Source organism: Cyrtonyx montezumae, unplaced genomic scaffold, assembly GCF_038088225.1.
Source record: "Cyrtonyx montezumae isolate F1298 unplaced genomic scaffold, pur_monq_1.0 scaffold_10, whole genome shotgun sequence".
In the NCBI taxonomy this organism is placed as follows: domain Eukaryota; kingdom Metazoa; phylum Chordata; class Aves; order Galliformes; family Odontophoridae; genus Cyrtonyx; species Cyrtonyx montezumae.
This window is the reverse complement of record NW_027071826.1, coordinates 36,535,605-36,679,129: the sequence shown is the minus strand read 5'-3', so window position 1 is coordinate 36,679,129 and position 143,525 is coordinate 36,535,605. Positions and strand designations below refer to the sequence as shown.

The window sequence follows — 143,525 nt, the reverse complement described above, 5'->3', positions numbered from 1 at the left end:
CCAAGTGTGCAATTTAATCCCAAATTGTTTGTTACGTTCAAGATGCCTGTTTCCATACCGGGTGGGATCCCACCAATCCTGACATAATTTAATTTCATTCTCAGCCGAGCTTTCACTGGTTTTTTTTGTTTGTTTGTTTTGTTTTTTGTTTGTTTTTTTAACTATTTTTCCTAACAACTGGTGCAAGATAGGTGAGGTAGCACTGGAGGAATGGGGTACATGCCCAGTCCCACAGCCTAACCTCTTGCAAAGTTCTATTGATTCCTCTCCTACCAAAATAACATTGTAATTCTGTAAATACAGATACGTATATATGGGCCCGATTCTACTGCAGCTTACATAGATTTTTATAATGGTTATAATACAAATGTTGTCATTTCTGAGATAGTAGCTCTGGTTCAGTATCCATTTTGGCTGCATTACTGCCTTGGGAGATGTGCTATTTGCCCAGAAAGAAGCCTGCAGGCAGTAGGTCTGGAGAATGGCATTCTTTTAAATAGTTTCTCAGCTCTCCAGCTAACCATGTGCTGACTGAGATCAAATAAATAAACTGGTGGGGTCATGGCTGCTGTTCCACATATTCAGAAGAAAGAGGCAAATTTAGCAGTCATCTGACTGGAGGAACAAGCCCGGCTCCTACTGCACTGCCCAGTCTACATGCTGCCAAGCAAGTTTACCTGTCATGCTTAGGTGTCCCTGGGATGCAAATTGTCCACTCATTCAATCCAAATCTCACCAGTTTGACTACAGAGATGCTGGAGGCTACATCAAAAACATTTCAGTACTTGTGGTAAGCAATACCCACTTTTATCCATGAGGAGTGCTTACATTTTGCTGAAAAATGGTCATTACTTGATGAAAACCAGACACCAGTACTTAGGAAGAGGCAGTGCTGAGCATGTTCTCAGCATTCCCTGGCTTCTGCCTTCTCTCCCAGAGGTCTTCCGTGTGTGAGATCTGTTCCAGCACATAACTTCATTCTCCTAGGCCCCCAAGCTATGCACTAGTTTCCCATGCAGTGCTCAGGTTCCACATGCGTTCCTTCTCATGTCAATAGGGAAAGACGCCAAGTACTTGGGAAATTGCGACCCAAACCACAGTTGCACGTATGAAGTCTCCTTTTGGCCTTACTAGATAGTGTTTTGACTCTATCCAGTCCTTGCACGTGACCTAAAGATAATAATGATATTTAGTGGGAAAAGCATAAATACTGTGTCAATTTGATGGTCCTAGCTTATCCTGCACGCTCAACTAGAGCTGTTTATCCCTCTGTCACCTAGCATTCTCATAAGCCTGCCTCACCCACCTGTTCCTAACAATACTAGTGACTGGGATCTTTAGAGAACGCATTCAGTTGTCATAACTAACCAAGTATCAGGAATTGCTGATGAAGTTCACAATGCTGCTAAAACAGGTGTTATCCAAATATACTAAATCCAGCCAATTTTCAGCTAAATAAGACAAAAGAAAGGCAAGAGGAAAACAGAGGCAAACTGACTTGCACAAAGTTGTTCACATCCGGGGCAGAAACAGGATCCAGGGATTTAAAATTGTTCAATTGTTTGCTAGACAACAGCTTCTGTAAATATGTTATGGCTGTTTTCCATGTGCGTGAATTGCTAGTCTGTGCCATAGAATGTCTTTTGAATTAATGTAATCCTTTGTTATCCATTCCTCAAAGTTACCCTGATCTTCCTAAAAGCTATTAAACTTCAGGTTGCGTAACTCACCTCATAGAAACATGGGAACTGTGTAAATAAATCTTAATCCCTGCTCTTACAGTCAACCAGTTGTTGACTGTAGCCCAGGTTGTATGCATACCAAGCTTTATCTCTGAACCTTTCTGTTTGCTTTCCTAGACTCCTGAGTTAGGACTCCGGGCTGTAAATACCATACTATCTGTTGGTCTCAGGAGATGCTGAATCTGAAAATGTGTGGAGTTTCTGGCATTTTGTAGGCCTAGTCTTGTTCCATTACCTGCAGAAGAGTGACTCATCTTGCTGGTCCTGCTGCCATGTTTTTCTTCCCAACAATATTTGAAGTCAGAATTTTCCTGAAGAAAAGACAGAAATGCCCCTGACACCCAGTGATTAATCCTAGGATGTTTTGCTGAGGTGTCCCCCTCCAGAGAACTTTTTATTTCCTCTGAAAAAAAAAAAACAAAACCCACCCCAGATATAGCAGTAAACTCACTTTGCATTCAGTCTCTGGATTAGATGCTATGAAACTCTGAGGGAGGTGAGCAGGAGTGCCAGTGACATATATTCCGAGTCCAAGCTTCAGATTCTGCAGGACTAAGGGGTGGGCTTTGGAAGACATAGATCAAGAACATGCACCATAGCCTTAAGGTGCAGGAGAAGAAAAGCAAACAGGAGCCCAGGCCAGCCTTCAAATGCTGAGTGGGGCTTTCAGGAGAAAAAGAGAGGATGAAGTGATTGGATTGTTTGAACAGCTGCAATGAATCAGCAGCTCCCTTTCCCTGCCTTCCCTTTGCTGCACAGAGGCTTTCTCCACGCCAAATAAAACAGAGTAATCCCAAAAAGCACAGCTATATCATACTGTAGGACAGAATCATCCCACAAGCTAGAGAGAAAGGAATGATGCAAAGTTGATGGGTTTTCTCTATAGGAATTCTCTATAGGATTTCTCTATAGGAACTGCAAAGAAGACTTTTCCCAGTAGCAGAGGAGAAAAGGGGGAAAACAAAAAAGGGAAATACAGGAAAGAAAAGGGCTAAACTTAGCTTTGCTGTAAGAAAAGCCAACTGACCTAGTCACAGTGGCAGTTCATTTTAGTTACAGCAGGATGAAATGTGCTACTGCTGCCATCTGTAACTTGTAGTTCCTTGTTAGCTGGCTGGCTCAGCATAGGCTAAGCAGCGGCTGCCAGCATCTGTGGACACAGCAGGTCCTGAGGCAACAGGGAGAGATCTCTGGAGCTCTACAGCTCTGGAGCCAAATTCAGGGCACAGCTGAGAAGTTCAGAAGCTTTTAAGCATCACACAGACTAAAAAGGGAGCCTGGGGCCTGGCATCCTGTATGAATTAAAGCAGTGCTTTGAGGAGAGTTCCAAATAAGAGGATCAACAGGAAATCAGAACAAAAGACAGGTGAGTGAACACTGCTAGTACTTAATTTACAGCAGTGGAAAAACTCAGTGTATAGCCCCATGACATCTTTTCTTCCCCTGCCTACAGTTCCTAGCTGCTCAGTTCAGGTTTTGGCCTGTCTGCTGCATGATCCTTTAGGCCAGTGCCCACTTAAGGATAGTTATTGCGGGTAGTGCAGTCAGACTCTTTGTAATTGCTCAGCTGATGGTGTAATGGTCTCTCAGAGGATTCAGCCCAACAACGGTAATGATACAGCTGGCCTGTCTTGCCTGATGGGATCATTTCCACTTTATTATAACTGTGATTTTCAGCTCAATAATTCCAGAGTATTTTTAGACCCTTTGAGATGAAAAATGTGCTGAATTTGCTATGTTGCTTCTCTTTTTATTTATTTATTTATTGGGTTTTTTTCTTTTTTTCTTTTTTTTTTCTTATTCCCTCATAACTGGTAACCAGGAGAAAAAGAAATTTCCCAGCTGAGCCAGGCAGGGATCCCCCTTAAGGATTAAGGGGGGGATTAAGATCTCCCTTAAGGACAGGATTCTTACTGTCCTATTTCCAGAAGAGAAGGAGCTCTCAGCAAGCTGCTGTAAGAGGCCAGTATGATTCTGGGGGTGAACTTAGAGCTCAGTCATAGCATAAAGCAAAGAGGAATTTCAGCTGAGACCATCTTCCACTCTGTCACTTACAGAAAAAATCTCTCACAGAGAGTCAAGGGGTAAGCCCTAATTGTTCATTTAAAACTAGAAGAGAAAAATCCCTGGCCAGAAAACTGTAGGAAATAATGTAGTCTTAATTATCACCAGGAACAACCACATTTTTCAGCTTCCAGTTGCTAGAATCACCTTGATAGTCCTTCCCTTTCTGCAGGCCCTTTGTAAAGAAAGGAGCAAATCACTGCCCCTTGGCAGCTCCCAGAAGACACCTCCTCCTTATTCTGGCACGTGGTAGCATGACAGCTCTACTGTGTTTCTTTTCCAACACTTTGACATGGGATAAAGCCCATGCCCTACTACATCTAGGGAAGAGGAATCTAGCTGAGAAAGCTGCTCTACCCCTCCTTTGTCATGTGTAGTCAGTAAGGGATGCCCTGTCAATTGCCATCTCTATGTATGTCTGCTTTATGCTCTGGTATTAAAGCCCAGGGCCTCAGGCATCTATTGGATTTTGTTTAAATGCCTTATTGGATTTTATGAACCTCATATACTCTAGACAGACCATAAGAGAAATATCCTGGTGATATCCACAATAACCAATTAAAATCCCAGCCATGTTTTAACTCCTTTTTCAATGAGCTATGGAGAAACAACTCATTTCTCTATAGGGTGAACAGAGATCTCATTAACTACATTTAATTGAGAGTGGCAGCTACTGGATTTTATACATTAGGGAGCACTTCTGTAGACATCACATCTTTCAAATGCATACACTGAAAAATTATAATGAATCCCATGATCAATACAGAATCATCTTTCTTGTTTCCAGCATTGCTTCACTTCCAAGGTTACTTCAATTGATGGACTTCAGTTAATAAAATTCACATTTTCTTCATTCTACAAGGTTTTACAAACCGATCCTGACTTCAGTTTTTTTCCGCCGTCTTTGGCATCATCTTTATCAATTGTCCCTTCAAAATAAACTAAAAAAAAATTATTTCCCCTACCACCTGTTTCTTTTTGAGGATTTCAAAGCTTTCAGGAGCTGCAGACAATGCTCTTTGTAGGTGTATGCTACTGTTTCTATTGTACAAATTGAAATAAAGGGAAAGAACATTGAGGTGTTTTTCACACTGTGTGACACATAGGAAGGTAACAACTGTGCTGTGAACAGAGCTCTGAAGCCTTGGGGCTCTGAGCACTAAAACATCATTTCTCCATAACTCACTGGAGATTCCAAGGAAGGTGTGTGAGCTCTTTCACATTACTGCTCATGAAGATGCTCCAAGAATGTCATCTGAGGTCAGTATTCCGCTGAAAGCAACAAAAAGGTAGTGGGAAGAGCAGCCATATGGCATGCATGCTCATATGCATCCACATCCACTCCCCCACATACACACACAGATATGTTTTACCATACCCTACTGTGATTGAGTCACAGCTATTCCTCTTGTCGCTTTCTCTTGAAAACAGTGTGAATGGGGAAGCATATATGAAGGCAGTGTACTAGAGGCAACTGTGATGGTGGCTGCCTTTCTTCAATGACCTGTACAAACCCAGTTTATAATTTTACCGTAGTCAACTGTTGCTTGCCCATGTGGTGCACATTCTTTAAAGAATCATATTCACCATTGTAGGTCAGCTGTCCCTGTGGGCCATCTTTTCCTGTGGATGTTAATTCCTTTTTGATCATGGTAGTTTTGTGAAGGTACTTACATGGTTCCTTCAGGACTTTGTAAGACCCATTTCGATATATGTTCAGAGCTTTGAAAACATCTGCTTTCTGCCTGAAATGCTGCAGGCTTGGTCTCTGTTTGAAGTTTAATTATTTTGGCAAGTTTGAACAAATTCTTTCTTCTTCTAGTGTTTTTGGGTCAGGAGAAAATGAGTGTCTGCTTGGAGGCTCACACCAAGAGTACCCCACTGTGAAGGGGGATAGCAGATTGTCTCCCAGCAAGAGCAGAGGGCCCACGTTACATCTTTGGCCTTCTCTTCTTGGCAGGAATGGCCCTGGGGTACAGGTGGAGATGGCAGGAGATGGGGCTGATGCTTGGAGAAGTTACAGTGAGTCTTGCCTGTGCTACTAGCAGTTTTGTGCTCCCAAATGGAAGCATTAATTCACGTTTTGCCGACTGTTCAGGCTTCAGGCTCTCTGCTGCACTTACTTCTGTTTGCTTCTGTCTTGCCTCCTTGCAGCAGCGACGGGAGGTGCGTGCAGCCTATGCTTACAATTGCTGGAGGCAGTATGGCTCCCTGGCAGCAGGGAGGTGTGAGGCAGCTGCCAGGCTCTCAGGCCATCAGCTCGGTGGCTGTTTGCATAGCTTTGCCCTTCCCTGTGATCTTCCCCTGCGTCATATGTTCCTCATGTGGTTTCCATTAAGGCTAGGGTGGGGGAAGGGAAACATGTGAACGATTGCAGTATTTACTCTCACTTACCATGCCAAAGCTTGGAGCCTCTGTGGCAGTGGCTGCAGGGAGCTGCAGGCAGTGCACAGCGACAGACGGGTGTTAACTGCACAGAAGGAGAATCAGAAATCTCCCTCAGCATTTTCTCCCAAAGACTCTGGCCACCTCCTTTTGCTTAGAGCAACCTGTAAAGTAAGAAACATAGGGTTAACTCAAAAGTGAGTGAGAAATAAATCTTCCATCCAGCCGAAAAGAATGAGACAATTAGAACAAAGTGATTAATCCAGTCACTACTTCTTTCTATTCCAGGTGGGAGGGATTAGGACTGCCAGATGAACAAGCAAAATTTCAGATCTGGCAATTGATGAATTTCTCAGAGTATCTCACAGTTGTTATCTGGCCTCTTCTGCTGCATAAAATCAGGGCTTTTGAACCCTTCATGTGTGAAATGATTTTCAGGTAGTTCAGCTAGGCTTTCTTTGCCCTCACTTGCTTCTTTCTGTGGCTTTTAATGCCAGTGGAATGGGGAACTGGCAAAGCAAGTTGAAATCTGGGGGACTATGTGCTTGCTGCTTTGTCACTGCCTTTTGCTGGAGATGCTGTAATTGCTGGAGTTTGGAAGCCAAGGTGTCTCTCAGAAGTTTGGGTCCCGTGAATCTTTTTCTTGTATTTAGCTTCAAAGCATACTCCTCTGCAGATATTTAGAATGCTCTCTGCTACATGGATTTCAGGTTATAAGGGCTGCTGGATATGGGTCAGAGACCCAGAGCTATTTGATACTGGTGAATGTTCTGAGAACAGAAGGACTTGAAAAGGAGATGGCCACAGCCTCACAGCTCCTAGCCAGTCTTCTGTAGACAAACTCCCCTCCTTTTGCTTGGCCTTTCCTTTGATGGATGGAAAGACAACTTTGTATGTCCAGAGTAGTTCTATTTTTGCTAGCTGATAGATTCTGTTAGGGGTTCAAGGACTTGTGTGGAGAAAAAAAAGCTGCTCAGAGAGGAAGATAACAAGAATGAAGAAGTAGATCAAGTGAAAGCTCTCCCATTTAACAGAGACTTCTGATAAAGTGGCACTACAGAGTCTTTGTGTGCACATCAGCATTTTCAGGATTCCTGTGATGCTGGTTTCCACATGGACTGATAACCTTCATTATTTCATGAGCAGGACTACCATTTCCATATAGTAGCTCCCACAGACACTTATGCTCAGTAAGAAGTAGCATGTATGTAAAAACAGACATATGGTAAACAGCATTTCCTGTAAAGGAGAGCAACAAGCAAGAAGCTACTACACAGGGACACTGCAGAGTCCTGAGTGGGCAGAAGCCAGTATGCCTGGTGCTGGTTTTAGGTCTGACTGAGCGAAACTGCTTGAGTTTTCTTTTTTTTTTTCCTCCTTCAAATAAAGACAATAGAATCATAGAATGGCTTGGGTTGAAAGGGACCTCAAGTATCATCAAGTTCCAACCCTCCTGCCACGGGCAAGGCTGCCAACTGCTAGATCAAGTAGTAGATCAGATTGCCCAGGGCAACATGCCTACATGCTGCCCTAGTAACCTAGGAATGTCAGTGAAGCAGCAATAACAAAAATGCTAAAAATACAAAATTCTGTAAAAATCTGTTTTTAGTTATCAGTATGGCTTTGAAAATCAATCCAATGAAACAAACAGCCACATGGACTAGTGATGCCTGGCTTCCTAAGATTCTCTTGAGATTGACAGAATTCTCTGATGTGTGATAAGCATAAGAAGCTTTCAAAGAATTTCCAGATATTCTCTGCCATGGAATCTTTGGTATCTGCTAAGTCCCAAGCTTTTTCTTCTACACATAACGGGTGCACAAAGTTTCCCTCCTCTGCCCAGCCAATGGTTTGTTCTCAAACTTATGCAAGCTGCATAGTTTGAGACCAAAAAGCCCTCTTCCATTTGATTTATCCTGGCTAGCAAAACTAAGTTTTGTTGAAATAGTAAAGGGACAAAAGGAGATCTGGGTTTCCTATGCCTTGTTTCCTTAGTAAATTAGGCTAAAAACAACTTTGAATCAAAAATTCCATCCAGCTCAAGTCACTACTTGGCATATCATCAGAAGTTGCTCTCTGGCTACAGAGAAAGAGGACTTCATGGCTTCACAAAGCTTAAAGAATGGGCTGTAGACTATACTCTTATATAGACTATTTACATTGTTTTGGGATTCTATTTGCCAGGGTCATCAACAGGAGGATAGAAAGACAATATCTGGTAACAGGACTTCCTAGGAATGTTTCTCAGTCTGTAATAGTGTACTGGGGTGGACATGGGAGGGGAGAAAGGGGGCAGTGTAGTGGGTTTTAATCTTCCAGGATATATGGAAAATCATCTGTAATTTGTTAGCAAGTCAGTAAAGGTGGACTGGTGGTTCTGACATTTCCAGGAACGTTAGGAATGAAACCCTAATTATCACGGTTTGTGGAGAGGACGTGGTGATGGTTTGTCATTGACTGAGCCTGTGCCTTGGAACAAGCCCAGATTCCAACAGCAAAGTCTTGCATCTGTCTCACATATGACACATTTTCCTCCTACATCTCCAGATTAGGTTTTGAAGCATCTCAGAGACAAGAGGTTTGCTTGCAGGTCCTTTCATAGGAAGGAACCCTCTGTGCATCATTAGTTTGCGGTGAGCTGCGTGAGCTAACCCTAATGGTACTGCAAGCCTCATCCAGTAACCACTGCATACATAGGTGGAATTATTTTGCCAGAGTTGTATCTCCTGTAGCATGTGGGATCAGACTCCATGGGTTTAAGGGACAGTTTAGCACTATTCCATGACCAGGCTCCCTAACTGAGCAGTGTTTCTACCTGAAGGGGCAAAGGTGCAGATTTGGTTGTTATGGAGACCACGTCACAGCCTCTTCCCAGTATGTTCAGATGGCACCATACAGCATGCTGTGAGGGGCTGTGATGGGGACAGGAAATCCTTGGCATGATGCACATCAATTACATGCAGTTGGAATTGTCACATCTAGATGCCAGGGGTGCTTGAAGGGTACTGCAACATATTCCCACTTAAGAATGTAAAAGCCATATGCTTAAGTGATAAGTTTTTGATTTAGTAATAGACATTGATTTCTGAGGAAAACACCCCACTGGTTCCTCAAAAAACTCTTATGCCTTTACTAGGTGCTAGAATTTTTGAGGATACTGGAACCTTTGAATGAAGTTGAAGGTTTTTATGTATGGACCTGTGTGGCAGATTTTGCTCAAGCGAATGTAAAGCAAATTTCTCACATCCCATTTCTTGCTACAGAGGATTTTAGGTGACTGTTGCTAGTTGACCGAAGCTGAATCACCTTCTGTGGGTCAGTTAAATTTTGAGATTGTCAGAATGCCAATAAGTTTTAATGGTTTGTTGTTTTGTTTTTGTTGTTTGTTTGATTGTTTGTTTGAGCCATTCTTCTTTCTATTGTTTAGAATTAGGAAATCAAGTCCAGTTTTTTGTTAAACAGACTTCTCCCTGTCCTTTTAACCAGTAGACTCTGCCCAGGAAAGGCAAACTATTCTATTCCTTCATTGTGGAGCCATGCACTCTCACTGGAATCCAGTTTGTCTGCAATTCCTCCTGACTGTAATTAGGAGGAACATGAGACACATTGCGGGTTAAAGGAAAAATGGCATGAGCATCCATAGCCAGGGAGAATTAAAAGAGTACAGATGGAGCAAAATGTTATTATTCTGTGACTCTCCAAAGCTTTCCTCAGAGTGTTCCATGCCATTCAAATGCCACTAAAATCTGTCAGCCCTGGAGAAATTTAGTCTGGTGTACCAAACTGTTGCCTGAGTTTCTCAAAGTAAGGAAGATTCTGGCTTTCTCTGCACTTAGAGACACTCAAGTGGGCTCTCACTTCTCTTCTTGTTGGAACTGCGCATGAACTGAAGCAGTCTGTACTCAACACCAGCCATTATATATATATAATGGAAGGTATAAACCTTCCATTGCAGAACCCAAGTTGTTTTGAAACATTCAGCAGGCAGGGAGGCAGTGGAAATGTGAAACAGGAATTTACCTCTGGAGCTTTGGGATTAGGTTTTGACAAGGTCATGTCAAAAGAGTTTGTCTGATCCTCTTAAAAAAATGTCCTGCTGGTGTAGACTCCTCCAGGCTTATTCATGCAATTTTACTGGAGTAAGCAGTTTTACTTCACCAAAATTGAACTGGAATAGGAATGAATGTTTAGGACTGAATCTCACACAAGACAGGACTGAAAGTGTGAGAGCTGGTCAGTGACCAGTGACCCAAGGCCTATTAGCTTGGCTACAGAACAGAACCAGGCACAATCAGTCTCTGATTCGGCTGGATGCCTTATAGAAACCATTCTTCTCTTACATTCTTTTGCAGTAATGCAAGGTTTTAAAGAAGAGTTCAGGGAACATCAGATCTTGGATGAACTTACTGCTGAAGGCTCAGCTCTGCATGTAACTTGTGGTATTCTGGGCCAACAAGCAAATCTCTTGCTGTGTGGATGCTAAGCTGATGCTTTGGACATCTCAGTACTTCATGAGCAGTACACTGTTCACAGCCTCTCACCTGTGAGCACCTTGGTTCAGTTCCCTGCTGCATCTTTTGAGCCTCCCTCATCTCTCCTGCTGCACACATGGCAGGTGAACTCCATGCTGCCAACCTGTTTGCTGCAGTCCCTGTCAGAATACACATTCTGCTGAAGACACTTCCTTAGGAGGATCTCTCTCTTTTGCGGTTGCCCTTGGCACTTGCAAAGTCACCTCTCCCCATGCACACTCACAGGACTTCCTCTTCATTCATTTCCTTTATTTGGGGGGAACAGCTGGACAGCTCCAGCTGTTTCCCTCCTCAAGAAGTTACGGAAATGAGGTGATAACCTCAGACCTTCGTGAGCCTTGAGGTTAGCTGGGGGGAGGGCTGCAGATTAAATTAACAGTCTGCAAAATATTTGAGGTTAAGTGCAGAGAAGTTGGGAACCAGTGGAATTTTCCATCTTGCCTGGGCTGTATCCTTCTCACTTACCCCGTGCTGCTTGTCGAGCCTCAAGGGCTCACAGCTTGCCTACTTTTTCCAATTATTTTAATCCTTTGGTAGTGTTAAAATGGGAAGCCTTCTAATTAAATCTGGAGCCTTGCACATGAATTATCCCTCAAGGCCAGCAGGATGCACTGTCAGAGGTGCAGCCCATTCCATGGGGCTGCTGATGAGAAATGATTTCACTCCACTGCAGCCACTTTGGACTTCTCACAGAGTGTTGGTGCTGTAGGAGGGATCTGCAGGGCTGCTCAGACACAGGCTGTACAAAGAGAGTTATCTCCCTGTGCATGTCCAAACAGGAAACACGAAGCACAGCCATGGGCTTGGCTTATCTAAATGTTAATTCAAGTTAATTGAACTCATTTGGATAATGCTCTCATCAGCATGCTTTAACTTTCAGTTAGCCCTGAAGAGGTCAGGCAGTTGGACTTGATGCTATTTGTAGATCCCTTCCAACTGAACTGTTCCATTCTATTCTGCTCGGATTGTTACTCTCAAGTGGTCAATTAAAAGTAACTAAGAAAGCAAGCTATCTGACTTAACATTTGCTATATAGGGGGCTGCAATTAAAATTACCTTTTCTTCGGCTTTCTGGAATGCTTCTCAATAAATTTTCAATGGAGAACAGATCTATTGCCACGTCACCCCTCTGACCTCACTTTGAAAGCCTGGGATAAGTGCCATGCCGGCCAGCATGTTCTTCTGCTTTTGGATTTTATGCTTATTTTTTCAGCAGTAAAAAGAAATGGAAGTGAGGAAGGTTTGTTTCTGTCTAATCAGCTTGTTGTTTCTGATTTCAGTAAGGGAAGAAAGGTGAGCTGGCATCACTGGCAGTTATTTCCAACTGGCACTGTTTTACCACGTCAGGAATTCCAAGCCTGTAAAGGATGCACAAATTCTGAAGCCTGGATGAGGTACAGTGCACCTCATTCCTCTACTTAATGCTTTGAAGTGTCAAAGTTGTTGTTTTTCTTTGTCCTTTTCCACTGGCTACTGGTCAGGGGTCTGCATCTTGCAGTTGCCATGTGGAAAGCATGGGTGAGATAAAAGTGTGCACCGTCCAGGTAAACAGTTAACTAGGAGAAGAAAATAAATCTTAACAGTAAAACATCCTAAACAGGCAGGCTGGCATTGTAAACCCAAGCTAAAGAAGTTGTAACTGTTGCTGGGAAATCACACCATTTTGTTTCAGTTGCTTGTGTGCATGCAGCACTAAGGTTCAGGATTCTAGAAGTTCCCCATCTTGGGGAATTCCAACAAATTTCTCTGTATGTACTGAAACCCGCCCTGAGAGGGCTCTGTATTATTAATGACCCTATGACTAAAACTCTGAATTTGAGCTCAAGCTCAAGTTGTTTGCAGCTGGAAGATCCTAGCTGTTGGCTGCCACAGACATGGCAGAAGAAAGACCCAGGCTGCAGAGGGATTTTTACTAAATTTTTAAGAAAAATCCTGCATGAATTGATGACAAGATTTCTTTCAGGCTAGTATTATCATTACATGAGCTCACTCTGATTCATATTTTAGCCACTAGTATAAGAATTTATTAATAAATGTGATCAGTAGGAGGCAGGATAGCAGAAGGGATGGGGAGTTTTTTATGTGTAACTTGCCATTTCATATCCAGTTCTGCTCAGCAGTGACTGGTAGTTATTAGTGTCTGATATTTCTTAGTAGGCCCTGCATGAAACAAATTAGTAGATCTTTCATTCAATTCACCCTCAGAAAAACATCACCCATAATTGACATTAATTAGATGCCTCAAGTGCTGTCTTGCAGAGAGGGGAAAAAACTGATAGTGACCATGCTCTCATATTTCCCCTGAGTTATCAGCAGTTTTCACAGAAAGCGTCCTTGTGAATTAGGTTGGGTGCATAACAGCATCCTGAGTGGTAGACTGGAAAAGCTTATCCTGATGTAAATTTAAACCCTGTGCTCCAGGGAGGCTACTGTTGGTTTTGTTTGCCTAGAGAGCAGGCAAGGTATCACACCACAACCACCCACTACTGGTGCCAGCCCTTTGGGAGATGGAACTGTTAAACCAAGAGTAGGTATGTGATGGTGAATATCTGTTTCTCCTGCAGTAACCCAGCTGGCTCGGAGTCTCAGCCAAAATGAGGGACCACTGAATTTGAAATTAACTGCTAGCAGTTGAAGATCCCATTCCTTTCCTTCCCCACCTCTCCCCTTCCTTCTCCCTCTCCTTCCAGAAATGTTCTATGTTCTACCCCAGTACGGTGGTTTACTTATTTCTTTGACACCTTTTTGCTGCAGTTTTAAGACCTCATGGAAAATCTCCCATTTACGCACCTTTTCTCCAGGATATGGTCTGTGGAGGAGGTCTCTTGCACACTGTTTTCTTAGGCACCTGTGCACTATAATGTATATCTAATTGAAATTACATTAATGGTATGATTCCATTACAGGCAAGCAAGATGCTTGCTTCAAGAACACTCCCAGTGGGCCCTGAATCAGCTGCAATAGATAATTCATGAAGTGCTGTGGATCTTCTCAGAGCTCCAGTGTTAAGTACAGGAGACACAGGGCTATTCATTATTAACAAGATATTATGCTTTTTGCTCAGCAGAAAGTGTGGGTCTGCAATGAGCTAAGGTCTATCAAAGGTGAGATTTGAGACTACCAGTTTGGCTGAACTATTCCTCAGACACTGCCTCTAAGTCTGTGCCAGCTTTTGAACTCTCTTTGAAAGATAACTTTCACATCTCTGCTCTGACCTGGTACTCCAAGAGTTCTCTTTGGATTTGCTTGCTTTGCACTTTAAGCTTTGTGAAAAGACTGAGAGTGGAAAGAGCTACTAGCTGCTTTTGAGTTATGCCAGTGACAAAGGAGCTAGTCAGGCTCCTCTGAACCCAGCCTTCTGTCATCAACAACTTGAGTTTCCCTCCCTACTTCTATATTTTCATATACTTTCTAGTCTGAATTTTTGACAAACTTTTGGTAGCCTATACCTGGGATAGCCATTTTCTGACAGAAAAAATGTTATGGTCTCTAGCAATAACTTACTAGTATGATGAGCAGTGAGAAGGTATAAAGGACCTTTTATGCCACGGCCTGAACAGATGATTGAGCACCTGGTGAAGGGGAGGGTCTGACCCAGGGAGAACAGGTGAAAGCAATTTACCTGTGCATCCCACATGACCCAGGATCCACCACTTCCTGGGCTCATTTAAGGGCTAGCCTCTGAAGGATGAATGCTTTTCTGGCTGAAGGCTACTTTTTGAAATAGAATGTGCTGTAACCAGAGGCTCTCTTGCTAGTTGGGTGAGTCAATCTTTTACTATATGTGATTATCATTGTTCTTAATAATGCTTTGTGTGATATTGTGAAGAGCTTATCAGAAGTAATTTCATTGCTTCTGAAGACCAACTGAAGGTAGCTACGTTAAGTGTAAACTTCTATTGTAAACTGTGATTCTATGCTGTAGAAGCATCCTAGTTGAAGGAGGAAAGTAAGATCATAAGTTCATAACGTTGGAAAGGACCTATAAGATCATCTAGTCCAACCATCCTCCTATCACTATCCCTACCCAACTACTAAATTAAATCCTTTAGCACCTCATCTAAACGCTTCTTGAACAGCGCTAGGGATGGTGCCTCAACCACCTCCCTAGGCAGGCCATTCCAGTGCCTGACCACTCTTTCAGAAAAGAAATGCTTCCTGAAGATGTGAAAGAGGTGGCACTTTCTTCTGAATCTTCAGTTTCCTTCCCTACTATGACTTGTGTTCTCCTTTGCCCTGAGACTTATCTCCAACTCCTGCCTTCTCTCTGTTGAGTGCTCTGCTATCGCACTCAATTCACTTTTTGTGATTGTAGTAGAACTTAATTCTGCAACAAATAAACAGCAGGGTGACTTATCCTTTTGCTCTCAGCTGTATGTTGCATGGGTGTGCATTACTGAAGAGTAAAAAGGTGTTATTAGCAGCTAGTGCTGCCTCAATTTGGAAATTAAAACATAAGTCAGTTATTGCTGAAGGCTTTGCAGGATAGCTTTGTGTGAATCTGTGAGGATGCTCTGGGTTACTTATCTTCTCTTTGACAGACTGTAGGAAACATTAAATATTTTCATCACTTCAAAAATCTTTGTGACATTTTCACTCTCTTCACCAGTTTGTAATCAACTTAATTAGAAAGTATTTAACAATTCTTACTGCAAAAGAGTTTGGAAGTTGGAGTTGAAGAACCATTCTAATCATTCTTCTCTATTCTCCCTTTGCTACACATGCAGTCAGAGCTGCTACCAATGTTATTAGTAATATTTTATTTTTAACTGTGTGCTTTTGAGAAGGAAGAAAGGGAGGTTCTTTTGGCATTGAATCTTCCAAATCTATGCAGAGCTTTGGGTCTCTTGGCAGAAAGATGTGCATTTTTTAGGGGTCACACATTGAAGTTGTCAGTAGAAAGCTTATCCTCTAAAAGAAGTGTTTAAGTGTTTTTTCAAGTTCTTGTTTATTCAAAAATAGAGACAATCTCAGGCTTCAGAGCTTGAGAACCAAGATCGGACACAAGCTGAGAAGCATGGCCTTTTCAGCAATTTATTGCATTGTATTTTTTTCTTGTGGTGTTTGATGGGCCTTTTTTTGCCCTTCCCACAGCTTGAATGCTTGTGGGAACAGCTGGATTGTAACCTTGGAGGCCTTCAGGGAGAAAGGGACAGTGTATGTGATTGATTTAGCAGCAGAGTCTGATGAGACTCTTCCAAGAACCATGGAAGAGAAAGAATCAACTAGGCATAGGGCTAGTTCTGTACATTGCCTCTCAGATCTATCCAGCAGACTCAGGGACACCAGCTGCACCCGCAGAAACCCATCTGCTAGCCTCCTGGCTCCCCAGAGAGATCACTAGGACATGTGGCTCTGTTATATTGGTTCTCTAATGTTGTATGCTGCTTAGCTTGCCAGTTTGCTGCTTATCACTTTAGTAGTTTTTTTAAGCAATTGGTGGCTTTTGACCCTCTGCTTTGGATGTTCACATGATCTATCAACACAAGAAGTCTGAGCAATCAAAAACCCTCTATCAAGGTCAGTGTGGCCCTCCCTTACCACCTGTCTGTGAAACCAGCCCATCTGGGCTGCTATCAGTGCAATCATCCTCAGAAGTGCTTTCTCTACACTAGCTGAACTGCTCTTTTTTCCCTCATCTCCAGGTGTGAACATGAACCAATGGGGAAATCAAAACAATAGGCTTGACTGTAGATCTGACTGCAGCATGGAATTCTAGGAAAAACTCTAATATCAAAACTATTGATTTTTCATGTGATCCAAAGCTGCAAATTCTGGTGATTCAATCTGAAAATCAGAAAGGGTTTATCTGAGTGTTTGAAATGAAGCAGACATGTCCAAAAGGCTCAAAGTTGCCACCACCTTTATTTTGAGCTTGCAACTACACAGATGGGCTCCCAGCATCCTTGATTGCCCTGGCTGAAGCAGAGTTCCTTGGCTTCCAGGCCTCCTGCCAGGAAAGTCATCACAGCTGGAGGTAGGATTGCCAGGCTCTTGATTCTGCTCACTGAGCAGGTACACAGGAGAACTTGTGAGGAAATGGGTTGATTTCTGCCAGAAAATTCAATTAAGAAAGTACATTCTTGTGAAATAGTTTGATTGTTAAACTGGCATTTTTCAAATGGAAAAGGGTTCTATCAAAAAGCTTATGTCCATCTCTGCTTATTAGTGCATCCAACTATGAAAAAAAAGGTAGTTTATGCTGGAGTACATTCCAGACCTGTAATTGAAATGTCTAATCAAGAGCAGAGCACAGAGTAACACTTCAGATTTCAACTCCATTTTAGCACTTGCATATTTACTACAGATGTGAAATCTTGCAAGACTACTGCAGGAAAGGGATTGTTTTACCCACTAACAGGCTGATACAGGGATGGGATGTGGGACAGGGAAGAACTTGTTCTTATAGTGAGTTCTGCAGGAGAGCTTCCAGTCTGGTGCAGCTGATGTAGAAAACTCTGTCAAGATTACAGAAACTGTCCCATAAGCTAAGCAATCAGTACTGTATAAGATTCATGTTACAAGATACAAATCAAGTTAATTTATAACTCTCTGGGAACAAATTCATACCTGACTTTCTTTTTTAGCTTAAAATAGCAACCTCAGAAGATTACAGGGTAGCAGTTAGCTGAGAGACCTGGGGCTCTTCAGCATGAAGACTGAGAGGGAATCTTATCACTGCTTATTAATGTCTAAGGGGCAGGTGTCAAGAGGATGGCACTGGGCTATTTTCAGTGACCATACAAAGGGCAGTGTGCATGAACTGTAACACGTGGAATTCTATGTGAATGTGAGGGAGAACTTCTATACTTCAGAGGGCTACAGAGCACTGGAACAGGCTTCCCAGAGAGGCTGTGGTGTCTCTTCTGGAGATATTAAAAACCTACCTGGATACTTTCCTCCCCAGCTTGCTGTAGGGAACCTGCTTTAGCAGTGGGCTTGGACTAGATGATTCTCAGAAGTCCCTTCCAACACCTATGATTCTTTGTTTTCCTATAGGAAGCAAAAATATTTATTTTTCTCATAATACTTTAACCAATTTCTCTGAAAATTGTCAGAGCAGCAGTAGTCAGAGATTGTAAACTACTGTAAGGTTTTCTGGAAGTAGGACAGTTGGGAAGGGGTAAGTGCTTTTTTGAGGAGTGTGGTAATATTAGTTTATCTAGAATTAGACATCAGAAAGTCAATATGATGGGATAATTTGGGGGAGAGGGGCTGAGAAATAAAAAGCTGTAGTAAAAGCTGTAGTTACAGGGAAGGCTTTAAATCAATACTAAATGTAAGCCATTGTATGTAAGCAATGTAAGTTGCTGCAGGTTGCCATGTTTCTTCAGTTCTGGTATCCATGAGGAAGTCTTCTACAGGATGAAAGTCCAGGCATGAAACAATAGGTGTGAAAATTCTGGAAGTCATAGAAGCATTTTTTAATACACCTCTGGAAGATAAGCCCCCTTTCTAAGGTTCTTCAGGATGGCTACTCATGACAACAGCTGGAATGGCATTTTTGATGGTATTCAGATAAGGTCTTCCCTCATCCACTCAACTGAGGGCGGGAATTGTTTCTCACACACTTGCCATCAAAATAATCTCTCAGTACTGACTTCCCTGAGTAGTTCATAGGTTCATAAGGTTGGAAAGGACCTACAAGATCATCTAGTCCAACCATCCTCCTATCACTATCCCTACCCAACTACTAAATCAAATCCCTAATTCTCTCACCATCTGCTCATAGCTTGCTGCCTCTTCACTATTCCAGTGGAAGGGTGGATCACAAGCTCTCTTTGATGGTTCCAGGTCAAGAATCTGAACTGGAATCAGGGAAGACTGAACACACAGTCCCTGCTGGCATCCCACTCAGCTCTTTATCTCTTGTTGGCTGATTTAAATGCCTCTTGGTGGTAACAACTGCCTTCTAGACTGCAACTTTGAGAGCTATCTTACTGTATTCTACTGTTTCATCCTGATTGATGAAGTCTTGTGGACAAAATGAATACATGCCATGGGAAGACAGGTTTATGAAAAGACCCTGAAACTAAGTTGTATGTGTGTAGTGAAATTGATCTGGTCTTATGCTCAGATTACTGCTCCAGTTGAGAGAGGTGTATGAATATCTCACAGGTGCAGACAGACTTTGCTGTCAAAAGCACCAAGATCCAGCAATATCAAAGATACAACTGAAGAGGTTACAAGGCAAAAGGCAAATTCTTAGCTGGGATTGCAAACAGACATGATGTGCAGAGTAGTACTGTTACTTGTGATTTTTACATTGATGCAGGCTGTTAACTATTTCTACTCAGTGTTGTCTTACAGACTTTTTGCATTGAATATAAATGGCTGCTGACAACTGGTGGTTACAGCAGTCATCTAAGTAAGAGATTATGAAGTATGAGGACAAGTAAAAAGAGTTCGATAGTTTACTACTATCTGGAAGGAGAATGGGAGTAGAAATCCTTGTGCTGAGAAAGTTGTTGACTCCACTGTACAAGAGATGTTTTCATTTTTATTTATTTTTTTGAGGACAGAAATGTAATTGGAATTTGGTTAGCATAAAATTGACAATTTCTAATTTACTGGTTGGTTATCAACCTACTGCTAGAAAGCAAGCCACTTAGCCTAGTACAATTGCATTTTAATTAAGTTTTTAAGTGAGCTTTAGGTGGTGCATAAGCCTTGAGTTACTTAAAGTTTCCTGTCAATGGTTTGTGGGACAGTTTGACCTGGTACTGTGACAATTGAGGCAGGGGACCCACGGGCCCGCACTCCAGGAAGGGGAAGGGGAAAAGGGAAAAAGGAGAAGGGAGGTGGGCCTAGGAACAAAACAGTGGCAACGATCTGAGGAGGAAAGCTAATTTACTGAATAAGATATCAGAAAGCAAAATAACACAATATAATACAATATAATTTGAACTGAGGCAAATGAATCAAATAAAATGAGTGAGAGTGTCCAATAAACTGAAGGCCTTATGCTAACACTGAAGGTGGACAGCTGCAACAAACACCCACTGCTGAGCTCCATCCCGAAGGGAAGAGGGATGATCCCGTGACTGCAGACAGATTTTATCTTTCCCTCTGGGCAGAAACACATAAAAATACAAAGCATCGCACAGTCCTCTGGGGAACGTAGTTCTTCCTCTCTTCTGTGACAGGGATACCCAGAACTATTGATGATCCAGGGAGCTGGAGCATTAACTCTTTAACTCCTCATACACTACATGATGTTATGATGTGGATTATCAATAATATAACAAATAATAAAACCATGACATTTCCTTAGTAGGATATATCAGTGCAATGCTTCTTACAGTAAGACAGAGTTCCTGTTTAGGAAATGGGACTCTGCATTGTGACAACAAAGATTTATCTCTCCTACAGATTCCCCGGGACAACTTTCCTTCCCACTTGCTGGTGTTCTTACCCCCAAAAGTTAGAGGTGGTGATTTTGAGATTTTTTTCTTGCTTTTTTTTTTCCTACTTTTCTCTTGTCCTACCTATTTTCCTGGGGAGTTGTTTTATAAATGGTAATGGAATAGGGCTGGGAGGCCTTCTTCACATAGAGAAACAGGCCCAGTGTAGACTGTCTCCTCCATATGGCAGCATATGTTTCAGTGCATTTCCTGATAGAGCAGCCATCTCCCTGTGGCATTTGGGCACAGTATAATTAGCTGTGTACAGAAGTAAAGTGTTGATAACATTTTGCTGGAGGAGTGCCATCAGCATGACTGTTCTTGGTATTGGTTGCCATAAGTAACACTGTCCTTAGAGAACAGTCATTGGAAATTCGTGGGCTGCTCTGCACACCCCGAGCTTCTTTGTGATTTTTATCATTAGTGGTGCCTAGAGAGTAGTCTTTTGAATTTTGATTGTTTAATGTAAGGGAAGTTCTGACCTCTTTGTTTAGCTATGTATCTTCTTAATTACAATTTGACAAGATTAAATATGACTACAGATTGACATCACAACTGGGTGTACAGTCTGCTCTCTGCTGTGATCTACTTTCTCCCTTGTTTTCTCCCACCTCCTTCTGTTGTCAATAAAGAACATGATAGGAAAAAAAAGCAGGGATACAATTACTTTAAAAACTAGACCCCCTGCAGGGTCTGCTCCCTGCTGTCCCTGCAATCAAATCTTCCTGTGTTTTTTACTTCACATGCAGATGAAATCTTGTGATTCTTGTGGGTTATGCAAGAGACAAGCAGAATGATACATGAAAATATGGTGTGAATCTGTATATATGGCAATAAGTCTGTCTCAGAGAGTACCCAATAGCAGAGCTTCAGAGCAGAGTACAAGAAAATACTGGGTCAGTACTGATGAGTAGAAGAGGGCAAGTTCCATCTTCCTATAGGCAATTAGATATATGGGGTTAACACTTCTTTATCCATTTTACACCCTTAATGGTAAATATAAGGTTACCATAACCTGTGCAAGTGTCCTGAAATTGTTTGAGTATTCTCAGTCTACTGACAGCAGTAGAAGTGGTTCTGAACAGTTAGTAATAGAGTGGTGAAAATATTTCCTGATAATGAATGAACTGTTTCTGGCTTGAGAAATCTCCTTCTGTGCTTGTACAATGCTCAGTTTTCAGCAGAGCTACTAAGGTGTGTCTGTAAGATCTGAGGGGGAGGAGAAGAGCAAGACTTGAGTCTTGAACCTATAAGGCTGTGCAGTGCAGCGATGGCTTCCCTGTTTACTTGCTCACCTAGTACTGAATGCTCTGGTGAAGTTCCTTCTGATACTGAGGTTAATGGTAAACTGAGGGTCCTTAAATGTATTTTGCGGTGGTGCTACCAAAAAAGACAACAGCAGCTTTTGCTTCTTTTTACATATGTACTGGAAGAAGTTTGGGTTTTTTTGAATGCTCAGATGTTTTTCTACTGTTTTCAAACAGCCTATGCATCACATCAGAGCTAGAAAGCCCAGATATTCTGGATGGCATATGAAAAGGTGGAGTGGTAAAGGAGTATATGCCTATTTATCTGACTTGGTTCAGAAGTATAATTCTCAGGGCAGTATCTGTTTTGACATCTTGTTAGGTCTGAATTTGAAGAAGCCATCAGGTTGAAGTATGGCCTTGTGTCCCAGGTTTGTTTTCTCTTTTGCCTGCTACCTTCTGACTGGGTGATTGCTCCAGAGGATCAAACCTTACCAACTGTTTTCTGAAGGTAGCTGTAGAGTCATTTATTTTGATCTTTTGTGTTTCTGCAGTATTAATAATGGTTTCTACTTTGTTTAGCATGCTTGTCTGACTTTAGGGGCTTGTATTTTCTCTGTAGGAAGTACGTTTGGTGGTGGTGTGTGATAACCCTGGAGGTTGTGCCAGGTTTTCCCTTTAACCCCCAGCCTTCTTGTAATTCTAGGGACAGAGCAAGTTCCCTTCTGGAGAGGGATACGGTTGCAATCTCAATAACAGTAAAACAAGAAAAACCAAAAAACTTGAAAAGTATGAGATACTTCATTATTTCAGAGTATGCCAGCTCCTCAAAAAATGTCCAGGGGCACATGAAATTCTTCTTGTTCCAAGAAAAGGCACTGAAGAGATGTCTGGGATTTGTGAACCCAGAAAAGGGGAAAAATGATGTTTTGGGGCTGTCTGTTGGGACATTTGCTGGGAGGGATGGGAAAAGCAAGGACAAATCCTCCATGTGCTCTGACCACAAAGCAGGAATGCTGGCATGTTCAGAGCCATTGGAAAGGCAGTCTTAGCTCCCACCCTCACCCATGTTAGTCTGAGCTGCTGGTGACAAACAGCCCTGCTGCCCTACCACCTGCACTCTGCTCTCCCAATATGATGGCGCACTGGAGTGCGTGGGCTGGTGAGCTTTCTCTGGGGTGTATTTCTTGGTCAGAATTCGGCAGTCACAGAGGTACAAAGAGATTTCCGGCTTTTCTGACCTTGCAGTCTCAGGAGGAAATACAGTGGAGGGAAAGATAAAAACAAGAGGGGGAGCAAATGAGGTTTTCTCAAGCCAAAGCTTCTCTGCCTTGAATTGGTGCAGATAGAAGAATGGGAGGAAACTGCCTTTGAGGGCTGCTTGAGAGGCAGGTTTCTATTAATAACCTTGTTTATGTGATCCCAAGGCATTGTTAGGAGGAATTTCTGCAGCCTGCAAATCTCTTGCAGTTTAGCCACCTCCAACTTTATTTACTCTAAAAGGAAATTTTAGGGCAAGCTTTGTCAGGAGGAGACTGCCTTTGTAGCCCAAAGACTCGTGAAAGCTCAACCTTGCATCATATATAGACTGAGGATAGCCTCCCTCTTCAGCCCTGGGGAGATGATTCTCTCCCTTTTGCTGCAGAGCAAAGAAACGTTGGCTTGTAATTACAAAAGCCTTTCCGGGCCAGCTCTCCTCTCACCTGTGCTATTCTCAACTAGAATTTCCTTTGAGCTCTCTCTGCTTGTTCCCACTGCTGCAAATAAGCAGAGAAGAATTGTGCTTGTTTGTTCCACATCCTCATGAACTGCCATTGTTAGAAGCAGCCATGGACAAAGGCTTGAAGAGTTTAAAAAAAACCCCAAAATGTTCAATTGAGGTCTTTGACAAAATGCTGGAGTTGGAAACTATGTTTTTAGGCAGTGATGTGTAATTCTTTTATGTTGTAATGACTTAGGACTCTTTAGCTGTCTCGAAACAAGGCATCTGTGATGAGCTGCCCTGATATCTCTTTATTTCCCTTTTTGTTCTTCCACCTAATCAAACCGGTGCTCATTCTGGATATTTTTATTGATGTTTAGTAGTCTGGGAGTGCCTTCTATAGCTGATAGTATCAGATCAATGCTTCCATGCCAAGTCAAAAGGGGATTTAACCTTTCCCAATGAGAGCCTGAGGGATTGTCAGGGTGCACTGCAGCTCTTGGAAGTGAGCGTCCAAGCTTGGCAGTCAATAAGACTGTGATATTCAAGTGGTTGTTAAAGAACTTTGATCACAGCTGGAGTGGATGGAAAAGACATTTACCTTCATCTGCTGGGATGGGAGAGCTTTCATGCAGGGTGACTGACAGTTTATTTGGTTTTGGTTGTTGTTGTTGCTTTAAAAGTTATTTTTCTTGAGATTTTTCTATATTAAATGAAATGGACGAGTACATTAATTCAGACATGCAGCTCCCAGCAGCACTCCCATAGCCACGGTGATTTCTCTTTGCATTAACATATGTGTCTAAAGCTAGGCCACCTCAGCAACTGACAATACAGTGTACTGTATAATTTAGCAGAGACTAGAAATGTAAAAAAACAAAGAGCTACAGTATGGGGAGGGAAGTATGTCAAATAAAGCCTTTAAAATATCACCTCTTCCCTGAGATCCACCAAAAGAAAAAACCCACAAGCCCTACAATCTGCTCACAGCCTGTCAGCCAGCAACCATATAAGTCAGTGTCACTTTGAAGCTTACTGGTAGCAACTTACCTGCAGTTTTGAGAAATACCCAGATCCAAAAACTAAGAGGCAGCCCTCTGGGAACTGAGGTAAGAACTTGCATAAAAGGACAAATGTGCTGTAAGAGTCCAGGTGTAGTCTGGTGAGCAGATGTGCTACCTGTGATTTGGTGTGGACTGAGAAGTGCAGTCTGTGTGATGTGAACTGAAGGCAGGCTTATAAGCATAGCTCTGTACTACATACAAGTCATACAGTAGAGCTGTGGCTTTCCCTCCAGCTGCAGCCAAGACAAAAGATTTTCCAAGGAAGACAAATGTGTCTGTATGCTGCCCTTGGTTCACAGTGGCAGGTGGGTGGCTGATAGCTCAGGAGTTCCTCACTATACTTAATATTTTTAGAGCACATCTGCAAAGTGATGCGGTACCTGAAGTCTTAGGGTGTGCCCTCCTGTGTTCCTCCCAGGAATCCCTGCATCCTGATGGAACTGGCTGGAAGGGTTACAAAACCCCATTCAGTATGGCCTCTGCTGTCCTCAGCTGCTGTTCCTGCTCTGCTACTGCTCTCTGTGCCTGGGCCCATAGTGAACCTATAGGAAAATCCTGCCTTCCCCCAGCTAATAATGGCTAAGTGCTGGAGGCACTTTCCTGTATGTATTGACACTATGGCTTTTGAAGCTGCAGCTCCCACAGTGCTTAAAGGCTGTATCCCGCCCTTTGATGCCAAATGAAGGCCAGGGTCACTGTATTTGACCTCAGTAACTCAAGGTTTAAAATGGAACAAAAGTCAGTAACCACTGGAAGTGGCTCATGAGATCTGATCCTATGTAATACAATATTCCATGAGAAGTACTTCCACTGTTAACAGAGCAAAGAGTGTAACAAACAGCGCGGGCAGTCTCAATTCTTTACAACAGAGAACTGGGACATGTGTATCTGTAGAGCAACTTAGCCATAAAAATATCTTAGCCCATCTGTAAGTCCCTCCAGTGTGATGAAATTGCTGCTGCTGGTCTCATAACAGTATGTGAAGAGCCATCTGGCAAATTCAGGATGAGTGGGATTTGATCCTTTTTGCAAAGGAAATGTCCATCCGGCCAAACTCCAGGGTGTTTCTAAGTTATTTTGTGTAGGAGAGGGCTGTGAAGGCTTCTCTTTTCCAGCTTCTGGTACAGTAACCTAGTAGTGCTAATTTTAATTTCTTGCATCAATTATTCTCATATGGGTAGCAATGCTTCTCTGGGCTGTGGCGTTATGCCACAAGCCAGCATGCAGGCACAAAGAGTTTGGATTGCTAGCCAAGTGTTGAACAAGAAGATCATCAGGTCTAATGTTGAGATTATTGATATTGTTTTAAAGTGGTCTAGTAAATACAGGGAAATCAGCCCTGTCATCTCATCAGAGCAATCAAAACAATCATTAAAGCTTAATAAAGCTGAGTGATTCATCTTTTGCTGTAATATTTTCAAATAATTATCCTACTTAAGGTTTCAGCTTGAGAGTGTAAAATCTAGGCAGATGAGAGGAGAAGGGCTGGATTTTAATCCAGTGCCAATTCCTGTTCTCACTTTCTCCTAAATTTTGTACCTCATATTCCTGTTAAGACTGCCTTGCAATGCTGAGGATTTCAAGCTTATTCTGGATGAAAACTGTGGATGTTCAAGCAATTGCAAAATCCATGTGAATACTTGGACTAGACAATCCAGAATCCCATCTCCAGTGAACCTCCATCAAACTGTGTATTCTTTTCCCTGGTGGGGGGCGGGTGCGGAGAGGAGTGTCCAGTCTGCAGTGCTTCTGGGGAATCTGATGGGCCCCATCGTGCATGCAGTGATGCAAGGCACAGTGCTGCACAAAGACACACAAACGTGGAAGCCAGCCAAGTGCCACCTAGAGTGTAAAATAATGGAGGTCTTCTCATTTATTCTGTCTTGTGGCTGTTTGCTTCCAAATGTTGATTAAAACTTGGAACAGCCTCCAGCCCAGAAGAGGATGTAGTGGTGCACCTTGACTCTGCTAAAGCAGATGGTGACAGTGACTGCTGTGATGTGTTCAATGATTAGATGTTTCCAGAGCATCATCTAGCTGCACTGTTTGGCTAAGTCCTTCTTCATGAATATTCACTTCTGAAAGAGATTTATTTAGAGGAGGGAACACATGGCACAAATAACTATGGTCACCAGAAGAAAGGAGTTTAAAAGGAGGTCCTTATTTCTATTGCAAAAGCAACCAGAAAAAGACTCAGCAGGTTAGCCATTTTATGTGTTAAATGAAAGGCATTCACTGTGAGCAGAGTGTGTTCACAGTTGCATCAGTTCAGTTGATATACACTCGTTAAGCTGCAGTAACTAATTTACTTGCGATTGTTTCTCCAAGCTATAAATCAGAACCTTTCAAACTGTGTTAATGCCATACCTTCCTTTCCCTCATGTGGAAGGAAGGGCCAAGACGCTGATTTATCAGAGGTGGGAAAACATTCTTGGCTGAAACTGAACAGTGGAAAAGTACGTTTGCTCTCAGCTAGGCATTTCAGCTTTTTCCTGGCCTAAACAGGAGTTGAATTAGTAAGAAGCTTTGGTCATGTGCTCAAAATACACTTTCCACATTTTTCTTGCTGTGTTAGTTTTTATCCCTGGTGTTGGACTGTTGTAATGTCCCTGTATTTATCTCACTCACAAGGAGATTCTTTCCAGAGGAAATCCTATGTGCTTTCTGTGCCCATGCTGTAGCTATATTTCATGTAGATTATCTATCAGTAAGGTGAACTTCATGATAGTGAATATCTACTGCTGGGTAAACACAGTGTAGGGGCAGCCATCTCAATATAGCTCGGTCAGCTTATTTGCACCCCACCACTCCAGAGTAGGAGTGTCAGGCATGTGGTTAGAGTGTGGGGTATATATCAATCTTACAGCAACAAGTCTGGCTAGTGTGATAATCGTTATAACATATGAGTGCTGAGAAGTGGTTCCTTCAGACCTCACCTCAGCCATTCTGCTGTCACAGAGGCACCGGCTCTGCAGGGTGTGATTAACCACACAGCTCTCTCCCTGCGCTGATGGGAAGTGATTCAGAACTGACTTGCTCTCCTCTGCATGATGTAGAGGAAATGTATTTAGAGAAAACAGGCACCGCCTTGTTGTATTTCTTGATGGCTCTACAAAAATTGAACTGCCTGTGAAAAATGTTCTGCTAAGATTGAGAGAGGATTTGGCTTTTAATAATCTCTGTGAGGTGCTGTAAATCCCTAGCATAGGCAATCAGATGTACCTCGGTATCCTAGGAAAATTGGGATTTTTTTTGAGAGCTGTGCATCCATTCTGCTATTCCAAGGCTGTGTCCTGACTGGAAAATCCACTGCTCTCTCACAGGAAGATGTGCTCTTTGGCCCTTAGCTACAGAACCTCATCTTTCACCAGGGAGAAAGCATGAAATTCTTAAAGTTGGAAAAGATCTCTAAGATCTAGTTCAACCATCACCCCATCCTCATCATGCCCACTAACCTGTGACCCTCAATGCCACATCTACATGTTTCTTGAACGCTTCTGGGGGTAGTGACTCCAGCACCTCCCTGGGCAGCCTGTTCCAATGCCTCACCATTCTTTCTGAGAAGAAATTTTACTAATATCCAAACTGAACTTCCAGTGTCACAACTTAAGACCGTTCCCTCTCATTCCATCACTACTTAGCCAAAAGAAGAGGCTAATCTCCATGTCACCACAGCCTCTTTTCATGCTGTTGTACAGAACAACACGGTCTCCCCCAAGCATTCCCTTCTCCAGACTATCCCTACAGATAAAATGGAAAATGTCCTTCTGGGGAGAAATGCAGCTGGAAATTTCTGGTCTTGGTGTCGTGACAGAGTACAAATCTGTCCACTTAGTTCATACAGGAAATAAAGCAGCACTTTACTCATCACTAGAAAACCAGAGAACTTTGTGATCTGGATTTCTTTTTTTCTCTTGTATGGTATGTGACTGCCAGCTAGTCAGAAAAATATCTGTTCTAGACTATCTAAAGATTTGCTCTTCATTATCAAAGGTAAAGAGATGAAGGTGGTAGCCCAGAATCAGAACGTAGGATCAAACTAGGCTGGATAAGATTCTCAGCTCTTACTCGGTAAGGGTATTTGCTGGTAGCTTGTGCCTTTCTGCCTTGATTTTCTTAAGATGACAATAAATACATAGCAGCTCCCATAGTTCTGTTTTTGCTGTCCTTGCTTATTTTGCTTTCTGAACCCTCAACAAGAGACAAAGCATCTTGTTAAATTAAGATAACTATTTTGGTTGGGAGCTGGGTAGAAAATACACAGTGCTGGGAGGATCAGCAGAAGCAGCAGCCCCCTTTCACCCTGATAACTACTATGAAGGAGAAAGAAACCTGACCTCTGAATTCAAGTGAGTGCACAGTTCCTGGAAATCATTGGCCAGTGACAGTAAGGTAGTGTAGAAGTGTTCCTGCCCTTCAACCAGAACTGCACCCCACAAACTTCCCTGCTGTTTCAGGAAGCAGAGACAGCCCTGTGTGTGTCCAGAGAGTTTTCTCAGACATTTCCATAAGAACAGAACTGATGCGACTAGGAATTGTGTGCTTAATTCTAGTAAGAGATGAGAGTGAGCTGAGCAGTGTTCCCATGCTTGCCTTTTCCTGTATCCTGTGCTTCCACATAGTATCTGTTTATTCAACACAATCTAGAAAATGTAAACAGTTAGTTTAAAATTAGATAGAAAACCTCGAGGGGACTGAAGAAATAGAAACGCTGTAGATGGTTGGGCTTATAATATATGCTCATTTTATTAAGGGAGGCACAAAGATGAAGGCAGTGGGTTGTTTTTCACTAAGCGTGTGTGAATAATGTGATGAAGTGAGATGAGCATGATGTTCCTCTTGCTAGCAGTTTGCAGACTGCTCACTCTGGTATGCCACAAAACCAGCTATTTTCAGCTGAGAGGATAGTTGTGCACTGACCATGTGGTTTGTGAATACTTCTGTCCTGTGCTGGCTAGTCCCCAGCTAACAGCTAGGCTCTGTATCATTGTCATTTCTTGACTGATGCTTCATCTCCTTGGGGAAAGGGGCAGTAGTTCTCCACAGTAAAGTGTGGGGAAGAGGACTGCAGTACACAGCTTAAGACTTCTAGAGGACACAGCATTTATTACAGGGAATAAACTAACTGAAGCTCCCTGTCACTCAGCAACTCTAATTCCAATCTACTACACTGGTCACAAAGACCTTGTCAGCTATAACTGTAAATTCATAAGAAGAGCAACCCAAATGTAATTTCTAAACTGAGTATACATGGAAGTCACTGACTCTGGAAAGAGTAAGCAACCTGCCGGGCTGGAGCTGTAGTTAACAAGGGAAGCAAACACGTCCCCTTGGAACTCCCTTCGGATCTCCTCTCACCCTGCCCCACAAATGCAATGGCATGTTAGTAGCGGGGAAGCAGTAAATAATTGTATTCCACTCTGGGCTCCAAGCTGCAGCAATCAGACCTCTGGGAATTCTGACTTCTCCTCCAGCTCAGCCGAAAGAATTACAGCAGCAGACTTGAGGGGGTTCCGCTTCATATCGCAGCTCCCTCGCCTCCCTAATTACTTCCATGTGTATTTGTGCAAGGCTGCACGTTGTCGGGGGTCTGCAGGTGGCACAGTGACCTTTGGGCTATAGGTGGGTTTCCACGCTTCACCATATGTTGCACGAATGAGCCAAGCAGTCAGAAGGCAATTGTAAGCACACAGGGCCAGGTTTTCTTTCTCTGTGCAGTGACTGATGGATTCTGTTTTTCTGCCCTCGCTTCTCCCTTTATGCTTTCTCCAGCTGTGACAGAAGGAGGAATTTCTGGCCTTAGATTATAATGTTTAATTAAAGAGAAAACTTTCATGCAAAGATAGCTTGTTTCCTCAGCTTTGATGTTGGTGCCTGTGGGAAATAGATGAGTTGGAAGAGCATGCTGGGTAACAAAATGTAAATGAGCAACTTCACGCATCCTCCCGAGTTGTTCAGATCTCAGAATCAGTAGAACCAGATCCACACATTTTCTGAGTGAATTCTATTGCACTCAGTGCTGATTGTAGTTTCCTGCAGCTCCTTCAGAAGGCCTTCACAAAGGGGTGTTGGAGTCTGTTCTGCCCTGCAGGGAGGCTGTGCAGGGCAAAAGAAGGCAGCAGTGGGTGTGCAGCCTGCTCATCAGTGAGCCCGGGGAGCACCCAGCACTGCTGTGAGCCTGGGGCTCAGCAACAATCTCTTGCATTTGACTAATGGCTCTTTGAGTGTGGTTTGGTCATGCGATGGAATATTCCCCCTTCATTTCTGCCTTTCATCTTCTTAAACTTTTGGCAGGAAAAAAAACCTGATTCCTGCTTCTGGTAAACCATATCACCCCCCTGTTAGGTCTGTGTGAATCCTGCTTCCTGCCTTCACTGGCTTTGAATCTCCCTGCAATGTCTGCAAGCCCTGTCATTTGCTTGCCTGTTTTCTGCTACTGGGTAGTCATGGAGAGGTTTCAGGAGATGGCCCTCCCCTATGGCTCAGTGGGCATGGCCATGGAAGGCAGCTCAGGTGTCCTGCTGTCTGAATGTCATTTGGAAGAAGCCTAAGAGAATAGGTTGTGTTAGGAACAGCTGATTTTACATGGCCAGCGGCCTCTGGAGGAATTCCAGACATGGGCCTGTGGTGTCTCTGATGATAAGTGTAGGTGCAGTACGCATGGCTGTGAGGATCTGCCAGCAAGATGCCTTCCATCTCATCATAGCTGTTTGTCCTTTGGGCAAGACAGGTAGGGAATTCTGCTTTGATGTGGGACTTCTTAGAAGCATGCACCCTATGGCTGCTATACCTGAGCAGTGTGTCCCATAAATCACAGCACTGACAACTTTAGCAGGGGAAATGCTTCCTACATCTTCATGTCCAGGGTGGCTGAAGTGATTTAGAGCCTCCCATACAGAATGACATGGTCTCTGCAGAGTGATTCACAGAATTGCTTCAGCTGTGTGGTTTGTGATGGTACTGTGCACCACTGTGTGGGGGGGCAGATGTTACGGGTTGAGCTTAGGGACACTGTTTAGTAGGCATGATGGCAGCTGGACTAGATGATCTCAGTGGTCCTTTCCAACCTTAATGATTCTATGATTCCGAGCTCACACAAGCTTTCTTCCCTAGGATTTCAGCTGAGGCACTTTCCCTAAGGTCTTAAACAGTGGGAAAGTCAGGAAAGTGGCCCAAAGAGCATCAGCAAGTGGTATAACTGTGTGACAGAGCCCTTGGCCAGCAGCACTCTGTTTTGCAGGAGCAGGTTCCCTGCTCACCTTGCAAGCCATCTGGGATCCTGGCTGTTCCCTGACTATGTTTGTGGGTAGGCTGTGTCAGAGGGGATGTGCTGAGTGGATTAGGGCTGTTTCAATCCATTTGTTTTCAAATATGCTCTGTTTGGTTTGGGCCATGTGGGGTTTGTTTGATAAAGGAAGAACCATCCTAATTGAATTCGCTGGGTCAATGGCAGTTCAACCCGGGGGGGAGGGCAAGTGCTCTGTCAGGGACCCACTATCAGGCAGGAAGCTGCAAGAGCTTGGCCTTTCATCCTGGTAGAATCCAGGGGTCAAGTCTCCCAGCAGGCCTCAAACCACAGAGGGGTGCCCACTACCTGGGAAACTCCCAGCTCTGTCATGGGTTTCACCTGATGCAAGAGGACGATGTAAGCTTGGATCCTACAGCTGGGCCTGATTATTGGTGGAGAGTGAGAGGCCCAAGGGAGCTGAGGAAATCCACTTAACTGTTTTATGCCTGTCCTTTCTGTGTGCAAATCTTATCCAAAGGGGTCCAGTGAGCATCAGCTGCCCCAAAGGCTTCCCTGACCCAATAGCTCTGCGGTGCTGTGTTGGCTGTGAGGTTTGTGAGCTAAGGGAAAGGGAAACACAGGCAAACAGGGAAGGTATGAAGCAAATGACTGTCTGTATCACAGAGTGGAGATGGGACCACTATGACTAGAAGCAAGAAGTGATGCAAATTACTGTAAAAGACAGAACAAACAAAAAAAAATAACAACCAAACCATAATTGAGAAGAGGATCTTTCATTTATCTGCTGAAAATTGCCACAGGCTATGTTGAAGGGCAAAATCTATAGCTCTGTGTCTGTGTCCTAGTGGGGAATATTCCATCTGCCCCAGTAACCTCTCTTAATGATCTCCACTGGCTCCAGGGAAGGCTGGCAGTGCACACTGAGCACAGCGCTGTCTGATGTGATTGCCCTACAAATGGGCAGTGAGCACAGGAGCAGCAGGAGTCCCTAATTACTTCCACAGAACATAAATTCGTGATGGCTTTGACAGCTCCTGGAGTTGAGAGCGGCATCCCACTGCCTGACGCACCTCATGTCAGAGAACAGCTGGCTGAAATCCCACCTCCATCAGCAATACCACCACTGCTCTGGGAGGAAGGGGAGAAGTGGGAATGCACCAACAGTCTGACAGTTATTGGAGAAATTGCCTATTAGCTACAGTGGAACTGGCCTTACAGATCCTGGAGGTGTAATGCTACCTCAATTTCAATGAATAGCTGTACCTTTCTTCCTTGGCCCATGATTCTTGTTTTGTATGTAATATTTCTGCTGAGGACATGGTCTAACATGTGCAGAGAGAGTGTCTTGTTTTTGTGAAGTCACACTGGAATATGAAGGTGTTGGTCACCCATTCACTGGAGACTCGTCCTCATTAAAGTGGTGAATTCAATTAATGCTCAGGACAAATCCTGGAAGATAAGTCATGAATATGTACTCCTTTTCCTCTTCCATAATTACCCTTTATAGTGATCCTGCTAGAGGAAGCAAGCTTTAATGAATGTGCCTGATTGATGAGGAAACCCATTGTGAGTGGAAAAAGAACAGTTCCTCCTGCCTACTCTGGAAGCCACTTGGCCTTCCTGTTGTACATGGCCATGTTCCAGTGCAAATCCACAGGTAGGGATAAACTGCTTTGTGTAGGTTTGTCTTGGTTTCAAGTGATATGTTATGATAAAGCATTTTGATCTCCTGATGCTGTTGGCAAGGTGTTGTTGAGGCACAGTGTCGTCTACTCTCTGGATACAGACAGCAGTACTCATGTTGTCCAAGTATGTAACTGGTTGGTTGTTTTCTTCCTGCAGAAATACAGTATCGGTAATCTGACTGACAAAATTTAACTAAGCCTTGGAGTTCGTGCAGCCTCTTGAATATGCATCTAAATCTCACAGTTTGGATGTATCTCTAATGTAGCAGAGTTACTTTTAGTCTTTATTGAAATGCAGTTTCCTTTGGATGAATCACGGTAGATTGGCAAAACAGTGTTAAATGACACTCTGGCAGGAAGTAAAGAGGATAATATTTCGCTGAAGGAAAATTGCAGGAAGTCAGTAGAATGTCTGTTATCTTAGCTGGAGCTGGCATTTGGCCTGCTTACTAAAGATAACACCTTTCTTTTCCTCCAAGTCTTGTCACTTGCTGCTTTATGACCAAGTGTCTTGATTTACCTCTCACTCAGAACACCTCCAGCCACAGGGCATCACTGGAGCCCAGGAGTGACTTAGGGCTTCTCAACAGCATAGACAAGGTTGAATCTTTCAGCCTTCGAGATGAGAGACTGGGGCAAGACTGCTTTTTCCTCAGACAAGGAAAGAGTAAGAGAAGGGGATAAAGCTGTAATTGAAGGCTGAAGGGGAGAGGGCTGAGAGACTTCAGCTGCTGCTTCCAGACACCTGATTGCTCAGGTAAGTGAGGGCTCCATGTGTTTGGAATTACCTCGGGTTCTGCACCGCAGCTGTAGGCACAGCCTCTCTGAAGTGCCAGCAGGGACTGAAGAAGCAGCACGCTGTCCCTAGGATGACTGTTGTCATAGCAGCTGTTTTCCTTGTCATTGTGACTGGCATCACATTGATGCTGGGAATCCTCATCTGGAGTGAAAGAACAAAATGACATTTGAGTCACAAGAGATTGTTGAGATCTAGATTTATTTTCCAAGGCCTAGGAGCTAGAAACTGCTTAGTTTCCAGGACTGGAAGGGACTGCCTCCCTGAGAAAAGGTGTGTACGCAATGTGCTCTGTGATCACTTCTGTTTGATTTTTTTTTTTCTTTTTTAATCAGGAATAGGAGTTTTAGAAACTGCTGACTCTGGAGGTGTATTTTGTTCAGTAGGACAGGCATGGTGCAACTCACACTAAGAAATACCACTCTTGCTTCACGATGGGCTGATGGAGTTACTGGGGAAAGTTACTGTAAAGGGACATGAATTTGCTCTGCAGTCTGTAAAGCAAAAAGGTTCTCTCTCCAGCTGATGCTCTCATAAATCAATCTCTGACGGGATCCCTGCTGACTCTGACAGGCTGTGGCAAGAGCTTACAACTTCTCTTGGTGGAAGGAGAAGTTTCCACATCTCTATCACAAACACATCCTGTGACCTTGATAGCAGCTCATTCAGGCCGTTGATTTCAAAGAGCTCAGATGTGGATATTTTGCTGCTTTGGCATTTTTGCTCACACTCCTCTATTGAACTCTTTCACTAATTTCCTTGAACTTTTTTCTTTCTGTTGCCAGAATGTCATGTGTGCTTCTGGGAGGCATTCCAACTTGCAGAAGTGGGTCACTCCTCACATGGACACATATGCAGACTGTTGCAGACGCCCAGGCTGTCGGCATAGCACTCAGGGGACCTGGGAAGTGAGATCCCAGCCTGTTGCTTTCAGAGATTCTTAGTGCTGCCGATCTGCATTAACTCATATGTTTGTTCTCTCTGTCAGTCTACAAAAAGGGATTTTGTAATGATTGCCCAACTAAAGATGAATTATTAATTTCAGATGCTGAAGGAGATTTGTGTCAGAGCCCAGCTTTGGCTGGGTGACTTACACAGAGCTTAAAAGCATCTAGCTCATCTTCCCACCTCATTCTGTATTCTGTGCCATTTCTTTCACTACCTCAGGGCAGAATGTTTCAGAAAGTTGGAGTGGGAATATTTTTATTCATCCTGTTACATGAAGTTAATCTCGTGTAGCAAAGCAGCTGTGTAATGTTTTGTATTAAATCTTGTGTCTTCCCTTGGGTGTGATTAAAATTCAGGTGAAGGGTTTTTTTAATTTTATTTTTATTTCCCCACTTCCAAAGTTCTCAAGGGGCCATTAGGCTTCATTCTTAATTGCTTACCATCCCCTTGCCTCTGCAGATCTTGCTGCACACCTAACTGCACTGCTCTGACTGATGGAGGGTGAAGGCTCTTTAGTGGCTCATGCATACTGTGTGTGTTAGTGAAGCCATTTCTGGCTCAGGTATGGGACGGCTGCTCCCTGGCACATTGAACAAAGCCTTGCTTGGCAAGTTCTGTACTTGCCTGATTACAGCCCTGGAACATCACGGATCCCAGTTGGAAGGAGACCAGCTGCTCTATCAATACCCTGGCCTTCACAAAAGTATTGCTTCATTTCAGTGGCTGTTTCCAAGGAAGCAAGAGTTTCTGCTCTCAGCCTTTCTTACATGCTATTACTTCAGCTCGAGACGGGGTAGTCACCCCTGCTCTCTCAGGTTAAACAGAGAAACCCCTTGTTTCTGTCACTGACCTTTCTTTCCCTGCTCAGTATCCACTTTGTGTCCTTCCCTATGGAATCCAAATCAGGTCACCTTGAAGAATGCAGTGAGAGACCTAGCAAAGAGTGATAGAGAAGATATCATGGGAGACATGAAGGAAAAGGGAGAATTAATGGAAGTGCTACAGAAAATTCAATGCTTCTTGAGACAGTAAAAGAGCACAAAGACAAGGAGATGAAAGCAGAACAGAGATAGTGAGTATGGAGTGAGAAGGAGAGAGGAAATTACAAACTATTGCAAACCACACAGAAAAAGCAGACCTAGGGGCCTGCACTGCTTTTTTCCCTCTTCACCTCTACTAGAAAAATTGCTACTGCCTTAAAAGCAGTGCTGCAGAAAGAGTTCATGCCAGCCCCTGTTTGACTCTAAACTCCTGAGTCTCAACTCAGCTGACTCAGTCTCAACTTCATTTCATTTCAGAAAGTCCAGCTAATATTTTCTTACTGTGATTTTAACTTTCACAGCTTCTTTTGCAATTCGTTATCACAGACAACATCACAAGTTTCAAACCACGGCATGAAAGGTCACTGAGAGGGGCTGGTTATGAGAGGGAGGAGCAGGAAGCATCAGAGCCTCTTGCCAGGCTTGTTTCAAGGGTATGCTGAATTCAACTCCTAGTGGTCTGGAAGAATATATTAGGGGTATTTGAGAACAGAATCTGCATAACCTGTGTTCTGAATCCTTCTCTGTGGGTAGTTCAGAAAAACAGGAAACAAGGAGAAGCATTTTTTTTCCCCTTGCTGTATAAGCTTTTGCAATGTGTGTACAATAAGTTAACACCAGTAGGTAGCTAGGGGCTACTTAGAGAATGTGTCCTTGACATTTTTCTTTCATTTAAATCAGTTTAGTTAAACCAGGGGTAAAGTTGGCTCCAACCTTCAATAAATCTAGTTATCTCTCCCTGATAGGAAACAGCAGCCGGTAACTTACAATGTTGTTTAGAATATTCACAGTATGAATCAATCAGATAAGGGGCTTGCGTAGTTCCAACCCATGTTCCACATTGGCCTACAGTTGATATTTTAGTTGTAAAATGACAGTATTTGTTAAATGGTCATTCCGATCAATGAGTATTCACCCAATGGATACTCCAATTCTTTGCCAATTGTCAGGCAAATAAACTTTGTCTCAAATGTCTCAAATAGCTGAGAGGTGTGATCCTGTACTCTGACTACAAGTTAGGAGCTATGAATTTGAATCTTGCTGCCCTTTTGGGGAAATCACCACTCATCCCTGACTTTACAAGTGAGGACAAATAAATAAGGGTAGGCTAAGTAATTAGTGCCTGCTGAAGAATTCATGAGGACTGCTCATTTTATTACTCTGCTTTTAAAAATAACTCAACCTAGCCCAAAGACACCATCAGTCCCACTGCACAATGGCCAACAGTCATTCTGTACAGTCCTGAGTGCTTATCCCTGTGTTCAGGCACTGGACAGTCCAACGCTCTGTATTTAATAAAGTTCTATTTTATGTGACACCAGGACAACCTTTAGGTCCTATCTTGCCAACAGTCATTATTTCAGCAGCCTCACAATGAACTCAGTGGTCCCAAGAATGCTAACTTCTGCAGAACGAGGACTGGTTTTGTTCTAGGGCACCACTCACTAAGGCGGTTGTCAGGATGGCTGATTCAGGGTTCAGATGACATGTTACTTTGCTTTTACCTTAAACACGTTACATGTGCTTCAGAAGGACGTGCCTGGACAGAACCAGCTCATGTGTTTGAGGGGAGCTCTCAGTACTTTTCTGGCCGGGGATCCCTTTGTGCACAGAGACAGTAAGATCCATTGCTTCAGATGGCTCTCTGGAGGGAGTCATTTGGGGAGAGGGAAGCTGTGAAATAGTTTGATGAATGGCATCAATTTACATCCCTCAGGAGGATTCCATATGTTTTTAGCAGATGTTTAACAAGTTACAGCAACACAACTGGCTGTGTTGAAACAAATTGCAGTGACCATCTCACTGTTGTCAGAAGTGAAGTTTTCAACACCTCCATCTGCCCCTTGGCAGTTACTGCTTTCTTCTGTAGATATCTGTGAACTACATCCCTTATATTAGTCAGAAAAAGCATGAAGAACCCTAACTGTTCAATAAAGCATTATTTAATTGGAACATCTCTGGAACAATATACCCTGAAGCTATATTTGTTAGCTTTTTTTTTTTTTAATAAGGAAAAAGGTGCTTTGTGAGGTCTTATAGAAACAAAAATAGCTTCAGTATTTTAATGTCAGCTGGACTTTTAAAAGCGCATTTGAGCCTCTTCCCTTAGCGTTAGAAGAGAAATGCAAATGCCAAGAAGAGTCAAAACATTTCAGGATAGATGTTTGGATGAGTAAGGCATTTATCTGGGATCCAGGATCTCCTTGTTCACGTCCTGGAGCTGCTAAAGACCTCCAGTAATTCATTCATTCTTTGTGCATCACTGTCCTGTTTGTACATAGGGATAGCTGTTGTTCTGTCGTTGTCTCCTCAGGGCAAAGGGACCATCTGGTATAACAGAGTCCTCCATGTGGCTTGTCCTTAATGAGTGAAAACAACTAAAAAGGTTGTGGGGAAACAAATTTTGTTTACTTGTCAAGTTCAAGGAGTACAGAAAAAGATCAGCTGCAAGTTTCATAGGAAATAAGGAAGTTGAGAACTTTTTCAAAAGAAGAGCAGTTGAAAATCATAGGTTTTGGCAAAAGTTCCATTTTAGGAAACTTAAAAAAAAAGTCTATATCTGTGTGTGCTTGGTTTTTTTTTTCAGTTCAGTAATATGCAGCTGTACCTGTTTCTATCAGTAGAAATGGCTGTTGTCTTGAATACGTTGTTTTCCTTAAAAGTATCTTTTCAGGAATGGAAATTAAACTTAATATAAAGAATTCTCTTGGTTCAGAATGTTATGGGCAGGGTCCAAAGGTTCATTTACTTGATGCTCTGTGGGTTTTAGGGGCTGCTGAAAGTCCTTCTGTATGATCTTGCTATTTCAAAGTGACAAAGAAGGACAGGGGTTAGCAGAATGATGTCTACCTATTTATGTATGTCAGTGCACATTAAGCTTAATGGACTGGATCATCTTATGGAGAGCATATATTTTGCCCTAGGAGCCAGTGTCCTATGTTGTAGTGCATGGGTTACCGTGGGCCGTGTACAGAAGAGGGTTACAGGTAGAACTGTGATGCAGAATGCTTTTCCCTCCAGAAAAACATACGTAAGTGTTAACGGGATTGAGAAAATATGAAAACAAGATTGGGAAAAGACAGGTCTTTAAATGAATAGCGAAAAAACAACTTAATTCTTCATTTTCAGAAATTCCATGCTAAGCTGCTTGAGGGCTTGATAGTTCTTTCTCCAGAATACTAACTGTTGGTTGGCTTAAGAAGATTGGGAAATAAAGATATTGACAAAGAAACTAAATCATAGGCATTGTAGCTTCAGTTTTTCCAGCTGAGCCTGGGAAAGAAAATCTGGGTTGAAACATACTCTGGCAAGGTTTTAATTACAATTGTAATGATGAAGCTTGCACAGACCTCTTGCTACCAGCACAGCGTCCGCCCGCTCCTGCTGCTCTCCCAGGCTGGCAGAGGGCCCCGGGATGCAGCGTGACAGCAGATGACAGCAGCCTGATCTGCGGGGCTTCAATCGGCACACGAGTGCCTGACATTTGGAAAAGTATGCTTGCTTACTTGGGTGCCCTTATCTTGGAGCAGGTGATCAGCCTTGGACAGTCTGTTTCTCTTCTTAAGCTCTCTGGGGCTGAGATTTTGCTTTGGGCTCTTGGAAGGGCCATTTGGTCTTGTGGCAGAGTTAATACTACGCGATTTCTGCTGAGCACAGATTGCTCCTGGAATGTGCCACAGATATCTGGAAATAGACTGACGTTTGAGTTCCAGCAGGCAGATGCCAGCAGCTCCTTATGCCCATGTGCTTGGGCATGGAGCTGGCTGGGGGCAGGCCAGCCCTGGGGACCCCAGCCAAGCCGGGTGTGGCCCGATTGCTGCTTTATGGCAATTCCAGACATTAGGAGAAGCACTGAGAGAAAACAGTAGGGAAAGAAAGGGAGCAGTCTGCAGGCAGTGGAAGTGGGAGGGAAGGCTGGGAGGACAGGAAAGGAAGCAGAAGGGAAATGGTGCAGGCATGAAGCACAGGCAGGAAAGGGTTTGCAAGCACCAGGTTAGCTGTTTCCAGTTCAATTCAATGCCCGCAATATCCACACAGTCACACCAGCCAGCATTCTGCCCCAATTTCTTTATGGCTTCCCAACACAGCAGCCTGAAAACTTGTATCTATCAAATATGACAGGAGATGTAACTGGTATTATACAAGGTTGGTGCTATGTGTTCAATCCACAGCAGACATGCAAAATCTTTTAAATGCAATGACAAATGTAAACCCCAGCTTTAAATGCAAAACTCAGCTCAGTGCGCCAGAATTCACAAAGGGTCTCCTTCATGGCAGTGAAAGCACGATCAGCTCGGGAAGCTCGTTCTCAGCTATGGCCCCTTAAATTGCACAGTTGAGCATGTAAGAGGGCTATTGTGTCGAAGCGAGCATGTGGAAGATGGAAAGCCAGGGTCACATCTAGTTGACTTCTGTTCATTTACAAAACTGTTTCATAGAATCAGGATGGAAAACAGAAAACACACATAATCCTTTGGATACATTGCTCAGTGCATTTTTCCAAAACAGTTTTAGAATAATGATGTCAATGGAGTATGGGGGGGTTGCTGGAAAAATGCAAGGGTTCCCCCAAGGAGGAAGGAATCTTGTCTATAGGGTGGAGCTGTTTAATGCTGTGGTGTTTTGGGTAGGACTGAGGCTACCTGGTTCCCTAGGAACCTGCTGCATGAGACTAGTGTGCGAGGCCATTACACAGGACAGGACTGAGGCTTTTCCCATCTTATTCACTGTACACAGCAGAACTGCCTGGCACAGGGGTCTTGCAGCTCTGCTAGGCGTGGGCATGGTCTCTCCCCAAAGAAGCCCTGAGATGCTCATGGAGTGACAAGCTGGAAAGCTGCACACTGAGCCCTGTGCACGGGAATCAGATGAAGAACCAGGCTATTACCTCATGTCACACTGTGCCTAATAAAGACATGTAAATCCCCAGCACTGCCTCAAAGACCGAGCTGAGGTAAGCTCGTGCTGTGACACAAATAAATGAATAGTGAAATGGCAATGGAAAACATGGCCCAAACATTGTAAGAAAATATCAGGCCTTTGAGTGATTGCCTGTCTTAAGCTGCAATGGACTGTAACAAAACATACTTTACAAATATGATCTGGTTGTGTAATCTAGTTTTGCTATTACACAGAAATGGATTTGGGGGCGATAAATGTTAGATTCTGTGTGTATCTCCCTATTTTTATTATCACGTTAGGAAAAAAAAACAAAAACCAAAACCAACACCAGCAAATATTTGCACCTGGGGAGCCCTGTATCTCTTCATTATCCCATATACAAGGCATTAGTGGAGATGATTGGGCAGAGATGCTGATGAAGAGATCTTTTTGCCTTTGCACCACACTTTTAGAAATTGGCATTGTTTCTTGCTCTACTAAGCTGGCAGGACCCAGATCCACATGCCCATCTTGTTGAGCATAGGAGCAAGGGCTTCTTGGCTGGATGTGTGGCCCTGCAAGACTGCAAATCCTTTAACGTCAGTTCTGTTATTGTATGTGAGTGCAATGGCCACTTTAGCAGCTCCCTTGCTCCCAAGTATTGATCGTTATTCAGAATAATGGTGTTACTTCTACATGCTTCTTCCTCTCTCTGTTTCATTCTCACCAATGCAGCCAGTTCTTCTGTGACCCCATGAAGTGCTGTTTCCCAGGAGGACGGGTTACAGGTCTTATGAGGAGCAGCTGAGGGAACTGGGATTATTTAGTCTGGAGAAGAGGAGGCTCAGGGGAGATCTCATTGCTCTCTGTAACTGCCTGAGAGGAGGTTGTAGTGAGGTGGGGGTTGGCGTCTTCACCCTGGTAACAGCAATAGGACAGGAGGTAATGGTCTCAACTTGTACCAGGGGAGGTTCAGAGTGGGTGTAAGGAAAAATTTCTTCTCAGAAAGAATGGTGAGGCTGGAACAGGATGCACAGGGAGGCGGTGAAGTCACTGACCATGGAGATGTTCCAGAAGCACGTGGATGGGGCACTGAGGGATGTGGTTAGTGGGGATGGTGGAGATGTGCTGTCGGTTGGACCGGGTGATCTTAGTGGTCTTTTCCAACCTTAGTGATTTTATGATTCTAAGTCACTTAGGTTGGAAAAGGCCCCTACAAATCCCCTGTGGATTCCATGTGGGATCCTGTTGAACTCAGGATAGCCCTTCTGCGTGCAAGAGCCAGGGATGGTCTCTCCCAGGCAGTTATCTGTTTTCCTGAAGTCTGTAGTTACGGCACTGGATTGAATTTGCTCACCAGGCTCGGAAGTTGCTGGCACGCACACAGAGCACAACTGCACTGCCTGACTTCCTTAGGAAACCAGGCTTAAAAGAGCTGCTTTCCTGTGTCACAAACACGGGCTCTCTTTGCCTCGCTGCGCGCTTTTGGAAGGTTTGCCGGGGTGCCGCGGTGCCACTCCCACGTGTTTTTGGCAGATCTCCGCGCGCGTTTCAGGAGCTCTCCGTAAGTCCCAGGTCTGCAAACCTCCCATCCATCTCTCAGTTCCGCGAACGCGGGACTTCGGGGTGCCCCGGGCGCTCCGCGGGGTGGGCATCGGGGCGCGGCCAGGCGGCGGGGCTGGCCTGGGGGCGGAGAGCAGGGCACGGCCGGAGGTGGAGCCGGCTGCGCTGGCGGCTCGGGCGCTCCGTGGCTCCGGGCACGGGGTGCGTACGGCAGCGGGAGCGCAGCGCAGCCGCCGAGAGCCGCCCCCCGGCACTATCTCGGCCGGGCTCCGGGAGCCTCTGCCGGCAGGTAAAGGACCGAGGCTCGCTCTGGGGCGCGCTGCCCGCCCTGCCCGGAGACCCGTGGTGCCCGCCGGGGTACCGGCTCCGCAGCGCCCGGGGCGCGGGGAGGTGGCTCGGGAGGCGCGGGGAGGGTGGGATGCCGGGGCTGGAGGCTCCGAGCGGCGGCTCCGCGGCCCCCGCCCTCAACATCTCGGTGTTTCCGAGCCCCGTCGCCGCAAAAACAGCGGGAGGGTTCGCTGAGTGCCGTGCCTCGCTGGTGCTGCGGGTGCGCGGCCGCTCCTGGAGCCGGGCTGAGGGAGGGGTGAGAGTTGGCGGTGGGAGTGCGTCTTTCGCCGTTGATGTGCGGACCGCTGTCCGTCCCCGCTGCCTGGTAGGGATTTAGGACGGCAGCAGCGCGTTGATGAGCTGCCGCCCTGCTGGGATGGGTGGGTGTTATAAGCCGTGCATCCGGCACCTGGAGTCTGAACCTAACTTTTGCCTTCAGATGTTGTAGTAAACGAGTAGGCAGCATTCTCTGTGCATTGAGCTCTTTGGTAAGTGTAATTCATTTTTTCCTAATGTTTATTTTTTCGTCAATTAGTAAGATCTGCATGCTTGCTGCTTGTATTTCTGTAATAACAGAGAATTTGGATGCAATTAATAGACCGTAGGCACACATTCCCTGGAACAGCCAGTGGCTACCAGCACTGGTTGGGCAGGAGCGTGCTGGGGATGGCTGCGTGCCCAGCTGGCTGCGCTCTGTTCTGAGCACCGGCTCGCCCTGGGTTTTTACTAGTGAGTAAAAAGCGTGTGCTCTTATTGTAGAGTTGTCTCAGTTCTACGGGATATGCTGAAGTGCTTCGTGGGCTCCACCAGTGAAGTGGTGTTCAGTGCTTCTATAAAGAGCAGCAGTTGTTTAGTCTCAAAAGTATAATAGCCAAGAGCAAATGATAGGAATGTTGTTGGAAGACCTAGGTGAGCGCTTTCTTTTTCATAGTTTGGGAAGAATTTGTCAAGTGTAGGCTGTGCAGTGATGGATGTGCTTCTTTGCCGCCTGCTGTCTCTGCAATACTTGTGCCGTGCGCTCAGAGGGTTCAGCAGGCTGACCCTCCTGGGAAGGCAGTTAATATTTCATGTTTGTTGTGGCTGAAGAGCTGCTTTTGTTGGCACTGGCTGAAGCACCAAGCAGTGCTGTCGCCCTGAATGCAAGGGACGGGGGTGAAGAGGGACAAGGAAGAGCTCTAACTTCTCTGAGGTAGCCCAGCCTGCCCCATCATCGAGAGAAGACTTCTATTTCACACAGATTAATTAGTTGGTGGAGTTGTGTCTAACCCCAGAAGAGACACAGGTGAACTGGGACGAGGGAGGGACAACATGTCAGTGTGCACCTGGGTGGCAGTGCAGGACCAAGCCCCGGGTGGGAGCCTGGCCCTGGGGCTGATGCCAATGGGAGGGCTGCATGCCATGCTGGCTCCCCGTACCCTGTACAGCTGCTCACCCCACAGGTGCGGGCAAGCCAGCCAGCTTTGGGGCTGCCTTCACTCCTAAGACAGGAATGCGATATTTCCTTTGTAAATCATGGGGAAATCCCTTTATTCTCCCCGGGGTTTGAGGATATGGCGTGCTGGAAAGAGCACTGGACTGTTGTTTCCAGGCTTGCCTAAGAAGTTAGAGTGGAGCCCAGCAACTTTATCTCCCCTCCCATGCTGGACGCCGGGAGGAGGCTGAGGTGTGTTTTTTCCTTTTTTTCCTCACAAAGAGGAGCGGAGATGTGGGTGTTTGCATCTCAGCTGATGGCAACACATGGCTCTGTCCTGGTGTGATCTCACATTTGGCTGCTCTCACGTGCATTATACTTCTTAGGGTGGGGCTGGGCAGAAGGAAAACAGGAATGGCTGTGTGCGTATGAAAATGCTGATCTACCCTTAATTCTTTTGCCAAGTTGTCTGTATGCTGTTTAATTCAAATGATTTCATACACACAGCATTGCAGGTCTGTTGTTAAAAGGCAGAAACAATTGCTGTAACCAGGAATAACACTGTAGTTCATAAAACATGAGTAACATCTGTCACCGTGACTCCAATTTGTTTCTCTGTTTGTGGAATAACTGAGGTGACAGCTCGGGCAGCCCCGGTTTAATGCCCTGTGCTAAACCTTTGCTCCTGCCTCCCACAGCTCGCTGTGACATAGGATCGATGGATGCAGCTCCTGCTCTGCAGTGGGGAAGCAGGAAGGGCTCTGGACCACCTTGCTGTGTGCAGCAGAACCCCGCTGGGTTTGTTTAGTTTGGGTCCCTGTGAACTGGTCTATCTCATGTGCTTGCTACTTGCAGTGTGACCGACCTGGAGGGGTCTGATGCTTTGGGGTCAAACTCACGAGGTGTCTGCTGCTGTAGGGATAGTGTTTTCTCTCCTAGCACCTTCTATCTCCCCTTAATCTATCCCAGGTTGAATACTGTAGTCAGTTGAAGCAGAGCCATTTCATGCTTTGATGTGTGTTTATTGGCTCTAGCTTCTCGTTCTCATGCTGATTTTTTTCCCCTTTAAATTATCTCTCTCTCTTCCCACCCCAGCTCCCCCAAACAAAATAACTAGAGCAGAGGAGGAGAAAAGTGAATGAACTGTTGTTGATTTTTGTGAATGGACTTTCTTGCCTTTCTTGCTGCCTTCTGTAAGATCCTTTCATAATTAAAATATTATGACTATCCTTATGGTAGCCCTTCACTAGTGGCAAAGATCCTAATTTGACGTCAACGCAAAAATACTAGGTTCTGGCATAAGGGCAGATGACATTTCATCAGCTAGTGCATGCCCGTTTTTTTAAACCACAGTGCTAAGACCATATGGGCAGATAATGAATTTAAGCTGATAAACAGCTTACTGATTTGCCCAAATAAAGGACTTTCTTCCTAGAAGACGCGTTTTCCTTCAAAATAAATAATGCAGTTCCTGTGTTTTTATTTAATTATCTCTAATCCTGTCCGCTCTCACCAGGCTGCAGGGAAACAGACACAACTGCTCTGCAAACAGAGGCTATTGGCTTTATGGGGCTGTGGGTCTTAGCTCAGGAAGGACTTGAAACAAGAAGTTTAGATCCCACAAAAAACTGAGGCTCCAGGTACCTAAATAAGCAGATGTTGTGCTCAGGGAGTTCTGTGAGGCAGTGCTTAGTTCTTGACATCTCAAGGATGAGTCATTGCATGAGGTGGCGGTAGGCCCAAGGTCTGCAAGGGAGCTGTAATTAAACCAGATGAGTATCTATAGTTCTCAGTATTCCTTCAAGGCTGCTCTTGTTTGGTGTTTGTTCTACAAGGTAAACCCTACTTATGCTTTTCTTTAAAGAGTCTTTCTGACTAATGTTTGTGTAATTATTTTCCCAAACTTAAATTGGTGCCAGTTAGGTCCATTTTTCTAGCAGTAAAATGAGAGTTGAAAAGTCACTTGCTTTGGGAAGTAGAAAAGTTCAAAACAGTAACTTAAAACCAAGTAGTGTATCAGTGTAGAGAGGGCACAGCCAACCTATTTCTGCCCCAAGATGCATAGCAGTAAGCTATTTGCTTATTCCCTCATGAGCTACTTCTTAGAATAAGGCTGCACAGAAAAATCAGTCCAGATAGCTCTATTGTGTCTCATGATGCTTATTCCTTCTAAAACTTCCTTGAATAAATTGTGACGTTGTCTCCCCTCCCACCACTGGAAATATTGCTGGACTTTCATTATGTTTCCAGTGAAGGGATGTTCAGATGACTAGAGCTTTGTCATCTGATGGTTTCTTCATTGTCTGATCATGTTTCTAACTGATATGACAGCAGAGTTGCCTTCAGCCCTACCATTGTTTAGGGCTACAGTGCTCGTAGAATCATAGAATCACCAAGGTTAGAAGAAGTCTCCAAGATAATCCAGCCAACCATCTGCATACCACCAATATTTTCCCACTAAATCATGTCCCTCAGTACAACATCTAAATGTTTCTTGAACGCCTCCAGGGATGGTGACTCTACCACCTCCCTGGACAGTATGTGCCAGTGCATCTCTGCTCTTTCTGAGAAGAAATGTTTCCTAACATCCAACCTGAATCTCCGCTGGCACGACTTTTGGCCACTCCCTCTAGACTTATTGCTAGTTATGTGGAAGAAGAGGCTCAGTATCTCTCACTCTTGTTCCTTCCCCTACAGCAGCCTGTCTTATTTTCTATTCCCTGCACTCACGGAGTCTTGAGTTTCCAAACTGCTGTATGAATTAACTTGTATCATAGTTCCAAAGGATTCACATAAATTCAGTATCTATCAGATAATCGATGGGACTTTTTACCTCTTGCCATGGGGCACTGAAACATTGTTTAGCTGTTGGTACAGATCACCTTCTGGGAAGGTGCCTATTTCTGCACAGGTTCCTTTGTGACTGTGTAGTCTCTCCATCAAGGATCTCTACAATTAGTTTATCATTAGGGGCTCTTGTCTTTTATGTTTGTTGGTGGTTTGTTTTGCTGTCAGGGTATTCCTCATGCTATATATTTATTCAGACTTAGTCTAAAATGGAAACATGCAGCTGCCTGATAAATAAATAGACAGGTCACTGTGGAAGTACCCATTGTTAAACCCACATGAAGTTCAATTTTTTTGTGCAGTGTATCAACTCAGGAGGAAAGAGAGGATGCTTTAGATGAAGTGCAGTGCTGAAACTGTTGTCCATACCCTCAGTATTACTGGATATGGTTATTAAAGGGGCTGCATGATCTTGTGAATCAGGATGTCGGTCTGGATCTTCTCAGCTTAGCTGCTGACTGTGCTCAGCTAATTTCCCTCTTTCTGTCCTTCTCACTCTCCCAGTTGGTTGAGTACAGCTCTGTTGGAGTGGCCACATCTCCGGGTGCTGTTGTGCTGCCTTGTGGTCTGGAGCTTGCCCCAAGTTGATCCTGGGGAAGCAGTGCATGGAGCATCTTGTTGATCACAAGGAAGTGTAACAGCAACAAGCTGCTAATGTGAAAAGTCATGTAGTACAGAAGAGATAATAATAGCTCTTATATTCTTTCAAACTTCTTGCTTGAGTCATAAACAGCTTTAAATAAATTATATGCCATTCCAAATGCCTGGAAAGCCAAGGGGACAGCTGAGTGGGCGGGGTGTGGGTCCATATGGTGATTTGTTCCCTGTGGTTCAGGAGCAGCCTGGCAGGGGCTGAGGGGCCCTGGGCTGTGTACGGCATGCAGCTTTCCCGCGCTGACTGCTCCAGCTTCGTGCTTCTCATAGGGCTCAGCAATGCAATCGTAGTGCTAGCAGCTTTCCTTCATGGCCCAGTGCCCAATTTGAAGAGGGGCGACTTTGGTCATGCTGCTAGACATACGTATTTATGGCCCTATTTCATCTGTTGAATTGAATCTGTTAGTGTATTTTTAACATTATTGTGGAAACAGTTACTATATTTACTCTGCTAGAAGTTCAGTGTAAGGCAGTCTACAAGGAGGGAGTCTGGTATAATAAAGATTGCACTAGATGGTGGTGTCTATACTTCTTCAGGGAAAAAATGGACCAAATGAGCTGACTGGCATTGTGCCTGTTCTTGAGACAAGGCCCTCACAGGGCACTGAGCTAAAACATGGTGTGCTGGGAAAGCAGCAAGGGGACTTGTTCTTGGCTCACTTGATGGCACATCTCATTTTCTTGGGGAGTGAAGGGACCCAGATCTTCTTGTACTGAGAGCTGATTGGCTGAGCTGGGCTGGCTCAAACCTGCTGGGAATTCCTCACTCAGGGACGTCTCTGGGACTCACAGTACCTTCTCAATGAGCTTCTTCAAGCTCACCGCCAAGTAAATGAGATAGCAACACAGACACTCACCATTTGCAATGAGAGTCACTGTTGTCAATGTTCTTATTTCAGGAAGTGCTTGAAAACGGTGCTTTTTATGTCCTTCTTGGCTGGTAGTAATTGGTGGGGCTTCAGTGGGGTCTACAATGCACATACATGAGAAATAACTGAGAATGAAGGACCGAATGTCTCCAAGCATTCTTGAGAGGGGAGGGCTTTGGATTGGGTGTATTTCTGAATTGCTGGGTGCCCTTTGTTCCTGTTAATGTCAGAGGGGATTGTCAGAGCAGGCACTTATCTTGTGTTGATCAGCAAAGCCTTTGCTTTCTATGGGGACGTGGCTGAAACAGACACGTAATGGGTCTTCTGGAGTTGAACCACACTATTACATACAGATAAGATACAGGAAATGCTGGGATTCTTCTGCAATTAGTTCTGCAAATGCTCAAGGCATGAGGCTGGAAACACCAATAGATCTTTGACCTATGTTTTCCTTCAGCAGCCTGAGAACTGACAATGTAATGCCTTGCTGATGTGTTGCTGACTCTGGGTCAGCAGTCTCAAAAAAATACTTTCCAGACTGGGGAGGATTTGAGCTCAGAGTGGCTCTTCGCCAGGTATGAAGAAAGGATTCTGTTCTTTTAGATGTTTGATGGGTCACATCAGTCATTAGCAATAGCCTGATGAGATTAAGACGGAACAGACTTCCCAAAAGCTGGATGGATGAAGGTCTTTATTGTTTTTCTTTTTTATTTCCTCACTGTGCTGGAAGGAATAGAAGGTTTTGTGCTTTGCATCTCGTGCTTGTATCTTGATACTGCAATGAAGACGGCTTGGCTGTAGAAGTGTTGGTTTAATTTTAAAACATTAATTTTATTTTTTTACACCACTGCAGATATTTCCAAGCCTCAATTTGCAATGGATTTCTGTTATTATTTCTTGAGCATGATGGTAGCGGCTTTGAAGTATTGCATGAGCTTTGGGAAACAAGTGTATTCTCCTTTTCAAGTCCTATCATTGATTTTCATAGAATAATAGAATATCCCTATTTGGAAGAGAACCGTAAGGATCACTGAGTCCATCTCCTCAGAACTTGTGTTCAGAACTGAGCGGTGCAGATGCCAGCACTGCTAGGATCAGCCTGCTGTGAATAAAGCCTCTTCAGCTGGGCAACTTGCATTCCTTCTCTGATCATCTGCTTTGCCAGCTGGGAAAGTGGAGACAGGAGCCTCAGCACACGAGTATGATAGATGTTCTTGTTGACTGATCTTGATAAGGTGGCTGGAACTGTGAAGCTTCGTGGCCTGCAGTTTGGAAGTGTGGAGGTTTAATGTGGTGTAAGCCACCAGCTTGCATCTTTGTTAGGGAAGAGAAGTACCAGCTTAGAGGAATTCTGGAGCAGCAGGGTCAAAGGATTTGTGGGCTGGAAGAACTTACCTAGGATGGAAGATGCAGATGAGAAGTATTCCTCATACAGTCTGAATGGATTTAATTGGAGCTTTGTAAAGCATCTGTCCAGGGCTGGATTTCACCTTTGCACCACAGGGTGATACAGTTGTGTTTCCTTTTGTTGTTTTTTCAGTTCCCCCTTGCTCCACGCTCTTGCTTCTTATGATCAAAGCTCTGCTCTTTAAAGATATGCCAATGCCTTGTAATAGTGCTCAGAAAATCCCCAATGGGGAGCAGTTCTGATTAGATGTTGAGGAATACTTTAATTCTCTATAGACTCCTTACTATTAGGAACATCTTGCTCACAAAAGGTGTGTGGTTTTTTTTTGTTTGTTTTTTTCCTGTCTGTTGCTCTCCTCCAGCTTCCCTCCTCTCCAGACAGTGCACTCATTCTTTATGCTCTCTTGTTGTCTTGTCTTGTATCAACTTGGTTCCTTGGTTCTTGCATTCAGCTCGTTCTTTTATCTTCTCCAGCTCTCACTGAATGCTTAAAAATAATAAATATTAATAATAGAGTCCTTTGAACCAGCAGGCTCTTCGCTGCTTAAGCTCACCTTTTCCTGCTGCTTATCCCCTATTAAAAGTTGCTATAATCCACAGATTGTAACTGTAGTAACTTCTGCCACAGCAGCTGGGTTTGTGACAAATGTAGGATTATAGCTCTGGGTATGGAAGTGGCACTGGGAGCAGATAACCTCAAAGGCACAAAGCTGTTGTTTCACTTGAAATATTCATGGCAATAAAGGAAGAGAAGCCAAAAATCTTAGTGTGGGAATAGAGCTGTCTATCTAAACAGTTCTTTTACAAGTTTCCATGGAGTGTCAGTGACCTATATAGGATAATCCTGTATTGCACATAAAACCCTCCATTTAAAAGGGGAAAAGCATTCTCTTTGAAGAACCTTGCTTAAGAATGCTATACTTTTGGAGGCACTTTCAAGTGGGCTTACAGGAAGCGTCTTAAAACAGCAAGACACATGGAGATACATTTGTGCCATTACTGTGTGTTTTCTTTCAAATCCCTCTCAGTCAGGTTTTCCTCTCCTTACAGCCAAAGAAGGGAAAGCTGCCCTAGCGTGTTGCTCACCTGATGCACAGGCCAGGCTCCAAAGCTTTCCAGCATGCACGTATGTTTACACGCTTCTGGACATCAGCAGTGTTTTTACTCTCAGTTCACCCGCACTGAGGAACAAGTGATGTAAACAGGAATGGAGTGTGTGAGGTTTTTCAACCACGCCTCCTTTCCGCTGTTAAACAATACAGTTAGGAGACTAGAGAAACCTGAAGTGTCAGGACAGGCTTCAGGAAGCCTTGTTTGTTCTTTGGCTTGGGGAAGGTGAGCTGTTCTGAGCAGAGCTGCTGCTGGGCAGGCTGCTTCCCGGCGTGCGTCCTCAGCTGAAACCACATTACTTACTGCCCAGAACTGTGACTGGCTGGGAGATTTTTCAGGGAACAATTTGCCTGCAGAAAAATGCTGATTTATTGAAACCAGTGCTGCTTTGCGGGAAAGGGCTGGTCTCCACTCAGTTCTCCTTGGGTGAATTTCTTGAGTTTGGGAGAGAATTTCTTAGTCAAAACAGGGATGCTGGCCAGGCGTCAGGACGTTTGGGTTTTTCACTTATGTACACAAATCCAAAACGGGGTCCTGAAAGCAGGTTTCTCACATGCCAGATGTGTATGTCCTAACCACAGAACTGGTGCTCCTGCACATGTGTGTTTTTGCATGAGGAGTTCTAAGGTGTAGTTCATAGCTTCATCCCTAAGGGAATGAGAAAAGGAGAGTGTCTGTCCATGAAGCACTTCTGGTGTGTTTTGGCAGGGTCAGGACTTCACAAGTGATTATAGGATGAAAATGCTCTTAAGCCCCTGCCCTCTCTGAGGAGCATTGTTAGAAAACCACCTGAAGCAGCCAAGAAAAACAGAGCTGAGCAGTGCTGATACGTTTGTGCCTGGGCCATTGTTGTTGGGCAGGGTATGAAAAAATAATGCTTAGGGCAAGAGAGGAGCTTCTTGGAAGAAGATGAAACACACTCCTGCTGGTTGATTGCAGCGAGCTCAGCAGAGCCAGAGGTAACATGTGGTGGTAGCAGGAGGCGTCTCTCCTCCAGTTTCCTCCCTCAAATTTAATGGAGAGGAGAGTGGTCTGTTCTTCATACTTTCTTAATCCTCCTTGGAGAGCAAGAAGGCGGCCAGGCTGAGGTCTCTAGGAAGCTAGATGTGTGCTTAACCAGGGCATTTGATCTCTGTGGTTGCTGTTTGCATGACCGAAGCTGCAGGCTGTGGTTGTTCCTGGGCCACTCAGCCACTAGCATCCCGGTGCCTTGCCTGAAGTGTCACTCAGTCCTCATTGTGTGAGAATCTCACTCTGCCTTTTGTTTGTATTTTAATACTAGCACTCAAATAAAATAAAATAAAAAAATAAAAAGGAAAGGTGAGATGTGGCAAAGAAGGGGAAGTTGGTATTTTAAACTTCTTTGCATGAGCAAAGAAAAAAACCACTCCTTTTAAAGGCAGAAGATTCCAAGCTGTTGCTGTGTAGTTGAGGTTTAAATAATGGGAGTTTCCTGTTTCCAAAAGCCAAATGCATCTTCTGGCGGTCTCTGCTGACCTGTTTCTAGAAGACTTTTGTTCACACTGTGGTGGATGAAGAGTCTGAGCTTGCCTTTTTGTTTTTGCTTCTTCCTTCAAGTTGAAGCAGGAGGTGTGAGGTGTGCTCACACCATGAGGAAGTACAGGGCAGCAGATGACCTGAGCAGCTGGCAGACAGAGCCGGATCGGTGTTATTTCTTGGATCTGTCTTCTTAAATTAAATAAGTCTGAGTCTATATTCAACTGAAACATCATCAGTTTTCTGCCTCTTACATATTTTGTTTGCAGTCATTGAAGGAACCTCTAAAGAAGCCTTTAAGAAGCTGATAGCTAAGGTTCCCTAGGTACCCAGGAGGATGAAGATAAGCTGCTGCTTTTCTTCAGAGGCATTGGCTCTGCTCTGAGTGGTGGCTGGTATTTTGGGATGGTCAGCATGCATCTTCTAATCAGTGAATGACCAGATTGCTCTGCATCCATTGCATGTCCGTGTTATTCATATTAGTTAAATATACTTAGATGACTGAGAAAAGTAAACTGTTGGTTTAAGATTGGTGCTTTTTTTTCTTCTCCAAAATCAGGAGTGGAGAACTGAAACAAATTCAGGTTAGTGAGAAAATGATTTCATTAAGCTGTCAGCTTAGATGTGTGTCTCTAAGATGTAAGCTGGAGCTGGGCTGCAAATTTGTCTTGTAGAACTAAGGGGAGATTGCAGTAGAATGGCACAGGGGAAGTTTTGCTAGAACTCAGATGAGGGCTGCTCACCGAGACTGCCATGCAAAATCTTTTCTGTAGCTGTAGCTGACCTGAAGACTTCAGTGTTGCAGTCTAGGGCTGGTTACATAAAGCTGAGCAGCCCAAAAGAAGCCATGGAGTGGACCTGTTTCCCAGCATTCTATGAGGTTATACCTGTAGGCTGTCCTTTAATGTGAAGCTGCAACCTTCAGCTCTGATCATTGATTCCTTATGAGTGCAACAGTATGGAGTAAGCCCAAACATTGATTTTCAAATAGATTGTTATTAAATGCAAGTGGACCTCTGTTTGGCTGTCTTGCAGCTTCGTGACTCTGTGTGGAAAAGATTTATCACTTCCTCCATCTTTTCTGTTCTATACTCCCTGCACCTTTTTCCTTGTGATGAGGAATGGCAAGGATATGACCAGATAGACTATTGCTTAGCAAGGAAGTGGTGAAACAGATGCAGTTGTTGCAACTGATGGTAAGGTAATTTTCTCACCCTTCTGATAGCTGTAAAAGCAATTGACAGAAAATTTACATTGGTAGAAGTTTTTGTTATTGTGTGTATATTCCTGGACATCACTTGGAAATTGACTGGTAGACAAGTGTGCAGTTTGCTCAAGTGAGCAGCATGGGCAGGCACCTGAACTGCCTGTGGGCTTCCCCCATGTGAGTGGTGCTCATAGCCTCCCTGGCAGACGTAGCCGCTCTGCTGTGTGTCGCAGCCATTGCCTGCCACTTTGTTATCAAGAGTTTATGTGTGGTCCACAGCATCTCAGTGTCTCACAGTTGCAAATGGATTCTGTCTTTGTGACACCTTTCAGAGGCAGAGAATCCTGTTTTCTACCAACCATTTTACTGATGCATGTCAAATCTGAATGACTTGCCAAGGGTGATGCAAGAAACTTGGGACAGATAAGTGAATAGGAAGTTGTCTTTTTTAGAAAGAACCATAATCACTTTCTTCCTTAATAGAACCTATCCAAACTCAGTTCCTAGGAGAGATATTTTGGGCTTGAAGGATGGGAAGGGAATACTTCCTGTCTTACAGGGAGTGCTTTGCCAGCTAAATAAATAGCTGTCTCTGCTACATTCATGGAGCTGGATGTCCTGATAGCTCAGTGTTCTGTTGTTGAAGTCTTCCCTTCTCTTCACTGTTGATTAAATTCTGATAAAGTACCTTTTTCTCTGTAAAACTCTGGATGTTTGTTTCTCATAGGAAAAACAAACAATTTCTGAAGTTTTGGAACAATTGATTGGAGATTCTCATCTCAGCCAAATTCATGTACTTTTGTGGTTTGGGGATACACATTGGAGCATGGGAGACTATGGGTCACAGCCTTTGGTTCCAAACCTCAGTTTTCCACCTCCCGCTGCAGTGCATGTGCTAATGCTCTTGTCTTCTTTTGACTGTGCTTTTGACTGGTTAACTTATGTTAGAAGTGTGTGCAGGCTTCTAATGAACATTTTCTTTTGAATAGACCGCTTCCCAGAAAAGCATATGTGGGGAGGATGTGATCAAGCCTAGTTGTCCTTAACAAGTTAGCGAATCCTCGAGTTCTGCCATACAGTGATATCTCAGGTGTGATGTGGTCCTGCAGCACCCAGCTGGTTTCACTGCAGAAATCTTAGTCTCTGGCAGGAGGTGATGAGATGGCTGCTTTCCTCACCCTGAGACAGTCCTGGGTGCTTCCTTGGGAAAGCGATGTGCTTTGGAGCTCTTAAGGCACGTGGCACAGAATCTTCCCGGGCACACGTTTGCAGTTGCTGAGTATTAATGCCGGTTGCACAGTTCAAAGCCGTAGCTTTGCTCTTGAAATTGTGTGAGTATTAACAAATTCAGCCTTCATCCTGATGAGGAGCTTGCAGTCCCCCAAGCTTGTCTTGAATTCAGGTCAAGGTTTTTAATTTGCTCATTTTGAGAATTGCTGAGTGCCCTCAGTGGTCGCTGCAATTAGTGGGCGCTGGGAGTGCTTTGTGCTCTGAAAGGAAGACAGCAGCTGTGAGCTGCAGTGTACAGAAATCAGGGTCGCTGGGGGTCTACAATATCTAAGATGATGCCCCTGTATTTGTTTCTTAATTAGACCTCAGACACTTTACATGGCTTCTCTTGAACTTCAGGACTCTGCGTTTCTTGAGTGTATTTGAGACTTCTAGCTTGGCAGCTCCTTGGAGCTTCCTATTAAGGTATTAAGAGGCAGAAAACTCCTTGGTTGCCTCAAGCTGAGGAAGAAATCTAGACTTGAAGGATTATCTCAATGCAATGAATTTTAAAGACTTTATGCTATACAAGTGTGGAAAGCTATCAAAATGCTAATAGTTCTGCTGTCTATTTTAACTCTCAACGTACAGAGCAATTGGGGTGATAGTGGGGATGAATGATGTTATTTAACCACAGAAGGATGGTCCAGACATAAATTAAGTTTCAAGCATCTTTTTACCTCTGTCAGCCACAACTTCTCCCAGCAATAAGGAGGAGGGACAGAGCAGCTCTGAATGCTTGGTTGTTCCAGTCTACAGGTGTGGTGGTGGTCAGGTAATGCTGCAAAAAGCACCTTGTGGGGAGGGTAGCCCCCAAGGAAAAGGGAAGTGGAAATCAGGCTGGATGGCTCCTGAGTCCCTTCCCAGGCTTGGTAAATGGTAGCACAGACAAACTGTGCTTCCCCAACCAACTTTTAGGATGTATATCCTGTCCGCAGTGTTGGAGATGTGTTGGAGGTCTGCGTAGCTTTGCTGTCAGTGCAGCCCATCCAGGCATGTCCTGGCGCTGGATGGTTTGGGTTGCAGGTCTGATTACCGTGGCTTTCCTACTTTAGTGTCTTCACTGAGGAAAGCTCGAACTCTGGTATTACAGCTGGGAGGGCTGTGTGTGTTTGCCAGGAGGCATCTGTGACCTGGGAGCAAGGACCTGCCTAGCTCTGTGTTGCTGCGCCTGCTCAGGAGGGAAGGTGGGCATTCTTCTCCTGGGATATTAACTGTAGCTGCAGAGAAGTTCTGCTCTGTTTATTTAGGTTTTTAGCTGCGGTTTCTGACATGTTGGAAATATCTCTTTCAATACTAGACATTCTGCTAATGTTGTGCTTTGGAGCCAGGTAAATAGGTAGATAACTGGTGATATAAATAACTGAAATTGTGTGTTATTAAACCCATGAGAATCTGTCATTCCTTTAGCTGTCTCTGAAACGTCTTGGAACAATGGAGCTATCTGTGCTTATCTTTAATCAGGCCTAACCAGGTAATTTCAGCCCTTAGAAGTGCCTGAATCACTGAGATGCTGGGACGTCCTTGCCATTAAGACTAAGACTTCTAGGTTTCAGTGAACTTTCAATGTGTGTGTTTGTTTGTTTTGTTTTTTAAGGCATACTTACTTTTAACATTAGCTCTCTGCCCAAATGTTTCACATCTTCAAAGTAGCAGCACCTTGCATCTTGCAGGTATTACCCAGAGGAGCGTGACTGCCAACACATAAGTTCATAAGTTCATAAGTTCATAAGTTCATAAGGTTGGAAAGGACCTATAAGATCATCTAGTCCAACCATCCTCCTATCACTATCTCTACCCAACTACTAAATTAAGTCCTTTAGCACCTCATCTAAACGCTTCTTGAACAGCGCTAGGGATGGTGCCTCAACCACCTCCCTAGGCAGGCCATTCCAGTGCCTGACCACTCTTTCAGAAAAGAAATGCTTCCTGAGGTCTAATCTAAATCTTCCCTGGCGCAACTTGTGGCCATTCCCTCTCGTCCTGTCATTACTTATCAGGGAGAAGAGGCCTACCCCCTCCTCACCACAACCCCCCTTCAGGAAGTGGTAGAGTGCAATAAGGTCTCCTCTGAGCCTCCTCTTCTCCAGACTAAACAATCCCAGCTCCCTCAGCCGCTCCTCATAAGACTTGTGCTCCAGGCCCCTCACCAGTTTTGTTGCCCTTCTCTGAACACGCTCCAGGGCCTCAATGTCCTTCTTGTAGTGAGGGGCCCAAAACTGAACACAGTACTCGAGGTGCGGCCGTACCAGAGCTGAGTACAGGGGGATGATCACCTCCCTGCTCCTGCTGGCTACACTATTTCTAATACAGGCCAGGATGCTGTTGGCCTTCTTAGCCACCTGGGCACACTGCCGGCTCATGTTGAGCCGAGCATCAACCAACACCCCCAGGTCCTTTTCCTCTCTACATTCTTCAAGCCATTCTGCCCCAAGCCTATAGCATTGCATGGGGTTATTGTGGCCAAAGTGCAGGACCCGGCACTTGGTCTTATTGAACCTCATCCCATTTTGCTCAGCCCAGCTGTTCAGCCTATCCAAATCCCTCTGAAGGGCCTCCCTACCCTCAGGCAGTTTGACACATCCTCCCAGCTTTGTGTCATCTGCAAACTTACTGAGGGTACACTCAATTCCCTCGTCTAGGTCATCAATAAAGATATTAAACAAGATGGGCCCCAAAACTGACCCTTGGGGGACACCACTCGTAACAGGATGCCAGCTGGACTTAACTCCATTAACCACTACCCTTTGGGCACGGCCCTCCAGCCAGTTCTCCACCCAGAGAAGAGTGAACCTGTCCACACCACGGGCTGCCAGTTTCCTTAGGAGAATACTGTGGGAGACCGTGTCAAAGGCCTTGCTGAAGTCCAGGTAGACTACATCAACAGCCTTTCCCTCATCTACCTGTCTGGTCACCCAGTCATAGAAGGAGATGAGGTTGGACAAGCACGACCTGCCCCTGGTGAACCCGTGCTGGCTGGGTCTGATCCCTTTATTGCCATGCACGTGTCGTGTGATCTCCCTCAATAACATCTGTTCCATAAGTTTCCCTGATACCGAGGTCAGGCTGACAGGCCTGTAGTTCCCCGGGTCTTCCTTACGGCCTTTCTTGAAGATGGGAGTCACATCGGCAAGCCTCCAATCTTGTGGGACCTCTCCAGATAACCAGGAATGCTGATAGATGGCAGAAAGTGGCTCGGCAATCACCTCTGCTAGCTCCCTCAGCACCCTTGGGTGGATCCCATCTGGCCCCATGGACTTGTGGGAGTTCAGATGGAGGAGAAGATCTCTGACCGTCTCTGCTTGAATCACAGGGGGTGCATTATGCACCCCGTCCCAGACTTCCAGGTCAGGGCAAGTACCATTTGGATAACTGTCCTGTTTATTAAAGACAGATGTGAAGAAGGCATTGAGAACCTCAGCCTTTTCCTTATCATCTGTGGTTATATTGCCTGCCTCGTTGAGTAAAGGAGGGAAATTTTCCTTAGTTTTTCTCCTGCTGTTAATATATTTGTAAAAGGGTTTCCTGTTCTCCTTTACAGCAGTAGCCAGCCTAATTTCAATCCTGCCATAGGATTTCACATCCTATGGCAGGAGCAGGGGCAGGCAGCAGAGGAGGGCTTGCTGCAGGGAGCTGCTGTGGGGACAGAAGCAGGAGGACACTGGACGAAGCAAACTGAAAGCAAAATGGACTGGATAGCAGAGAAAGACTGGAATAAGCTTCTTTTTCCCCTTTCAGCAAGGGTATCTGAGGTATTGCTTTGCTTGGGGCATCTCAGTCTGAGGAAATCAGCTTTAGGAATTGTTCTCAATGTTATAAAGACAAAGCTTTATCTCTGCATAGTGAGCTAGCAGTGGGGCACTATTGAAATCCAGTCTCTCTGTTGACCATAATTTCCTGTGTGACTTTTGAAACATTGGCTATTTTGAGAATGTGTATATACATTTGTGAGAGGGAGTAGATTTGTGTTCTAATTCGCTGTGCTTTGTATTCTTCCCAGCGTGGACAGCTACAGTCTGCTTGCCATGTATGCTTAAAGACTGTTTCCTTTGGGCTCATCTCTCTGACTCTTACATTTCACATTGGGTAGCTTTACGTACTCTAAACAGTACCTTTCAATAAGAAATTATTTCCCCTGAAATGTTAGTGGTCTACTGGGAAAGCCTCGTTACTTTTTTTTTTCAACCTAGAGTTACTTATTTTCTTGCACAAAATGTATTTGGTTTATATTGAAAATTTGAGACTGTATGCACAAAGAGATTGTTTTTATTGTTTCTGTCATTGGGTTTGCATATGTAAGGAGAGTGGATCTTGAGCTGTGTTCTCCCAGCTGGCTACAACCCCTTCTTCCATACTAATGGATGATGTATCAGGAGTAGGAAAAGTAGGACTGAGAGGAATGTATGTGTGTGACACATCAGCCTCAATTCTGTGATTAAGTATGTAGTTAATCTGCAGATTAAATACTAAACACAAATGCAAAACAAAATCCTCTAGCATTCCTGAAGGTGCCCGTCATTCAGAGCTGGGCTTTCGAGTGAACGTGAGGAGAGCAGGCTCCTGGGCTGCCCAAAGAGGAGTGGAGACCTACAGCCATGGGCTGTGCATTGCAAGGGAATGGCTTACCTTCTTTGATGGAAAACAGTGCAGGTGTTTGTTTTATTTACGGTTGCCTTGGGAGGGTAATTCTTGTGAAGAACACATTAAGAATGTCTGACTTCTTTTTTAATTGCCTGCATAATTTAAAAGCCCCAGTTTTCCCTGCTGATGTCTGAATACAGAAAGAAGTGGTCAGTGTGCTGAGTCTGGAATTGATGGAAATGGTGGTCTGCCTTTTCCAGCAGATATGGACTCCTCTGCCAGTAGGAAGACCTATTGCCTGTAACAGCTACTGGTGCCAAACAGGTCTTCATTCTCCTGGGAACATGCTCTCCTAGAGGTCTCCCATCTCCAGTGAATTTGTGCACTTCAAAAACAGGAAACGTTGTGGTTTTCACCCTCCCAAAGTAACTGAGTTAACTTTCAACAGGACTAAAATAGTAGTAGTCCTTTAATAGTCCCTTAATAGTAGACAAAGCAGCAATCAGTCCTAATCTAGTTTGTCTCTTGGATCGTTACTTTGCCCAGAGTATGGTAAGGTGCTGAATGTCTTGCCCACAGACAGTTCAGCAAACCTTGGCAACCTGGAGCCGTGTACAATTTAGCTGCTGTAACAGGGTTTTAGAAGGAAATTGGAATAAGATGGTGTTGAAAAGTGTCTAAGGTGGTCTCATTTGCAAATTTTAGGCATTTGAAATAGGTGATATGACGTGGACAACACCACCGCAGTGTTATGAGGTCAAAGTCACTTACACCTCTATACCCTTGTGATTTGCTGCTTTCTTCCAAGCTGAGGATGACATCTTCAGTTATTGGCTGCTAAAAGCTTTTAGGTTGTAAGCTGTCCATTCCTACCATCTCCCAGACATCATTTCAGTTTAGACTGTTTTTTCCCCAGCGCCAATCTTTCTACTTTACTGGGATTCTCTGGAAACTGAAGTCAGGATGTATTTCTTTAGCATACGTGAGGTGTAACATCTGTTGTTTGCAACACAGATCACTGCACATGGCAGAATGTATTGGAAATGCATGCACAGCCAGCTTTCACTGCACAATGAAGATTTGGTTAAATGGGGATTAGGATTAATGCAGGATTTAAGAGTCTCATAGTTGGCTGGTAATAACCTAATCTCCTCAAAGGCTGCAGGCAGACTGGCAGCATTCAGCCTGAGGCCATTGTTTGCAAAACCTGAAAGAAATTGAATTTTGATACTAAGAGAGCTTTAACCAGAGCCTTTAAAAATACTATATGCTCTTGCCATCCCTGTGTCAATTGGAGACATTTAATCTATTCACCTATGCTCCTAGATCTGATGGGTATTTGATTCTAATTTTTTTCCCATTTCCTTTTGTAAGAGATTAGAGCTTCTGATTCACTTTATGAATTAATGAATTACGTTCTGGAAGTTGATGCACCAAAGTCTCCATGTAGGCAGAGTGAAATACATCTGTGTAGGGCAGCAAGCACTACTAGTTTGAAGTGGTTTAGGGTGCAGAATGCCTTTTGGATAAGGAAGCTCAAGAGTCTACTGAGGTGTGGAGCTTTGGTGTGTTGTGGTCAGTTCTCTCCTGACTGGTTCACTTGTTGTTATGGTAGAGATGGCCTGTGAGAAATGAGTTGGTGAGTCTGGGCGGGGCATACAATGAATCACTGCATTTGACAGCAGGATTGGAATAAAACATGTTTTGAGGTTAATTCTTGCTTCAACTTACTGTGGCAGCAGTGCAATTTTCTATATGCCTGATCTGGAGTGAAAGTCAGACATTTAGTCATCTAAGTAATCAACATGTAATCGTAAATACAAGTTAAGGTGAAGTTTTGACAGGCTTAGTTCTGCATTCTCAATCAGGATGAAGGGTGGTCCTGTGTGGAGCTAGGAGTTGGACTAGATGTTCCTTATGGGCCTCTCGCAACTCGGGGTTTACTTGTATATCTGCTTCTGATTGCTGCTTTCCAGCCTTCTCTTGGATAGCAGTTTTGTCTGATTCTGCCCAAACTTTGACAGCTGTCGTTTGCAAAATGTTCCATCTGCAATGCTGCTAGTGGTAGCCTGGAAAATGATGTGCTTACTCTCTCTCCTTTTCCTCTGTTTTAAACCAACTGTTCATTCTATGAATGTATTCCCTTTGCAGAGGGTATGAAAGGCTCCTATGAAACGATGCTGTGTGGCAGTGTCAGTTGAGGTTTCTATTAGGGCCACTGAGGCTGGAAGGAGCAGAGACATTTTGACATTATGGTTTGAGTAGAAAGTTTGTCTTGACATTGCTGACACAGTTCAATATCTTTGTTGCCCAAATGAAAATGACTTATCAGCAGGGGTGATGATGAATAGGCACCTTCATCAAGACCTGAATCTACCGTTTTTTGTTTTTTTCTTATGTCCACTTATTCAGCCCCCACCTTGATGGATTTTATTTTCTTTTTGTTACTTTTTGTTATTCCTCCTTGCCTCTCCTCTCACCACCACCTTGTACCAAGCCTACTATCAAATACTTCTCTTACAACAGTTAGTCTTTAAAGCATTAGCCATAAAGAAGGAGATTTCTTCTGAGCATTCTTAAGTTTGCTGTGTCACCTTATTGTCATTGGATGTCATGTTGAAAAATGCACTGAAGTTCCTACTCAAAGGTGAGGGCCCATGTGATGACTCAAGATTTGAAGTACGGTGACTTAGTCTACTGCTGCTAACATTCCAGTTCTCATTTATTTCAGAGAATATGAAAGCATCAATTTAAATTCAGGCCTATACAGTGGTTCAGAAATCCCCTCCCACCCCCAAAGCAAAAGTTTGTCATAGGCAGGTCAATGGGAAAGTTGCAACATACAACAGTATGTACTCTTGTTTTTAGACACTGTAATTCAGCCTGATCTTCTTTCTTTCAGCTATATTTCTATTTCTTCTTCTCTTCCACAGAGATTAATGGAAAGAAAGAGTGGGTAAAGACAGAACCCAGAGGAGCCTAGCATCCAGCTGTGAAGGTTAGTAGAAAGCTGCGTGAGCTGTCCCAGCACAAGAAGGTTTGTTTTGGCTAATTAAAAGCATCCAACTGTCTCTAGGAGACCTTAGCCCTCTGCAGGAACCAAATGGCTTGATTTAAGTCCTGTCACAGTTCAGGGAAGAGCCTTGTGAACAACTTGAAACTATTGCTTTGTTCAGTAATGTGAGCAGTTGGAGGGTTTGGTCTATGGCTTTTCTGGTGTGTGCTGCAAGGTGGCAAGGACTGCTTAGAATAACAGTGTGTAATGAGACAGAGCCAAGCCCTGGGGCAAGTGAAGCTGTGATTCCTAAACCAGTAAAAACTCAGGAGAGAGTGCATTAATGCCATAGCTCTCAGTAGATAGTAAGCAGATAGGGGCCATTATACCACTCTGAGCAGAGCTAGGGATGAGGGAGAATATCTGTGTGAACAACTTGGAGAAGAACAAGCATGGTGACAGTGTTTTAAAAATAAACAAAAACTGCCTCACATCAGCAGGATGCTTCTGCCTCAAAATGTGGGACTTGATGCAGCATGAGGCTTTGAGTCCTCTCAGTGCTGTCATGGGCATTAGCCAATGGTATGTCCTGCCACTAGGCTGAATATTTCTTGAAGTCAAGGAATTTACTGTTTTGGCTGAAGCTCTTTGTGTTAAAAAAAAAAAAAAGAGATTGTGCCACGTGTGTTCAGTAGTAGCTGGTAGAAGTGGATGGGTGTGAGTAAGCTGTCTTGCTGATGGTACCTTTGAGAGTCCAGCCTGATGGATGATACATCTTACAAATGCTCAGTGGCAATTTGTTATTCTCTCTCCAGTGGAGTCAGCTCTATGTAGGACTGAAAGGTCTGCCAGAGACATTCACCAGCATGTGAAGCTGCATCTCAAAGCTAACTGCTCAGAGCAGATCTAGTGGATGATGTTTTGCTTTTCTGTATTTGTAGTCTTGCCTGTGTTAGGCCAGCTATGTCACCACAGCTAGCATAGCTCCATCCTTTAGTTTTTCCTTCAGGATTTAACTACCAACTGTGACCAGGAACATGCAGCCACTGTGCTCTGACGTGCCTATGTTGTGATACAGATGAATGTGGTTGGATGATCTGTAAACACTGCTGCATGTTCCAGTGTTGAATGTGTGCAAGCTGTTTGCATAGCGTTACTCGTTTATCCCCCTGGTCTTTTCCATGCTCCCTGCAAGCTCAGCTGCCTCTCTATCACCCCTGATAAGCGGGTGTGTGATCTGAGACAGAGCCAGCAACCAGCGCTGAAGGCAGGCGGGAGTCCCACATGCATAGTTTGGGGGCAGCTTGGTTTCTTTCCTGATAAGCCTGTGCCTCTTGCGGCAGTATAGCACACGCTCCTCTTAAACTGTAATCATAATCCTCCTTACAGCAGGCGCTGCTATCCCCACAGGAAGCATTAGCAATATCACGAAGTGCGGAGACTCCATTGTTTTCCCCTAATCTGTGAAGGGAGCTGAGACAAGACAGAGGAAACTTTAACCTATTCCGTGCCTCAGTGGTAAATAATTAGTTTTTTACTGTCTGCAAGAATGGAGGAAGCCTCTTAGTATAGATAAAGTAAGTGCAAGGCTCGAAGACTTATCTTGCTCTGTGGAATTCAGGAAAGGACATGTCCTTGAATTCGCCTGTCTGGCGTGCCCTGTTTTTGTGTTTGGGAGAAATGAGTCTATTAAAGCTGCCCTAAGTGACTGCTGAGTGTAAGGCACCTCTTGCCAGGAAGCGCCATAGCTACGCTTTTGTTTGAGGACCCTGAACAAAAGGCTTTGGATGCTTAATAATGTGCAAATTTGGGTGGGTGGGAAATAGAGAAGGTTAATAGGGCAGACTGACAGAGGAGGAGCTGAGCTTGGGAGAAGAGAGAAGGAATGCTGAGGACATGGCAGCACACACAGGGAGGTAGAACAGGAGCAGCAGCCCCTTTTTGTCATACTAAAGTTAATGTGGTCACCACTGGAAATTTTGGGGTAAGTGTAAGCTGTCTGCTGAAATAGTGGGATTTCCATCCATGGGCTGTGAGAGGCCACAGTGCGGCTCCACATCAGCTGTGGGTGTGCGAGGCCCTGCTGCCTGAACACTGCCAAAAGCAAATCTGTCATATGGGGAGCTGGCTGTGACAACACGTGTGGGTGGGAATTCACTTTGGGTCAGTGCTTTACGTTCAACAGACTCCTCTTTGCAAGCTGCATGCTATAAAATCCGTCGTGTCACACTTGGCTGTGTGCCGTGGGGCAGGCCTGGGAGCGGGGCAGGCCATGACGGAGGCCTGGGAGCCGTTCACGGTGTGCAGTATCTGTGAAAGTTCTGTAATCAAACCACGACAACAGGAGCAAAGAAACAAAAGCCTCTCAAAACTAGCAGCCAGATAAGGATCTGGAGAATTTGCTTTTTATTTTTCTCAAGAGCCCCTGGAGATGACTTCTTTTAAGGGAAAAAAAAAGTGGCTTTCAAGGTTGAGCCTTTTTTCCCCTCTTTCTCTCCAGGCTTCAAAGGCAGCCAGCTGAGAGCTTAGGAATGTTACATCTATTTGGAGCAACCACAGATTGGAGGAAGGACACTTTTTCCTCTTCCAAGCGTCCACAGTGTCTGCCCAAATTACCTTGAGAGTGTGATAAACAACAGCCGACCTCAGTGGGTATGGGTGGCACAACACAGTGAAGGGCAGGAAGCCAGCCATGGGGAGTGGTGTTATGCAGGGGTGTTTACTTGCAGCAAGGGTTTTATTTTCTTGTTGCCTTAATAGAAAACCTTTTAATGTCTGTGCCTTGAAATAAAATTGATTCTGAAATTGAAACTGAAGAAATTGACTGAAATGTAAACTTGTAATGCCTGCCTGATCATCCTCGAACTTGTAGCTTTGGCTACTTCTGTAGCTGCTGACATGTGCTCTTTTTTTCTTTTTATTGAACTGCTTATCCTTTTCCTTTGAATCTTAGTCTGCATGTATCAAACAGTGAAATCAACTGGTTTTACTTCTTGACTTCGACATCAAACTACCATTCATTCCTTGTGTTATCCAATTCCTCCTGGCAGTAAAGGGGCTTTGGATGGGGCACCTGAAATGCTGCAGATAGAGGACAGAGCAGGCAGGACCGGGGTTATAATTCTGGAACTGGATGAATGCAGCTCCGCTGGTAATGGGTGCAGGTTTCTTGCTGATTTTGGTGTCAAGCTGATATGTAGCATTGGTGAGAGCATTTGGAAATTTCCTCTGCAGTAGGACGTATGGACACAATCTGCTCTCAAGCAGTCATATTCATAACTGCCTGTTTACATCTCAAAAGTGTAACTGAACTGCAAATGGCTTTCGCACCAATTATTTCACTCTTCCTTTTGAATAGATCTGGGGAGGGGAGTTGCTGTTTATCCCATTTCCCCTGTGCAGCTAAAACTCAGCTTGTGCTGAAGCTGTTGTTTCCTCTGCGTTTGCCACACTGAGGCCAAGGTGTGAGATGTGAGATTTGTCGTGTGGGTACCCAGGCTGACAGTGACAGTTGTCTCACTGCGGATTGGGTGAGTGTAGTTCATTTTGTGTGTTTTTCTTTTAAACTAGGCTTCTTAAATGAAGAAGAGCAATATTTAAGCTTCTGAGTAAATAAGCAGAGCACACTGGCTTCATCTTGGCTAATCTATTTAACCTTCATCAGCCCAAATATTTACCCTAGGCATTGAATATCCAGGCAGGGTAATTTTGATGCTAAAACTTGTGCACTGAGAATGCTGTAGATTGACTAATCCTGCAGAATTCCTGAAATCCCTGTCTGTGTAAATAAACTTCCTACGTGAAGGATTATAACTAAATAAATGCCGTGAATTCAGATCAGCAGGGCAGAAGTGTAGCAGTTGGCTCTTTTGTCTCCTTGCTTCTGTATTTATTTATTTTTAATAAGAATGTTCATCTTAGTAGTCTAAATAGATGTATAAAGAAAACTGCATAAACTGAAACAGAGTGCTGTCATATGTTTCAGGGAGAAAATTCACTACTCTGTCTTTTTGTTAGCAACTTTTCTTATATTTTTTAGATTTCTGTCAGCTTGATTTGCTTGGTCTGTGATTTTTTTTCCTTTTATTTTTATTTTTTGGAGGGATTGATATTTCTGGTGAATGTGTTCTGGAGTTCTTTTTTTCCTTCCCACAACCGGCCAACATAAAAGGGAGTTGATGAAATTGCTTTGTTGAAGATCCAAACATCACAGCTCAGTTGCTGAAGTCCTGTCTCCCCATACTCCAGTTGCAGAGCTGAGCTCTCAGCATCTGGAATTGCAGCAGCAAAGTTGGCACCTCTGGAAGTCTGATCTGTTGTGTTTGCTGCAGGGAGGCCCGTGTGTAAACCCGTTGGTATGGGTATAGCGTAAGCAACCTCCTGAGCCATTTGGCTTCTGTCCTGTTACTGTATTAATCATCTGTTCTTTGTGAGACTTGTTTCAAGTACAGACCTATCTGGGATCCTTATCTCAGGGGTGTTCTGTTAGTACCCCTTGATGTTACCCTCTCTGTTATTTGAGATGGTTCCAGAGATGAGAAGGCTGTAAACACCTGGGGGAAAGGGATTAGTTGTCCCTGTTGTAAAAGGAATAACAAAAAAAAAAAAAAAAGGGTGTAAACTTAGAGCTGTAAAATCAAAACTCTCTCCAGTTTCCAGCAGTGTTGTTTGTTGTGTTCATGGAAAGCAAAGGTGTGTTCTGCTATCTGAGAGTTTTGAGAATAGAATGCAAAAATAACAAAGGAGAACCCGTGGCTAGAGGGAGTTGTTTTCTGCAGGCAGAGAAGGGTCCCAACCGATCTTCCTCACCCTTTTCTACTTGTGAGGTAGAAAACTAGAAGGCAGAAATTGCCTGACTGCGGTTTCAGGAAGGTGTTTAGTCAGAAACCTGTGCTGTGCGTGGCCACTTTCTCCTGGCAGATGATGTTCCCTGCTTGAAAGGGACCAGCAGGGGAAGAATTGTACCTATTTTACTTGCCAGCATGCTCTGTAGGGAAATTTCCCCTCTATCCCATGTTGCATTAGTCAGTCTTTCTAGCACTCGGTCTGAGGAAGAATCACTGCAGCTAGGCAGCTAATCTCATTTCTGTCCTGAGATAAGATTGTTATCGGTGTAATTGTCTGTTTGCTCCCTCTCCTGAGTCTAATCAGTGCGGATTGTGCCAGTACCTCCTGGAGCAGAGCGACTGAGATGCTGATTGCCCTCAAAAGAAAGAAAGTCCTCAGTGTATATTTAATGTAAACTTAGTTTTGTTAGATGTTCACGGGAAAATCGTCTGGAAATAACTTGCTCAGACATGTCTTGCCTATTTCACAGTAATACATTTTGCTCTGGTTTAAACTTTCAAGGCAGGCAAGTTCATGTAGTGCACGCTGTGGTGAAGTTTTCAAAAGACAGTGCTGTACACCAGGGGAACTGGTACTTTCCCAAGCCCTGGGATAGAGCAAGTTCATGTTTGAGGAGAATGCATACTCTTAGATGTTGGTGTTATGGCCAACAAATAAATCTGAGCAATTAGTATTTTTTTTTACTTATTTCAAAGCAAATTGTGGTGGTGGGTGGATTTTGCTGGTGGGGATAAAGGAGGCTCAAAGATATTAATTTTTCATGTCTCTTTCAAGTTGGGACTAGAGCTTGTCTCTTGATGTGTCAACCCAAGGAAGCACACTGTTTGGTCTCTTTTCAGTCGTGAGCAAACCATGCATAATGAAGCACTTAGGTGAGATACACGAGTGTTATGTGCTCCTGCTTTATGGATGAGAAAGCTGAGACACAGAGGCACCATGGGCCGCGATGGGAATTGCCAAGCCAGAGCTGCATGCAGCAAGATCAGGAATTCTGCAGCAGAGCCAGCAAAGCTAGCAGCAGCTTCTGATTCCATGCTGAGGCTGCCATCCCACAGGTCCAAAACCAACCCAGTACAGAAAGCAAAACGTGTTTTGTGTCCAGTGGCTCTGCAGTTACAGAGCTGATGTCTGCCGCAATCAACCCTGTATCTCAGGGCGAGTTAACAAAGCTCTATAGCTTTAGTGTGTGATCCTTACAGCAAGCTTTAAGGGAAAGAGTGTAACACTGAAGAGAGTGCTCATAGCTGCTGGCTTGTATGCCTCACAGATGAGAGCCACTCAGACTGTTTCACTCAATGAGGTTAAAAAGGCTGGATGAAAAGGACCCTTTCAGGTACATGTGGAAGTCAAATTGGGACCTTGAAATAAATTGGTATGGCCACAGCTGCCTCAAGCCTAATGTGTGCTTGTCATGCTTACTGTGGATACTCTGAAACTTTCACGGCATAGGTTGCTGCTTCCATTAGAGCTAAAATCATTAATTACAATGGCTGCAGTGCCCCTTTTAGAAGGAACCATAACCACTTCACATTTGCTGGATGACTTAACTGCTATTGCTCTCCTCTTAACAAAATGAGAAACAGAAGTACGCAGAGAGGGGAAGAGAAGTGGAAAGATATATAGAAGCTACTTTTACCCTTGACTGTACCTCACTGAAAAGATGACAGAAATGATGTTTAGAAATCTGCTTTTGGAACTGAAGTCATGCGGATGCATCAGGCTGGCTAATAAATAGAGCTGTAGGTAAGTAGGGTGCAGCATCCACTTAGCTGCAGATGTGGTATCCAGCAGTAGAGCTTGGGGTCCAGAGGGCTCCTTGGTATGGATTGTGGCCTCATGCATAGGAATGTACTGCTGCCCCACCAACTCTGCCTCCACTGTGTGTGGCTTTGTGTGGTTGTTTTTTTTTTTTTTTTTTGAGGTTTGGTTTCTTTTTTGTCAGTCTTTGGTCCTTTAATGGGCCCCTCTGTTATCAGGCATCTTGACTATACGTATGTTAAATGTGCTTTGTTATCTGAGTTAAAGCCAGTGTTCATTCTTTGTGAGCCATTCATATTTCAGAACCTTGTCTCCAGATGTTTCTTCTGTAATGTCACAGGCCGGTGCTGTAACTCACTTTGGTGCTTCTGCTGGCATAGCACTTTTGAGATATCGCCGGTTGCAGTGGTGATGGTGTAACTGTACATTAAGGAGCTGTTGGCTGATTTACAAAAAGCATGCTTTTGGAGGCTTGGAGCAGCTTCTTCTTCCTCTGGGAGCTGCAGTCCCTGCCAGCTCTTCTTCTCCAGTATTAGCTCTGCACTGCTCCCAGCACGTGATACCCTCATGGGTCAGCTCCCTTATCTCATCCAGCTCATGGCTGCACTCGTCCTGCTTAATGCTACCTTCCTGATTGTCACCCATGGTACTGCAGCTTTGGTGCTATTTTGAAGGTGTTACTTAAATATCCCTTTAATAGTCCCTGCACGTTCTACCTAGGACTTACTGGTGGTGAATCACAGTTACTCCTTAGAAAAATTACCCTTTAAGTCTTTGAATCCTGTCCTTGTCTAACCTCCCTTTGCAGTATCCTGTGTCAAGGAGGTGCAGGGCTTTTTAGGGGCTCTGCGTGGGACAGTGGGTGAGCACTTGGGTTCATCACCAACAAGAGGATGACCCTATGAACTGTGCGTTCTCTGGTAAGGGGAGCCTGCTGTGTAGATTTACAAAAGTATACCGTTAATCCAGACATGAGTGAAGTAAGTGTAGCACGAACTTGATCTCAAGTTACTATTACTGTTTCTGCCAACTACCATAAAAAGCTTTTTCTAGACTCTATTAAACAAGTGAACAGAAGGGATGTCACAGAGTTGTCAGCTTGGTCTCACCACGTCAGGAGTACATGACACAACTCTGGTGTTCCTGAACCTGAATTGATGTAAGTGGGTCTTTCCCATGCATTCTATGGCTGCAATGCCTCCTTTCAGTAGCTGGAGCTGTTAAATAAATGGAGTACTGGCCATAAACTAGTTCTGCTCAGCTGTAGCAATGGCCAAATATAATGCAAATGGAGGTGATTGGTCTTGTTAGATGATAATTTTAAGACAATGTGGAGAGGTTTGTCAGCAGGGCCAAGAAGTAAGCCATGTGCAAAGAGCAGTGCCAGAGAACAGAAAGTAATAGATATTTTACTTGTAACCTCTTAGGCATGTTGTAAGACTGTATTTAAATAAGGTGCTTTCCTAGCCCTCTGAATTCACCACTCTGACCCAGAAGCTCCCAAGAACCTTCCAGAGAGGACCCTGGTCAGTAGATCACTCGTGCTGTTTTGCTGTGGTCAATCTTCAGCTCTCATTGCATTTGATGAGATTGATACCTGAACAAGGGCTGTGGTCACCCCATTCAGTAATACAGATGGCTAGCTAGCTTCCTGATGGCTTTTTGCTTTGTATTTTCTGCTGCTTCCATCATTAACAGCACTAAAGTGGCATGGGGTGAAAATCAGCACTAATTTGGGAGCTTGATTGCCTGTCTAATAAGCTTCTGTGTTATTCTTTGGCAAGAGCAGCAGCTAATATAAATTTTTTGCTGTCACTTCTGGATGGGCTGTGTAACAGCATCAAAGTTAATCCCTCAAAATTGCGCTCCCTTGTAAATCTCTCTTCACGGATGAAGTGGGTGCAATTAGGTAGAAAGGTCCAGGACTGTTAGAACAAAATAAAAAATAATTAAAACTCTGAAGGACAAAAGTAGTCTGCCTGTGCATCACAGAGTGGTGCAGTATCTTCTTGCCTGTCAGCTCCAGAAAACAGACTTGTTGGCCACAGTGTTCCTGGGACTTGTTTGGCAGTAACAACGTATTCTGAGCTGACCATGTAGGAATTCCACTTTTTTGTATGTACAAGGTAGGGACCCTAGGAGTTACTTGAAGCTGCTTGTGTTAGTTCTCTCTCATTTCTTTTTTTTTCAAGTACACACAGAATATTTAATATCGTTATTCCTTCCTGAGCCCTGGGAAATCAGAAGAAGATCATCAAGAGTCTGGTAATAGGCTAACAAAATCCCCAGCATATTTAATTAGAGATTATTCTTTTGATGTTTGGGTTTATTTTGATGTTTGTTTTTTTTTTATCAGGTTACTCTTGGGTAACCTTCAGTGTACTAAACAACTTCCCTGCTTTCATGTATGTCAAAGGATCCTCAAGGTCTCAGTGTACTAGTGTGATTACATTACTTTCATTGTTAAATTTTAACAGCAATATTTTGGGGGAAGGAGTAGAGAGAGTGGAAATACGACCTCTGTTGTGGCATTCTGGGGGCTGTAGGATGGCTGACTTTTACACTCACAGTGATATCCCAGCTTAAAATCAGAACTTGTTGGGAGTCCATTCTGGTCTCTGTCTAGATTGGAATGATAACAAGTAATTCAGTTCCTGTTCTACACTTGGTGCAAACCTTAAAAATATGTGAAACTAAGATGCATTGCTATTCTCAGGGAACACAAACTATCCTTCCAACCCAGCTCTGTGCCTTTCTGTCGGGATGCTGAACGAATGTTACAGTCTACCTCTAGAATGCCAGGGATTATGCAGCCAGGTGCCAGACGTGGCACTGAGCCAGAGGGATAGGAAAATGAAGGCTAAGGCGGCACTGATGTTGGGTTTTCTTGGTGTGACTAAGAGGGTGTTTTTGTCCGTGAAAAGTACTGGAATAAATCACTAAATGATTTCAACAACAATGGTAGTCTTGGTCTGGCTTTTTTTTTTTTTTAGTGTAGAAATGGACAAAGAACGTGATGCAACATCTTGCTTTAAAATGTGTGACCAACCTGCAGCAAGGGCATATGTGTGCTGCAGTCTGCAGGTCTTGACAAGCTTGAAAACAGTGAATTATAGTTGATAGCTGATGCTGAAGTACAGACAGTGTTAACCACAGGAATCACAGGAATGGTTTGCTTTCTCCTGATGTATCAGAGCTTCTCATCCAGGCTGCTGCTTGAGATGATAGAGAGAATTCAGCTGTGCTGTACACCAAATGGTTTGAGTGTTGAGTAGCTGCCGTATGCAGAATCCATCATCTCTTATGACGGATGGGGCTGTGAAGTAGCTGACTTCTGAAGAAAAGCTTTCTGCAGATACTTTTTTCCCACCCAACAACAAAGGTCTTGTTTGGGAATGCTTTTTGGCTGTGGTCCTTGTGACCCTTCTGGGAAATGCACTGTGCATTTGCTTGCACTCACCGAAGGAAAAAGCGAAAGTAACACAGCTGTAGTGATTTACTACAAAGTTTTGAGGCTAATTGCCTTATATGTTTAATTAATAACTGACACATTCTGTCCCTCAAAGAGCTTGGAGAACTTCCATCTGGACCCCTTGTGATTACAGCCTGGAAGCCATCCCTGTAATTAAGGAGTGGGCTATAGGAGGCCTGTTCCCATTATGGGCAATTATTGTGCCTGCTACTTTTCTTCTTCCTTTCTTACAAAACGATGGAGGAAAGAGTGCTCAGAGGCTAATCAGACAGAAAACCTTGACTAAAGAGGTGCTTTGTGTTGGCCCATGGCAGAATGATGGGGTTATGTTTTGGTGCCAGCACTCTGAGGAGGCGGTCAGGAGGCAGCTTCTCCAAAAAGCACCAAATAGAAATATTTGTTGGTATTAATCAATGGTTCAAGGAGCAGATTTTTGCATAGAGGTGGTCAACTGAATGTTTCTACTTATTTCTCTCTCTTGCACACAAGTTGAAAGTTTGTCAGGGTTTGACAGCTGCTTGTCTGCTGAGTTGGGCTGCTCAGCAGCCCCTGGAGCAGGGGATGCTGTGTCTTTAAGCCTTCCGTACAGTGCTGAAATGTTATGACAGAGCATCTCACAGGGGGATGCTGTTCCCATGGCAACCCCACACTGTAAGATAAGCAAACTGGATTTTTTTTTTTCTGAGAGGTTCAAGAGCAAGGAAGGAATGAGGCGATCTGTCAGCGGGCGAGACTTGAAAAGAGGAAACCATGTCCATTAATCCTGCAGCCCTGGCTGCTTTGTGTTTTAATTAGTGAATGTTATTAAGGCAGACAGCATGGGTGCCTCACTCTGTTGTTGGTTTTTGAGGGCTTTTTTGTTTGTTTCCCTTTTTACATCCCCAATTAAAGAAAGAAAAAAAAAAAGGCTTTAATAAAAGCTTTACTAAAGCACTGAATGAAGGTCCAAAATAACAAAGCCTCAGGATCTCTGTTCCAGAGCCTGTATCCCAAGCCAGGGATGAGAAATGCTTCCTGTTAGGAATGAATCTGCCGTTCCCAAATTGGGTGCACCTTCTTAGTGTACTTTGTCTGCCTTGCCACTAATGCTGAGCAAAATGGAAAACTGCCTTACCCCTGCTACCTCCGTAGCTGTGGCAGTGGGAAGCAAAACAACGCAATTACCTCAGTCTTGTCCACCCCAGCCTACCCAGACACATTACTTGTTGCAGAGCTATCTTGCCTTCCTCTGCCTAGGGCAGTGGATACCTTTGGGTTCAGCAGTTAGCCCTTAGGTGAGTAACTGCTGCTCTGCCCAAACACGAGGCAGTGCTGTGAGCGGGCAGCTCCCACCCGGGCTGAGCAGCATCTCAGCACACAGGGGATCTCCTGTAGCAGTCAGCTCACCAGCTGGGTAGGGAACCACGCTGGTCTTGTGAGCACGCTGTTTGTAGGAGTTTGTTGTGGAAAATATTTTGACAGCCTTTATTTTTTTAAGACTTTTATATATGTCACCAAACAATTAGAGTTAAAAAGTAAATGTTTTCCCAGCAGTGGTCTTGCCTGCTCAGTTCTGTGTCCATCCCTTATGGAGTAATGCTTGCTCCTTGCAGGGAATTAAAGCCCACTGTAAATCTAAAGGTGGAATGAAGGGAAAAGATTCTATGAGAAATGAATATATGAAAAGTGTTCTTGACTCTTTACTACAGGCAGGGATGTCTTAGCTTGTGTTTGAGGGGCTTGTGCTTACAAGGAGTTCCTGTCTTTACTTTCCTGACAATACCATCTTTGATACCCTTCCACCAAGATTTATCTGTGTACATTTTTTTCCAACCTAAGGTGCAAAGTCCAAATATGGTAGTAGGAATGCATTCCTCTGCTAGTTTGAATTTTCCCCGCCCTGTAAGAGATGGAGAACTGAAATCCTGTTCATGTGACTAAGGATGAGAACTTTTCAAGGCTGGAGAGAGATGTGTGTCCTTATCCTTATTGTTTGCTCATTCCCTGCTTGACCATTAGGTCTGAGATCCCCAGAGTGAGAATTGAACTTGGCAGATAGCAGAGAGTTGCTACTTTATGTCATGTACACATAAAGAGGGTTGTGGGATTTCCCTTCCCTGAAGTTTTCTCCATGGTTGTTCTCTGATGTTTCTCTCTTTCCCTCTGCCTAGGATAAAAGAGGTGCCTTTACATTGAATAAGCCAGGCAACATCAGCATTTAGCTAAGAAACCTGTTCTTCACAGAACACTTCTAGTCATCGTTCAGGTGTCTTACAAATGGAAGAGACCAACAGAATGGTTTGAAAATCAACAGCATCATCTGTCAGTGTTTGTGCTAGAGTACTTCACTGTCTAGAGGAATGGGCCTGTGCTCATTCTCTAGCAGCTGTTCTTTCATATGCTTTAACAGTCTGGGATTCTGGAAAAACTGACCAACCAAGGAGAAATTGATGACAGTGATTCCTACAGACACATTCCTGCATGTCTCAACTCTTCCATCAGGACAGCATCCATCTTTTTCCATCTTTCTCCTGAGCCACCTTTCAGCTCAGCACTCAGTGGGGTTTGCAGTGTAGGGACTTTATCCCCAGAAGGGTGAAGTGGCACAGAGAGGCTGTGTAGCCAAGTAATTAATGAGATCTGTGGGGAGACAGGGCTTAAAACAGAGTGTCTGACAGGAGCTGACTCTTTCCCCTAAACCATTGGGCTTTTCCCCTGCTCTATAGTGAGCATCAGTGGTAACTAATTCTGCAGGCCGAGGAAACGTGGTACTGAGGTATTGTGTGGTACTGCAAGCTGTCTCTTGCAGAGCTGAGATAGTTCCCTCACTGCCTGAGGTTGCTGTACTTAGAAATTCTTCCTAATGAGCCCAAACTCTCAAAGAAGAGTTCAGCAAAACAAATTGCAGATTGAGGAGGCCCAATTGGTTTCTTAACCACAGCTCAAGGCTGGAGTGCTTCCTCTGAAAATTGCTTTCTCCCATGGGTGCAATCCACGTAGCAGGAATAACTGCTAGCAGTGTGGAGTTGGAAGCCAAGGAACTGCTCTAATTTGTGGGAATTCAAGGCAAGGGCAAAATGGTATTTAGCCCTCTGCTGAGTACGCCACCAAATGCTGTAGCTGGCACTTAGACACAGCTTTCTTTTTTTTTGGAGAGCCTTTTTCCTTGATGTATGGGTTAATTCAGGGCTTTTGAGGTGATCAGCTTTACTTAGTGTTTTGATTGAAACTCCCTCCATGTCCAACAACGATTTTCTGGCCTGTATGTACGAGCACCAAACCATTGAGATACAAAGTCTCCTTGGATCAGTAGTAACAAATGTAGCCAACCCTTCTCTTACCCATTTGCTGGGCACTCTGTTTCCTTTGGAGGAAAACAAACAAACTGCCTTGGCTGGACTCAGGTGCTCCCTCTGTCTGTGCCCTGGCTCATGCCACAGATCATGGAGAGAATGTGTGTGAGACACCTTGATCTTGTAGTTGCAGGAGGGAACAGTCTTGGAGTAAGCTTCTTTCGTTTATCTGTGTACTCAGTTTGCTGGTTCAGCACACAACCTGCTGGTGCATCCTGTTTACGTTCTGCTCTGTTTCAAGCTTCCAGCATAATTCAAGAACATTATAGCTGTGGATGCTTCCAATAAGAAAAAGTATTTTGCCATTTTTCTCCACAAAATAATCCTTGTGTGTGGAGTTGCCAGTTTGCAGTAACTTCAAGGCTTCTCCTAATGTGCAGAATTTATTTATTTATTTTAAGATTAAAGATGGCTGGGAGCTGCATTTGTGTTCTACAAGTCTTCATAATAGCATTAAGTTTTTTAAACCTCTCCAAGCAATTTCCCTGTCCAAAATACCTAAAGCACATCAGTGTGTGTGTGTGCCTGCTCTTTACTGAAATGCTAAAGAAGCCTTTTGATGTTATGACGAAACACAACCACAAATAACATTGGATGAAGAAATTTAGGTTGGTATATTTGATGACTTGAATTGAAGATGCTTTGAGAGGATGGGGAGCATAAAAGGAGCTGGTATTCTTTCTGGGTAATACCTCAGCATGGAAACACAAACAGCAAAGGAGTTTGTTATTGAAGCAACATACATCAAAGCCAAGTTGACTGTGAAACTCTCTGGCCTACCCTATAGTTGTTGTCTTTGCTGTTATTAAATGTCGTGTGGTGTTATGCAGCTAGACCAGGGTATTTTTCCAGTCTAGAGTTTCATAAATGTGAGGGAAATGGTCTTGGCTTTGCAACCCCCTTCGTCTTGCCTTACACCTGTATGACCAAAGTGAGCTGTGGCCTCTGCTGTGAATTTCTCCCTTCCTGGAGCCATAGGAAGTGAGAAGGCTCTAGCTGGTAGCAAATGGCCTCCTGACCTTCCACTGGTAGCTTAGAGAAAAAGGAAATCATCGTTTCTCTGAGACAGATGTTTTCTTTCGATTGTTCCAGTTGATGTTACTTGTAGGGGAAAAACACTTTCTTCTGAAAGACCAGAAACCAATTCTGCATTTCTGTTGTCATTTAACTTGCATAAGGCCATAAAGGTCTTTGAGGAGAGCTAACTTTCTGAAAATAAGTAATGATGCATAACTTTGGGAATTGATTTCGAGTTCCTTGCTGCCAAGACCAATCTAGAATCAAGACAGAGTTTTAAATTTAGTAAAATCCAAAGACCATTTTTCCTCTGAGATCTGCTCAGCCTGAATTTCTGGTTCTCCTGGAGGTGGGATGAGGCAGAGAGCCCGCCTGGCTTTGTGAATACTCATTGATTACAGCGCTGTAGTGTTCAGCTCCTCCCAGACCTCTAAAATCATTGTAAGTAATTGGGTTAAAGTCAGCATTTATCATCCTTAGTTAGCTTAGATGTAATCATTCTTTCCAGAATTGTTTGCTGGATTGCTTTCCATGTCTAACCTTATCGGCCCCGTTAGCTCCTTATCCCTGTTTGACAAATCTAATCTTTCCCTTCCCTTCTGCAAGGAGACAGGCATCCTCAGAGGCTGCTGCACCATGGTGTGCAGCTCACCAGCAGGCGTCCTGGAGACCTGTAGAAGGATGCTTGCAGCTGCTAAAGAATTACTTAAAAGGGATTCAGGTTTAATGGGGATGGAGGGTAGGTTTTCTTGTCAGGATGGTTTCCTTGTTCACTCAGTTTTCTGTTGAAGGACATGAATTTTGCTGTGCTGGAAACAGAAAGTGTGCAAATGCTAACTGGTGTCATCAGTCAGGAATCGCTAGGACAAGCCTAGCACAAAGTGTACATGCAGTGCTTTGTGCCTTGTGTAACGCATGCCATGGTGTCTTGCTTGAGACATTTTCCTCTAGGCTTTAAAATCAGTCTTGGCTTTCATTATTTTCTCAGAACACGGTGAACCATTGTACAGGAAACAGTTCCAGTTTCATGCCTCAGCTGTACTCCAGGGACCTGTTTTTCTCTTTTTTCCCTCTCTCACTCCCAAAGCAGAACTGACACCACCAATGCAAATGGAGTCACTGGGCAGTGAAGCTGAAGTCCGCAAGACAAAAATCTAACCTATGGGCTCTATCATATGCACATTTAAGGTTGGTCTCTCTGGGCTTGTGTCTCCCTTTCTTTTGGGATTACAAATATTCTACAGGCACACAAGGAAGAGCTAATGCCTCCCTCAGTGGGGAAAAGTTTGATTCCCCACGCTTCCTGTGTCTCTGGAAGCATAATTTTACATAATTTACGTTCCAATCCACAATGCTGTCATTTGCCACCTCGACTTCTAGTGTGCTCAGCACAGCTCAGACAGCTGAAGGATTTTTTGTTGCTGTCAGAGGGAGAGGAAACAGCCTCTGTGTGCTTTCATTGTGGAGACCTCTGGAGAGCAGCATCCCTCATGCTGGGCACAGTGTCCTTAAGGGACTAATCTGCAGTGCTGCCTGCTGGGGCTGCAACTTATTGCATGCTTCAGGATGTTCAAAAGAGTGATATCTTTCCAGTTTTCTGATCCCATCCCATCCTAGCACAGAAATGTATGTTTGCAGCTGGAATCTCCCATCTGGAGCACCTGATGGTCACACTGCAGAGGGGTGCCTGTCTGCTTTTGGGGCATGTTATGGGATTCATAAATAACAACCTCCTTAACAAAGGGTAAATCAACGTGCTTCAGGCTCTTCTGCTTCCCTGTGAGCTGTGCTCTGTCAGCTCCAAATACTCTTTGAACACTATTTTCTCCGAAGTTCCTTTTTGCATAGAATGATTGGAAAAGCAGGAGAAATTACCATGGAATAATTTTTTTTTCTCTCATTTTGGTTCAAAGTGAGAATTCAAAATGTTTTGACTGGCTTTGTTTTTAGAAAAGTCACCAAATATAGATGTGTTCTCTCTAGCATGGGAACAATAAAAGGATGCAGTGCTTTGACAGCAGTCTGCCTGCTGATTGCTGCATGTACCAAGTGTCAGGATGAGAGTGATGGCCTTAGAATGTAAATCCACTGAGGCAGGAAGAGTGCTTTCCTTTGCTTTTCTACAGCACATCGTGTGTGCATTGACTGTGCCAAGCCTGAATATTGAGAGACTTACACTGGTAGAGAGAGCAGACCTCTGCCAGCCATTCTGGGGCAGGAGCGCTCCAGGTTGTGCAGCTCAGTTTGAGCCAGCAGCATGTGGTTTGTCTGAGCTCCTTTGTCATTTCTTCCCAGTTACTGTGAGCCCTAGGAAGATGCTGTCCATTCTGTTGAACTTCTGTGAAATGGGTATTTTTTTTAGTTTAAGACCTGGACAATAGCAAGGTTTGAGCTGTAGTGTTTTGTTTGGTGTTAGTTTAGCTAAAAAATATCAGCTAAGCTTGTGGCTGGGAAAAAAAAAAAAACAATAAAACAACACACTATCACTTAAACAAGCAAATAATCTCTCCTCTTCATTCCAACTCTTTGTTTTGATGAAGTGTGACATGGCTTTGACTCCATTAAACGTGTGTGCACCCAGAAAGATCAGTGCACAGCCTTGCTCCCTACCTCAGTACACCCCCGGGATGTTTCCCGCCCAGCTGGGTCCTGTTTATGGCACCAGTGCTGTCTGCCTCAACTCAGAGGCAGTAGTGATGTGCAGTCTGCCACCTGAGGAAGGGACCACCATAAGGAAATCCTAATTTCCACCTCTTAGCTAGATCTTGTTGTGGAGTTGTTTGAAAGGCTGTATGCTGCAGTTCATATCCCCAGAGCCTGACTGGAGCCGGATGCAGAAAGATTAGGGATTCTGCCTAATCCAGCTAGAAACTCTGACAGTACCCGACAGAGATGAGTCCCTGGCTGCTTTGCAGATTGTTCCTGGCTTCATGCAGGGATTTGTCCTCAGAGACTGCCATTCAGTAGAGAGCTGCAAGTCTGACTTACTTCAGTGAACAGCTCTGTGTTTCATGGGTATTTGGGGTCTCATTTATTATCAGCTGTGCTTCATTTTGGAAACATGATTGAATTCCTGGAATATAAGGTTCTGTTTCCATTGGGGAGAAGAGATTTGTAACCATACATGTGGCGGCAGGTGGTTTCTGGCAGCATGATTTTCCTTCACATGTTTATGATTTTGACCAGGTTTATGGCTGCTCTTTGTAAAATCCTCTTCTCATTATGCTAACGCACTTCAGAATTTCAGGCTCTGTCACCTTTTCTTATTATCTCATATTTCTTTTTCTCCCCTGCCACCTCCTGTGGTCTCTGCTCTGTGCAGAATGAGCCCGGTTGCAGTTGCCTGCACCAGGTTGCTGCAGGTTACCAATGCAAAACCTGATTTGTACAACAGCCTGGAGGAGAACAAGCTGAACCAGGAAGGTGGTGGGGATTTTTTTGGGTGCTCAACATGGTGATGGTTTCTATTCCCATCTTGCTGTGTATGTAAAGAGATTTTATGCTTCTTTGGTTAATGGAGGAGTCTGCAGCTCTGAGAGTTTCCTGGCTTGGGCAGAACAGGCTGTGTTTGCAGGTTTGTTGGGTGCTGTTTTTGTTTTTGTTTTTTTTTCCAGATGAAAAAACAGGATACTGAAAGCACTTACCTTTTGTTAAGAATGCAAAATCTAGAGCTTGATCGTCTTGTGATGAGGGTTTTGTGAGGCTAGAAGCATTTGGGTACCTACTGATGCTTGCAAATATGGTGTTTTGTTCTTAGAATGATTAGGATAAAATGCAGTACTTAAGAAATTCAGATCTCCAAGATTTATTTTTAAGAGAAACAAATTATTCTCTTGGTTGCTTTCTTCCCCCACTCATCCTGTTTCTGCTGGACTAAAGAGGCAAATTAAATTGAGACTAGACCTCTAGAGTCACAATGTAAGGAAGTAAGAAGACCCTCTTTGATCCCAAATGCTTAATCAAGAAATGTTTGCTGGCAGCGCTAAATGGGATTTATTTGTCAAGTCGTAGACAGAGGCCAGCGGGGCCTGGAAGCAAACAAAAGGAGGAGGTACAGCACCACAAACTTGGATTCAACATATTCACTGTTAATCTTCTTTTGCCTACATAAAGTGAAGGTTATTAACCTGACTGCAAAAGGACCTACTGGGGAGTTAAGTGTCACGTGGAGGGGATTATTACATTTTGAAAAGAATTTGTGCTGCTGACTGTAACATAATAAATGTATTAGGTGCCTCTTTAGATCTTCCCTAAGTGGCAAAGAGGCATTGATCACTGTGTGTGATGGGGGCTGGGGAGCTTGTTTTTGATGTTTTAATACTGACTCAGAAATGAGAGCTTGGAGTTGATAATGAAAGGAGAACTTGCATTTTATTATTGCTCATTTTTCTGCCTTGAAGAGACCAGGAGGGAGTTGGTGCGTGGAGCGGTGAGAAAGAAATCATTAGCATCTTCGGATTTGCACTGCAGATTAAGGCGAGGGAGTGAGGCTGGTGTTTTTTAAGCCTCTCGTGTATTTACCAGATGATCTTTAACTTGATCCCTCCTTTAACTATTTTTTCTACCAAAAGGTTTTCCACTCATGGATTTAAAAGGTCTTAGAGTTGAGCAGAAATCAGAAGCCAATTTATTCCACAAGTATCCTTAGCAGGCATTTTGTCCAATGCTGTATGAAAGTCATTCTAAAGTCAATCAGTTTTTTTCCTTCAATTTTCCATCTGAAGAGATGCGAGTTCTCGTACCTCCACTCCACTCTTGATCATTTCGTAGCTCTTCACAGTGTTCTCAGTGTAAGAACGATTTGCTGATTGTCACCAAATGAATGTCTAGCTTGGGAGGCTGGGGGGGCAACTGCAATATTATTTCCTAATTATAATTTACCTCAGTCTTCATGTTTCATTTCTCCTGCTGTTCAGTATGTAACAGGAAAGCATTACTGCGGTTGTCAGGAGCAGAGGGCAGGTCTGAGTGAGGCTGTGCTGTGTCAGAGAAAGGAAGGAGGTGGATGCTGTGGTACAGTACAAAAATGAGGGCTAGGGAAGACCTGTGAGGTGTCTGCAGATGTATCTTTAGTGGAGACACAGGGCAGAGATCCTGGGTGCTTATGAACACTAAAGATCTCCTAACACGTGTTGCAGCAGCAAGCACCTCAGCCAAAGCATCAGAGGTAATTAGTTAGTCTGCCTGCATTCCTCCTTCAGCCTCAATTAATTATGTGCTCTCTTTAACTTCTTGTCAGAACCACTCTGTTGCGGTGTTATATGATGTTAACCAGCTGCTACCTGCTGCTTCCATCGATACTTTATAAATACTGTACAAGGGACTTGAAAGGCCATCCTCACATGTGTGAGAGCAAGCTCTGTTCCTGCTGCTCTTCTGCTTCCCTGAGCACTTGGTCTAAGGAAGGAACGACAAGATGCTGTCTGTACTGGTAGCAAATACAACATTTACAGCAGGCAAACGCCTCAGTATGCTTCAAGGGGACAGCAGCTGCTTCTGGTGTTTATTGACTGAAATACAAACACAGGTCAGCAATGAGAAATGTGGGTTGTTTCAGTAAAAAGAGCTGTACTGGAATGCTTGCAGCAGTGGCAGCTCCTTGGGCAAGGCTTACAGGGAAAGAAGGTTGCATCTTTTATTAGGCCTGTTCATGCTGCTGAGGGAGGTGACCTTTTGAACACGCAAGTGTCATTTCTCATGTTTGAAATAGAAGCATCAGCCTTCAAAACTAAATAAATACATGTCAAGAATACTTCTCTGAGTTTAGCAGTTATGTTAATGACTTCAACCATCTGTTAGAGAAAATGTAGTTGTGAAGCTGGGATGGGTTAGGGTACGTTAGTAGAAAAGAGGTAATAAAGTTGTCTCTTAGGGATGGCATCGAGTGGCTGTTGTAAAGGTCTTTGGGGACCAAGTTTTAATTGTTTGCTTTTTAAAAGTTACTTTTTAGAAGTAAGATTTAAAAGAAAAATCCTGGAAGGCACAGAAATGGTGGCATACTGGCTCAGCACCCTCTTCATCTGGTGGCTGTACCAGAGCCACTTCCAGATTGTCAAACCCTGCACTTGATGTGTAGTATATCTGTGACCAGACTCCAAACCTTTTCAATTACTTTCCTTCCATCTTTGAATTGGAAAGACATTAGGCTCGTCTGAATGCATCCTTACACCACACAGCTGTGCTAACACCTTCATTACAGCATCTACTGCCAGGTAACCTCATGTAAACCAGCAGAGGTACAGTCACAGGGAAAAGCAGCATTCAGAAAAATGTAACCACATACCCAGGATGCTCTGCTGCTTTTCTGGAGTTACCAGGTTGCAGCCGAGAGCAAGTTCTTCATCTGGTCTAATACCTGATCTAAAGGAGAGAATACAAGTATTTGAGACCACTTGTAAAATATACAGGAAGTTCTGTGAGTCTCATGGTTATAAACATCCCTTCAAATGTACAATTTTTTGGAAGCTGTGGAGGTGAGATGTTCCACGCTGAAAGAAGTTAGGGCTTAGATACCTTTCTGGAGGGGTGCATTGTGGAACCCCAGATGAATGAAGATCTGTGACTCCGTGCAGAATAACAGTGCCCTCAAATTGGCTGGGAAGAAGGTGTTCCCCACTTGTGCTGCTCAAATTTCTAAGATGTAGCAAGTCCTGCGAATTTCAGATCTCTTAGGGGTTCTTGGATAATCCAGCCCTATGAAGAGATGTGTAGTGCTGTGTTTTTTGGTTGGACAGTAGTGACAAATCAGGTATTTTGAGTTCCTGAGGGATGTAAGAGTTTTGTTGCGCTGAATTAAGATACCACTGCTATTCTGCAAAATAAAGTTATTACTTGGTATGACCATCCATGAAAATGAAAGCAAATAGTGAATTTATTTAATTAAAGTACGGCTTCATTGACGTCAGATTTTGCTCAGGCTTAGTGAGAGCAAATCAGATCACTTAGCCTTCAAGTTACATCATCTTGCCTCTATTACTCACTAATTGTTTACACCTTGGGGACCAGCAGAAATAGCTAAAAATATTAATGCAACGGATTGATTACAGAATATAATACACAAAAGAAAATTCCTTTTCAACCTCTGGTGTATTTACTTCTGTGTCTTCATGATGAATCATAAATGTTCTTGTGATAACTACATGAATAATTTGTAGCAATTGTAGAATATAATTTTCTATGTAAGTTATTCTGTTGACAAATTGTCTACAAATAGCATATTGACTTCTCAATTGCATGAGTTATTTGAAATTATTCATAGATTGTTTCTTGTTTCGTCAGTTGTTTACAAGCAGTTCCTTTTTAGTATTCAGTATTCAAGTGTTCAGCTTCCAGCTGCACAATTCAGTTTGGATTTTGACACAGAGGTCACACAATACAATTCCTTCTCCTCGACTAAATACATATAATCCATAGGATCTAACTTCTTGCGTGGTTATTTGCACTGACTGACAAAATTCTTATTCTGCAGCCTGTCTTCAACACTTGTTTAAAAAGAATTGTTTCAATTTCCACTGATCATCTTGTCTAGAAGGCTATTTATGGACATACTCGTACATAGTGGATATTGCCACAAATGAGAGAAATTGCTGTAAAGCTTCAGCTGTTCACTCATCTGAATCTTTATGAATTTAAAAGTTTGGCCATCTCCTTACTATGATATTAATTTTATCATACTGGTTTTTCCTGTATATGAGAAAAACAACTATATGAACAAGGTCCATCTATGTATCGTTAACAGTTGTAAGCACTTCCTGTGGAAACTTCCTATAGTGACCTCCATTGTCAGTGCTGTCTGTGTTGTTCCAGCTGATTTTAAGACTTTTCCTCTGTCCCTAGGACCCTTCAGTACTGTTTAAAGCTGAAGTTCTGTGAATATAAAATCAATAAGTTTGTAAACTCCCACGTTGTAACTGGACAAGGCAGGGCCATTCTTAGAGCAGTAGCCTCGCACCCGCCTAGCTTTGTCCTTGGGCTGCTGCCTCTCTGCCTCTTCCTCCCTTTGTTGTCCCCACCCACCCCACTTCCCAGGAGAGAGAATCAAAGATCTCCTGTTTGGAGATGTTTCAGTCTCAATGTTTCAGACTGTGCTGCAAAGCTATGCAGAAGGACGTGTTTGAAATTTTTTGCATGTTTCTGAAGTAGCAGTGAGAAGCATGCACTCTTGCTGCTCAGATATAAGGGAAGGTTAAAGAACTGAAGTTTCCAAAATATGAAAATTTGTTTGTTTCTAACTACATTTTTGGATCATTTTGAAAATATTTCTCTTTCTTTGCATATTCGAATCACCACAGTGTGACGCAATTTGTATCTGCCCTCTTTATGTTACAATTGATGTATTTTCCTACACCATTCTTTGATCCCTGGAGCTCAGGATTGTGTCTATTGCAAGTTTTAGTGTCTAGTGTCTGCCTAAAAGAGCTCCTTTTCTGGCTTGAATTTTCTGGTTGTGGAACTCTGCATATAGTCATACAGTGAGGGACATCTTGCTGAGCACTGGGCACAGAGGGATGCTGTTGGATCTTGTAGCTCCTTTTAGTGAGGGCTTTCTTATTGTGTCAGTTGATGGTTGCTTTGGCAGAATAGAGTTTGGTGAGGAGATGGCACCATTTTATTTTTCGTGACTTAGGAGAGATGTCCAATGCTTTGCCCAAATGGACTGAGGCTGCATAAGTGTTGAAAAACCTCTCAAAGGCTGAAACCAGTCATGAGCTCCAGGTAAACGTGAGATTTCACAGCCTCTGAAGGCTTCACCCTTCCTCCCAATTGCTGGGCTCACTCCTAGTGTTCTGGAATACTGGAAGTTATTTAGTCCTGGTCCTGGCTTGAGCTGTCTTCAGACTGCTTTATCTTGCTGACTGGTAGCCAGATGACTGAAGTAATCATGGGTTGTAAGCAGCAGGCAAACCAAAAAGGAGCAAAGGTTTCCTCCCAGAGGAGCTCTCTCCTCAGCTTACTGCAGCTAGAAACTGCTTTCTGGAAGCCTCTAAACACCTCCATCCTAAACAATGTGGCCGTAGGAAGCAGAAGCAGGTAGTGTTCTCTTAGTAGCGAGGCCATAACAGTGCTGGGAGGTGTTTTGTATTCTAAGAGTCCTAACAAATAATTCAGCAGAGGGGTTTTGTGCAGTTGATGCTTTTGTCATGGAGTGGTTTGCAGAGTGCTGTCCCTGCCTCATTAGCCTGCGTGTTGCCCGCTGAAGACCCTTGTGGAGCTGTGCACTCAGAAGCTAAGTGCTTGTAAAAGCTCCTGTGGTTGATTGTAAGGCCAACAGGCTCATTTGCTTCACACTCTTTCTTAGTCTTTTAGAACTACTAGTGTTGGTCTCTCTGTTTTTTTCTCTGTCTGTGTCAGTGTTTCTAGTCTGGCACAAAATGCTGAAGTACAGAAATGCCACTTATTGAGATGCTGAAAAAAGCTGTAGTTGAAATAAAACTTAAAAATAAATAAATAAAGACAGATGGAAAGGTCAGATAAAGGTGAGTCCGTGCTCATTTTCAAGAAGTACCTTAGCAAGCAGCTTATTAATAGAAAAACAGAATTCAAGCCCTGGTTGGGAGGAATAACCTTTGCAGTAAACTAAGAGTACTTGTAGTCTTGTTGTCAGGAGCAGAGCTCAGGGTCAGCAGCTCTCTGTATTGCACAGACTGATACAAAGCTACATTTTGGCTTCCACAGTTAATTATGTGACCAGGTTCTGAGAACGACAGACGATAAAATCAGTAAGTGTTTTATCTTGGAAATCCTTTAAGATTGGTGAGGCAGAAATTCTACCTGTCCAGTGATGTCTTAAGTTTTTGGAGTGTCTGAGGATTTTAGGCTCCACACTTTCAGAGAGCCAAGTTTTTAGAAACTGCTGAGCGTTTCTTGTCTGAAGATCCTTGGGTAAACAGCTTGAGACATTTTTATAGACAGAGTTCCCCAAAGCCTAACTGCTCCCTTAGTTCCGTCTTTCAGAGTGAAGCTTTCCCACATCCATCTCTTTGGGGTCTGGTTATGCTCCTGTTGCAGACACAAGGGCATCTGTCGTTGTTCACAGTGGAGCTGTAATTTGCTTGGCTGTCCTTCCTCTTGCATTCAAGCCCCCTTCAGGCTCAGAAGTTGCTCTTCCACTGACTGCCTACCCCCTCCAAAAAGAGTATTCTCTGACCATTTAGTGCTGATGCACTTTGTGAACTGAAGAGTGCTCTTCCTGCAGCTGTCAGAGGAGTGGCTTCCTATTTCTTAAGTTTTGGGACATCCTGTGGGAGTTGGATTTACTCACTACTGTTGCAAAACCTGTAGAGTATTTTGTTCCACTTGTGCCCTGTAATAACAATGGTCCCTAAGCTAAGCTTCCCACCCAGCTCCATGCTCGTGACTTCCATTATGCATCCTGATTTTGATTACTGGCTGCTTAAAGCTCTTGAATGAGAAGGCAGAGGAGAATGACAGTAGGACAGACTAGGGGAAAAAGAAGGTGTTGAAAAACAGTTGCAGATGGGGAATGTGCTCTAGAAGTGAAAGCTGGTAGGAGGCCACAAGAGCATCATCATGGGAAAACAGCAGCCAGAAATAAAGAACCACCTTCTTCCTACTCGCTCCTTTCTGATGTGCTCTTATTTTGCCACACAGTGTAAAATGGCTTTAAGGTGCTTGTACAGCTTAGCTGTGGAAAAAAAACTACCTCACTTCTGTACCTTTACCACATGTTGGAATTGATAATACTAGTAATTTTTGAAAAGTTTTGACTGTTTTTACACTGCATTCCGGAAAATGTCTGTTAGGTCTGCCATGGTGATCAGAAAATTTCCTTTTGTTTCGGGGGTCAGAAAGTAAAAAACAAGTCTCCCAAAATATCACAATTTTCTATTGGTATTTTCTGAGAGAAGAAGAAGAGAATGGGTGTATCCTAGTGCTCCCTGTTATCATGGAGATTTTCCTTTGCTGTTGCTTGTCTCACTGACCCTGTGTATTCTCCATTCCTTGCAATGGCTTTGTGCTGAATAGGTGCCTTTTTCACGTGCAGCAGAGTAAACCTTTTTTAGGCCTTTAAGATGTATACTGTTAAGGGTATTTACATGCTGGTATTTGATTCATGGTTCTTGAGAACCCAGTAGGTAGTTCTTTACCGCCCAACGCTTCTTTGACTGCAGTTTCCTCCCATGGACAGCTGGGTGCTGTGTGATGGTCAGGGTGATGGTCCTGTGGGGGAGGAGGCCATTCCTGTTTGATGGGGAAGAAGAATAGTATGAGAGTAGAGGAAGGTTTCTTCTGTGCCTTGAAAAATCATCTTCCTTTTCTTTTTATGCTTGTCAGTCTGAATTCATGATCACGAGATTAATCAGCCTGAGGGGCTGAAAGCTGCAAGACCTGTGCAAGATGCTTGGGACATGATAAAAATGCCAAAATGTGATATGATGGCTTTGTTACAGTGGTCAGAAGGATTTAGACTCAGTTGCAGGCACTGGAATGGAATTTCACAAGCTTTTACTCTTCATTTCAAGAGGATAATAGAACTTCATTGCATATCCTTTTCCATAGATGCCCATGGCTTTCTCCGTGGCCTTTACCATTTGATTATTGGTTTTTGTGTGCTTTTTGCTCTTGAAATACTATTGCTAAGTCCTTTAAAATTATTATGTCTTTGAAGGAAAACAATCAGGTCTTAAGAGGCATTTTTGGGGGGCGATGAGAATCTGGAGTTTGTTTAAAGAAAGTGGATCTGGAGAAGATAAAGCAGAGAACTCAGCTATGCAGAACTGATGTTGCATTCCAAAAGATAATTGAAGAGCTATACCCCTCTACAGAGTGCTCTGTTCTTTATTATTACTTTTATTTCCACTTAGAAATCTTTTGAAGCACCAGAATCACATACACCTATATTACACATAAACCTGTGGGAACCAGCAGCTCGTAGCCCTCTCTTGGATTGAACAAATGACACTAATTCCCTGAGCAGAAATCCAAGCCTTTGCAAATGAACGTCTCCACTACCACATGCTTGAACTGCTTGTAGCAGACATACACAGGGTACGGCATCTCAAGCACCTGTTTTCTTTCCACCCTTGGATGCTTTCATAATTCTGGGAACATCCTGCTCAGAGGTGTCAGTGTGTCTGCTCAGGTGGATCTGAAGAAAGATGTCTGTGAGACAAACTGTCTTAGAAAAATACTGATGGAAAACAGCTGGATTACCAGAGCTAATGGAGTTACAGACCCGAGTGTGACAGCACAAGTGCTGTGCTGCTGTATCCCAGAGAGCAGCCAGCCCGCTAGTTAAGTGAGGATGATGCATCGGTGATGGCAAACCTGAAATAACAGTTCAGACTGACTGAAAGCCTCATTTCTGTAACCTGGCAAACAAGCTAAGTGTTTATGTACTACAAGCACTTTGAATCCTTATTAAAAGAGTTTAAAAAAATAGAAATGCAAATACTTTCGTTAGGCAACGAGCTTCCTTGGAGTAGGTAATTCAATCCCGTTACTCAGGAAGTGCCATTGGTTTCTTTTTCTATTAGGTTTAGGGCACAGAGGGCATTTGGATTAATGAGAGGCAGAGATGGTGGGAAAATACTCTGTTGTCTGTACCCTTTGGTAAGCCTGGGTAATTAGTGAAACCTTTGCAAGCAGTAGCTTTCATTTCAGTGTAATTGCAAAATAATTATCTCATCTGGTAGGGGTATCATCTGTGTTGATTAATGACATTCAAGTAATATACGAAACAGCTGCTTCAGAAGTATATGAGCTATTGTGGTTCCATCTGAGTTGCTCAGCTGAATGCCCCACAACAAGGTGTATTAAAAACCTAAGTGATACAGTGCATAACAGTGTTTGCCGTTCATTTTAAGGGGGAAAATTGGCTTCTGTGGGGAGTTTTTGTGTGCTGCTGAGAATTTGTTGTCCTCACTTGTGTCAGAATCCATAAACTTAGCCTCTGGAAATGAGAAGCAAATCAGTAGGTTGTGGACCTTGTTTTTTAGGGATGAACTTTAGCAGCTGTAACGATGACAAAAAAAAAAAAACTTTTGGAAAAAGATATGAGAACAGGAAAGGAAGAAGCAGTGATCTTCATACTAAAGACTGAAGATGTTCCCTTCACAGTTGTGCCACTGGTTTCCTCCAGTACCTTTTTGGATTTCTGCTTTTAATCTGCAGCGTGGGAAATATTAATATTTCCTGCTTTTTGTCTTTTCAGGCAGCAAGCTCTTTGAGCAGAGCCTCCTGGGACACTTGTGTCACCAACAGTAACTTGAAGGCAGGAAGGTGTCTGGAGGCGTGCTTTTGGAAAGGTGGCCAGTCATTTCCTTTTCTTTCCCCCCCTTTTTAAATTTTTTTTTCTAAAGGAACTCTTTTACTTAACTAGGGAAATTAACATATTTCTGAAGTTTAACTGTTAGCTTGGTGTGTCTGTGGGTTCCATGGGTTCCTCCTGGCAGTCATCCCCTGTTGAGATGCTGCAAAGAGTATCACTGGTTGCTCTTCTTCTATGCTGGTGCTGTTCAGTAGGGCAAACTGAGGTCTGGAGCTGGAGCTGCAACTGCTGCTCTATGAACACCAAGCCTTACATCTGATCTGGAATGCCAATGAGCCCATATAAAGCTGTTAATGTCTGTGTGAGGTTTTTTAGTCCTCATTACCAACCTAATAGAAAGATAATTCCACAGCTGCTGTTCCAACCTGTGGGATTTTACCCACTTAATTAATTTTCTTTCTTGCTAAAAAGGTCTTGTTTTAATGCAAAAGGAGCTGTGCTTGATTTGCTTTTTAGGGACTTCTCAAATGTATAGTGAATGTGGCCCGGAGGCTGGCCTGTGAGCTCCAGGAGGCAGTGAGGTACAAAAACCCACTCCTCTCTCCTGCTGCCTTTCTGCACTAAAATGCAAGCTTGTCCATGACCCAAGGATGACAAACTGCTCTCCCAGTGCCTTCCAGCAGTTCAAAATGCCACCCTACAGCACCTCCCCAACCTGTCAGTGTGCCAGCGAGCTGTCTTTGTAAATAAATACAGATATCAAACAATAAGCAGATCCCTTTTTAACATACGCTGTTTCAGGCTGTAATATTCCGTTCTGCTGCAGCTCGTCTCAGCATCTGTCAAGTTGTTGCCAGCTCCGCAGCTCCCTTTCAGCTGTATTTAATGCACCAAGTTTTATGTTGTGGAGGGTGTAAAAGAGGGTGAGGAGTTGGCTTGTTTTACATCTGTTTTGGTGTTACTCGTGATTTATAAAATGTGAAACATGAACGAATGATTCTGTGTTCCTTCCCATCTCTGTGTCAGGAGATAGTACAAACTCTTGTTCCTTATGCTTGATCAAGTGGCTTTCTGCAGGGTTGTGTATGAGTAGAGAAGTATACAGGGATGGGAAAAAAAAGTCATTTGCAAAACATTTCACCATCAGAACCCTAAAGTGAACAAACACCAAAGTGGGGGGAGAAGCTGTGATGAGGGTCGGATGGAAAAAAAAACCACAAGCAAAACCCAATTAATTCCATTCAACTCCTTATGTCCCAACAGCCTGGAGAGGCAGGGCTCAAAGCCCCAGGGGTGTACTTTAGTGCAGTGCTGTGGGAGGGATGGCCATTGGCTGCTGGGCTTGGTCAGGTTCTTATCTCCACTAATAGCCAGCAGGGGTTAGAGAGAATGTAAGGGCAGGGCAGCTAATCAGAAGAAATGCTATGTTAAGCTTCTGTTTATTTTTGTTTTCATATTAAAAATGTATTGAGCCCAGGTGACCCATAATCTATGGGGTTAATTCCTCTTTTGAGAATTTGCCCCATAGAAAGTCCTTGCTTTTTATCGTCCTTATCCACTTCTCACATGTCCTGTTGGTTTTGCTGTAGGGAGATGCAAAGAAATCACATTAGTTAACAAAAATCAGACTGTTTATGCAGGCAGCAAGTCCCAAAGACAGCTCTGTCAAGTTTTTCTGAGGTCTGCTGAGAAAAGGAGAATATTCCCACTGCCTGAGATGCTCTAAATTGGATTAGATAGGAACATAACTGTGCAGAGGGGGAAGGCATGATCCTCCACTGGAGCAGAGAATTTAGGCGACCCACGGTATCTCCTGTTTCCTAATGTTCCTTGAAGAGTGATGATTAAAATCTCTCGTCTGAGCATGTATGCACACAAGACAAAACGCAATGTTAGCGGCCCTAAATATATTAGAGCTCCCTGCTCCTGTTCAAGTGGTACATCAGCTGGAATAGTAATAGGGAATGAATGGGTTTTGCCTACAAGGGCAACACAGTTCTCCCCATATTAGAAGGGGAAAATTGGTATTAAAAATGCCTTTGAATGACATTTCTGATGTTAGTAGCTTGTGCACCTGCCTGTGACACATTACATCTAATGGCTTCAGAGCCCTTTACAAACCTGAATAAATAAATCTATTCTTTTTTCCCTGTCTGTCTCTGAAAGCTGGGAGGTACTGTTCAGTAACATGTCTGAAAGGGCTAGGACCGAGGTCATCAGGGTAGGGTTTATTTGGGCAGCAAGCCACATTGTCCTGTGCTGCTTTCTACACTCAAGCACTTGCACCTCTTAGACACTTTCACTTCCCCTGTTGAGAAGCCAGGATGTGGTCTGTGTATGTGTGTTTGAAAAGCATATAAAATGAACACCTGTGGCGTGGAGTTTTGGCTGCTGCTCTGCCTCAGTGTCCTGCAGGACTGTGGGGAGTGCTTGCAGAAAGGACCGTGCCCCCAGCTTGTTACCTTCACCCTGAGAGCTGTTTGGCACTGAGATGCAATGGAGCAGCCAGTGCTCCAGGTGGGCATGTATACAATTACCATTGGCTTTGGGATGCTGGAGGGAATGGCTGTGGCAGAGGATTTTTGTTTTGAGAGAGAGAGCAAAGCAGTGAGTTAAACGGGGATGGAGAGGAGAGGAGCTATGAAATAGGTTTATATGATGCCAGCTTAATGTTTGAATTGGAGCTGTCAGGGAGAATGAGATCCAGGCTCAGAGCTGTTCTCTGGAGAGAAGCACTTACAGAGAAATTGCTCTGTTAAGCGCTGGCTCCACCCCTGCCCCAGGTCTGGCTGACTTCTGCAAGGGAAGACTGACAAGGGCAGCCGCCAGCCATCCTCCCTTCCCATTGGCCTTCCCTTCAAAAGGCTCTAATCTACCTTCTCCTACTTACTCACTGCTATCACCACCTGAGCATCTCTCAACAAACCCTTCTCATGGTTTTATTGGTGTCTTTACTCCACACTACTGATCTCTCTGCTTCATCACCTTGCTCTCTTTTTCATTCCCCTCTTGTTCTCTGGTCAAAACCCTCCTCTATCTCGTCTAAGTGGAATGAAAAGTAAGATTTATCTTCCCAGTGTTATCAGAGTTTCTGCCAGATGGTTCCCTTCACTGCATTCAGGTGTGCAGAAAAGAGCTGATCATTACCTGATCAGGAGGATAAGTTCATAAGTTCATAAGGTTGGAAAGGACCTATAAGATCATCCAGTCCAACCATCCTCCTATCACTATCTCTACCCAACTACTAAATTAAATCCTTTAGCACCTCATCTAAACGCTTCTTGAACAGCGCTAGGGATGGTGCCTCAACCACCTCCCTAGGCAGGCCATTCCAGTGCCTGGCCACTCTTTCAGAAAAGAAATGCTTCCTCAGGTCTAATCTAAATCTTCCCTGGCGCAACTTGTGGCCATTCCCTCTCGTCCTGGGATGTGACTGAGACTAGGTCATAATCCTCCTTGGGCATGATATCCAGGCATGTGTCTTATGTGTGTCACTGCTGTTTCTGACAGGTTGACCAGCCTGGATCACTGCGCTGGGGACCTGAAGCGAGGAGATTGACTGATGTGTGTTTAGCACAGCCTGACCAAGTACTTCTCTGAAGGCCTGTCCCTCTGAGCAGCACACAGGTAAGAGGCAGCACTGCTGCTACTCAGACTTTGCTGCTGCTGGCCTCTGTCCTGGCTGGGGCTTGCTTCAGGAGAAGAGGATTTTTCCATTTGCTTGGCTTTGTCACTTCTGCCTGACATAAATGTAGAGGCAAAACTTTACATTGTGTGTACAGAGCAGGAAATGTTTTTCATCAAAAACGTGCTCCAAGATGAGCAAGACTGCTTGTATGGATAAGATAAATATAGGTTAAAACTGTGGGAAGAGTACACCAAAAAAAGAATAATCTTAGATACGTATATGCTATTAATAAAGCAATACTTAGACCTTTTGTTCTAAAATAATTTTATATTGAACATTATCTTAATATAAACAGAAAGCTTTTTAAGAAAATGAAGAAGGATATTTGTGTGGGGAAAAGGGGTTAAGAAAGAAATGAATTGAATTGTTTACTTTTTGACCAGGCAAGAAGTTTCAGGTCAACCAAAAGTGAAAAGAAAAACCAAACAGAAAAGCCCTGTAGTTCTGATTGTGATGACTCATGGAAACCAGATCTAGAAAAGATGAGGCTCTTTAGTCCAAACCCTTAATCCCCTACTAGTACGAAACACTGTTCCCAGCAGTGTCTACCAGTCCTGTTTTAAATGATGGGATTTTCCCTTGTCCCTTTGGGATACTATTCCACGGTCTAATAGAATTAATCTGCTTACTTCTCTTTCAACCTCTGACCACTGCAGATGCAATTAGTAGTAGGCGATGGGAGGATTCTGTTTCCTATGCTGTATTATGAAGGCTTAGGGCTGTACTGTGTTAAACCAGACATCAGTAGCAAGCGTGTATGCTAGAGTGTGGCTTATCTGTCAGTACTCATTACAGCCCCATAAACGTCTTTGAACTAGAGTTCTCAGACGCAAAGAAGCTTTTCTACAGTTGTAATTCAGGATCTGATAAGGCATGGACTAATGTATTTGAATGCCTGTGAGAAAAAACAGTATGATTGGAAACAAAAATAAAATGCAGTCATATGCTGCTTGTGCTAGAGACTTTCTGAGACAATGTAAGTCTCTATTTCTGGAGCATTCTCTGGCCTTGCTTTTGGTTTCTCTCATGTACAAACTGGTAGGATCTGTATGAATCATTTTATTGATGTATCAGTAGTGCTGGAGGAACCAGTGCACTTTTGCAGCTGTGAATTTTAGAACATGAATAAAACCAGTGGGTTTCTGCTGATGTGTATGGAAAGTCTCTAGTCAATCAGTTGAATATAAAGCCAAATGAATTGGACGTGAAAATTATATCTGGTTTTAGTCTGTGTTTCCACTCACCACAAAGTGGAGCTTTCTTCTGTGACATTTCACCCATTTTGCTCCTTAAATTTGGAAGTGTTCTAGCAGCAAGAACTGTCACTCAGTTTGGCACACAGATGGGGTTCAGACCTGTTCACACAGGGAGGCTCCAGCACCAGCTGATGTGTACAGACAGATGCTTGGATTCATCCACTCCAAAAGTGAATGAAAACACACGGTCAAACTGGAAGCTATTGCAGCGTAGTTGCTGGTGGATGTCTGACTAAGGCTGCAATGTGAAACAGGGCCAGGGGTCATGAAGAGCCGTGCCAGCATTCCGTGTGGGCTATATCCAGTGGTATTAAAGAGAGAAGTTACAATCCTGTTCCTTCCCCCTTCCCTTAAATCCCTGACTATAATATGCCATAGCTTTTCTGGAATATTTCTTCAAATAGAAAAACTAAGTATAAGCATAGCCACTGGTCCAGCATTTCACTATCAAGATAACTAGTTTGCCTGTATTTATCAGATCAGAATTTCTTAAACTGAAAATCAAGTTGCAAAGCTTTGATGTGTTCTGTGAGTGCAGGGCTAATTTGCCCATTATTTTTAATCAGTTGAAATTCTTTTTGAGCTTGGTGCTTGGCTGCTTCATGTGATTTTGTAACATTCTTCAAAGGATGGGAAGGTGGTGACTGAAGCAAGGTGTAATGATCCATAGCAGCACACGTTCGCTGCTCCAGCTTTGCCAGGCAAGCTTCTTTCCAGTGAAAGTGTCAGTAAACCCAAGGCGAAAAGCTACAGTTTCTCCTTCACTCTTCCCTTTTTCTGTTGCTTGCAAGTTTATCTCGCTGCTTGCTTCTTAAAAGCACTGCATTAGCTGGGGGTCTGTGAAGTAAAAAGCATTCTTTAAATACAGATCTGGTCATAGTCCTTTCAGAAGCTGCATTTCTCAAGCTGGGAGCTATTGACCCCTTTCAGTGCAGTCACAAAGAAATCCAAGAGGAAATGGAGGGTGAGGACCAGCAGGGAGTACATATATATATATATAATTTCTTCCCCTAAGTTGTCTCTTACTCCACCCCCTGTCAGACTGGCTATTGTGCAAGACCCACATGGGATACCAGTTGCCATATAAGGAGAACTGCATCATGCTGCATTCTTTCTAAAAATTGATTATTTACAGTTGCCTTATACTTTTCTCTTGCTGAAAGATTTCCTGCTTTTGTGGAAGATCTGGTATAAAGGAAAGCAGTAGACTCTGGAACCGTGTGTACAGTCACAGTTTGTGCAAAACTCATGGATGCTGGGGATCATCTTCTTGCATCCTCTTGTATCAGTAACTGGGAGATAGTCTTCAGCACAGCTCCCTGGGATGCCCTATAAAAATCAGCCAACTTTCCTTTAAGAATCTATTGATTCATCTTGTAACAATCTGCCTATTTTTCTATAATAACCTGATAAAAATCTGTTTAGTAACTGGTAATCCTGCAGACTTCTTAAAAAACAAAAACAAACAACAAAAGAACAAGCAGACAAAAAGAATGCTCCCTCTTAGAAACAGCAGCATTTTCTGTTCATTTTGCCACAGTAATGTCCCTGAGCATGTCTACAGCAGGGGAGAAGAGGGAAAATGCTTTCTATTAATAGAATGTTTTCTTTTGCAGAAAATTAGTTGTTTGGTATTATTAAGAACTTCGTAGGCATTGGAAATCAACCCTTTTTTCCTTTCTCAAATGTTGAGACGACACTTAAGCTGCCATTTTCTCAAAATTACATAAGGACTTTTTCAAAGATTTTTTTCTTTTTTTAATAAGGCCTAGAAACTGGAGCTGCATTGACCAAAGGAAAGAGAAACCATATTTGGGAAATTTTTCTGATCTCTCTGTAGACTGTGAGTTGAATTGCTCAGAAAAGCCGTGCTAGTCTCATCACTCTGCAAAATAAGTCTCCCAGATAACTTTGTCATGAAAAATTATGCATGCTAAAGATACAAGAGCTTCCTGAGATGCTTGAGTTTGCTTTGGATACGGAAGGGCCTCCTATGCTTTTCATTCTTCATAAAGTATAATTTGGTGCCTCCTAAATACTGCCCACTGTGATATCAAAATAAGGTATCATTGACAGTGAATGGTATGTTCAGCTCTCAAATTACCATTGGATTGGTTCATGATTTTTGGTGCCTACATGGTTGTCATCGGTCATTTGAGTGGACATGGTACAAATGCTCCTCACCAGTGCAAACTCAACCATATCATGGGCAAGGTGCTTTGCCAAAGGACAACGGGGTTTGCTCTTTTGCCAGGGAAGGGATGCAGAGCTGCCTTCCAGCTCTGCGCTGAGCCATGGAGTGATGCCATCAGCGTTGTGCAAAGTGAAAGGGGCTCTACATCTCCTAGCCTGAGACCTCCAGAAAGATGTTTGCTTCTGATTTGTGAAATCTGAAACATACTAAGTGGAGCTGGGGACTTAGTTTTAGAGCTGTTAGAATTATTCTCTGTCTGTAGAGATTTTCAGGAAGCAGATATCTTAAGAGGGACATATGTGCGTGTATTTGAAGCTTTCTTTTCTTCAGCTTTTGAATAAGAGCTGGGATCAGTAAAAAGTGCTAACTATTAAAATCAGGAGGATGGATAGCATTATCTCGTCAGAGATACAGAGGGTTTTGACAGTTGTTCATACAGTTCCTAGCCCTGCTCCTCGCATTCTGACAGGCGGAAGCAGCTTGTTTCCTGTCTGCCTTTCTTTCTCATCTGTACTGGGATGTTAAGAGGTTGGACTTGACGATCTTAGAGGTATTTTCCAACTTAAAATATTCTATGATTCTGTGAAGAGAGCTGGTAAGTTTTCTGCTGTAGAATGTTGTGATTGAAGTGTTTTATTTTGTGCAGAAACTGGCTTTGTGAAACTTTGCATTCATTTTCAGAGAAACCTGAAGATGAAAATGTTCTTTTTTCTGGAGAGTTTATCTTCTCCTTTTTTTTTTTTTTTTTCTGTTGCTCATCTATTCTGTGACAGAATAGGAATAGGTAAGGGAAACACACACACACACACACACACACACACACACACACACACACACACACAAAACAAAAAACAAACAAACAATCAGAAACAGAAGTCCTCCAGAATTTTTTTCCTCAAATGAAAAACTGCCTGCTAAAAATATCTATATATCTTACTTTAAAAAAAAGCTGACTTTTAAACTTGTACAATATGAAGAAAAGGTTACTCCTGTTGAATGTCCCAGCCAGTTTTTAAGTGAGGTTTCTTATCTGCATTTCTTTGTCTATTTAGTGCAAAACTTCAAAACCAATCTTGCAAGAGGAACCTCAGTGTAGGTGAGCCATTAGACAGAGCTGTGCCCAGCAAAGCTAATGATAACCCAATGACTACTTTGACCTTCATAAAATAACTTGTTCCTCATGTAGCTTGTAACAGAAGTGAGCTGCATTGTCAGCAGACTGTTGGCAGCACTGGCAGATAGGAAACCAGGAGCTCAACAGCCTTGAGCATGCTTATGCTGGACAATTGGACAGCTCTTGGTAGAACATGGTAGGAGTGGGAAGGTATAGACAACATGTAGACATTGTATGGCTGGATGATGTGGTGGGATGCAGTGACAGTGCTTTGGCTGTATTTTAGCACCAGTGCCCAGCCTGTGGAGGTTTTGAAGTGAACTGAGCCCTGTCTGCAGCTATTTCTTTCCTGAAAAAGCAGGACACAGGGTTTCCAGGATGGATCGACCCCCCAGTAGCACATGAAAAAACAAATAAGTTCTGCAGTAGTATGTTTAAACAACATAAACTTCCTCTTCTAAATCATTTGTCAAAGGTTTATTTTTACATCCTCTAACACTCACTAGGTGTTAATTTTCAGACTTGGCTGTACCATTGCCTTAAAATATCAAAATATCTAAGAGCTCTAATGGGCTCAGTCCTTCCTTGCTGTATGTCATGAAGCAGCCACTGAGCACAGGATGGCAGGAGTTAGGTTCTACTGGGAACTGCCTGTGCTGTATTTGTCATCTTGAGCCACTTCTGGCAGCTTTCCCTAGCAACTGTTGATGACAGGATATTGCAGTTTGTGACTATCTGACCCCACTCATTTTCTCACGTTCTGCAGCAGGGCTGGTTGTGGGGTTTGAGCATTCCTGCTGTCTATCCAGGTACACTTGGTGCTCTACAAATGATGTATTTCAGGGCAGAATTTGTCACTGAGTCCTCAAACTGACCTGTGCCATTTATAACCTTTGTGACTGTGAAGTACACTTCAAGGAAGCTAAAAATAATATTTGTTGTAGAAATAGCTTTAAATTGAGAATATTTAGTCAACGAAAAGACAGGGAATCTCTCTGTCCTTTTTTTTTCCCATGTTTAAGTGTTCAGCTTTCAGGATGGAGCTAAAAGTTTATCATGAGCTATTGGCCTGTTAGCTGAGTTGGCTTTAGCGTATGGATTATGTTACTGGAAAGTGGAATCCCTTGCCAGAATTGTTTTTGCTGTTCCATTTCCCTTTCCATGTCCTGATTTTGCATGTTATCTGGTAGCTGTGCTAAGGCTGAAGTCTTACTGCACTGATGAGAACCAGGAGTTGGCATTCTGCTCTTCTGTCTCCTTCTGCCAAAGGCCAGTAGGCAAAAGAGCATACATTTTTACTATTTACATGAGTACAGTTTATGGTCATTTGAAACACCTGAAGATCAGCACATCAAAGCTCTGATTCTCCTAGTGCCTTAGCCTGACAACAGTGTGGATAATGTTCAGTACATTCAGATCTGGTTGGAAATGAATCACTTGGAAAACTTATGATAACCAAATAAATCTAAACCAGAATTCAGATGTATCAGGCTAGAAGTTTAATCTGTATGGATACTCAGTAGTTCTGAGTGTACAAAACTGAAAATGCTGCTTTAGTCCACTGCCATTTACTGAGTGCTTTTTTATTGATCAAGAGTAATGGTAATTGATTAGAAGTGTGGCAATCTCCTGTTTCTTTGGAGAATAGAATATCAGTGGTGTGTATCAAACCTGTGATTCACACCTCTGTACCAGATCATTTTTATGAAAGAAGGAAATTATGCAACTTTTATTCAACTTAATGGAGACCGTAAATCTTTGTGAAATAAAGTTGAAATTAAGCAATTGTTTCAGTCAGTGAAAGGGTTATATATATAAGTTTGTAAACATCAGGATATTTGATTGCAGATTTTCTTTAAGGAACACGATTTTGTTTTAAAAACTTACAAGCCACTCTTTTCAACATTTAAAAACTAAAACCACATTTCCCTATTAAAACATGATCCAAACTTTTTATAAAAGAGTTGGGTTTTATTTAAAAAGTTAGGGAAGAAAAAAGTTTCATCTCAGGTTGAACAAAACTCTGGGCAGTTGAGTGAAGAAAAATCTTTGTATTGTTTTGTTTTGGAAAATAAAAATAAATAAACAAACATCTTCCAGTTTAAACTGAAGCTCTTTTTGCCCTCCCTTTTCTTTTTTGGTTTTCTTATTTGCTATGTGGTTTTGTCACCAAAGCTACAAAATCTATTGATCATCTTGACACGTTCCTTCTGATGGTACTGGCACAGTCTCTTTTCCTTGTTTTTTTGTTTTTGTCTTTTGCATGTTTGTGGCTCCCTGCTAGAAGAGCTTGGGGTTTGTCTGGCAGGAGCACAGCACTAGGGCTGTCCTCCTTCTCCTCTTCCTGCTGCAGAGTTGCTGTTGCCCCCACAGGTGCAGGTAACCTATGTGCTGCAGCCTTCCTTTTTCTTTCTTCAACATTCATCTTTGTCTGGTTGCTGAGTACTCCCAGCAGCAACCCAGGGAATAATACGAGTGCACCTAGTAAGCACCCTTTCCTTTGCTAATTCTTTCTGAATGTGTTGTGGTGACTGCAGCTGGGTATTGAGTACTGCCCTCAGCTCCAGTAGTGGGCTGAGTAGGAGACCCCCAGAGGACACTGCCTGTATTCTGCCTGTCTTGCCCATGTCCCTTGCACGAGGATCAGCTCTCCCCTCCCCATCCCAAGTGATGCTATTGCTGAAGAATGTTGGATGGAGACCATTATACACATACTGGAGGTGCCGCAGGATTTGGGGGTTGAGTTTGATTTAAAAAGGAGGAGACTCGGGAAAGAAATGTTTTTAGTGGGGACCCAGGCTGTAGCACATTTCAGAGCTGTCTGAAACATGCTCAGTAGGCAGAGATGTATGTGGGTGCTTCGGGGGGGGGCTCAGTTAGCATTGCAAATGTTCCCAAGGAGTGCTCAAGGCTGCTGTCCCAGGCACGTACTTTGTTAATGCTTCTGGGGAAGATGCTTTGGGAATAATCAATCAGCGTCACTGCATTTCTTCCCTGTTGGAGCTGCTCTGTCTTGTTCTTTCAGTGCTGCCCATTTTGGTATTAATTTTTGCACAGAGGTTTGAATCACACAGGCAGGAAAGTTTTGTTGTGCAATGGGCTGAGGCCTTTGCCTCTACAGCACTATAACACATGTTTGAAGTTGTAGGTCCTGAAGAAGGCAGTGGTACTGGGGTTTGCTGAATGTGCTCTGAATTCTTCAGTGGTTTACTAGCTCAGGATGAAGCTGTGCTCCTGGATACTGTGAGCTCCCATTTGGAGCACTGCTAGGACCTTCCCTTTGGCTCTTTCGTATGCTGCATCTCTGACCCACCACATTTCCCACCTTCCCTCTGACTCCTTTCTGTGCCTTCAGATTTTTTGATGCAGCCAAGCTCTGCTGCAAGCAGCTGCTTGTTGTTTTGCTTCTGAAGTGATGCTGCAAAGGGCTTTTTTTTTTTTTTCCCTAGAAAGGGCATGTAAAGGGAAAGGCTATAAAAAAGATTTACATGACTCAAGACAGTTTTTGTACGTGTAGGAATGAAGGAATTTTGGTAGGATGACTGGCTGACATAAAAGATCGAGATAACTTTGCCTTCCCTCTGAGTGAATCAGTGAGCAAACTAATTAAAAGCCAGAAGTACACAATACCCAGACATAGGCTGACACTTCTGTAAGCAAATTTTTGTAGAGCTGGTGTAATTGGGTGAGCAGGACATATTGTGTTTTGCAAAGGATCTGGCCTTCTAGCACCAGAGCTGCCTTCATAGCAGTAACCGGGGCTGCATTCTATGAATTAATCAACTCAAGGACACCTGAGTAATGTGTTCTGTAACCAGTCCCTTCTGATGTTCCACGTTAACACTCACAAAGAAGCAAAGAAGGTCTATACTTACTTTTCCCCAGGCAGGTTTTGCCTGGAGAAGGTGCAGGTCTTGTGGCTGGTAAATTCTGGAGGTTACTGAAACAGGAGGAGATGGACCTAGGTGAGAGCATGCAGAGCACTGAGGAGTAAAAGAGAAAGTCACAGTTAAGTTGGAGGACAGACACTGACACCTTCCCAGTTAGCAATGCTGAGAAAGCACAGGGAAACCAGGGGATGTACTTTTGTTTTCAGAAGGTAGATAGAGACCTTGCTTTATGCTCTGCCTTTATTTGTTAAAATGAGGATGTATTAAAGAATCCTTCTCATTGGTGAGGCCTGGAGGGTGCCTGCTCTGCAGTGCTGCTGAGCACTGCAGGGTCTAACAGAGCTTCATCACTACCCATAGCCTGGGGCGATGAGGGGATTAAGCCCTGGATACAGGGGCAGTAATCACCTGGTGCAGCTGGTCAGCTCAGGGTTTCCTTTTATTTGCTGTCATTATTATTATTTTTCGTTATTATTGATAGGAGAAAAGTGCAAGCCAGCTGCTCTGTGCTGAGGTGTGAGGGCTCCCGCAGGGTGAAGCGCTCCATGCCACTCAGAAAGCCAGCCACTGTGCTGTCTCTTCAATAAGCATTTTATTTCACACACTTGTTCTGAGCCTCCTGCTGTCACTCAGGCTACAACCGCTGACAAGTAGCCGGCCTGGCAATACAGCACTGGAGCTGGAGAGCTGCCTTCCCTCTAGCTGGGCTCTGGGAGAACAACATGAAAAAGCCAAGTGGCTGCTGAATATTTGAAGTCAAGTGTTTCCTCTTAAACATGGAAACGCTCTTTGCACTTCATACACATCACTGCGTGGTGATGGCAACTGGCCACATCATGCATTATTCCTGTGTTCAGATAGGGCCAAGTAGGCAGCAGGAGCTTTCCCCTAGCTTCTCTGTGGAGTGTTGGAAAGCTCATCATTTAGCAGTATGTTGTGTTGTACATAGATTATATGCTATAAAGTCCATCGATTGTATACTAAGCCTTCTTGTGACCTTACTAGGCACTGAGTTGGCTCTCATGTAGCTTCCATGTTGAGTTTCTAAAACATATCACCACATTCTCTTGAGAGATGGAGCTCAACAAAGTTTGTCCTGTGTGAATACTGGCTCATCCTTGTAGCTGAAACAGGTAAGCACCTTATTTCCATTGAGCTAATATTATAAAGTGTATTGTTCTGATGCTGTAGTGGAAATGTGAAGTCACGGCCTGAAGCAGTGATGGAGCACCTGGTGGGAAGGCAGGGCCAACCTAGGGGAGCTCAGGTGCATGCAGTGTACTTGAGTGACTGGAAGAGGAGCAGCCAGGGTCCACCAATTCCCAGAACTCATTTAATGGTTGGCAATGGAAGTGAGAGTATCTTGCTGGAGATCCTTACATACTTGAGGCCTTATAAGGGTAAGCAGCTTTTTTCCTTTTGTTTCTGCATCCGTGGCCATTTGGGCTTATCCTCACCTGCTGCAGCCTACAACTTTGCCACTCTGCTATTATTGCTATGCTTTCTGTTGCACTTTAGTGTCACACACACACACTTTGTATTTCTATTTATGTGTATGTGAAGAATGGCAGAGGTTGAAGGATACAGCTCATGGAGGCTTCTCATGAGGCAGCTGTTGAAAAACCAGGCTGGAGACTGCAATCTGTTCTGCCTTGGCTTTTCTGAGTGGAAGGGAGGGATACATTACATATTCATAGGCTGTGTGTATTATGTGTGCAGAAATATACATACATGCATAAATAAAAGTATGGACACAAAGCCACTGATTATTACCATTAACAATATTCACAGAAGCTTAGTATTTGTTGAAAGCAGAAAGTACGAGCCCCCTTTTCATTCCTACTGAAGGCAGAGTTGGATATAAAATTGTTGTAGACTGGTATGGGTTTTTTTTTTCAGTTTGATGATTCCTCCTGTCTTCGCAAATGAACTTGCTATTCATTGGTAAAACAAAGCACATGCATACTAGGCATATCAATAAAATACTTAGCCTTAATCAGATTTTAGTACTAACATCCTTCTAAACCTTTTAGATTAAGCAACTTATACCACAGAAATTTTTCCTTAAAAGCGTAAGCACATCCCTTTCCCTTCCCTCTTACTTCCTGTCCATGGTGTGGTTTTGTGTTTCATTTTGTTTCATGTAGGCAGTAGGCAATAGGGCTGCATGATTTCTGGAATGAATGAGTGAATGAGGAGTGGATAGGCGTTCATTTCCTGCTGAATAAGTCTGGAGTAACATTCTGTGATTCTGAGGTTTTGGGGAACCACAGTAGCATGAGGGAAATTTAGAAGACACTGACTGAGTGAAGATGACATTCTTAACCCCACACGCAGATTTGTGTAGTAACAAGACTGGGCTGAATGTAGAGAGAGTACTTTGTGCTGGATGTTGGCTGGGAATTATTGGGAGTATGAGGAATCATCACTGCTTAACTACCTCTTTATGGGAAAAGGTATAGCTCACAGTACACACAAGGATAAATTGTCATGGAACTGTAACAAATTCTCATAAGAAGAGCTGCTTGAAAGAGTTAAAAACCAGTGTCAGCTATCCCGTGCAACTGCATCGTCTTCTCCTAGCCAGCATATAGTAAAAAATGGCGTGATAGTAATTGAATTGAATTTGTGCAATATTGAAACGCTGAGTGGAGATAAAGAAGTATGTGATTTCAGATTTTATTTCAAACAAATAGGAGTGGGGTTGGTTTTTTTTGTGGTTTTTTTTTTTTTTCAGAGCACATACAACATGTAGATCTGAAAGCTGTAGAAACCTTGAAATGGTCTCATTTTATGTAGTGATTCCTCAGGTATAGTATTCACTAAAGAATGTATCGGTCTGTTGAGCTTCAAATCCTTTGGGAAACTAGAAGTATGAAGCAGGCAAAAAGGCAGCGCTGAAAGAGGCATGATTGTTTTTGTAAGGTTAAACAATTAACCTCTCTTTCTTGATTCAGCACTATCCAACATTCAGAACTGAAACTATTGAAATGGAATGGTAAATGATTAGTGGACTTTTAACAAAGGTCTTTCCTTCCAGCTGTAGGGCATCAAAGATGTATAAACCTTCATTCTCCCTGTCTTTATTGGAAATATTCTCTTATCCTTCCGAGTGATGTGGAGGGGATGGGATGTTGCAACTCTGCTTGGGCATGGCCTCAGAGCATTTCACTGGTTTTTCATGACATTGCAGAGGTTTCTTTTGCCCATTACTGCTTTTTGTTGTACCTTTGAGACAATATGCTTGGAAACCAGAAGGTCTTGGATGCCTTCAGAGTGGTTTTTGTGACAGTGATGAGTTAATGTAGTGGAGACATCATATATGTACATTTGGAGTTGGGTAAACTAAATTAAATTCTTTAAAAAAATAAGACACAGTGTATCAGCCTATGAGAACCAAACCTACTAACTCAGTAATGAGAGGGAAATAATTAGGAATTGAATGCTAAATTTGAATGTAACTGTAATTTACAGGAGTGCTTGTTAAGAGAAGAGCCAGCACAAGAAATCTTGGCTCTGAGCATCACCAAGAAAAGAGCCTCTGTGTTTGTTTTGGCCATGTAGCAGGCAACTCCAGTGATGAGTTGCTGGAAATGACATGTCTGATTTATTGCCCACTGCAGCTTTGAGAGTGTTTGCAAGCTGAATTATCTGCTATGGTTAAGGATGATTACAACTGTGTTTAATTTTATTTCAGATTTTTTTTTGTTTGTTTTTCATGTGAGTTCTGGATGCAGATGACTTCTGTGGTTACTTTTGGTCCTTAAGCAATGCCAGCTTGGGTTTTCAGTGCCACTAGTGCCTTCTCTGCAGCCAGGGCCGAGGCTGGTCAGAAAGAGAAGAGTCCAGACACAGTGCCCAGCAGAGCTCCATTGCAGTGGAGGTGTTCTACAAGGGGGCAGGTAAACCTAGCAGGGCAAAAAATTGTGTCACTAGCCTGTTGTGAATTCCTGAGCAGGTAGTTAGGGTCCACGCTTCCTGCAGAAGCTTTCTGATATTTCTTCTCTACCAGCAAGTCCACATCTGGTTTTGGTTCTGCCTCTTAAAATATGACTGTGTGTCAGAGAGTATCTCACAGTGTCCAGTTGCAGTGCACCATGGAAGATGCTAATATCTGTCTAGTTGGTCGTTTTATTCACTGTTTGTTCCCAACACACCAACAAGTTCCCAGCATGTTTCCTAACCTGTAACTGAATTGCGTCCCTAGATAATAAGAGTAAGCCTTCACTGTGCCAAATCTCATCTACATACCCTTCATAATGGAAGGCTGTCTCTTTTGAGCTAAATAGACTAGAAAGGCTGTAAAGATGAGCTGGGCAGTAGATCGACAACAAGACAAAGAGATGTCAAGAAATACATCCAGGAACACATGTTTTGAGCTTCTGATTATGTTATCATACCATTTTTCTATAATTTCAGTTTCAGCTAAGGCAAAACAAAACAAAAACCTAGTGAAAGCAAATTATTTCAGATAAGATCCATCTTTTTGTACAACCTATATTGCCAATACAGTTCTGTGTTTTGCAGAGCCCTGGAGAATTTGAACTGGTTTTCAGAGAACATCTTTACTGTTACCTAATAATTGAGATTGTGTACTGACAGCTCACTGCATCTGGCTGATTCCCTCCTGCTCTCTGTTCTAATATCCCTGTCAGCCTGTTGGCAAGGAGCTGAAGCTGTGCCAGCCGTCCAGCTAAAATATAGAGTAGCCAGAAGTTTCAATTAATTCAGATTTCTGCGAATGCTTACTGGACGTTCATTCCAATGCCTATAAAAATGTCTGTGCAGCTCTTTGCTTAGCATTTCACCTCATTTTAAAGCTGCTACTTTACAACACTGATCTTTAAGTAATTTTACAAGTGTTAGTTTTAACTGACTGTGTTTTCTTTTTCATTGCATATTTTCAAGTGAGCCAAAGTGGAGAGATAATACAGAGTCCTGGTTGATTTTGGTTCCATTGCTATTAAATGTATTTCCACTGCTTCAGGTGATTGTAAAAAATACTGCATGTGGGCACTCAAAAATACATTTTGAAAAGCAACCCTTTGTCTAGGAAGAAATGGTCTCTGATCAATAAGAGCACAGGTAAAATGTTTGCTGGCCCCATACATTCCCAGAAATAATATTCTGTTTTCCTCTTCTGAGTGTAACTGCTTGGATACAGAGCAGTGCTTCTTGTGAACAAACCTGGCCAAAGGAAGGGCAGGGTTATTTCCTTCAGGCATTTTGGTCCATCACGAAGTTGTGGGATTGTGGGACTCTGCAGTGAGGTGACTGCTTCAACACTACACACAGATGTGTCTTCAGAAGTGTCTGCTGGAGTGTGGACCTGGGAGAGGAAGTAGTGTGGGGCTGAGTTCCACAAAAGGCAGTGCCTGTGTGGGAAGGGCACAGCCTGGGGCTGAGTGATGTTCCCCTTGGATTAAATTTGCTGAGAAGGGAATGGCAAAGGGTTTGGTGTGTTAGAAACACAGCTGGCTCTCTTCAGAGGCAGCAGGCACGCCTCAAGTCTATGCCTTCTGTGCTTCCTATTCCTTCCTTTCCTATTCCTTGCTTTCCTGAAGAGTAATCCCCCAAGCTCATCTGAAAAATTGTGATGGTAAAATGAGGAGGCAGGAAGACTTATTGAAAATCTGAAGTCTGAATGGAGCTGCATTAATAAGACAGCATACCAATATAAAAAAAGTCCTCAACATGCTGGAAAATAAATCCCACAGAGTGCTGAGAATCCTGCCTGAGTCACTAATTCCCCAGGACAGAAAGTAAAGGAAGGAAAACAGTTGTTTTTTACGTAGCAAAGCCAAAACATGTCCACTTCTGCTGTGAGTCCTGGGGGAATGTGTCTCTTCAGAAGTGCAGTATGGGTTGGTGTCAGTGAGCTGACAAATACACAAACTGACTTTTTTTCCTCATCTTTTAGACAAAGCACCTACTAATTTCAGTGGGACTCCTGCCCACATGCATTTTGTGGTTGGAGCTGTCCCAGAGCGTTCAAGAACTGAGGATTGTTAGCACTGGGGCGTGGGGAAGGTTTGGACGGGTGAGTCAGATTTTCCACAGCTCCAACTCTAGCTCCAGCACTGAGCACCAGCAGGACTTTCCCCTGCTTCCACCTCCTGTGGGACTTCTTCATGGGCTCTCCCTAGCACTCCTGATGCTTCTTGTCCCCTGCAACATCACTGCACTGCAGGATTTCCACTAATAATATCTGCAACATGTGAGGAAAATTGCAGAGCATTCCCCTGGCTCCCAGAGGCTTTATAAATACTTGCCCAACTAAAGACAGCTTACAACCTTACTCTGCTTCAGAATCGCACAAATCTGATAGAAATTCTCAGTTTATGATGGGATGAGAGAGAAGAGTGCTAGTAAGTGACCTGTCTGGAAGCAGTCTGCTAATGCTTCAAAATGAGCTGCTGTGGGGCTGAGGGCTCAAACTGGGAGCACCACAGAAGGTGCATGATTGTTGCTGTTCTGATTATGGCAGATGATTTTGCTTTTCTCATTTACAGTTTTAATGGTTTGCTAATGTCTGATCTAGGAGTATAGTGTAGTCTATTGAATAGGGGTGGCATAATGGCATTAGTAAGGGTAATTGAGGTTGTTGTGATAATCTTATTTGCTCTTTAGTTTGTATAATGAAAATGACTTATCTTAACATTTGACAGGAAAAAAAGAGTTGTTCCTCTGTGCAGCCTGGACGTCTCAAAGGGAGAGGGAAAGTGTCAGTCTGCACTGGTCTTGTATTATTCTGAGGCTTGTACAGCAGTGAGCAGCTGGGAGCAAGTCAATGTAGTATGTGTCAGGCTTTGTGTGTCTGTTTCTGTTTCATATAAATAACAGCGTGTGTTGTTACTCATGACTCTGTGTGTCCCATGCTGCAAGGATAAGCTTGTCAGTCTGTCTGTGATGTGTGTGGTTGTTTTGGGAGCCTTTAAAGGAAAAGATGGGAGTGAGAGAAGTCCAGGCTCTGAATGCTTAACCCTGCAGAAGAAACTTGGCATTTTGTCTCCCATCAGCATTTGCTCGTTGCTGCAATTAGCATTAATTATGGAGATACTTATGTGAACACACTGTTAACCCTAATTAGAGTTAATGAAAGATATGTGTGGATGTTAACCGGACAAGAGACAACCAAGCTTCCATTTCAAAGGTTAAATATTCAGTAGCTCTCCCTTAGACGTGTCAACATCCTATAATCACGTAGCCAAATTTATGCAAAAGCAAAAGAATTTCACCTTTTTTCCCCCACCATATATATAGCCACCTTATACTGTCATTTGTTAAATTAAGGAGCAAACAATGATGTAGCAGTGCCTCTAGTTACCTTACCAATGTAATTATACTAACTCTTCCCTATTTGTTGTGCATATTCTCAGACTTCCTTAGCAGGCACTCTGCTTTCCCTTTTGCTGTCCTGCTAATTGATGCCAGTAGTCAGAGGAGCTGGCAGGAGTTGCTTTGTTCAGAATGTCTTATGAGAAGGTGCTCAAAGGCCTCAGCTCTCGAGTAGGTAATGTAATATTCAAAATCTGTAAGATTTTCTTCACAGGGGTGTTACTTGAAGCTGGAAGTTCAGGAGGAATTTCCTCTTGTTTGCACTCACTCATCATGTCTTCAGTATTTTGGAAACCACTGTCAGCGAAGAGTTAAGGCTGCAAAATTTACCCAGCTTTGCAAGTGCTTCTTTCTGTGCAGCAGTCCTAAATATAAGAATTTGGTTCAGGTCTTGGATTTGCCCATTTCCAGAAGAGCTTGTTGTTGCCTGGTGTTCTGGTAAAATGTAGCTTTTGCTCACATTTTACCCACAGAATGAACTCAAGGAAGATTGGTAGGTTGTGATTTAGCCAATTTTAGAATAGCCTGTTAATGTTTTCATGTAGGTTTTTTTTCAATTGTGTCATTACAAGCACATATTCAATTTTGTGGTGGTCAGAGAATCTGTTAAGCTTTGTAATTAATGGTAGATCTTTAGTTTAATGTGTGAAGTAATGCTTTTGTGGGTCAGATCTAAGTGGGCCTTTTTAATCTCATTTTTTATCTCTTTTTTTTTTTTGTTCACAGATGTATATTTTTAACAGCCATGTAAAGCTCAAAATGCCCATGTTTAAACTGGTAGGAGCAAAAGGCTTTTGATCATATTTTGTGCTGGGATTTGGAGTAAGCTGCATTGGTTTGAGAGCTCAAACTGTACATTGTTTAAAGAGGGCAGATGCTAAGAAACTTTGTTCTATGCTATGCAGGGTTGCTAATTTAGCTCTTCCTGCATAGTTAGAGCATCAAAATTCCCTACTGCGGCACAGCTTACCCTAACTTATGGGAAAGGACAATTTTTTTCTGGTGTATCTACATTTAGATCTTTTAACAAAAAAGGTTATGTCATCTTTAAAACACCAAATGCCCCCATATTTTAAAGTTTCAGTTAAAATGCTCACTTAAGCCTTCAGTTGCAGTAAGATCCTGGAAAGAGAACACAGTCATGACATGTATTCTCACGTACGTATTTCAACTAGAAAAATGTGTCCTCCCTTGTAGGAAAAAGTGACTGATCAGGCCACAGTCTGGTTGTGGGACTGGGAAAGTGAAATGCATGAACAAAGATAACTCAAACGCATTGAGGTTAAGGACACTTCACTCCAGGCAAATTCCTGTGTTTTTATAAGCTGCTACAGCTAGGCTGTAAAATGGAGGCCTCCAAACAAAGGTAATAACCACAAGTGGTAGCTTAAAACAGTCATGAACTGAAGCCTGCATTCTATTTCTTCAAAATAAAAAGGGGATGTGTGAGGTAAATTCCTCCTTATCTTGTCTATGATTCATATAAATGTATACCACTAGAGACAGAAATCTAGGCCAAACCATTGCACAACTGACATCCTAATTAAAATCAGTTTGTTTTGTTGGTTAATTGCTAATACCGTATCCAGCAATGTGATTGTTTTTTTCTGAATGAGATCTGACATTAGAAAAATATCCTGCCTTCAAATGAGTTTGTCTTAAAGAATCTGTAGCCCAAGCAATAGTCCAGCTGAAGAGACTAATTTTGGAATCAGTGAGCCAGCAGTAAAGTTTAAGCGGTGGTAAAGTCATTATTCTGGATTTTTGGTACAGGCTTAGCACTATTATATTGACTTATGGGAATGAATACCTCACAGTCTGTACTGATAGCTTCTGTAGTTGTCTGGTCACCTCTGATTTTGCCATTGAATATCTTGGCTATTCCTCTCAAATGCTTTGGAGTTATCTAACTTGCTTGTAATCCTCCAAGATAGCAGGGAAAGCAGCAAAAAAGTATTAGATGAGAAACCTAAGTGGTTTTGCCCTATGATACTAGAAAAATAAGGTGTTATGTAAGATGTCATCTCACCAAAGACTGAATTTCAGGAGCTGATATTTCCATACAGGATATGTGAAGTGCTTAAATAAAGGCTTCCTTGGCATCCACTTTTTTTCTTTCATTCATTCTTTTTGACTTTGAGATTTTGGGATGCTTCTGAGCTAAGTCAAGTTTGTTAAATGTGTCAACTTGCATGCAAAAATTAGACGTCAAAAAAGAATATTGTATCTCATATACAGTGCAAATTGCTGTGTCAAGGCAGTGTATTTGCAGCAGAGAGGGGAAGTTAGGAAATAAAAGCAAAGCACTAGAACAGGGGACTGCAGAATCTTGTTTTGAAATTTGTTGTATAATTTATCTCTAAATGCAGCAAAATTCCTCGGTATTTTCAGAAAGATTCCTCTCCCCTTGCTGACAGCAGCAATGGCTGAGGAGGCCATTAAATGCTGTGTCACTCCAGATCTGTGGATGCAGAGCTGAGAGCAACAACAGCCTAACCAACAGCATGCCCCAGGTCTGCCTGGCCCTGCTAGGCATTGCTTGAACATCTACAACTCCCCGTGTCTCAACCTAAACCTGGGCTGCTTTGGCTTTTTGCCCTCCAAATGTGCCTGTGATGCTTTAGGAAATACACTGGTTTTTGGCTGAAAGGCAGCATTGCTTTCAGATGTCATGCTGATCAAGAGAGAGGCACAGCTGAGATTGAATATAGTCAGCTTCAGTCACAGAAAGCTGGGGTTATTTTCCAGACAGAGTTCAGATCAGTCCTGACTGACATGCAGGTTAGCTGGCAGAGTCCTGCCCCTTGCAGGAGATCTGTCTTTGTCAATATGTTCTGTTCGTTGCTCTCCCTGCAAAGATTACCATGTCTCTGAAAATAGGAATTGCTGGATCAGATCCAACTCTGTTCTTGCTTCTTTTGGGTGTGAATGACAAAGCTCTCTGCTGCCCAACCACAGGGTGGGTTTTGTGCTGTTTGGAGGCCACGTGAGCTACCTCGTGGTTGGTGTTTCAGATCTTGCCTTTATCATTTTGGTACATTTGGAATTATTCCAGCCCCCCTGATTTGGATTAGAGGAAGTTTTATGTCTTCAGTTACTTACTCCTGACAGGTAAAATATTAACAAAGGCTAAATAAAAAAATAATAATATTAAAACAAAAACTTCATCAGCATCCTGAGTATTTCCACAGTTAAATTTGCTGTTTCATTTTTGAAAGAGTCCTTATGACACCCTGTCAGTGCACGCCAATTCTTACATATAGGGATGATTGATGGTGCTTCAGGTTTTGCCCCAGGCTATTCCCAGCATCTTGCAAAGTGATTCTGGTAGAGAAGTTTCCACTGCTGCCTTTGTGTGTTATTCAGATTACAATAGAGCTAAAAACGTGCTGGCCCTGAACCACTTCAATACAAGAGATACAATCCTTTCTCCCCAGAGCTCACAAACCTTAAAACAAAGCCTGCCTGGGGAGACTTTTTGGCACTGTATTAAATATCCTTGCTGAAAAATGTTTTCTTACAATTACAGCCTTCTTAATAGGCACCGTGGGTAGTATCAACACAAAGCTATCTGTATTTCATCATCTGACCTGCCTTAACCCCAGCCAGTCTCCTGGAGATGCAGAAAAGGTCTGTTCTGCACAGAGGTCTTGTCTTTCAGGCAACACAGAAGTGCTTACTAGGAGGATGAGCTCTCTTAAGAGCAGATGTGATACTTTGTGCTGCTGAAATTCGCCCCATGGAGCAGGCTGCCTGAAAGCCCTGCATCCAGTCCATCAGCACTCAGGCTGTGCTCCTCCTGTGCCAGGGGACTCACTCCCCACTCTCTCCACTTAAGCTCCCTATGGATACACTGTGCTTAGAGATTAAGGGTATTTTGGGAAAGTGTATGTATCATATGTGATGTTCTTTTCCCTAAGGGAAACTTTTTCACTATTGTGAGATGTTTGACTCAGAACCATAATGAAGATGAGCTCCCAGATTTTACTATGTTTTTCCCTCTTGAAAAATTCTTTTTATTTTTCTCTTGAAGACATTTTTAAGTCTGACAGAATTGTGAGTGGGATTTAGATCAGGCTCTGAGCAGTTAAGTGTTAAGGATAAGGTTATAGTAGAGAAAGCATTTCAGGTGACAAAAGAAACGAGCTCCCTGTTACCCTCACCTCAGGAACACAAAGCCACAGTGCATTGGAGAAAAATGATTGATTTTAAAGTAAGGAGGCAATCAAAATGGATTACAGTGAGCCAGGAGGCATTCCCCTTTCAAAGAGATGGATTCTCTCCAACATACATTCCCCATGCTGCCTAGCTTACTGCCAGGACCACCAAATGCCACCTACCCAGAGCAGATGTCAGAAGGTCCCACTAGATGTCCAGGGGCATGCACTGACAGCCCAGTGCCTCAATTGTGTTGGGTGTCAGCAGAAGAATTTGGGTTAGGCTCCCATTGTTCCTTAATCCCCTAATCCCCAGACATGCTGGGATGAATGGACCAGACCTCAGTGGTCACAGTCTCTCCTACACCTGCATGGGCGCAGCAGAGGCGATGACACTGTTGTGGCAGTCGGCTCAGTCAGGCAGGTGGGCACCCAGCAGCACCTTCTGAACAAATGCATAGGGAGTTCTGTAAAGGTTGTAATCCACGGAGCATCTCTTGCTTTTTAATATGTGCTGAATAGGTTCATTTATAAGCTTATTATGACTTCAGAGAGAGAAGCTATTAGGGTGATCATTAGCCGCCTGTGCGAACAGCAAGAAAAACCATGACGTGTTCCAGAATAACCCCTTTTAATGGCCGTGCTTTCAAATGCATTAGCAATAACGAGTCACCTCTCTTTCGTGTTACCTTTGCCACAAGTTAAGGACAAAGGAGAAGGGGGACAGTGAACCACATGCTTTCAGAGTAAGTTCAGATGAAGAGAAAAACGAGGCATTATGAAAGCAACAAATTCTGCAGCATGATATTGTGCATCTTGATGCAGTATGTGTTATCCACTGAGAAAGTAAAAGCACCTGGGAGTCAGCCTGCATGCTTTGGCTAGACCTCGCTTAGTCCTGCCCGCCCTGTCTGAGCTGTGCTGAGGGGAGGGCTGTTGTCTGCCTGGGACCTAATCGCTGCTGGAGCCCTTGTGCTGCTTTGGAGGGAAGGGAGAGCAGCTAGAAACGTGTATGCCAAGGTTATGGGATTTATTAACTAGTGCTGATTTTCCCATAGATCAACCGAGACTCTCTTGTGGGTTGCGGTTGTGGTTCTCCCTCTGCTCCTTCACCTTCTTATTCAGTGGATGGTTGTGTGTTCATACCTTAATCAGGACAAATGTGCTTGAGATCACTTTGCATTGACCTTTAATGCCACGTTAGCTGTGATTTTATGTCCTGGAGTAAGTTAAAGGTATTGATTAAGTGAAACTATGTTTAGATTTACGCAGGCAATATGTGGCATGCGTTATCAGTTTGGCTCTAAGCAGAGTAACTTACATTTCACATCTGCCTCTCTTCACCTAGGCTGTTTCTCACCACTTCTGTTGCGTTCAAGTTTTACTTAAAATATAACCACTATACCTTGTGAGATTTATTTAGTTCCCAAAGAACTATATCACTTTGAGTTGTGAGCTCTGTGGGCTAAAGAATTTCCTATTGTGTACAGAATGCATAGCACTTGGAGATGTGTTTTTCTTATTGTTAACAGGATTTAAAGGATGACCCGAATCCAATAAATAGTGCCACTTCTCATACTTCTAGCAGCTTTATTTTGTTTTATTTAGAATTCTTGAGATCCTTCATTTAAGATAGGCTGCTTTATCAGAATGTTTCTCCTAACCTTTGATTTTCTAAACTACCTAAACCTCACAAAACTGACTTCGTTTTTAGCATCTGTGTAGGCAGATGGAACAAAGAAAGGCTTTTTTGTTGTTGTTGTTGATCATTTATTTTGTTTGTTGTTTGTTTTGTTTTTAAGTAGTTAATACATTCTGTTCTGTTTTGGGATTTTGTTAAAAGCAATTAAGATTACTAGTCTCCCAGTTAAACTGGTGTTAAAGAGTGGGGGTATTTTTCCCACCTCTTCCTTAAGAACAAAAAGAGCAAAAAAAAAAAAAAAAAGAACAACAACAAAAAGTAGTTAACCCTCTGCTCTGGAGCTCTGTTCTTTATTAAAAGAAATTATATAAGCAGGGGTTTTCACATTGCCTTGCCAGAGGGTCCTTGCCTATGCCTGATGCTGCTACTCCTTGCCAAGGAGAGATCATTATAATCTTTTTGATAGGGCAAGGCCTTGTGGCTCATGGTGATCCATTTTTATTTCCTCCTTACTTTAAAATCAATCATTTTTCTCCACTGCATTGTTTGCCTTAAGTCTGCAAAGTATTGGGGAACTTCGTGAACCACTGAATATTGTGGTCCAAAGAGGATGAGGTTGCCACAGCAACTGCCCAATGTTTCTGAGATCTGTTCCTGCATCTTTCTAAACAGTCACGAATGTCACAAACTGCCGAGGCATTTGCTGCTAACAAAGCAGGGCTATAGAAGAAGAGGATGGAAAAGAGCAGCAAGGAGCCAGTTGTAAAGGTGAGATGTGTCAAGCTACAGAAAGAAGTAGCAGGCATTTATGCTTTATGTTTAGTGCCCTAACTGTCTGGAGTGCTGCGCAAGTGTCTGGAGAGTCTCAGCACTTGATAGCACCTGGTGTGACAGTAATGTCACTCAGCTTGTGATGCAGCCGCGTGACCCACTCTGTGGGTAACATTTATTCCATCCTAGGAGGAAATATTTGTGGATATAGGAGGCCAAAGTTATCTGCCTCCCTTTTTGTATGTTAAGTAAGCTTCTCTGTGGGACAGAAAATGCACTGCAAGGAGTGGAAGTTGTCAGCGAGAAATAATCAGCCTTTGCATGAGTCTCAGCATGGAGTGGGGAGCAGCTTGCTGTACTTTGGCTCTGGAGGTCTAGTGTGTCCATTCCCCTTCCACCCTTGGTTTTCTTATCTCATGAACAGAGTTAATATTATTAAGTTATCAGCGCATATAATCTTTGGGTTATCTGTTTAGAAAGACAGTCTGTTCCGTATGGTTCTGTTGTACTGTGGTTAGTATGAGGGAAAGTACACCTGTAAGCTATCTTTTGTTTTTTGGGTTTTTTTTTTTTTTTGAGGGAACCTAACTTAAAAGAGTTGCAAGCAACTCTGTACACAGATATTATTTAGGGTGACTGATGTCTGTGTGAGAAAGGCTGTATGAAGGAGCCAGACATGATTATCTATTGAACTTGGTTTGGGAAGGAGGCAAAGTGAGCAGTTCATGTTTCAGATAGTGCTGTAAGCACATTTCCACTAAATGGAGTGGGGTGGCTTGTGGCCTCATGCTCTATGGGTACTTCAAACACATGAAAGAGGATTTCTCAGGGATTGATTTCTGCCTTTCCATCCGGAATGTTTGCATACGTGTAGGAGATTTTACCACCATATGATTTCATGTAGTCTGTGCACACATTGTGCAAAGTTGTAAACATAAAACTTAACTGCTAAGTGTTGTATTATCATTCTTGTTACAAAGCTGGTGTTATTTATATGGAGTTTAAAGGGGTTCAGTCCAGCTCCCTTCGTCCTCCTGTGTGTGACTAGTGTGCTCTTAAGCACAGCTGCTTTGTGACTGAAGTGTCTTCATTAAAATCAGATGGACAAGAACTCAGGGGCACCATGGTCCATTTGTCCTAAGAACTCTGCTTTGTAATGAGACTTAGGGTGGTTGTAGCAGCAGTTTAGATTTGTATAAACACCATCCCCAGCCTCACATGATTTTAGCATTATAAAAGCCAATCAGGTTATTGTTTTAAGATATAAAATGCCCCTAAGGGCCTTGCTTGCTCAAGTGTATTGAGGAATTAAATGCTCTCAGGCAGTGCAACAGCCTCATTCATTGTAGTGTTGCAAGGCAAGGTAGTCATCACTGGTAAATGGGACCATATTACAGTGACATTAGCATTTTAATGCAACTAAAGAGGAGGTAGATTGACTGTAATTTAGTATCTAGTTGCATGGCCTTGTGCAGGTCCCCTCATTGCTGCTCCACAGGGGCCGATTATAGTTGCACAGTGCACTTTGGGATCTAATTGGATTTACATGCAGTAATGGAGTTGTGTCACAGCAATGACTTTGCTATGTAAGCACTATGAAATTCCAGTGCAACTAGTTATTTATATAGAAGCTATTCGTTACAGGATAATGCGTGGGACTGACAGCTTGTACCAAGCTCCAGTACAGGGATGGCAAATGTTTTACCTTTTTCTGAAGCTGTTGCGTTGAACCGATGTGAAACGGAGCCTGCTTCCGCAGAGACATTTATCCTCACCCTTCAGTATAAAGGCAGTGACCTGGAGATCCAGCAGGATGTGATTTCTGCCTTTAGCTTCTCCTTTGGCTGGTTATGTGGGCTGGCATGTGTTTGTTTCTTAGATCCTGCAAATGTGGTGAGCAAAGGCTGCTGGCAGTATGTTGGGGTACTAATTAAACCAGGATACCCATAAGCCATTCTTCTGGTGATCTTCCTGCACCAGTTCAAATGCACGAGGCTGGATTTCTCTCCAAAACCAGACAGATGTTTTTCCATGTTTCACTGCTCGTTCTTTTCTTTCTCATACAGCCGCTTTCAGACTCCATCAGCTGCTTTTCGCCTCCTGTCTCTTTGCTCTGGTTCTTCAGCTCTCTTCTGAGCTGCAGAGACCATCAAGAGCCACAAGCTGAGTTACTTCTTGTTCACTGATGCATGTTCTCCACAAAGGGCTGCTCTGCAAGCGGTGAGCACAAGGAGAAGCCAGTGCTGGCACGGAGCTGGCTGTGGTGGCTGATGACATGGGCAGGGTGAAAGGACTGTATGCCAGGTGCAGCTGCTTAGTGGCTGAGAAAGTGTGGCTAGCACACGCGCAGCCTAAGGAAGGAGGCTTGGCCTACACTGTGGCTCCAGCTTCCACTGTGTTTCCCCAGCGACTGTAATTAGAGGCATCAGCTTGCTCAAGTCACAATTAGGCATGGTGGTTTTGCAATTTCTGCAGTTCTCCCTAATGACAAAATCGTAGCTATTAACCAAAGTGAGTCTGTTTGGCATGGACTTCTCCCCTTTAGGGCTGTAGAGTAAGATGGAGTATTGCTATTGTTTGGCACCAAAACGTGCTCTTTCATCCCTTCTGACACAGCACCTGCTGGTGCCTCTGAAGCATTTAAGCTCTTCCTCTCTGTGGTGCTGTAATTTCTTTTAAAATATTGTGACTTAAGAGGAATAAAAAAAAATAAAATTCATCTCCCACACAGACCTTTGTGGGTTTATATGAATGTAATTATATGCACGCGCAGTAGAAGCAGGAATCCCATCATCCTGGCGATTTTCCTAATGATAGGTTTCTGTAGCACAGTGCTATTTCTGCTTTAAAGATAGAGGCATCTTCTGGCAGCAGCTGTCCTGGAGTAAAGGCATCACAGGATAGAACAACTGGAGAAATTGTCTCTCAGTTGCTCATGCAAAGCTCAGGACAAAGTGTTCCCCACACACAAAAGAAAAGGATAAAAAGATGAAGTTGGGCTCTGTGTGCCAGGAGTTCTCCATTGAGTGTCAGCGACAGTTGCTCACATTCAGTCTGCAGCTTCTGCTGGCTACCCTCTGGAGGTTTCTGTGCACTCTGCAGACAGCTTGAGTGATTGCGTGGCATGCTCTGACAACCTGCTGACCCCCAAACATGATACCAATTTGGGGCCCATCCAGTGATGCAGTGGATGTGTCGTTCAGCTGCCAGTGGTACCCAAGGTACTTTGCAGCAGGACAGTTGGCTGAGACTATTTGCAGTCTCCATGTTTCCAAAGGGGAGCCATCCCCTCTGGTTGTTCAGAAATGGTGACAGAGGAAGGTCATAAAATAAGAGGGATTAATACAAAATGAAAAGACTATGAATGTTCATCGAATGTTTTGTACTGTACTAGTTTCGGCTACCTCAAAACTCTGTTCACTTCCTGACAACAGCATACTGTAAGCTTCTACTCACAGAAGTCTTCTTGGAAGGCAGTTTTCAAAGGCACAATGTTTGTAAGAAACATGTTAAATGCACCCACTCCAGAGATCCCTCTGTAACTTCTCTGTTCTTCTCTTGCTGCTCCCAGACAGTGAGAGAAAACTGTTTGCTCAGCTTTGTGCAGGAGGTGGCTGGGGAGGTAGGAAAGCACCCGGAGTCTCCACAGCCATCGCTCCTCATGGCTGTGCTGGGCCTCCCAGAGACACATCCCATCTCCCTCCTTCTGCCTTTTCCATTTTCCCAGTAAATGGGCTGTAAAGTCACAGCAGATTAAGGTTTGTCTAAACCTCCTATAAAATATTGAAGGTACAGCTGTGATTAATCTAGTGCTGTTGTGGTATGAGGTGCATACGTAATGGCACTATGGATTTACGTGTGGTCTGTGGGCATTAAAAACACCCCAAAGGTTGTTAGAGATTCTGAGGAATCAGATCCTTCACTGGGTATTAAAAGCTCTTCATTAGCACTAATATGCACTAAATTAAAGTGGTTAATTAAGGCAGTGGTGTGTTTTAATAAGTTATGTATTCAACATGACTGTATTTTATTGACTTCTGCAGTAATTGTGTATTTTTCTCTTCTAGGTGACAGAGAGATATATGGGACGCACAGGCAATTAAAGACTAGAAAAGACAGCGTGCTTCAAGTCCTGAGATTTGCTAAGGTGAAGCTTGCTTACAGCTCAGTTTTTCTGTATCTCAGATGCTCTCTCTGTTTCAGTCAGGGCTGGTTTGGTGTAACTGTAGTTTGCGGGAGTGGAATAAGAAATGCACAGCTCACCTGTTGTCAGGTGAAGTCACCTGTGAGGTGTAGTGCAGCAAGTCATCTCTGCTCAGTCTCCTAGTTATAAATCTGCCCCATCTCCGTTCTATCAAGAGTAATAGTCTGAGTAATACTCTGTTTACTGAAAGGAGCCATCTGTTAGGAGAGCTCTTTTAGCAGAACTCAACCACTTTTTTTAAGAAGATAGATACTGCTTACCAAAGGTGAACATGGAAATTCCCAAGGAAGAAGGCTACACTTTGAAGGCAGGCAAGCATGCTGAGCCAAATTGCCAGACTTTCAAGTCAAGAGGCATGCTGCCATGTTGCTGAGGAAAGGATGCAGTGGAGCGAAGTCAGGCTGTGGCAGTCCTTCACCACTGGGGTACCTGAGAGCTTCAGAGATGTTTCTACTGACCTCTCCACTGGGACAGCCCCTGGGAATTGATTCACTGACATAGAAGAGAGTCTGGTCCATGTTTTCTATTTATTTTATAGGCTGTCTGGCAGTGGTTCTGGAGAGCTTCAACAAATGTCTTCTACTATTACTTGGTTGCATTGTGTGTGAGCATGGGAGTAGGTGTAAGATAGCACCATTTGCTCCTCGAGACGTTGGCTAATATTTTGTAAGAGATACAGCAGAGCTGCCCAGGGAGTCAAGGTAGTCTTGGTCCTTGAAGATACACAGGATTTAACAAAATGGGACCCTGAGCGGTCTGCTCAAACATTAAACTTGGATCAAACCTTGAAATTTGCCCAGGTTGTGGACAGTGGATGTTTGTATTCAATGACATTCAGAGATTGTATCAAACTACATTTTTCCATGAGTCCGTCTCCACAGTAAAGATGAAAGTGCAATTGAAGTGAATCCACAGGTTTCAGTCCAGTGTGAAAGGGATGTGGGAGTACAGGAGGGTGTCAGTGGTAGCAAGGAGAAATGCATAAGCAGTTTTTGGGAGAATGGTGGAGCAGCTGCCTTTAGACATAAGAAGCTCAAGGCATAGCTTCAAGGTGTGCAAAAACAAATGTCAGAAGGAAGGAAACAAATGGTGGTTGGAAAACAAAAAAAAAAGAAAGAACTGCATTGCCTTGAAAACCTAGACTGTATTTCTAACTGATGAGAGCAGCTGGGGTATGTTTCATGGCCACGCTGCTGGGGTGTTTTATCCTCCTCATCATTTTCCAAGATAAAATTTGTATTAGGGGAAAATGTTGAATAAGCTGCCTAAGAGAAAGTGGAACATTTATAGCTACATTTCAGACAAAAACAAATGCATCTCATATGTCTCACAGATCCGAGATGGGACAAGCCAGGGAAAGCATCTGTCAGCCGCTGTCTTCTGCAGTTCTGGCTGTTAATGTTTGCTTAGCATTAAATGTCTCCTGCAGAGGAGAACTTAATCTGTCACAAATTTGAGGCCTGTAGGAGGGGAGAGAAGATATTTTTAAAGGGTAGATTAAGATGTGTGTGTTCAGATTTTATCTCGCTTTCACCGGTGTGCAGCAGGAGTTAAAAATAAATAAATAAAACTCTTGTTGTGTATGGCTTAGAAGTGGGAGGAAATGCATCTCTTGGGTCAGGATTGGCTTTTCATGACAGTTATTTTCTTGCAGCCTGTGATTAGTGACTTCATGTAAAATAGTTTAATAATTACATTAGTTGTAAGGAACATTATTTGCATTTTGCTTGCGTTTGTTTGTTGATAACATCAGTTATATACTCTTCCAAGTGTAGAGCACTGTGTGTATGTGAACTAGATGCTAATATATTTCAGATTTGTTAGAATGCTTGCACACTGACTTGAAATGGTTTTAAGTCCTGTGTAGGTCTTGCTTTTGGTTAATATGCACTGTTTTAATCAGATGGTGAGCTTTTGTGTGCTGTTTGATCCACATGCCCAGGATATATTGTACGTGGTACATCACGCTGTTCTGAGCAGGTGTCCCCACGCTGTAGGTACTGAGGGAGCCACTCAAGGTTGCATTTATTTGTTGTTCTGCTGTGAGAAGCCTGGTAATTTTAGAAATTACAAATGTGAGCCCAGCAACAGCACTGGTAAGAATTTATGACCCAGACAAACAAGGGAGCCCTCACTAGTCAAAGCCAAGTGTGTGTTTGTTTCTACTGTTCCCAAACGACTGTGGCTGCACGTCCATGCCAGCACTGGCAGTCATGTTTTCAAGACCTGATTGCTCAACAGGTTTAGTCTCCATTCCTAACTCACTCCTAGAAAACATTTTAACATACCCCAGTATGTGAAGGAGCAATGCAAGAAATGGTAACGTGTCTATGAAAAGGCACATGAATAAGAGCTGTTCCAAGGGAGCTCATCTTGCAGAGGAAGCAGACATGGATAATGAATCAAGCTAGGAATGTGATTTATCCTCTCTGCAAAGCAGCAGGAAAGAGTTAGGCTCAGGAGTTGCTGTTTCCTAATGTGGGTGCCTCTGCAGTGAGATGAGTGTGCGTGACACAAAGTGGCAGAGTGCAACTGAATTAGTTTCCTATTTATCTCTTTATTTATTTTGCCTAGGACAACTGTGATATAGAGCACTCAGGGCAGCGAAGTTTCTCTGATAATTTTCAGACTGTGGCTGTTTGAGTGAAATTTAGCTGTCCTTTGTTTTACTGGAGTATAACCTTTGTGTGATAGTGGGAACATCTGGGTGCCGCTAATTCTGGGGCTCTTGAAATATCAGTATCCTATCAATCTATCTTTTCATAGCCTCTTTACCATATTGTCCAAGTTAATGAGCCTGTAGAACTGGAAGCTCACCTTTCCCGTGAAACTGAACAATTCCCCCCTTGCGTCCTGTCCCTTCTGTATCCCAAGATTGATTCTTTCAGAGAGAAAGGCTTTAACCCTCAGGAAGATGTGGGCGTCTCCTCCAGGTCCAAGTAAAAGCTCTGCGCCCCACTCTATCTTCTGTGTTCATAGCCAGGTTCTGAGTCTCTCTGAGTCAAATGGTTGGATGTAGGAGGTATAAGGAAACAAATGTAGAAGAAAATATTGCCTTTGTTCTCAGGTTCCAATTCCAATTGGTGTTCCTCCAGAAGTAAGGTGGTCTGTAGAACTGTTTTTTTCAATGAACTGAGGATTCCTCTTGCAGAGGGGCTTCCAGGCAGTCCCAGGCCAGCAAATGCACACTGTAGTGCTGCCAAAGAGCAGTTACACATGTTCTTCATAGTCTACAACAACTTCTACATTGTGCTGTTTGTGTCTCTGTCTCTTTTGCCACTGGGAAGGAACTGCATTGATTTTTAAACCAAGTGGAAGAAGTCCAGCAAACACACAATATGAATCTGGTTGTTTACCTCAGCAGCCTCTTGCTGGGAGTGCTGCCTGCCTTGGGGTTTTCTTAGTCCTCTGGTTAAAGCAGAGCAGTTTCTATGGCCATAGAGGGAAAGATGGCACTCCAAAGTTTCTGTGGCTTAGCAATAATAATGGAGTGAAGGAAGCTGTTTTATTTCTGGTCTGGTGAAAACCTTGTCTAATTTCTTTTTTTTTTCCTTTTAGTTGGATTGTAGTGTATGTTGTTAGCAGCATATAATCGGATGTATGTCTATTTTAGGAATGGCATTTGCTGTAGTGTAAGGGGAAGAGGTGGGTTAAGAAGCACATAAGCATTGGGAGAGCTTCTCTAGAGAGCGTAGCAAAATTGTACCTCTGTTTGCATATGTATGCTTCCTTCTGTATGAGGTGCAGTGACTTCATTAGCTTTTGTTTCACTGAAAATTTTACTATTTTATGCATTCATCAGTCCCTGTAGGGCGATGGGAGGTGAAATCGCTAATTGGAAGATGCAGTCACTTCATTAAACAGTAAGCTTTTGGGGACAGGAACTTTCATCCAACGCAGCATCACCTAGTCAAACTTAATAGCTGTTCTTACAATGCAGATAGTATCCTAAGCATTTTATGGTCTAACTCAGACATATCGAGATTCAAAATGGACTTTTTTTTTTTCCTGTGATTAAAAGCTTACTAGTTTTGATCCACAAACTGCCTGCAGGATGGACTCTTGAGCAACAGGACTTGAGCAGCTCAGTAACATGTCCCACTGCATGACAGGCAGATGATGTGCCTCAGTGTGTGGAACTGAGGATGGCCCCCATGAGCCCTCTCTCATTCACATACTGCAGTCATTCTCAGTGTCTAAATGTCTCCCTGAAAATGTTCTCCTTGTTCACTTGGCTTCATTCTGTAGGATAAGCTTGTATGGAGCTAACTGTCCAAGATACATGTTTGTGAGAACTTGCTGATGGGCCCAGCTTCTTGCTCCTGTATTGATACAGCCTTCTTCCTTGAACTGAAGTAGCCAGGTGTGTTCAGTGCTTCTTTGACTTGAGAGACCTTAGGGACTGGAAAAAAATAAAATTAGCCATCATTTTTTTTCCCTCAACATTTCACCCTGCAAACAAGGCCAAAGATTTCTTTCAATATTTCTCTTCCATTTGCATTCCCCTCTACACCTGGAAGAATGCAAAGGGAATTAACAGTGATCATTATCTCTTATTAGTCTGTGCTATGGTACTCTGTTCAGGTAAAAAAATGAGCTCTTCTGTATAATGAATTCCACAGGGTCTGGAGGGAATAGAAATGGAAATAGGGCTGTGTCATTCAAATAAAACTTGAGTGCACTAAAATAGTGTTGGTGTTTTGCAGGAAGAGTTGGATCAAGCAGCCTGAAGACCATGGAGGGAGACTGTCTGAGCTGCATGAAGTACCTGATGTTTCTTTTCAATTTCTTTATATTTGTAAGTATTTGGAATGCACTTTCTCTCTTGGTTCCTCCTGTTTTCAGCAGCCAACAGGAGAGGCAGTAATTCAGTAAAGCTGCCACAGAAGATCCCTTCAGCTTTGCACTAGCAATCACCAAGGGTATTAATATATATCATCCAAAGGTGCTGAGACATTCAGCAAGACAGCTCAGTGGTCACTGCTGTCTGCATTAAGGTAGTCCTTGGCAAGGGAGACAAAGAGGGAAAGATGTAACTTGTATTTGTGGTCTGTCCTTGAATGGCAGAAGAAATTGTTTTCTAGTCCTGGGTGCCATGCTGAGGTTTTCCCTAGCAAACAGTGATTTTTTTCTACCACATTCCTGATGACCCATGTTGCTCCTGTCTTTGATGGGAAGGGGGGGAGTATCCAGCCATCCCTCTTCAAACGGGCGAGGTGTCCTTTTGTGGTGAAGAGGGTTCCCATGTGCCTCTTCACTGGGCCCTCCCCTGCAGGTGTGGCAGTGACTCAGGACTCAGTTTTTAAGCATTCAGCAGAGAATCAACAGTTAGTAGAGCAAGTGTTAAGGAAGAATGATGCTTTTGCTGCAGATGTTTCGTTGAGTGAGCAAGAAATGCTGCGAGCAGCATGTCAGCTGCTCATCAGAGAATGTTTGCCACAGGAACAGATTCTTCGAAACACCTTTGATCAAAAGATACTGATGAAGCCAGTGTTCCCACAGCAGCTGTTAATGTTGACCTGTCATCTTCTTTCCCTCTCTCTCCTCATTGTGTTGGGACAGCTGGGAGGAGCATGCCTGCTAGGAGTTGGGATCTGGGTCATCGTGGATCCAACAGGCTTTCGAGAGATTGTTGCTGCCAACCCTCTGCTCTTCACAGGAGCATACATCATGCTGGCTATGGGAGCAATGCTCTTTCTACTGGGTTTCCTTGGCTGCTGCGGAGCCATCCGTGAGAACAAGTGTCTCCTACTTTTTGTAAGTGTCCTTGCACTTTGTTGGCATTTTGGTGCTTCCCAAGGATGGGGTTGACTCTTTAGATAGGTGACGCTGTGATTAGTACATGGAATGGGTGTCCATTTTTTCAGCCATTTTTCCCTTATGTATTAAGTAGGCTTAGAGCACTTTTACACACAGCTAGAGATACAGAGAATTTGCTTCCTCCCTGCACCAGGTATGGGTCCTGTGAGACAGAGTCTGGGGCTGTGTTTTGAATTTGTCGAACTTTGTCTCAAGTACGTATGTAAAGTGATCAAAAACAGATCACTTATGGCCATCCAAAACTGTTAGCTCCGCCTGTAGAATCATTTCTTACTGTTTCACAACAAAGCAGAGAGAACATATAGACTGAAGCATATATGTAATGTAGCCCCACAGCAAAAATGCCCAACTATGAACTGGATGATGGCTTTGCATTGCAGCTCTCAATAGGTAGTTGGTACTTTATGCTATCTAGTCTGAACCAGATTCATTCTTTTCAGAAATTTTCCATTTAGAGTTACATTTATCCCGTGTGGTCATCAGGTAATATTTAAAATCAGGTTTTTTTGACCCCTGCCCTAAGTTCTGATACTTCAGGGTTTCCAGTCATTGTCTGTTAGCAGAAAACATTGCCAGTTATGTGTTAAAACGCAAAGCCCTATAGTTTTAATTTGCTTTTTTTGTCTTATGTAGACTTTCATTTCTTGCTCGGGATCTGCTGGTTTTGTTTTGTTTTTGTTTAAATGATGGTCTTACGCTGTTTTGTTATGATTTGTCTTGCACAGCTGTTTCACAGTGAAAAAGAGGCTTGTATCTGAACAGGGAGTCCACTTTCTGAAAAACAGGGAAATCTGCCCAAAGGAGATCCACAAAATGTGAAGAATCAGGCCCAGTGAGCCTGAGTTTACTCCAGAGCCTGACCCAATCAGATTAAGAAACTAAAATTTATATTTGATGAAAAGTATTGATTACAAATGAATGAGAGAGAGAGATTTTGAGTTTGGACCATATAAGCAGCATATAGACAGAGGACATGGCTGGAAGACTGGACTTCTGCAGCATTCTTTCCAGATTTAGCATCACTGAGGTCAATAGTTGTTTGAATATTCCTCCTGGTGTTTTATTTTTACTCCAGTGCACTTAAATTTGTAGTTATTTTCTCTGACTCATAGAAATGGTTCTGAGCCCTGCTGCTTCATTTATTTAGTTTTGTTATTATTTTATTTTATACTTGGAATGTGAGACATAAGTGGGCTGGAGGTAATGCCTGGAACTAGCAGGAACTCTAAAAGTAATCACTGGATGAGGAATTAGCATCCCAGCTTCTGATGTCAAAGTCAGCTCTCATAGCCTGCTGTCCAACAACAGCAAAGTACATCCGTGGTGTCCTATGCTCATGCCAAGTGAGAAATGATATTTGACTTATTTCTGCTTTTTGAGGTGCCAGACCAGCTGACCTTAAAATGCATGAAAGATCTGTGAGACCAGATGTCTGATGGGAGTGTTGTAGACATAGGAAGGGCAAACCATTCATGAGCATATGCCAGTGAGACTGGGAGCATGCTTGCAGAACTGAGAGTGTTTGGCTTTAGAGGTAGGTGGTACTTAGGGAGAAGTTGCCTGATCAAACCAAGTCCTCTTACAAAGTTGTTAAAGAATTGATGAGCCAGAGCCGCTTGAGTGAGATTTCAGTGATGCATAATGTATATGAGTTGTAACCACATGTAAATAAAGGGTGGGAGGTACATGTCCTCTAGGTTCTGACTTCTGTGTTTACAGTGTTTTTTATTTTACATTAAGTTGCTTGTCTTTTGGAAAAAAAAACAAAGCAAACAACAACAAAAAACAACAACCCACACTCATCACCACCACCAACAACAAAAAATCCCTATGAAACGCAGCATGTTGCATTAAGCACAAGACTGTGAAGTGTTTCTAGATTTTCCAGCGTTTGGATGTGGTTCACAAAATTCAACAAAGATTGTCCTGAAAAATGAGGATTGACTTAATTCTAGATTGTCCTTAAGACCCTGTGACTATAAAAGAAAACCATAAAAATCAGAATTTAGAGTGCTAATGAGTGTTCAAAACAAAATGCTTTTATATGTAAAATTTTGCCACAGGAGACTGAATTCAGGCTTGCAAAAAAAAGTCTGTGTTTGCTTAATTTGGCTTAGTTGTGAGTGTGGATGTCCTGTTTTGTGCTCTTGTAAAACAAATGCAGTAGTCACTACAACTTTCCAACATAGAAACACAAGTCCTTTAGGTTTGGAGGCAGTGACTGCTCTTTCTGCAACAAATGAAGCTGGAACAGTAGGTGTGTTGTCAGAAAGAAATGTGAAACATTGATTTGTGGAAACTTCTGACAAATGTGGAGCTGACACCAAGTAAGGCGGGGTTTTTGACCATAGCAGCAGACCCCACTTCTGAGTGCATGAGTGGGGTGCCTTTACTCAAGTGCCCAGTCTCAGGCATAGACTTGTATGTGAGTCTGCTGTGTCCCATACACTCTGTTGTCCAGTTGGCTGTTTAGTGTTCTCATTTTTCAGTAATTGCTTAATTGTGAGGCAAAACGCAATAAGCAGATGTTTTCTTGCTTTAAAATCCAGAATGAGATCTGATGATCCATCTCCTTTTTCTCATCCCCGTCGGTGTCTGCTTATGTGTTTTCTACACTATTTCAGATCTGTAATGCAGACTGCACAGTGTAAATCAGTTTGGGAATGATAATGAACCTTATCGGAGGTAATCTGGGGACGGCTGCTTATACTTCTGCACAGGCTTGTGCTGGAGCTCATATGAGCTGTATCTCCCAGTAATCAGTAAATGAAATGCAATTAGCAAGGTGATGAGATTAATCACTTGATCACCACCTTAGACCTCTTAGTGGCTATGCTGAGATCCCTTGATGGATGATGATGCGGATTTGCAAAGTATGGTTCATCCTCATCACTTGTTCTTTGCCCTCCTGTGGTGAAATTAAAAACAAAGTAGTCTCCGAGTGGGAAAAAATAGAAGCTGCCTGTAAAAGTCTAGCAGTAAGAATAAATTATAGAATGAACTAGTTCAGCAAGTCAAGCAATGGAACTCTGTTAGTGGCCCCTTTCCATATGACTTGTCTTTTTTGTCATTTGAGCCTGGGATCCTTTTCTTTTGTTTCCATTGCAGGGGCAGAAAGACAGATGGGACAGGGTAGTGTGCCCTTTTGCAGTGGGGAAAAATTGCTTACAGTTCTGGTAACTGACACCAAAAGAACATTTTCCTATTCCAATTAGGTAGTCTGAATTTTTTCTCCATTACCAAAGGACACGGTGCACAGCATTCCATACATTGTTTATAAAGCATTGCTTGGGGATCTTAAATAGCACTTCTGGCCCCATCTGCCTTCCTTCTGTTTCAGAAAGACCCTCTGTAGCCTTTTCATGCAGAAAAAAAAAAAAAAAATTGAGATCTCTTTTGTGTTTATTTTTGCTTGTTGCTTCAGCCACTTGTACCATGTGTTTGTTACCTTTTGTATGATGCAGTCTTACTGGGTTTCCTATTCACATGGTACCAAAACCCCAAGTCATTTCCAAACTACCACTCAGCCTGGTAAAACCATCTTAGTCTGTGGTCTAAATCTTGGAATCCTTATATTTCTCAATTAATAATGTCTTTGTATGACAATCAGATCATAAAAATGCCCACTTAGTTCAGACTTACAGTTCCTCAAACTTAGTGTTTTGTTTCCAGAAGAAAAAAATTAGAAATGCTGTTTCAGGAGAACATGTGAGCCTCTCCACTCTCTGCTCTGCTCCCCTCAGTGATCCTCACTGTCAATAATGCTGTTTGAAGGATGCTAGAAGACACATCCCTGCCTGTTTCTTGTAATGTTTGTTATGGACTGAGTTGAGGTGTAACTTAGGATCAGTACTAAAGAGAGACTGAAATGTGAGCACTCTCTCTTTTCCTTCCCTGGGAGATTTGTTCCCTTCAACACTGTTTTCTTCTCTGAATTGTACCTCAAGTTATAGACCAGCTTTCTGTGCTGCATTAGGGCCCCTGCATTTGTCTGCGTCATTGTCTGGTTTCTCATTGCAGGGGTGCTATATCAGCATATAGTTATATTGTTTCATAGCAGCTGAGTAACAAATGTATTCAGCTCAACCCCATTGTGTGGAGGAGGATACAGTTAACCAAGGCTAATTTTGTCTCTAAATAAAGATTCTGGTTTTGGTCACAGGTGCAGGTGTTTCAGTGTACATCCCACTACCTTCTTCCAAATGTAAAATGAGCTGTGGTTATATTACAGTGGAGCTGTTTGTGATTGTGATGAACAAAGATGAGCGTATGTATGTGTAAGCATTTCATGGGTTACCTACATCAGTTCCCCTCACTGTAAGGACAGTTCAACCCTGTGTAAGCATCAACACAATCATATAGTGTTTTCAATCAAAGTAGGCTTTACTGTTTTAACCCAGTGCAGATTCATTGGGGGATGCTGAGGACCCTGTAGTGTTATCCACTTTACCCATTAGAACATGGCAAAATGTGCTATGAGCTCCCATGTCCTGTGGCATGGGCAAAAGATGGCTGTGACTGCCACAGGTTAATGCCATAGTTTGTTTTTTTGTTTGTTTGTTTGTTTTTTGTTTTTCTTTTTCCATCTCTTTGGTAAAACTTGTAAAATCTTGTGTTCCTAATGCCTATTGTACTCTTCTAATGGTATGTCTCTCTCTCTTTTTTTTCCCCTGTATTTTCTCTTCTAGTTCTTCATGTTTATTTTGTTAATCTTCCTGGCGGAGCTTTCAGCTGCAATCCTGGCTTTTATCTTCAGAGAAAATGTAAGTATCCTATGGTGGGGAGACTCTGAGCCCCAGTGGGAGATAGTACCCAGCTGGATTGTGGTGTCAGTGCCTGATTCATTTAACTGTAGCTGTTTCAAATACCAGCAATCCTGCTTGGTTACTACCTTCAGTCTGAAGAACTACCAGCAAGCCATTGAATGCTAGCTAGGCTGGCATGTGCAAGGTGGATGCTTTATGTGCAAAAGATATATATGTTGTGGGACTACTTAAATCCTGGAGATTTTCGTTTTCTTGATTCTTTCATGGCCAAACCAGCTGCACATTCCATCAGGGAAAAGTTTTGCAATAATGTCGCACTAAGGTTAAAAGCAACTATTTTCTTTCTGCAATATAGCATGTGTTTAGTATTAATATTAATAGTGAAACCTCCTGTTTCCCCAGCAGAACCAATGCTTCCTCTGTCTGCAGTGCAAAAACTCTCTTGTGCATTGTCTAATATTTCTTCTTGAATTTTCACGTTCTGATAGTTGCCAGATTCAGTTCTGCCTGCAAGGTATGCCTCCCTGCCTGCTCTGGCTGAGTCTCCCCTGGCCCTTCTGGAGTCCCATCAGGGTTCTTTGTCATGTAGCCTTGCTCACAAATTTCTAGTCCTTCTCTGCACAGCTTCATATAATGTAGCCTTTTTCTACACTGCTGCTGTGCGTATTATTAAATACCCATCGTCCCTCTCTTACCAAGTGGTAAGCTTGGTCTCATCTATTTCTTAGACCTGCAGGAGTTTGTGGTTTTTGACCTAAAACAGGACAATACGTGCACAAAGAGGAGCTGGGCTGAACAAGGTCCATCCTTCTCAAGGCAGTCCACTTCTGAAATGTGACTCTGAGTGACAGATGTGAAAAAATATCAGCTAGTAATGGCGATCACTGGTGGTGGTTAGTTTTTAGTTAGTTTGTTTGGTATCTGCCAGTAATTAGACAACTTATAGCACCTTACTTTTACTGATCATCATAGAAATGTAGCAAGAGCAAAGGAGGTATTAAATGATAACAGTTTTCATTTTCATGAGCCAGGATATACTTCTAGTTTTATTCATATAAAGAGATTTTGATAAGCAAAGAATTAAGGCTTGTGAAGCTTACAGTCAAGTGTTATGCAGGTTTTGTGGTGAGATAGTCAGGGAAGGGGTGGCAGGAGGAATTTTTCCCCTTTTTTGTCCCTCAGAAGTCAGTGGTTTTTCATCTTTGACTCAGATTTGAAGAGCTGGGAAAGAGCACACTTGGTGAACAATGTGGGAACTCCATTACAGCTCAGGCTTTGAGGTTGTGCCTTTGTGGGAATAGCTACAGCTCTGTAAGTAGGTTTCAGCACGGGAGGTCTGGTGTGCTGTGGTCATTACAGCTCTACTGTTAGGAAGTTTTAGGGGATTCCTTTGGTACAGCACCAGCAGCAGACCACACACATAGGAAGGCTCTGTGCACAGGACTGCCCTGCAGGCTCAGGTACAGTGTTTGTGGAAGAGATAAGCAATCCCAGTGACGTGTGGGGAACTTAGAACAGGCTCAAGATACTGGACAGACAGGAGGCATGTCGAGTGGCTGTGCCTTGATCCCTCAGCCACAAGGATCCTACAGAGCCTCGTGATCTTCCATTACTGTGTTGGCCATGGGATATGTGAGGATATGATACCCACAGATAGGGTCACAGTGGTTATTCCAGACTTTTGTGACATCTGGTGATGTCTTGTGAGTGAAAACCTGAAGGGGAATGAACTATTTTATCTTTTCTGAGCTTGTCTCCTCGTTTGCGTCACCAGCTTCCCACCCTGTCAGAATGACTGACAGGAAAGACAGAAAAGGGAGAAGTGAAGAACGCCAGAATCCCAGCAGTTGGAGATAGCTCTACTCAGAAGTTAAACTCAGTCTGAAAATACTTGCTGTTTGTCTTTTCTTAAGGTTGCTTCTGTACAAAGTCTTGCTTTGCTGTTACTGTGTATTTTGGTGGTGGCTTCTCTGGCTTGGTACCTGCTAACAGCTAATGTTGCTGCTGTCTTTGGGTTGGTGTAAGGCTGCATGGATGGACAGAATATCTGTGGGGACAGAGGGTGAACTTTCCATCCTTCCATGACCACAGAAAGTCAGCGTGCTTCTCTCTTCCCCACGAAGAGTTCTTTTCAAAGCTTTCAGTGGTAGGCACGCTTTTAGGCAACCTACATTTACTGGAGAGCTGCCAGGTGCTTTCCCATTGTGGTCATTGCACCAATCCCTATTGGCTGTGGCCACACTGGCTGTACAAAATGAGATAAAAGATAAAGATGTGTTCTGTTTGCTTTCCAGATTGTTTGGTGCAGCTTTCTCTTGTGTCTTTGTAAATGCAAACTAGCTCCCAGTACTCATAAGAGTTAAATTATTAATAGCTGTGGGAATAGGAGAAATTAAGACGTAGAAGGGAGGAAAGAGATGTTTTCTGCAGAGATTGGACATGAGAGGAAGAGTCAGTGAAGCACAGCATAGTGGTGAGGTGAGTGAAAGCAACGTTAGCAGTGGTGAGCTAATATGCCATGCAAGGCCTCTGGGACTCCCACATTATTGCTTTAAAGTAATCTCTGAAGAGGAAGACTGTGGTTAATCAGGTATGGGAGTAGCAGAGTTTCTCTTACTTCGTAAAGGAGATTTGGGGCCGTGGAGGACCCTATTTTTCTGTAGCACTGGTTATCTCACTCTCAATAAATAATGCAAATGACAGAGGCATTGCTGAAATCCATGGAAGGAAGGTTTGACTTGTATTCAGGATTTGCTCTCCATGTGCCCCGCAGAAGTGTGGACTGGAAAAGCCTTGGAGGGTGCAGGACTCTTTTCTAGGCCTTCTGTGTGACAGAACTAATGCCCACATCTGAAATTTGTGTGGTTGAGGTGGATTCTCTTCGAAGTGTGTTTGTGCTTGAGTGACTGTGTCCATCTGAGAGTCTTGTTGAACTGTATTCGCAAGCAAGAAAGCAGGGTGGTAGAGACAAGCGAGCCCAGTGGCGGGGCTCTGGACAGAGTCAGGATGTTTGCATTTTTATCTTCAGTTTTGACACTTGAAAGACATGTAGCTTTGGTTCCTGATATCTCTGTTTCTTCAGACACGAGGAAAAACTAAAGAAAATGCATAGTCTGTTCCTAGGTTGACATGTGTAAGGTCAGCCTTGCTGACTTCTGTCCTACTTTGTCAGCAGTTTACCTTTGCTGATTGATTTTTAACTTCTTCCTGAACTTCACATACTCAGGACAAACAGTTTAAGAGCAGCAAAATGGAATCAGTTATTTTCCTGGCAGACGTAGTTTTCCAGTGCTAGGCTTTGTTTTGGGCCAACTCTCGTAAAAATCACACACAAACTCTGAACAATTTCCTCTGGGATTGCTGCTGTCAAAATAAAGGTTTCACTTTATATTTAAATGACTCTTTTGTTTTAGACCCAGCCAAAGGCAGCCGGCTGGGATTATTACCAACTGTAATATCAGTTTCAAAGCCTGCGCTTCAGAAACAGACAAGCATCAGAAAAATGTGCTGCTGTCTCTGCAGGAGAGGATGCTGGGTGGGTGAAGTATGCACTGAGAGAGAAGGAAAGGAGAAGACTGAGGACATGTTTCAGCATCTTCAAACCTAGGGCACCAGACTCTCAAAGGAAAATGCCAGTCCTTCAGAGTCCTTTTTGATTCTCTGGTATTTTAATGTCCAAAGGCAAGAAAATAAGAGTTAAAATCTGTTTCATGAAAGTGATTTAAGAACTTAACGACCCATCTAATTAAAAAGTAATGAGATCTAGCTCCCTGTGCCATTCAAGTCTTTGTGACAGAGTTCTACCCAGTATTGATGCAGCCATTAAATTTTACCTTAGTTTGTATCTGTAAAGAAGAAATCAATATTGAGTGGTATGGCTCTTTTAAAGAATCACCACAGCCTTCTTGGCTTTCCTTGAGGTTTGTGGTGTAGTTACAAAGGAAACAGTCAGGTTTGTGCCCACCCATACATCTCATACATATGTACATGTATATGTTTCACATTGCATATCAAGAACCTGAAACCAACTTGTAGCAGTTTGTTAGTGCATATGCAGTACTGTGTGAACATCAGAAAAAGGAAAAAAAAAGAAAAAAAAAGGTTCTTTCTCAGGCAGCCTAATTCCCAGTCCAGCATAACACTGTATCCAGCCGAGTCCAACCCCTTTCACTGAGGCTTTGTGCTGGTGTAGACATTGTGCCTGCGTGGATCACAAATCAGAAGGTATTTTAGACAAGGGACCACACAAGTCAGGGCCTATTGGGAACATGGAGAGGGGGATGCCTTGAAGTTTTCATTCTGAAGTGATAGAGAGGGCACGAGGTTGAATCGAAGTACTCAATTTAACAGGACTTTTAAGTTTACATAGTTACTAGTCCTCAGAGAGTGATCCTGTGTAAATGTAATTTCAAGGTGTCTAACTGTTTCAGGAGTCTCTAAGCAGAAATGCTGGTTTGTTTTTTCTATTTTACTATAAATGTAAGCAGGAGTAAATGAAATTCCATTCATTTTTTATTGCTGACCTTAGGAAAAAAAATGTTTCAATTATCTAAACATTGGGAATATAAAGATGACTTTTTTCTTTGTGTGCGTGGGTGAGTTTAGGTACTCCAAAGCATTGTCAGGAAAACAATGTCTTCCCTGATTTGTGAGTTGGCTTGAACTCTTTGCATTCATTCCATGTGTTTTAATTCCTTCTCTTTCCGAGGAAATTTAGTGCTTGGGCTTCTTTCTGCTTTCTCATACACGGAAGTAAATTCAGTGTTCCCCTGACTTTAGTTGGAAGTTAACTGGTTTGAAATGAAAGTGAGGGGAAAGTCATGTCTTGATTGCAGACCTCAGGAAGCATAGTAAGTTAAGCTACTATTTGGACTTGGATTTGAAGATCTTCCTAAAATCTATTTTAAAAATTTCAATTTATGAAACACTTTCAAATACTCAATATTAAAAAATAAATAACCTAACAAAACCTACCAACTTTTAAATGTACACATTAGCTGCAAAAATAGATGCAATTCACTCCCTGATGTTTAATGAGCAGTTTTATTGAACAAGTACCATATACCGTGGGCATAGTAACAGTTCAACCAGTGGCTTTTCCCATGTCTCTCCTCTGAGGTCTGCAAAAACTAAACCAAACCAATCAACCCAACCAACGCCTAGCATTCACAACCACAGGGAGGCTTGGGAAGTGCTTGAAAGAGAGATGTTGGCAGTAACCCTTTGCATTCCCACTTATCTCTGTGTGTTTCAGCTGACGAGAGAGTTTTTCACCAAGGAGCTGAAGAAGCATTACATGAGGAATAACGACACAGATGTCTTCTCCTCCACCTGGAATTCTGTTATGATCACAGTAAGTCAGGCCATGCCAGTCCCATGCTACTGGTGGTCAGCTGCCATTGATGCTGTGCTCAGTCAACACCTCCTGGCTCCTCCTGGAAGCAGTGAGAGGGAGGTGGCTGTTCTTTGGCTTCCAGGCTTTCCCACAGCAAGCTGCTTCTGGTGCTGAGAGAAACACTCCCAGTGACTTTCACCCACTGTGGTTTGCCAAAGCCCAAAATTTTGAGCTGACTGACTACACCCACCTCCAGCGCTGGGCACAGAAAGCTGTGCAGCTGCCTGTAACCGACAGGCCAGAATCTCCATGCATTTACCTTAGATGCATCACCTTTGAGAATATTTCAAACTGATTCTCAGCCAACAGCAGTCAGAACAGATGCTAACTAATGGCTTCTTATTACCTCCTGTGAAATGAGTTGGTAGGTGACAGATGAGGTAGGAATGGCCTAACAGAATATTTTCAGTGTGTAAATTGTCACCATCAAAATTGTTTTTGTTATTACAGACCTAACCAGCTGGATTGAAGATCAGCTTTGTCACTGCCATTGGAATTTTTCTTATCTACTACAAGTTGTTCCTGCCTGCCTGCCTGCTGCAGACAGTTCTGTATGCTTGTGTTTACATGTATACATGTGAACATTGTGCCTGGCACAGCCCATGTCATAGCAGTTCAGGAGTGAAGAGTAGGATGTCAGATTCTGCAGACAGAAGGCCGTTTTTAATCTTAAAAGAAAAAAGTGGCTGCTGCCCTTCATGCTGATTCAGGACTTTAATAAAGACGTTTCCTTTTGGTGACTGAAAGGAGACAGAGTATGACTTGAATACTTAAAAAGGACTTGACTTGAATTCTAAAAAGATAATTTTCTTGGATCACCTAGCAGTGCCTTTGAGCAGCACCAATCCTGGCCATTAGCTCGGGGGAGAATGAGCAGTCAGGATCCTGGATTGCACCACTGGCTCTTTTACAGACTTGCTGGGTGATCTCAGACAAGTCATTCTGGATGTGCTCCAAAGTCCTGTGTAGTTCATGGCAGTATCCCCAATGGCACCTTAGAGTCTACTGTGTAACATGGGAACAGTGGGACTTTTTATGAAGAGGCTTTGAAGAAACAGAAGCTCCAAGGTGCAAGTGCAGTCCACTTCCTTGGAAACAACACTTGTTTTGTCTCTGCTATGACTAAGGCTTTGATCCCTGTAAAAATAGGTCTTTGGAACATTTCTGGTATCTCCTTTCAGGCCAAAGTGTAAACTCTATCTTCCTTTCTTCTGTCTAGTTTGCCTGCTGTGGAGTGAACGGACCAGAAGATTTTGAAGCTGTCCCTCCTGTTCCACACCTCCCTTTGGTAGGGACAACACCGGAGGCTTGTTGCCAGCGAAAGCTTCAGAGCCGGGAAGGGATGTTTGTTAACAAGGATGCCTGCCTCGCTGGCTCCGAGAGATTTCAGAACAGACAGGTAAAGGCAGCCAGGTGGCTGGAGAAAAGGCTTCCAGGCAGGAGTGGCTGTGGTAGTCATGGGTTACCTACCCGTGAAGGTGGCAGGCTGTGCCATTCTGACTGTAGCTGAGGTTGTGACTGTGCTTACGCTGTTAACAACTTTCGAAGCCATGGATATGTGATTCTGTAAATCCCCTTTCATTGTGTGTACTGCTAAGTCCGTGCTGTGCTGTATCAGCAGAAATAAAGAGACTTTTCCTGGGGTTTAAGAGGTGGAACAGAAGTTTATGTCAGGTTTTACTGTGGCTTTGAAGGTTAGCATTGTCTCTGAGATGTTAATTGACAAGCCATTGCAGGTCAGTGAGGATGGGATGGAATTTGCTCTTACTGCTACTGTAGGAGCTCCACTTTAGTTCCCAGAGACTTTTCATCAACACGGTGTTCAACCAAGAGATTGAGGGTTGAATGGGCACAGTAAACCGTGTCTATTTCACAAGGAAGGAATGTGTTGGAATTCTGTGTTTTTCTGCCCTTTCACCGTTAGAGTAGAAAGAGGGCATTTCTTAGGTCAGGTCTCTCGGCTTGGCAATTCTTCTCTATGCCAGACTGGAAAAACAGAATTCAGAGTAAACTCACGGACACTGATACTACCAGTACCCATATTTCCTTACATTTTCCCTAAAGACCTGAAGTTTCAGAAACTTTCTAGCAAAGTTCTTCACTGTGTTTATTGCAGCATTGGCAAGCCATCTGAACTCTGTGCTGACTGTATGTACAAGCCTTTGCCCTCCAAGCTAACGAGCAGTCCTGTTTTCAGCACTTGATAGCAGATTGTGAAAGTGAGTGAAGGAGTTTGGAAGCAGTGGGTGAGCTGTTCCTTGTCTGGCAGCTGGAAACAGTTGGCAAAGGCACGCTGGGTGAAAGATCATAGCAGACAGCGCCGAACTGCATCTGCCAGGTCTGATTGCCATGAATTGATGGGGAGAAGAGAGAGAGAAGGAAAGATGACAAACAGCGGGGAGGGGGAAAGAAATGCATTTTGAGAAACAGGGATAGGGCAGATTAAAATTTTTGCTTTCCCTAAGTGGTGATTCTGAGGCCTCCCATTTCAATGGGAAGGACGTTTTTCTGCAAGCCTTTGTTGCTTCACTGTGGCAGTGTGAGAAGTTCTGTGCACAGCAACCATCACCAAGCACAGTGAGGCATTTGAATAAAATGGGAGAGATGCTCCCAAAGAACTGTTGGCTGTATTCAGGCATTGCTGGAGCAAAGTCAGGCCACTGGGAAACCATGCTGTGGGGCAGTGCTTTCCACATCTGCTCTCAGTCCTGTTTTCAGCCTGCTGAGCAGGGCATGCTGAAAGTTGGGTTAAGGCTAGAGTTCTAGCAAATACCTAGACATTTTGTTGCTAGTCTGGATGCTTTTTCCTGAGAATTGGGCCGAAAACACGACGGGAGCAGAACCTCATGATGACAAGAGTGCTGCTGCCCCAGTTATCCTCATTCTCTGGGTTTGTGGCATGAGTGAGTCTACTCTTTCCCTTGCTTTCCCCTGATTGCTTCACTCCTGGTGAGCAGAGTATGACATCAGCATCAAACTGTCATTGCCATCTGTGCATTTCAGGCATTTTCTTTCTAGGTGAAAACAGAAAAGCAGATGACTGAAACATCCCAGATAAATGGTGGGACTACATGTGAATTTTTAGTGAGCAGGCGAGGTACATTTTACATTAGACAAAATCAAATCTACTGCTCCCTTTATATGTGATCTATTGCGAGAAAATTGCAATTGAGTTGGAATTTTAGGCTGAGAAATGAGGATTTTAGGGAGAAGTGAGGCCAGGATAAGCTGGTGATTTCCTGAAACATCCTGAAAGCTTTGCAGAGTGTCTGTTTGCTGTTAATTTTATGAATAATAAGAAATTACATTAAAGGCAATTATAGCTGTGCAGCATATATGGCAAGATTATAGTAGTGCATGGCCCCAATTCTCCTATACCCAGAAGATCAGCAGGTGTCCGTCTATGCTTTTGTGGAGGGAAGGCTCAGAGAAAAGGTCCGAGTGTGTGAAATAGCTGCTGGCTGTGACTCAAATAGATGTGAAGAATCTCCTGCCTTGACTTTAAATAAATAGCCTGCGTCCCCAGCCAGACACAGCTGCCTGTCATGTGCCCTGAGGGCCCTTTCCTTTGTGCTTAGTCTTCCCTTCGCCCTTTGTGGGGGGAGTGCCTCTCCCCTGCTGCTTCTCTCTGTCCTGCAAAAAGTCAGAGCTCCTCCTGCTCTGTGAGTGCTGGGAGGGTGGACTGTGCTGCCGTGTGCTGCTCAGGTGTATCTCACTGTGTTCTGTCCTTCCTAGGGCTGCTACACTGTGATCCTAAACTCCTTTGAGACCTACGTGTACCTTGCAGGAGCCCTGGCCATCGGAGTGCTGGCCATTGAGGTACTGTTGTGTGATCATAAAAGCAGTGTTGGTGGATGTCCAGCAGCGAGACAGGGAGCTGCTCCTGCAGAGTGCTAGCAGGTTATCCACTTGTGGTTTTAATTGCCTAGAAAGAGGCGGGCACTTGGTCCCTTGCCACAAAAGGCAGGGTAATAACCTCTGTTGTGAGCCTGCAGTGCCGCCTCGTGTTGGCCCTGGCACAAAGTTTGTAGCTGTGATACACTGGCCACACAGGGTTTGGGAACCCCACTGTGTGCCCCAGGACATGATTCTTGATCCCATTGCAGCAGCATCCCAGCAAGTGGACTCCTATGGTTAGTGTGGTCAAACTCTGCCTTTGCTTTAAGAATTTCAGTTTGGAAAGTGCACTGGGCTACGGCCATCTCCATTATCAGCCCACATTATCATCTGGCTCTTTGGTGGTGTTCCAGTGGAACAGGCTTCCCCCAGGCAGGACATTAGTCCTGGAGTGATGCTGGGTGCTTTCCCCATTGCCCAACTTATGCAAAGGAGAGGGAGCTGGGCATTGCTCCAGCAACCCCCATAAAAAGCCCTGCTGCCCCATTCTTCTGGAAAACACAGCCGTTTCTTACTGCTCTCCATTTTATTTCTTCCCTCTTCTTTCCCCCTTCCCAGCTGTTTGCCATGATCTTTGCCATGTGTCTCTTCCGAGGGATCCAGTAAGAAGCACCCTGTGGACCACCACGTTCCCAATGTGTTTGGAAGAAAGAAGGAAAATCAGATGAAACACAACCTGAAAACACGCAAAAAAAAACTTTATTTTTTTTAACAAAATGGGGTAGGGGGGGAAAAAATGGAAAAAAAAACAAAAAACAAAAAACAAAAGAGGGTTGTAATATATGAATGACCAAAAGGATTGTACTTCAGGGGCTGGAACTTTGAGGTGATGTGCACTACACTGTACACCGGACCCTTGCCCAGAGCAGGAGCCCAGTGCAGCCGCTTACACTATGGACAGATGGAGCCCTACCATCCACAGCTTCATCGTGGTTTAGACAGCAAAGGACAGAAGAACAGCAACCCAGGGGCTGGGTCAGGCAGCAGGTTGACCGAAGTCTGGGACTGCCCAGGTGGGTTTCCGACAAGTGGTGCTGGCAGCTCATCTAAGAAACAGGCAGTTGTTGCTTGTGTGATTCTGGCTTTAATTCCCAGCCACAGAGTGAAAACATACATTCTTCTGTGTGCATAAGCTTTGCCCCTATCGCCTGAAACTTGTCAGAGAAGTCAAACACTTCAGGGAGTCTGGCTTTTCTCTGGAGCCCTGAACAGAGGCAGAGTGGTCTCACTTAGACATGGGACTCGTCCAGGGGCTGGCTGATGGTCAAGAGTTTGGGGCCTGCCTTTCTGGATTTTCCTTTTTTGTTCAGTGTTAGTGGGGAAAAAAAAAAAAAAAAAAAAAGAGAGAGAGAGAGCAAGTTGTTCTCTGCTGTGTTCCCATTCCCTGAGAAAAAAAAAAAAAAAAAGGCTCTGGTCAAAAATAGCTGATTCTGCTGCCTTCCTGAAAGGGGAGGTAATAGTGTTGAATACTTGTCAGCCTTTGCCTTTCACTTCATACTTGCAAAAAACACTCTGTGGTGCTATTATCAATATATGAGGGCTGCTCTGAAAGTAAAGCCTCCTATTGTATTACATGTGTCTGCAACGTCAGAGGCAGATGTTGGTGGTATGGCAGTAGATCTTGAACCTTCCCACCAGTATCCCATTACATGTCATTGTCATGCAACAGCCGCCAGCAGAGGGGCAGTCTCACAGAATGGTGTCAAACACGGAAGTGTGTATGAGGCAAAGGTGTGTCACTGAATTCCTCCATGTGGAAAACATGGCACCCATTGGCATTCATTGACACTTGCTGAATGGTTAGGGAGACCAAACAGTAGATGTGAGCGCAGTGAGGCAGTAGGTGGTACATTCAGCAGTGGCAACAGTGGGCCACCTCCACTGGTGCAGGTATTTATAAGGCTCTTGTTCATCGCTGCTGAAGATGCACAGCATAATTGGTGACTATGTCGAAAAATAGTGGTTTGTAGCTGAGAGTTTGCTCTGTCAGATAGTGTTATTGTGCTCTTTGTTGTAGTTTCCACGGAGATAAATAGGAGGCATTACTTTTGGAGCAACCCATGTATATTTGCAGTGGATTCCTACAGGCTTTACTGCTCCAACAGGAGTTCCAGGCGTGGTACCGGATGGAAGAGCTGAAGGTTCATCAGCCACTCCCATGCCGTTTACCTTAAGCTGTCTTGTGGCAGTCATTTTTGCTCAGGGGATTTCCCCTGAGGCTTTCCCACCGGCTTATAACGAAAGCATCAGGTCAGGATTGTTCTGGTCTGCCTGTTAGTTGAGAGCGTTTCCTCCCTTGAGGTAATTTGACGTTTAGCTGATTGTTATGTACTTAATCATTTGGAAATGAGTGCCCAGGACTGGATGCTGGTCAGAGATGGAGCTGAGGCCCCAGGCAGGATCTGGGAGCATTCAGCGTGCAGCCAGGCTGCTCCAGCTGCTTCTCTGGTGTTTTGTGGTCATTGACAAAAACAGGTCACTGGTTTCCCTCCTCTGGAAGCCTCAGCCCCTGTTGGCTTATTCCTCTGGTTGCTCCCTGACTCCAAACTCACTTTGCCTGGGGGAGGATGGAAGGGGCTGTGTTTTCTTGTTTAGCTTACATCTTTTTATAGTCTTAGATTAAGGAGCACTTTCAATAGGGTTAAACCAGCCCATCCAAAAGCTGTAGCCACTGCATAGGAAGGAGAAAGGGAAGAAGGCAGCAGTAAGGAGCCAAGCAGCAGCCTCCTGCCCTGGCTTGGTGGCAGCAGGTATGCTTTGGCCATTCCTTACACCATGGGGTCTGTCCCCCATGCATATGTGAGTGGATATGCATGCTGCAAGGCAGGAAGGAAAGCAGAAGAAAGAGTGGTCTGGTCCATAATAAAAAAAGACTGTGGCTGAATATCCTCGCTGGAGAACTGGGATATGAAGGAAGAGGAAAGAGGCCATAGAGCTTTTCTAGGCTTCATTTGAGAAAAGCAGGAGAGGGCTGGGGCAGGTAGAGCACCTGCACTGCATCAGCATATTCCAGCAGCAGAGGGTGAGGCCAGGATTGCTGAGTGGGCTCAGATGTTGCTTTAAACTCCATGGAAGCTTTTCTGAAGTTTCCTTCTGGACCTCTATTCAATGATGCATTTTGCCACTAAATTCTGGTCTGTTTAATGAAGGAAGACAGTTTTGCTAGCCAAAACCAGCAGTATTTTTACCAAACAGCAGGTGCTGCTCTTAAGATGGGATAAATCTATTGCATCCACTGATCTTGCAGGGAACGGGGCAC

At 43.4% G+C, this 143,525-nt stretch overlaps 1 protein-coding gene across 6 annotated transcripts; it reads left to right on the top strand.

Moving 5' to 3' along the window:
• Window positions 1–43,054: 43,054 nt before the first annotated feature.
• Window positions 43,055–141,034, top strand: TSPAN18 (tetraspanin 18). Of its 6 annotated transcripts, XM_065754961.1 has the most exons (11): window positions 43,056–43,117; window positions 62,415–62,479; window positions 93,645–93,761; window positions 120,252–120,331; window positions 125,095–125,186; window positions 125,951–126,145; window positions 130,897–130,971; window positions 136,229–136,327; window positions 137,589–137,768; window positions 140,105–140,188; window positions 140,825–141,034. In XM_065754961.1, exons 5-11 carry the CDS (start codon window positions 125,124–125,126, stop codon window positions 140,870–140,872), a joined length of 744 nt encoding a protein of 247 aa, XP_065611033.1. In that variant the 5' UTR covers window positions 43,056–43,117; window positions 62,415–62,479; window positions 93,645–93,761; window positions 120,252–120,331; window positions 125,095–125,123; the 3' UTR covers window positions 140,873–141,034. The 6 variants fall into 6 exon arrangements, with proteins under 6 accessions (XP_065611036.1, XP_065611033.1, XP_065611035.1 ...); XM_065754964.1 differs by lacking the exon at window positions 120,252–120,331 and having other exon boundaries at window positions 43,055–43,117; XM_065754963.1 differs by lacking the exons at window positions 43,056–43,117; window positions 62,415–62,479 and adding an exon at window positions 92,637–92,651.
• The last annotated feature ends 2,491 nt before the right edge of the window (window positions 141,035–143,525 follow it).

Excerpts from the sequence above, each read along its gene's own strand:
- TSPAN18 (XM_065754964.1), top strand. The coding sequence starts at position 125,124 with ATGGAGGGAGACTGTCTGAGCTGCATGAAGTACCTGATGTTTCTTTTC. Across the intron at positions 125,187-125,950 it reads TTTTCAATTTCTTTATATTT|CTGGGAGGAGCATGCCTGCT; the intron begins GTAAGTATTTGG and ends GTGTTGGGACAG. Across the intron at positions 137,769-140,104 it reads AGAGATTTCAGAACAGACAG|GGCTGCTACACTGTGATCCT; the intron begins GTAAAGGCAGCC and ends TGTCCTTCCTAG.